The 144,179-nt window shown below is 43.8% G+C and overlaps 1 protein-coding gene across 3 annotated transcripts; it reads left to right on the top strand.

Annotated features, from left to right (window-relative positions):
* The first annotated feature begins 33,727 nt into the window (after positions 1 to 33,727).
* On the top strand, positions 33,728 to 124,630 carry LOC135508917 (tumor protein p53-inducible protein 11-like). Of its 3 annotated transcripts, XM_064929134.1 has the most exons (8): positions 33,734 to 33,809; positions 56,528 to 56,643; positions 74,385 to 74,482; positions 109,529 to 109,668; positions 117,989 to 118,047; positions 118,162 to 118,210; positions 119,561 to 119,657; positions 124,351 to 124,630. In XM_064929134.1, the coding sequence occupies exons 3-8, from the start codon at positions 74,401 to 74,403 to the stop codon at positions 124,419 to 124,421; spliced, it is 498 nt and encodes a 165-aa protein (XP_064785206.1). In that variant the 5' UTR covers positions 33,734 to 33,809; positions 56,528 to 56,643; positions 74,385 to 74,400; the 3' UTR covers positions 124,422 to 124,630. The 3 variants fall into 3 exon arrangements, with proteins under 3 accessions (XP_064785207.1, XP_064785206.1, XP_064785208.1); XM_064929135.1 differs by lacking the exon at positions 74,385 to 74,482 and having other exon boundaries at positions 33,728 to 33,809; XM_064929136.1 differs by lacking the exons at positions 33,734 to 33,809; positions 56,528 to 56,643; positions 74,385 to 74,482 and adding an exon at positions 62,557 to 62,840.
* The last annotated feature ends 19,549 nt before the right edge of the window (positions 124,631 to 144,179 follow it).

Here is a 144,179-nt window from a genome sequence, read left to right as displayed (position 1 = left end):
TAAGCCCCACCCTCTTCAACATATATATCAACGAATTGGCACGGGCACTAGAAAAGTCTGCAGCACCCGGCCTCACCCTACTAGAATCCAAAGTCAAATGTCTGCTGTTTGCTGATGATCTGAAGCTTCTGTCACCAACCAAGGAGGGCCTACAGCAACACCTAGTACTTATGCACAGATTCTGTCAGACCTGGGCCCTGACAGTAAATCTCAGTAAGACCAAAATAATGGTGTTCCAAAAAAGGTCCAGTCACCAGGACCACAAATACAAATACCATCTAGACACTGTTGCCCTAGAGCGCACAAAAAACTATACATGTTAACACATGTTTCCCATGCCAATAAAGCCCTTGAATTGAATTGAATTGAATTGAGAGAGAGACAGAGAGAGAGTGATACAGAGAGAGAAAGAGAGAGAGAGAGAGAGAAAAACAGAGAAAGAGAGAAAACAGAGAAAGAGAGCCAGAGAGAGAGAGAGAGAGAGAGAGAGAGAGAGAGAGAAACATAGAGAAAGAGACAGAGATACAGAGAGAGAGAGCAAGATGGGGGAGAAAGAGGGCTTCAGGGAGGCGGGTGATGACATGTTGAAGACATCCTTGCTGTTTCGATTCTATGGAGAAAGGTCATGTTGACACTACCAGGCTGAAGAGGAGGAAATCCATTTTGGGATGACATACGATACACTTCCTGTCAAGGAACACCCACACACTCACGCATGGACATACACATTCACACAAGCACACACACACGCGCACGGGCACACATTATATACCGCGTATTATCTCTGTGCAATTAGTGTTTGTATGTTGTATTTTGTAGGAGTTTCTAGTCCAAAATGATGCCACAGTATCTGTCACCACTACAGTACTGTATGCATTGGCAGATGAAGTGAGAGCCCCAGACCAGCAAGAATTATGAAAATCGCATTAATGATTTCATCCTTTTCCTTTGAACTTTTTACTATTTTTTTTTCCGGGTCTTTGTTGGACATGAGGCGATATTCTGATCGGGTGTGACCTCTAACTGAGAGGAGCCTTGCTGGGATCAACATGCCTGTCACGCCCTGGTCTATATTTATTATGTTATCTTCATTTATTGAGTCAGGCCAGGGTGTGACGTGGGTTTATTTGTAGTGTGTTTCGTCTTGGGGTTGTGTGGGGTGTATAGATTAGTCCATGGCTGCCTGTGGCGGTTCTCAATCAGAGTCAGGTGATTATCGTTGTCTCTGATTGGGAACCCTATTTAGGTAGCCTGGGTTTCACTGTGTGTTTGTGGGTGATTGTTCCTGTCTCTGTGTTTGTTGCACCAGTCAGGGCTGTTTCGGTTTTCGACGTTTGTTGTTTTGTATTGTTTGTGTTTCGTCATAATTAAAGATGTATCGAACGAACCACGTTGCATTTTGGTCCGATCCTTATTCCACCTCTTCGTCAGAGAAGGAGGTAGAAGAAAGCTGTTACAATACCAATCTCTCTCTGCTGTGTGTCTGTCACACCCTGATTTGTTTCACCTGTCCTTTTCTATTCTCTATTTCTAGTCCTCCCGGTCCTCCCGGTTTTGACCCTTGCCTGTTTTCTGGACTCTGTACCTGCCTGCCCTGACCTCGAGTCTGCCTGCCACCTCCTGGACTTTAAACTGGATTTGACCTTTTGACTGTCCACGACCATTCTCTTGCTTACTCCTTTTGGATTATGAATAAATATCAAAGACACAAACCATCTGCCTCCTGTGTCTTCACCTGGGTCTCGCCTTGTGCCTTGATAGTAGGAACTGGCTGTGACAGACCCAGCAGACTGGGACCAGCTCCGCCACGTTGTCTCCCTGCAGGGAGGCATGCTGGACCTTTTGGAAGGGCGTCGTTCCCTGACAGAACGCTACGACCAAGGGTTCAAGGCTATCATGGAGCGAATCAGTGAGTTGGCTCATAGGCAGCCTGCCACCTATGAGACCTCCCAACCACCGAGTAACCTGTCTACTATCAGTGGTGGGTTTGTACAGCCTACCCTGGCTCCCCGAGAACCCTGCTTACATCCTCCGGAGCGATATTCTGGGGATCCTGGAACCTGTCGGGATTTCGTTCTCAATGCTCCCTTATTTTTGAGCTACAGCCGTCTTCGTTCTCTTCGGACCGTATCAAAGATAGCGTATATTATTACGCTAATGACGGGAAGGGCGCTCTCCTGGGCTACGGCAGTTTGGGAGCAACAATCCGCCATTTATCATCATCTACAAGATCTCATGGCTGAGGTGAGGAAGGTGTTCGAATCCCCGGTATCTGGGGGAGAGGCGGCCCGAAAACTACTTGAGTTAAGTCAAGACTCCCGTAAGTAAGCAGAGTAAGCCGTTGGTTTTTGACATGTTGGCCGCCTGGAATCCGGAGTCCCTATTCGATCCCTTCCTTCACGGACTCTCAGAGGAAATAAAAGATGAGCTAGCAGCTCGGGAGTTACCGCTGAGCCTCGATTCCATTATCGGCCACTCTTAGGATTGATGGGCGTCTACGGGAACGCAGGTGTGAGAGGAGGTCTGGTCTTGGGCACAGTCATTCATCCGCTGCTGCTCATCATCTCTAAAGGAAAGAAACTACGACACAGGTAACCGAGAACTCCTGGAGGTCAAGATGGCACTGGAGGAGTGGAGCTCTGGAGGAGTGGAGATACTGGAGGAGTGGAGACACTGGAGGAGTGGAGACACTTGCTGGAGGGAGTAGAACATCCATTTTTGGTTTGGACCAAACTCAAGAATTTGGAATATCTCAGCACAGCCAAGCGCCTTAACTCCAGACAGGCCCGCTTCCGGCTCTGTTATTCACCAGGTTCAACTTCACCATTTCCTATCGGCCAGGATCCAAGAATGTTAAACCTGACGCCCTCTCTCGCCTGTACAGCCTCTGACTCCTAGACCATCCTCCCTACCTCATGCCTTACAGCTGCTGTGGGCTGAGGTATTGAGACCCTGCCTTCCCAGCCTTCCCCTGGTGGGGGCCAGGCTAACCGGTTGTTCGTCCCTAATTCAGTCCGGTCCCGGGTCCTGAAATGGGCTCATTCCTCCAGGCTTACCTGTCATCCGGGTTCCTGTCGAACCCTGGCCTTCCTCCGAACAACCTTAAGATACCTGGTCTCGACCAATCCCACTACCTGGAGCCGGCAACTGGTTTGGGTGGAGTATGTCCGAAACACTCTTCCCTTTTCGGCCATGGGACTCTCCCCTTTAGAGTGCTCCATGGGGTATCAGCCTCCGCTCTTCCCAGAACAAGAGCAGGAAGTCAACGTACCCTCGGCCCAGATGTTCGTCCGCTGCTGTCGGTGTACCTGGAGAAGAGCCCAGGCAGCGCTTCTCAAGACTAACTCCAGGTATTGTCGACAAGCGGATCGCCGCCGGACTCCAGGTCCTCGCTATCGCACTGGGTAGTGGGTATGGCTATCCACACGAGACCTGCCCCTTCAGGTGGAGTCCTGCAAACTTTCCCCCCGTTTCATTGGTCCTTTCCCCATCTCTAGAGTCCTTAGTTCCACTGCTGTTTGTACTTTTGTTACCAATACTCTCCGTATTCACCCTACGTTCCATGTGTCTAGGATTAAGTCCGTGTAGGGCACTACTTTAGACCAGAGCCCTATAGAACCCTATTCCCTATATTGTGCACTACTTTTAACCAGGGCCCTGTGGGAATTTGGCCACCACGGATCTGGGACCAGGCCACCACGGATCTGGGACCAGGCCACCACGGATCTGGGACCAGGCTACCACAGATCTGGGACCAGGCTACCATAGATCTGGGACCAGGCTACCACAGATCTGGGACCAGGCCACCACAGATGTGGGACCAAGCCACCACAGATCTGGGACCATGCCACCACAGATCTGGGACCATGCCACCACAGATCTGGGACCAGGCTACCACAGATCTGGGACCAGTTCACCACAGATCTGGGAGCAGGCTACCAGAGGGTCTAGTGTGTCTCAAATCCCAAGGCAGTTGGACTGTGTTCCCATCGGACCAGACACAGTGTACAGAGCCATGGACAAAGTTAATTATTTCCATTGTAGTCTCATCTCTGCATTGGAGATTAATCATTATATTTCCCCTGAAACCTCAAGAGCCCAAGAACACCCAACGGTTCGGTAGTAATCACAGTTATTAGCAATATGAATTATTTTGACAGAGAATCATTTCGTCCTGAATAATGTCTGATTCTTATTATCATTGGAGATTAGTTCAATAATGAGTAAGACATTTGTAAGAATGTGGTTTATTAGAGGCAATTCAAGTAATTTGTGTTCTCTGTAACCACGTTATTATAGTCAAACATGAGTGCAGGCCACCACAGATCTGGGACCAGGCCACCACGGATCTGGGACCAGGCCACCACGGATCTGGGACCAGGCCACCACGGATCTGGGACCAGGCCACCACGGATCTGGGACCAGGCCACCACGGATCTGGGACCAGGCCACCACGGATCTGGGACCAGGCCACCACGGATCTGGGACCAGGCCACCACGGATCAGGCCACCACAGATCTTGGACCAGGCCACCACAGATCTGTGACCAGGCCACCACAGATCTTGGACCAGGCCACCACAGATCTGGGACCAGGCCACCACAGATCTGGGACCAGGCCACCACGGATCTGGGACCAGGCCAGCACAGATCTGTGACCAGGCTACCACAGATCTGGGACCAGGCCACCACAGATCTGGGAGCAGGCTACCAGAGGGTCTAGTGTGTCTCAAATCCCAAGGCAGTTGGACTGTGTTCCCGTCAGACCAGACACAGTGTACAGAGCCATGGACAAAGTTAATTATTTCCATTGTAGTCTCATCTCTGCATTGGAGATTAATCATTATATTTCCCCTGAAACCTCAAGAGCCCAAGAACACCCAACGGTTCGGTAGTAATCACAGTTATTAGCAATATGAATTATTTTGACAGAGAATCATTTCATCCTGAATAATGTCTGATTATTATTAATCATTGGAGATTAGTTCAATAATAATGATTATTTCAACCAGACAGAAGCATAACTGACTGAACAACAGAAACTGAATGCAATTTTGAGAGCTTTAGGATTATAATCAGTGTACGATCAGATATGTGGATAGCTAGGCCACTTGGGCATGTTTAGTCACCAAGAGACTCTGGCCGTGATTCCATCCCTTGCAGAAAGGGGATTCCCCCCCCTGTAATAGCACATGCAGAATAACACTTAATTTGCACGGCAGCATGTCCTGGATGGAGGGGAAAATTCTGTCTCAGTCTAGATGACTTATTAGCCATGTTTGCACTCAGAAAAACTAGCCAGTTCTAAATCAAGTGTCACTCGAATCCCTCCATCCAAAATATACTTATATACATACATATACATACATATACATCCATACATATACATACACACACAAACACATTTCACTTCTAAAAGGCACTATCTGCAAAGTGAAGCCACGGTAACTAATTAAACACTGACATTGATGTTTGAAAACATAATTTGGAGGTTGTCTGTTTCTAGCAGGTTCCAAAGAATTTCCTCTGGTATGTTTAGCTTCTGCCTGTGATCAAAGCAAAACAGTTCATTCTTAATCCGAGTTCCTTTGTGGAGACAACAGCTTCTTTCATTCAGCTATAATTAAAATGCCATTTACTTCCTGCCTTCCCTCCTCAGCCTCCGCCTGAATTTAAAGAGGTCTATTTAAAGATTGTGGTTATTTGTTATTCATTTGTTATGAACTCATTTTTAATGGGAGGGAATTATCAGCACAGAAAGACAGAGCTTTGATTGATGTTTGGTGGTGGTTCATATAGCCTGGGTATCTCTCATTGTCACTCCAAACATCATTATTTGATGATGTTTGGCATGACAATGAGTGACAATGAGTTGGAATGATAACACAAACCGATCTGGGACCATGCTAGGCAGTTTACTGTGGCCTGGTTAAACCAGACTGAAACAGACCACTCCAAATCACATCTAATTTTATTTGTCACATGCGCCGAATACAACATGTGTAGACCTTACAGTGAAATGCTTACTTACAAGCACTTAACCAACAATGCAGTTTTAAGAAAAATAAGTGTTAAGTAAACAAAATAGATAAGTAAAAAATTTAAATAAAAGTAACAAATAATTAAATAGCAGCAGTTACCAGGCCATTGCTACCAGATTGAAACATACCATTGCTGGCCATGGTGCCTAGTGGTAGCCTAGGCAGAGAGCTAATTTAAATTCTGTACATATTTAATAGTTTTTATGTAAATATTTGTACAAACTTTTTATTTTTCAAAAACAAAATGAGTGCAGATGAAGTCTTGACATCATGAATTGGATTCCTGCCTGTAAATTGATGAAAATCAGTGTTGTCAACAAGCTAGCTAATGCTAGCTAACCGCTGTGTGTTTTCATTTGAATTCTACCTACTGATTTGGGGTTGTTTTTCACTAACGGTGACCCAAGTGGAGGCTATGCAAGCAGAGGTGGCAGTGGGACAGCTTTTCCATTTGCTCCGGAGGATAATTCTGAAGTAAGGAGGGGGTTGTACTCCGTGGTGAGCTCAAACTTCATCACAGAGTCCCCGATACAGAGGAGCTGCAGATGGCGGAGACACCCTGATGACGTGGAGCTGCCTGCCTACTTGCCCTTGGACATGCTGACCTGACCACCAGCTCTGACCACCAGCTTTGGCCACCACCTCCGCTGACCATCTAGCTATGAGCTTCCAGATCTTCTCATGATCGCAGCTGCCCATCTGGAGGCTTTAAGAAGCACTCAAACAAACTTGATCAAGCTGATCTAACTACTGTTGAAGCCGATATCAAGCTGATCTAACTACTGTTGTTGTCTGTATCAAGCTGATCTAACTACTGTTGTTGTCTGTATCAAGCTGAACTAACTACTGTTGTTGTCTGTATCAAGCTGATCTAACTACTGTTGTTGTCTGTATCAAGCTGATCTAACTACTGTTGAAGCCGATATCAAGCTGATCTAACTACTGTTGTTGTCTGTATCAAGCTGATCTAACTACTGTTGTTGTCTGTATCAAGCTGATCTAACTACTGTTGAAGCCGATATCAAGCTGATCTAACTACTGTTGAAGCCTGTATCAAGCTGATCTAACTACTGTTGTTGTCTGTATCAAGCTGATCTAACTACTGTTGTTGTCTGTATCAAGCTGATCTAACTACTGTTGTTGTCTGTATCAAGCTGATCTAACTACTGTTGAAGCCTGTATCAAGCTGATCTAACTACTGTTGAAGCCTGTATCAAGCTGATCTAACTACTGTTGAAGCCTGTATCAAGCTGATCTAACTACTGTTGTTGTCTGTATCAAGCTGATCTAACTACTGTTGTTGTCTGTATCAAGCTGATCTAACTACTGTTGAAGCCTGTATCAAGCTGATCTAACTACTGTTGAAGCCTGTATCAAGCTGATCTAACTACTGTTGAAGCCTGTATCAAGCTGATCTAACTACTGTTGAAGCCTGTATCAAGCTGATCTAACTACTGTTGTTGCCTATATCAAGCTGATCTAACTACTGTTGTTGCCTATATCAAGCTGATCTAACTACTGTTGTTTCCTATAACAAGCTGATCTAACTACTGTTGTTGCCTATAACAAGCTGATCTAATTACTGTTGTTGTCTGTATCAAGCTGATCTAACTACTGTTGTTGTCTGTATCAAGCTGATCTAACTACTGTTGTTGTCTGTATCAAGCTGATCTAACTACTGTTGTTGTCTGTATCAAGCTGATCTAACTACTGTTGTTGTCTGTATCAAGCTGATCTAACTACTGTTGTTGTCTGTATCTCTTTTTAAATGACTTCTTGTTATTCTGCCTTACAAGCCCTTTGAGATTCTGTCTGTAATGAAAAGCGCTATAAAAGTTGAATACATCATTATTATTCCTACCAGACCATTATGACCAGAGTATTGTCACCAGAGTATTGTCACCAGAGTATTGTCACCAGAGTATTGCTACCAGAGTATTGTGGCCCGAGTATTGTGGCCCAAGTATTGTGGCCAGACCGCTGTGACCAGACCATTATGACCAGAGTATTGTCACCAGAGTATTGTCACCAGAGTATTGTCACCAGAGTATTGTCACCAGAGTATTGTGACCAGACCGCTGTGACCAGACCGCTGTGACCAGACCATTATGACCAGAGTATTGTGACCAGAATATTGTCACCAGAGTATTGTCACCAGAGTATTGTCACCAGAGTATTGTGACCAGACCGTTGTGACCAGACCATTATGACCAGAGTATTGTCACCAGAGTATTGCTACCAGAGTATTGTGACCAGAGTATTGTGACCAGACCGCTGTGACCAGAGTATTGTGACCAGAGTATTGTCACCAGACCATTATGACCAGAGTATTGTCACCAGAGTATTGTGACCAGACCGTTGTGACCAGACCATTGTGACCAGAGTATTGCTACCAGAGTATTGTGGCCCGAGTATTGTGGCCCAAGTATTGTGGCCAGACCATAGTGACCAGAGTATTGTGAACAGAGTATTGTGGCCCGACCATTGTGGCCCGACCATTGTGGCCCGACCATTGTGGCCCGACCATTGTGGCCAGACCATTGTGGCCAGACCATTGTGACCAGAGTACTGTGATCAGAGTACTGTGATCAGAGTACTGTGATCAGAGTACTGTGATCAGAGTATTGCTTCCAGACCATTGCGACCAGATTGAACCATACCATTGCTAGCAGACCATTGAGGGGGCACACCATTTAGTCTGGTTTAGCCAGGCTAGCGCTTCACCTCCCCAGCCCGAGCAACAGAGAACAGAGACTCACAGCAGCCTAATCAGATACAGTATCAGACATTGTGTGAAACATCATTCATTTTTCACGAGCTGAAAGCTGCCCTCTGGGTATGTTACATAGTGAGAACTGCTGAATGCTCAGTACTTGTGGCTGTGAAGTGTTGAAACATTGACTTGGACGGGTTCCGGCAGGACTATTTGTGTATTAGCTTTGTAATAACTGGGGAGTGTGTCTGTTGGAGGAGAAGTGTACTTACCTGTCCCCTTGGAGTATTCTCAGAGTCCTCAAAGACCTCCAGTCTCAGTGCTCATCTACAGTTCTGGAAAGACAACTCATCTCTGAAAAAGTAGCCTAATTATATCTTTGTCTTTCAATAAATTGATGATGTTGGTATAGTCTGGCTAGGGCATATTCTAGTTAAAGTGGTATAGTCTGGCTAGGGCATATTCTAGTTACATTGGTATAATCTGGCTAGGGCATATTCTAGTTAAATTGGTATAGTCTGGCCAGGGCATATTCTAGTTAAATTGGTATAATCTGGCTAGGGCATATTCTAGTTAAATTGGTATAGTCTGGCTAGGGCATATTCTAGTTAAATTGGTATAATCTGGCTAGGGCATATTCTAGTTAAATTGGTATAGTCTGGCTAGGGCATATTCTAGATAAATTGGTATAGTCTGGCTAGGGCATATTCTAGTTGAATTGTTATAGTCTGGCTAGGGCATATTCTAGTTAAATTGGTATAGTCTGGCTAGGGCATATTCTAGTTGAATTGTTATAGTCTGGCTAGGGCATATTCTAGTTAAATTGGCATAGTCTGGCTAGGGCATATTCTAGATAAATTGGTATAGTCTGGCTAGGGCATATTCTAGTTGAATTGTTATAGTCTGGCTAGGGCATATTCTAGTTAAATTGGTATAGTCTGGCTAGGACATATTCTAGTTAAATTGGTATAGTCTGGCTAGGACATATTCTAGTTAAATTGGTATAGTCTGGCTAGGACATATTCTAGTTAAATTGGTATAGTCTGGCTAGGACATATTCTAGTTAAATTGGTATAGTCTGGCTAGGACATATTCTAGTTAAATTGGTATAGTCTGGCTAGGACATATTGTAGTATACACCAGCCGTGTTCCCTCGTACCACTGGTTCCCTTCTCCTGCTGCCTCCACTCTCCTGGCTGCCACCACCTGTTCCCATGTGAGGCGATCCCTTCCAGCCAGGATCTCCTCCCATGTGTAGGATCCCTTCCCGTCCAAAATGTCCTCCCATGTCCATTCCTCCTCTTGGCCATGCTGCTTGGTCCATTGGTGGTGGGTAGTTCTGTAACGGCTGTTGGAAGGAGTGGACCAAAGCGCAAGGTGGTACGTGTTTATCTTATTTATTTAAAGTGAACACTGATTAACAAAAACAACAGGAGAATAAATGAAACCGAAACAGTTCTGTCTGGTGCAGACACAAAACAGAAAACATCTCCCCACAAAACCCAGGTGGGAAAAAGCTACCTAAGTATGGTTCTCAATCAGAGACAACGATAGACAGCTGCCTCTGATTGAGAGCCACACCCGGCCAAACAACAAAGAAATACAAAACATAGAAAATTAACATAGAATGCTCACCCTAGTCACACCCTGGCCTAACCAAAACAGAGAAAAAAGCCTCTCTATGGCCAGGGCGTGACACTAGGGCATATTGTAGTTACTTTGGTATAGTCTGGCTAGGGCATATTCTAGTTAAGTGCTGGCCCTCTACCTAGTATTTAAAAAAAATATATCTTTAACCTTTATTTAACCAAGAAGGGCTCATTGAGATTTAAAATCTCTTTTTCAAGAGCATCCTGGCCAAGATAGACAGCACCAAGTCATTACAAAATGACAGACAAACAACATGAAAAAGTAATCTAGTAAAAAAACATAGAATTCACAAGAGTATAACAAAATCAAAAACAGCAAATTAAAAACATTGACAGGTCAGGGAATCAGTCTCAGGATCATTCATCAGTGATTTAAAAACACCAATCGGGACAAGTTCTTCCAGTTTAAAAGTATTTTGTAAGGCTTCCAAGACGATGGCGCAGAGTACATAAAAGCCCTTTTACCAAATTCCATTCGGACATTTGGAACAGTTAGCAGGATAAAGTCCAGCGAACGAAGAGAGTACCCACCACATTTCTGAACAATAAAAATGCCAAAATAAAAGGTAGTAAACCCAAAATGGCTTTGTAAATAAAAGTGTACCAGTGACTGAGCCTACGATGCCCTGGTATACCAGTGACCAACCCTGGTATACAAAGTGCAGTTGTGTGTAAGGGTTTTGCAGTTTTAAAAAAATCTCAAAGTGCCATGGTAAAGGGTGTCAATAGATCTCAAACACTGAGCGGAAGCATTCATATATAAAATATCCCATAGTCTAGTAAATGCATAAATGTAGCTGATACGAGCCTCCTGGCTTCAAAAGAAAAACAGGCCTTAATCCTAAAATCCCAATTTCAGCTTCAATTTTTTGTAAATTGTTGAATATGCAATTTAAAAGAGAGGCCGTCATCAACTAAAATTCCAATATATTTATATGAGGTTATAGTCTCAATCTCCTTGCCCTGACAGGTAGTAATAGGTGAAAAGTTCTGAGGTCTATTTCTTGCTTTAGAAAATACAATTAGTTTAGTTTTGTCAGTATTGAGGATAAGTTTCAATTGACAGGTATGTTGAACAGTATAAAAAGCAGTTTGCAAGTTCTGGGAAGCTTTTTTGAGAGACGAGGCACAACAGTATCAATAACAGTATCATCAGCATAAAAAGTTGAAGTTGCGCATTTTGGACATTTTTATCTAAATCATTTATATAAATAGTGAATAAGAGAGGACCAGAGAGGACTAGAGAGGACCAAGAACAGAGCCTTGGGGCACACCATTAAAGACAGACAATTTAACAGACATAAGCCCATCAAATTGAGTGCACTGAGTTCTATCAGACAGATCGTTAGCAAACCATGCAACTGCATGCTCCAAAAGACCTACACTCGACAATCTCTGCCTTAGTATAGTGTCATGACGTTGCCTTCTTTGGGTACAGCAAGCCCCATCCCCCTCTCCCTGCCTCCTACAACTAGGCTGCTGTGGTCAGAGAGGTCGTACATTCCGGGAGGAGATGATCTCATCATGGCCACAGTATAGAGACAGAGTGAATTTTCATAGAGAACAAAGGAATTTCTTCCACCTCACAGAACTTGAGGTCCGAACAACATTTATGTTCTGGAGAAGGTATAAAAGATCGGAGAAGAATCCAGCTACCAACTGGTCCGGTTGGTACAATTGGTGAAACTCATGAGAGACAATACGGCCACATTACCATAACGCTGTTTATATAATAGCCTCAGATATGAGGTTAACATCTAATTGTTGTATAAGATGAATGAGTGAGGATGATACTGTTTGTAAAATGGTGTAATGTGATTTTGGACTGTTTAATGAAGGAAACTCCAATTCCCTTTGGAGTTTAACTAAATCAGAGGACCGCCCATGAGCCCAGTTAGGGTCGGGCATCCTGGGACAGGCCCTTTTCTACAACTCCCGAATAAAACCCCAACTTTGAGAATGTCTCAACAGACCATGTTTTCTCTCAATCCCGAGAGGACAATGGTTGCAGAACAGCTTACCTCGATAAAGAGAGGGCCAAGGTTTGAGACGATTGCTGAATCTTTTAACCATTCCACGTGGTCAAACTCTTAGACTATCGATACCGACAGAATAAGAACAAGTCTTTGATATTAATTACTAGTCTGCAGCTAGGAATTCGGTATCATTGAACGCGAAGAAGAAAGACCGCCAAAACATCTATAATGAAATGAGTGAATATCACTCTGAACAATCCATTCTAACAACGCAGAGAGAGTGAGCGAGAGAGAGAGAGAGAGGACAGAAACAAACTTTTCAACAGCGATCAAGACGACACACTGAGCGTAAATATATATATTGATTGCAATTGTTCCCGAATGAGTGAGCGTTCATGTGCAAAGGATTAGCATTTCAATTGTTATAATTATCAACTATGAAGTGACTTCTCATCTGACCCCCACTCCCCTTTTGTCTTACAAGCCGCCATAATTGTGCTATGCTTCTTCCTGCAGCCCGATTGATACATTGATAAAATAGAGTTAGTAAATAAAAACTCTTTTAGCTGTTCACTCACAAGGGTTTTAAGTATTATCACCAGGGGTGACAGCTTTGAGATTGGCCTATAATTATTTAAAAGAGTTGGATTTCCCTTTCCAGATCTTTGGAATTTCATTACATTCCAGGGTTAGATTGAACAGATATGTAAGTGGTTTAGCTATGAAATCAGTTGCGAGATTTAAAAAGCAGGGATCCAAAAGATCAGGACCTGCAGGCTTTCTCTGATCTAAGGATTTCAGTGCTTTATATGCCACCTACACTGACAATTGCAAAAAGCTAAAGGTTTGATCAGCTCTCACTGGTTCATCCACACAGGGTTGTACAGAGACAGAGGACACTGAATCAAAACAGCCTACCAGATTTTACAAAGTGCTCATTGAAACAATTCAGCATTTCAGTTTTGTCATAAACAGCAACAGAGTCCTTCAATAGTCCTTCAATACACATGACGGTAATTCGTAAAGTCCTTCACCTCTGCCAGGTAATCATCAATTGGTGCTGAGAGGCGTGTCCTTCACCTCTGCCAGGTAATCATTAATTAGTGCTGAGAGGCGTGTACTTCACCTCTGCCAGGTAATCATCAATTAGTGCTGAGAGGCGTGTCCTTCACCTCTGCCAGGTAATCATCAATTAGTGCTGAGAGGCGTGTCCTTCACCTCTGCCAGGCAATCACCAATTAGTGTTAATACTTCAGTCTCCATTAGTTTATCAGCGGCGACTGTGTCAGTGGCAGTCTCGTCACCAAAACTAAGACGGTTCTGCCGAGCTATTTTGAGGAAGACATCTCTCAAAAAAGGCCCAGTTCATCTCAGTCTATGCTACCCTTCCATCCCTAGACTTTTTGGCCCTGACGGAGACATGGATTACTCCAGAGAACACTGCTACTCCAGCTGCTCTCTGTTCATCTGACTACATGTTTTCCCATAGTTCAAGAGCATCTGGTCATCGCGGTGGTGGCACAGGGCTACTGATTTCTCCTAAATGGAGATTTTCAATTGTTTTCCATTGCTCACTTGTTCATCTCACTTGAATTCAATGTTGTCACTGTTACTTGTCCACTCAAGATTAACATTGTTGTCATCTATCACCCACCAGGTGCCCTTCGTTTCTCAATAAGCTTGAAACCTTGATAAACTCCTTTTCTGAAGATGGCTCAACACTCATCGTACTGGGTGACTTCAACCTCTCGACGTCTGTCTTCGATGAATTTATTTTCACCTTTCTTTCCACTCCTTTGCTCTTTTGATATCCCCTTTCCCAGTCCCCTCCCCACTCAAAGGGCAGGCAATGGGATTGACCTCATCTTTACTATATGCTGTCAACCTACTAATCTCACTGCAACCGCCCTCCAGGTCTCTGATCACGACTTTTCTCCTTTTTTCTCCATCTCTCCTCCAACCCACTCTCACACTAGTCTCTTCTCTTCTATGATATCATCCCCCCTTCCCCCCTAAACATCCAGAGGACCTATCATTCTTCCACTCCCTCCTCTCTACCTTTTCCTCTGTATCCGCTGCTAAAGCCACTTTCTACCACTCTAAATGTCAAGCCTCTGCCTCAAACCCTGGGAAACACTTTACCACCTTCTCTTCCACCCTTAATCCTTCACATCGTCGCCCTCCCTGCTCCGTCTCTTCGGGTGACTTTATCAACCACTTTGACAAAAAGGTTGACGATATACGCTCCTCATTCACTCAGCCTATTGAGGCCACTCGCACAGAACTACCTGAAGCCTTGACCTCTTTCTGCCCTTTTTCTCCCGATGAAATCCTGCCGCTAGTGATATCCGCCTGCCCGACAACCTCTCCCCTCCTCCCTTCTCTAGACCATCTCTGGAGACCTTCTCCCATTCCTCACTTCCCTCATCAACTCATTCCTGACCACTGACCCCTCTGACTTCAAGATGGCCAGGGTCGCTCCCTTCCTCAAGAAACCAAAACTCGACCTCTCTGACGTCAAAAACTACAGACCAGTAACCCTTTCTTTTGTTTCCAAAACACTTGAGTGTGCGGTCTCTGACCAACTCTCTCATTATCTCTCTCATTATGATCTTCTTGACCCTGGCAGGTCATTACTACAAGGTGGCTTGGAGAGGATCTGTATCTGCACCACATGCTTTCACCCAGGGCTAAGTTCTAGGCCCTCTTCTCTTTTCTCTATACACCAAGCCACTCGGCTCCGTCATATCCTCACATGGTCTCTCCTATCATTGCTATGTGGATGACACTCAACTACTTTTCCCCCATTCTGACGCCCAGGTGGTGACACGCATCTCTGCATTCCTGGCATGCATCTCAGCTTGGATGTTGGCCAACCGCTCAAAGTTCAACCTCGACGGAGCTGCTCTTCCTATCGGGGTATGCCTGCCCGCTCCAAAACCTCTCCATCACAGTCGACAACTCCAAGGTATGCCCCTCACGGAAAATCAAAGGGAACAAAGAAAATCAAGTGAAGATCAAGGGGAACACAGTGAAAATCAAGGGGAACACAGTGAAAATTAAAGAACCCAAAGGGAAAATCAAAGGGAACAAACTGAAAATTAAAGTGAAGATCAAGGGGAACACAGTGAAAATTAAAGGGAACACAGTGAAAATCAAGGGGAACACAGTGAAAATTAAAGGGAACACAGTGAAAATCAAGGGAACACAGTGAACACAGTGAAAATCAAAGGGAACATAGTGATATATATATTTATAGAAAATTAAACAGTGAAGATCAAGGGGAACACAGTGAAAATTAAAGGGGGAACAAGTGAAAATCAAAGGGAACAGTGAAAATTAAAGGGAACACAGTTAAAGGGAACACAGTGGGGGAGGGGGGATTGATTCTTTGTAATGGATGTCAATAGGTCTCAGACAGGTGTGTGTGTGCAACAACCCCACAGTATCAAACAGCTGTCAAATTACTATGCAGTCACTTCCTATGAATAACCTTTCATCATTAAATAAAGGTCATTAAATAAAGACCTGTTAAAATAAAGGTTAAATAAATACAAAAATGAATAAAATAATGCATTATAACCAGGTTCAGGCCTTATGAGCTATGCATAAGGCATTATAATCACATTTAGGCCTTATGAGCTATGCATAAAGCATTATAACCAGGTTCAGGCCTTATGAGCTATGCATAAGGCATTATAATCACATTTAGGCCTTATGAGCTATGCATAAAGCATTATAATCACATTTAGGCCTTATGAGCTATGCATACAGCATTATAATCACATTCAGGCCTTATGAGCTATGCATAAAGCATTATAATCACATTACTGTGTAATGCCTTATGAAGCTATGCATAAGTATGGCCATTTAATCACAATTCTGCCTTTTGCCTGAGCTATTGACAAGGGATTTTTAATCAATAAGCATTTAGGCTTACTCAATCGAGCTATGCACACAAACACAAACACACGCCTAGGCCTTTTAGGTGAGCTATGTATGAAATGAAATCACATTTGTCCTTAGTGTATCGGTGTGTTGCATTATAATCACATTCAGAAGCCTTATGAGCTATGCATAAAAACAACTAATAATCAAATAAACAAATAAACAATGTGCTATGCATAAAACTATTTATAATCACATTCAGGCCTTTTCCAAAATGCCAAGCCATGATAGAGGTCATTATAACCACATGTACTGTAGGGATGCCTCTGCTGAAGTTTACAGTTGAACTGCTTCATAAGTATGAACCATTTGTCACTAATTCTGTGACTTTTGCTACTGTAGTTACCAGGGCTAGAGTCAGCCACTTTACATACAATCCAAGTCTCACACTTTGTCTTCAGAGAGAATGAAGACAATGGCTGCCAAATATCAGTTTACTGGTATCACCAGACCAGATACAGAATCTGTCTGGCTGCCTGGGCAATAATACTGGTATCCAAGATCTCTTCACTTTAGAGTCAAAGTCTGGCTGCCTGGGAGAAGTCAGCAGCTCTCTGGTATCCAAGTCTCTCTTGAGTCTGTCTGGCTGCCTGGGCCAAGCTTTACTGGTATCCAAGTCTCTCTGAGTCTGTCTGGCTGCCTGGGCCAGGCTTTACTGGTATCCAAGTCTCTCTGAGTCTGTCTGGCTGCCTAGACCAAGCTTTACTGGTATCGAAGTCTCTCTGAGTCTGTCTGGCTGCCTGGGCCAAGCTTTACTGGTATCCAAGTCTCTCTGAGTCTGTCTGGCTGCCTGGGCCAAGCTTTACTGGTATCCAAGTCTCTCTGAGTCTGTCTGTCTGCCTGGGCCAAGCTTTACTGGTATCAGTTGTTCATAAGGAGAGAAGGACTGTTATTGTAGCAGGAGAGAGAGAGAGAGAGATTTAACATGTACACCAACAGTGTGTATCTTACTGTACAGAGACAAGAGTCTGGATAAAGAGGCAAGAGGTACGAAGGCGCAGCAGCATATCTACTTCCTGAGGCGGCTGAAGAAATTTCGGAATACTCCAAATACTACCGCTGCCCCATCGAGAGCGTCTAGGCCGGTTATATAACAGCCTGGTATGGAAATTGCTCCGTCCACGACCGCAGGGCCCACCAACGGGTGATGATGGCCCAGTATATCACACATCTACTCAAAACAAAGACACGAAGCATCAAGGACCACACACACCACCCAGCCATGAGCTGTTCACTCCCTTATCGTAACGCAGACTGTATCAGAGGATGAGGTCTGACAGAAACTGTCTCTAAGCCTGTTGGCGTCTACAAGCCATCAGACTGCTGAACTGTTGAACTGGACTGACCACCTGCTCTGATTCTCCACACCTTAGTACACACACACACACACACACACACACACTACTATTACAATTGCTCAGTTTATACATTGACCCTCCAACCCCCCCCCCCCCCAATATACATGTAAATGTATTAGACTATAAATTGTGTATTTGTGTACTATACTTCTGCTAAAATCTTTATTCTATTCTACTGAGACATTAACTTTGTGTTCCTATTCTTATCTTTTATGAGTTATTATTGCATTTGTGCCGGCAGGGTATCCTAGTGGTTAGAGTGTTGGACTAGTAACCGGAAGGTTGCAAGTTCAAACCCCCGAGCTGACAAGGAACAAATCTGTCGTTCTGCCCCTGACCAAGGCAGTTAACCCACTGTTCCTAGGCCGTCATTGAAAATAAGAATTTGTTCTCAACTGTCTTGCCGAGTTAAATAAAGGTTAAATAATAAAATAAAATAGTTGTTGTATTGTCGAGAACAAACCCTTCTTTGGACGATCTATACCTTGTATATCCCGTACACACGACTCATAAAATGTGAAACTTGATAGAGGCAGAGAAGCAGCCCTTTCTCATGACCAAAACTATTTCTTCGAGTCAGTCTGGCTGCCTGCACCTACAGCTTGACTGACATCAACTGCAGAGAGAAGAGACGGCCTGTCATCACTACTATCCTGGACGTGATGACATATTAACAACACTAAACGAACGAACAATGATTCAGATGACCATCCTACCCAGGCTAGATTACAGAGACATCGTTTATAGATCGTAAGGTAAGGTCTCGAGCTGCTAGATGTTCTTTACCATTCGGCCATCAGATTTGACCACCAATGCTCCTTATAGGACACATCACTGCACTCTATACTCCTCTGTAAACTGGTCATCTCTGTATACCCGTCACAAGACTCACTGGTTGATGCTTATTTATAAAACCCTCTTAGGCCTCATTCCCCCCCATCTGAGATATCTACTGCATCCCTCATTCTCATCATACAACATCCGTTCTGCCAGTCACATTCTGTTAAAGGTCCCCAAAGCACACACATCTCTGGGTCGCTCGTCTTTTCAGTTTGCTGCAGCGAGCGACTGGAATGAGCTGCAACAAACACTCAAACTTTGTGCTGTTGTCTGTCCAATAACGTTTGTACCATGTTTTGTGCTGCTACCATGTTGTGTTGCTACCATGTTGTGTTGCTACCGTGTTGTTGTCATGTTGTGGTGCTACTATGCTGTGTTGTCACGTGTTTCTATGTTGTTGTCTTAGGTCTCTCTTTATGTAGTGTTGTGGTGTCTCCCTTGTTGTGATGTGTGTTTTGTCATACATTTGTATTTTTAATTATATTTATATTATATTTAAAAAAAATATATATATATATTCCCAGGCCCCTTTCCCTGCAGGAGGCCTTTTGCCTTTTAGTAGGCCGTCATTGTAAGTAAGAATTTATACTTAACTCATTTAACTAGTTAAATTTAAAAAATGTCAACATAAAATAAAAACAGGCCCTTTTTGTATCCGAGATTTCCCGGAAACTGCCTCTGTGGTCTCATCAATTTGTTCTCTCTCTCTTTCCAGTCAGATGAAAGAGAATACAGTAGAGGAGACAAGGAGAGGAAGGATTTTTAAGCATTTTGAAATAGCTAAAGTACTGTGTAATTGTATAACCCAGAACACGATGTCCATTAAAGAGAGATAAAGAATATGACGGACTGACTCAGTTTGGACAGGAAGGGTTTTATTTATTTATTTATTTCACCTTTAACCTGTTAGGCAAGTTGAGAACAGGTTCTCATTTACAACTGTGACCTGGCCAAGATAAAGCAAAGCAGTTCGACACATACAACAACACAGAGTTACACATGGAGTAAAACAAACATACAGTCAATAATACAGTAGAAAAATAAGTCTATATACGATGTGAGCAAATGAGGTGAGATAAGGGAGGTAAAGGCAAAAAAAAGGCCACGGTGGTGAAGTAAATACAATATAGCAAGTAAAACACTGGAATGGTAGATTTGCAGTGGAAGAATGTGCAAAGTAGAAATAAAAATAATGGGGTGCAAAGGAGCAAAATAAATAAATAAATACAGTAGTGGAAGAGGTAGTTGTTTGGGCTAAATTATAGATGGGCTATGTACAGATGCAGTAATCTGTGAGCTGCTCTGACAGCTGGTGTTTCCAGTTTCAGAGATTTTTGCAGTTCATTCCAGTCATTGGCAGCAGAGAACTGGAAGGAGAGGCTGCCAAAGGAAGAATTGGTTTTGGGGGTGACCAGAGATATACCTGCTGGAGCGCGTGCTACAGGTGGGTGCTGCTATGGTGAGATGAGATAAGGGGTACTTTACATAGCAGAGACTTGTAGATGACCCCATCGCCAGTGTGTTTGGCAGTGAGTATGAAGCGAGGGCCAGCCAACGAGAGCGTACAGGTCACAGTGGTGGGTAGTATATGGGGCTTTGGTGACAAAACAGATGGCACTGTGATAGACTGCATCCAATTTATTGAGTAGAGTATTGGAGGCTATTTTGTAAATGACATCACCAAAGTCGAGGTTCGGTAGGATGGTCAGTTTTAAAGGGTATGTTTGGCAGCATGAGTGAAGTATGCTTTGTTGGGAAATAGGAAGCCAATTCAAGATTTAACTTTGGATTGGAGATGTTTGATGTGAGTCTGGAAGGAGAGTTTACAGTCTAACCAGACACCTAGGTATTTGTAGTTGTCCACATATTCTATGTCAGAACTGTCCAGAGTAGTGATGTTGGATGGGCGGGCAGGTGCAGGCAGCGATCGGTTGAAGAGCATGCATTTAGTTTTACTTGTATTTAAGAGCAATTGGAGGCCACGGAAGGAGATTTGTATGGCATTGAAGCTTGTCTGGAGGGTTGTTAACACAGTGTCCAAAGAAGGGCCAGAAGTATACAGAATGGTGTCGTCTGCGTAGAGGTGGATCAGAGACTCACCAGCAGCAAGAACAACATCATTGATGTATACAGAGAGGAGAGTCGGTCCAAGAATTGAACCCTGTGGCACCCCCATAGAGGCTGCCAGGGGCCCTTGTTTTTACAGGCCCCCCGATTTTTACACACTGAACTCAAATTGTTTGGGTGACAGACCTGGATAGTTCTAATGTTCTATTTGAGAAACCAAGTTTAAATGTGTTCTAATGTTGAGGATGTTCTAGGTGATTGACAGAGTTTAAATGGCCAGTTCAATGAATACGGTTTTGCATATTATTGTTTCTCATGTTCTATGTGTTCTACAGTTTAAGATATCGTTTAGGACCTTGAGCGTTCCTGAGGTGCACCCATTACCATTAATCTGAAACCAGATTGCATTGCGATAATATATTATATGGTGGGATTTATTTAATGGCCCTATAATCTGTTTGTTGATTTAGCTTCCCCAAGACTTTAGAAGGCAGGGTAGGATAGATATAGGGGTATGTAGCAGTTTGGGTCAAGAGTGTCCCCCCTTTGAAGAGGGGGGTGACCAGCAAAATTTAGCAGTTCCAATCTTTGGGAATCTCAGATACATGAAAGAGACATTTCACAACATAATAGGGGTTGCAACAATATCTACAACAGATAATGTTTAGAAAGAAAGGGTCCAGATTGTCTGTGCCTGTGTTTGTTTGTAGGGCTGTTCCAGATGTATTTTTATCAGTTTAAAAACATCAGTACTGACTGGATCAGTTACCTAGTGGAGAAGGAGTTCCATGGGGAATGTCTGGACTTGGGAACTGTGAAGAGACCTCTGGTGGCATGACTTGTGGGGTTGACATGGGTGTAGAGTTTAAACAGATGGATTCAACATGTCAATACCTTTCACAAATACTTTTATATATCATCAAGTCAATGAGCAGCTGGGAGGAGATGACATCTTATTCTCCATGTTAGACTTTACAGTGTCATCCAGAACCAGCCGAGTTTTTTGCAGGAATTAAATTTTCCTAAATCCCTTTTTAGTCTTGGCTTTTCAAAATCCTCCTGTAGAACTGCCTGTGTATATTGGTTTCTAGCGGACCCCCTGTTGAAGTGTTGCATATCAAACTAGGGGACCTGCCCTGTTGATAGTGTTGTTAAGAAGGTAGAAACTGGACCTGTAGGATGTTTATAGTGTTGGTTAAGGGCAAGGTAGAAACTAGGACCTGTAGGACCTGCCCTGGTTCTATAGTGTTGTTAAGAATGGAAACTAGGACCTGCTTATTTAAGATGATAGTGTTGTTAGAAGGCATTTAAAAAAGGAACCTGGGATCCTGCCCTGTTGATAGTGTTGAGATCAATATCCTTCCAGGATACCCCTGTTGATAGTGTTGATTGAGAAGGCCTGGACCTGTGACCTGCCCTGTTGATAGTGTTTTAAGAGTGAAACTAGGACCTGTAGGACCTGCTGACCCATTGATACGTGATGTTAGGCAATGAGAAACAGTGATCACTGAGATCTTTGATAGTGTTGAAGACAGCTAGACCTGTAGGACCTGCCCTTTGATAGTGTTGTTAGGATGAAACTAGACCTGTAGGTGCCCTGTTTACGTGTTTTAAGAAGGGAAACTGGTACCTGGTAGGTTCATTGATAATTTGTGTGAGATTCAGGGCATCAAACTTAGGACCTGTAGGATGGCCTGTTGATAGTGTTGTTAAGAATGTTCCAGTTTAGGACCTGTAGGACCTGCCCTCTTGAAGATAGATGGGGTTAAAAGTTAGAAACTAGTGACCTGAGGACCTGCCCTGTTGATAGTGTTGTCTAAGAAGGTAGCAGGCCTGCAGGACCTGCCCTGTTGATACTGTTTTTAAGAGAAACTAGGACCTGGATTTTTGATAGTGTTGTTCAAATTGTTTGACAGACCTGGATAGTTCCTGCCCTGTTCTAGTGTTGTTCTGAAGGTTTAAATGTGTTCTGAATGTTGTTAGTGTGAAACTAGGACCTGTGTTCCTGCCCTTTAAATGTGTTCTAATGTTCTAGTGTAGGACCTGCCCTTTAAATGTGTTCTAATGTTCTAGGACCTGTGTTCCTACAGTTTGATAGTTTGTGTAAGTGGAGAAACTAGAACCTGGGACCTGCCCTGTTGATTTTCAGTTAGAAACTAGGACCTGTAGGACCTGCCCTTCTATAGTGTTTTATTATTTATTAATTTATTATTGAATATTATATTATTCATGCCCTGTATATTATAAATACCTGTACCTGCCCTATTGATTTATGTTATTAAGATCCCTATCAACTAGCTACTCTTCCTGTTTTAGTGTTGTTAAGAAGGGAAACTCCCCTTAGGACCTGCCCTGTTGATAGTGTTGTTAAGAAGGTACTCTTCCTGGGGTTTATTAGGACCTGCCCTGTTGATAGTGTTGTTAAGAAGGTAGAAACCTAGGGCCTGTTATGGACCTGCCCTGTTGATAGTGTTGTTAAGAAGCAGAAACTAGGACCTCTTCCTGATAGTGTTGTTAAGAAGGTGGAAACCCATTAGGACCTGCCGAGTTGATAGTGTTGTTAAGAAGGTTTAAACTAGGATCCCCATGTAGGACCTGCCCTGTTGATAGTGTTGTTAAGAAGGTTTAACTATGGATCCCCATTAGTTGATAGTGTTGGCAAGAAGGTAGAAACTAGGACCTGGGGACCTTGTTGATAGTGTTGTTAAGAAGGTAGAAACTAGGACCTGTAGGACCTGCCCTGTTGATAGTGTTGTTAAGAAGGTAGAAACTAGGACCTGTTACCTGCCCTGTTGATAGTGTTGTTAAGAAGGTAGAAACTACCTGTATTACAATACATTAACAACTGCCTTGTTGATAACATTGTTAAGAAGGTACTAGGACCTGTACTGCCCTGTTGATAGTGTTGTTACAAGGTAGAAAAGGACCTGTGTACCTGTGTGCCCTGTTTATAGTGTTGTTAAGAAGGTAGAAACTGGACCTGTAGGACCTGCCCTTGATAGTGTTGTTAAGAAGGTAGAAACTAGGACCTGAAGGACCTGCCCTGTTGATAGTGTTGTTAAAAGGTAGAAACTAGGACCTGTAGGACCTGCCCTGTTGATAGTGTTGTTAGAAGGTAGAAACTAGGACCTGTCGGACCTGCCCTGTTGATAGTGTTGTTAAGAAAGGTAGAAACTAGGACCTGTGGACCTGCCCTGTTGATAGTGTTGTTAAGAAGGTAGAAACTAGGACCTTAAACATTATTTTACATTTAAGTCATTTAGTCAATACCTTATCCAAATACTACTATATAAATTGATGAATTCAATCTTCTGACATCCTGCCCTGTTGATAGTGTTGTTAAGATTAGAAACTAGGACCTGTAGGACCTGCCCTGTTGATAGTGTTGTTAAGAAGGTAGAAACTAGGACCTGTAGGACCTGCCCTGTTGATAGTGTTGTTAAGAAGGTAGAAATAGGACCTGTGGCACCTGCCCTGTTGATAGTGTTGTTAAGAAGGTAGAAACTAGGACCTGTAGGACCTGCCCTGTTGATAGTGTTGTTAAGAAGGTAGAAACTAGGACCTGTAGGACCTGCCCTGTTGATAGTGTTGTTAAGAAGGTAGAAACTAGAGCCTGTAGGACCTGCCCTGTTGATAGTGTTGTTAAGAAGGTAGAAACTAGGACCTGTAGGACCTGCCCTGTTGATAGTGTTGTTAAGAAGGCAGAACAACACCTTATTATGGACAGATTTCTCCCCATCTTAGCTACTGTGGTATCAATATGTTTTGTTACCCACCAAACCCTGCCACTATCTTATGCTGTGTTTAAAGGTCTCGACAATGGATGTTGAAGGACTAACAAACAAGAGCTATCACACACACATACACACGGGAACTCTGAATGCAACTATTGCTTGACACAGTCAATAATAAATCTGTCACAGAGCCAATGTACATTATTGATGAAATGGTATGTTTAGCTCCTGAAGCCTGATTGGTTGCTGTGGGCTGTGGGTGGATGAATGGGGCTGGATGACAGCTCTGTGTGGGTGGAGATAAAACACATAGAAAGATAAAGGAAGAAAATGGTTAGGCTGTGTCCAAAACGGCACCCTATTCCCTGTATAGGGCCCTGGTCAAAAGTAGTGCACTATATAGGGTTCTATAGGGTCTGGTCTAAAGTAGTGCACTATATACTCTGGTCTAAAGTAGTGCACTATATAGGGAATAGGGTTCTATAGGGCTCTGGTCTAAAGTAGTGCACTATATAGGGAATAGGGTAAAGTGCACTATATAGGGAAGGGTTCTATAGGGCCCTGGTTCTATAGGAATAGGGTTCTCTGGTCTAAAGTAGTGCACTATATAGGGAATAGGGTTCTATAGGGCTCTGGTCTAAAGTAGTGCACTATATAGGGAATAGGGTTCTATAGGGCTGGTCTAAAGTAGTGCACTATATAGGGAATAGGGTTCTATAGAGCTCTGGTCTAAAGTAGTGCACTATATAGGGAATAGGGTTCTATAGGGCTCTGGTCTAAAGTAGTGCACTATATAGGAATAGGGTTCTATAGGGCTCTGGTCTAAAGTAGTGCACTATATAGGGAATAGGGTTCTATAGGGCTCTGGTCTAAAGTAGTGCACTATATAGGGAATAGGGTTCTATAGGGCTCTGGTCTAAAGTAGTTCTATAGGGCTCTGGTCTAAAGTAGTGTACTATATAGGGAATAGGGTTCTATAGGGCCCTGGTCTAAAGTAGTGCACTATATAGGGAATAGGGTTCTATAGGGCTCTGGTCTAAAGTAGTGTACTATATAGGGAATAGGGTTCCATTTGGGACGCAAATGTATCTGCACACTATCGCTCCAGTGCAATACAGTTTGGACAGCAAGCTGCCGTTATCAGGGTTCCTCTGAAGATAAAGTACAGTCACATCCCACATACCTAACACCCACGCCATCCCTAACCCATATTTCTGGTACATCACTAGAACTAAATGGTATCAAGGCTCATTTTAAGGTTTTATTGCTAACCTACAATGCATTACACGGACTTGCTCCTACCCATCTCTCCCATCTCTCCGATTTGGCCCTGCCCGCCTCCTTATTGTTCAAAATCAAATTGTATTAGTCACATACACGTATTTATCAGATGTTATTGCGGGTGTAGCGAAATGCTTGTGTTCCTAGCGCCAACAGAGCAGTAATATCTAACAATACACACAAATCTAAAAGTAAAATAATGGAAATAAGAAATATATAAATAATAGGATGAGGAGAATAAATATATACAGTACCAGTTAAAAGTTAGGACACACCTACTCATTCAAGGGTTTACTCATTAGAATATTAGTGAAAACATCAAAACTATGAAATAACACATATGGAATCATGTACTAACCAAAAAAAAAACTGTTAAACAAATCAAAATATATATTTGAGATTCGTAAAAGTAGCTACCCTTTGCCTTGATGGCAGCTTTACACACTCTTGGCATTCTCTCAACCAGCTTCATGAGGTAGTCATCTGGAATGCATTTCAATTAACAGGTGTGCCTGGTTAAAAGTTAATTTGTGGAATATCTTTCCTTCTTAATGTGTTTGAGGCCATCAGTGTTGTGACAAGGTAGGGGTGGTATACAGAAGATAAGCCTATTTGGTAAAAGACCCTATTATGGCAAGAACATCTCAAATAAGCCAAGATAAATGACAGTACATCATTACTTTAAGACATGAAGGTCAGTTAATCCGGAAAATTTCAAGAACATCAAAAGTTTCTTCAGTTGCAGTCGCAAAAACCATCAAGCGCTCTGATGAAACTAGCTCTCATGAGGACCGTCACAGGAAAGGAAGACCCAGAGTTACCTCTGCTGCAGAGGATAAGTTCATTAAAGATACCAGCTTCAGAAATTGTAGCCCAAATAAATGCTTCACAGAGTTCAAGTAACAGACACATCTCAACATCAACTGTTCGGAGGAGACTGTGTGAATCAGGCCTTCATGGTCGAATTGCTGCAAAGGACACTAATAATAAGAAGAGACTTGCTTGGGCCAAGAAACATGAGCAATGACCTTTAGACCTTTGGAAATCTGTCCTTTGGTTTGATGAGTCCAAATGTGAGATTTTGGTGATGGTGTGGTGGTGCTTTGGTGGTGACATGGTCAGTGATTTATTTAGAATTCAAGGCACACAACCAGCATGGCTATCACAGCATTCTGCAGCAATATCCCACTTGGTTTGCACTTAGTGGGACTATCATTTGTTTTTCAACAGGACAATGACCCAACACACCTCCAGGCTGTCTAAGGGCTATTTGACCAAGAAGGAGAGTGATGGAATGCTGCATCAGATGACCTGGCCTCCACAATCACCCAACATCAACCCAATTGAGATGGTTTAGGATGAGTTGAACAGCAGAGTGAAGGAAAAGCAACCAACAAGTGCTCAGCATATGTGGTAACTCCTTCAAGACTGTTGGAAAAGCATTCCAGGTGAAGCTGGTTGAGAGAATGCCAATGGGTGTGCAAAGCTGTAAATCAAGGCAAAGGGTGGCTGCTTTGAAGAATCTCAAATATAAAATATATTTAGATTTGTTTAACACATTTTATTCTTTACTACATGATTCGATATATGTGTTATTTCATAGGAGGAATTGGCTTTGTTTATGTCTTCACTATTATTTTACAATGTATGAAATTGCCAAAATAAACAAAAATGTAGATAGAATATGTAGTATATCTGAAGAATACTTGAATGAGTAGGTGTCCAAACTTTTACATACTGGTACTGTATATACTGTATGTGATGGGATGTATAGACATTATGGACAGTATGTAGATATACCAGTGTTCCATTATATTCTATCTGAAGAATACATTTATAGAATAGTATATGTACAGCAATAGTTAAATAGGATTGGCCTTGACTATAATACAGTATTTACATATAAAGTGGGTAAAACAGCATCTAAACCTTATTAAAGTGACCAGTGTTCCATTATTAAAGTGACCAGTGTTCCATTATTAAAGGGACCAGTGTTCCATTATTAAAGTGACCAGTGTTCCATTAATAAAGTGACCAGTGTTCCATTATTAAAGTGACCAGTGTTCCATTATTAAAGTGACCAGTGTTCCATTATTAAGTGACCAGTGTTCCATGACTATGTACATAGGGCAGCAGCCTCTAAGGTGCAGGGTTGAGTAACCGGGTGGTAGCCAGCTAGTGACAGTGACTAAAGTTCAGGGCAGTGTACTGTCCGGCTAGTGGTGACTATTTAACAGTCTGATGGCCTTGAGATAGAAGTTGTTTTTCAGTCTCTCGGTTCCAGCTTTGATGTACCTGTACTGACTTTGCCTTCTGGATGATAGCAGGGTGAATAGGCCGTGGCTCGGGTGACTGAGGTCCTAGATGATCTTCTTGGCACCTGGTGCTGTAGATGTCCTGGAGGGCAGACAGTGTGCCCCCGGTGATGCGTTGAGCTGACCTCACCACCCTCTTGAGAGCCCTGCGGTTGCGGACGGTTTAGTTGACGTACCAGGTGGTGATTCAGCCTGACAGGATGCTCCTGATTTGTGTTGCGCCTTTTTCACCACACTGTCTGTGTGGGTGGACCATTTCAGATTGTCAGTGATGTGTACGCTGAGGAACTTGAAGCTTTTCACCTTCTCCACTGTGGCCCCGTCGATGTGGATGGGGGCACACTCCCTCTGCTTTCTCCTGAAGTTCATGATCAGGTCCTTCGTTTTGTTGATGTTGTAAGGAGAGGTTATTTTCCTGACACCATTCTGCCAGGGCTCTCACCTCCTCCCTGTAGGCTGTCTAGTCATTGTTAGTAATCAGGCCTAACACTGTTGTGTCATCTGCAAACTTGATGATTGAGTTGGAGGCGTGCGTTGCCATGCAGTCATGGGTGAACAGGGACTACAGGAGGGGGGCGGCCTGTCAGGAAGTCCAGGACCCAGTTGCACAGGGCAGGGTTCAGACCCAGGGCCTCCAGCATAATGATGAGCTTAGAGGGTATTATGGTGTTGAAGGCTGAGCTGCAGTCAATGAACAGCATTCTTACATAGGTATTCCTCTTGTCCAGATGGGATAGGGCAGTATGCAGTGCGATGGCGATTGCATCGTCTGTGAATCTATTGGGGCGGTATGCAAACTGGAGTGCGTTTGGAGTGTCGGGTAAGGTGGAGGTGATATGAACCTTAACTAGCCTCTCAAAGCACTTCATGATGACAGAAGTGAGCGCTGCGGACCGATAGTACGGGCCATAGTTATATCATATTGAACAGCATACTGGGATAGGGATTGGTTGAAATAATCTGTAAACACACAAGCCAGCTGGGTCATGCGCATGCTCTGAGGACGAGGCTATGGATGCCGTCTGGGCGAGAAGCCTTGCGAGGGTTAACAAGCTTAAATGTTAAATGTCTTACTCGCGTTGGTCACAGAGAACGAAAGCTCACAGTCCTCAGGAGCGGTGGAGCGGTGGCATGAGTCGGAGGCGTGTTTTCCTTGACTGTGTTTAGCTTGTCTGGGATCAAGACGTCGGTGTCCGCAACATGGCTGGATTTTTCTTTAATCTGTGATTGTTTGGAGTCCCTGCCACAAAACATCTCGTGTCTGAGCCGTTGAATTGTGACTCCACTTTGTCTCTGTGCTGATGTTTTGCCTGTTTGATTGTCTTATGGAGGACATAACTGGACTGTTTGCATTCAAACATATTCCCAGTCACCTTGCCATGGTTAAACGTGGTGGTTCGCACTTTCAGTTTTGCACAAATGCTGCCATTTATCCAAATGTTTTGGTTTTGGTTTTAATTGTCAAAGTGGGACAACATCCCTTATACTTTCCTGATGAACTCTGTCACCGTGTCAGTGTAATAACATCGATGTTATTCTCAGAGGCAACCTGGAACATATCGCAGTCCGGGTGATCAAAACAATCTTGAAGAATAGATTCTGATTGGTCAGACCGGTGTTGAACAGTCCTTACCACTGGTACTTCCTGTTTGAGTTTCAGAAGGGGCAGAATGGAGGCGTGATCTGATTTGCCGAAGGGAGGGCGGGGAGGGCCTTGTAGCCATCCCGGAGAGTATGATTGGTCAAGAGTTTTTTGATGTGTGACAGTGTGTTGATAAAACGTCGGGTTTTCCTCAGATTTGTTTTTATTAAAGTCGCCACCTTGAAACGTTCGGAGCTAATAAAAGGTGAGAAATAATAAAATGTTTAAAAATACGGCAAATTTGCTTCCGAGCCAGGAACATGTCTATCGACGCCATCTTGTCAGGTATTTTTGTTCATGGGAATTCTAAGCAAACAGCTGGAGGCTTTCTGCTATAGAGCTCCATTTTTAATGGAATGGTCTGCTGATCCATGTGAGAGATGCAGACTAAGTCTCAACCTTTAAGTCTTTACTGAAGACTCTTCAGTAGGTCCCATGATTGAGTGCCGTCTGACCCAGGGATGCAAAGGTGAACGGCAAGGCACTGGGGTGATGAACCACCCTTACTGTCTCTGCCTGGCCGGCCCCCCTCCACTGGGATCCTCTGTCTCTGACTCTATTACGGGGGCTTGAGTCACTGGCTTGCTCCAGCTTTCCCATGCCGTTCCTAGAAGGGGTGCATCACGTCGTGTCAGGTTTTTTCCCCGCTATACTTGACCTGAGTAGGTTGAGTCACTGACATGATCTTGCTGTCCGGTTTTGCACCCCTTGGGCTCGTGCGGTGGGAGAGATCTTTGTGGGCTATACTTGGCCTTGTCTCAGGGTAGTAAGTTTGTGATCTGTTGATATCCTTTTGGTGGTGTGGTGGCTGTGCTTTGTCAAAGTGGGTGGGGTTATATCCTACCTGGTTGACCCTGTCCGATGGAAACTTTGGACATGGCCTCAGTGTCCCCTGATCCCCCCCATCTCAGTCTCCAGTATCTATGCTGCAATAGGCTATGTTTCGGGGGGCTGTCATATCTGGTATAATTCTCCTGTCTTATCTGGTGTACTTTGAGACCTTAGCTATGCTCCCATCTATTTTTTTTTAATTATGCGTGCCAGCAAAGCCAATACACAACACAACAATAAACAATACATTAATTGCACTATAACAGTGACACACTGTGCCCAAAAATTGTTAGGTCCTACATAAACATGTACTGACAGCAGAGCTTTCTTTTCAACACTGCTACACCTGGCTATCAGCGGAGCCTTGTCTGGCAGAGAAACAGTTCATTCAGCCTCATTTACTGCCTTTTTAAAACACATAGCTGATATAGCAGACTTGCTTAATTAAACAAATGTGGTTTCTACTGACAATTGAGATGTACAAACTATGGCATAAGGGAACCATGAGCAAATAAGAGGTAATCAGTAATTTCGATTAAGACATTAATGAGCGAGCTAAGACGGACATAGTCAATATAATTGTTCAGCACTTTTGAAATGTACAGCAACAGAATTCAGAACATGGGCCGTTCTTACAGTATTCTCCCTGTACACCAAGTCAGAACTGTGGGATAAATAAAGGGGCACATAAGCAGACAATGAAACTTACAATATTCGATGATGACATTTCTCTAAAACAGGCTATAGGCTACATGTGCACCACCAAGCCAGAACAGTAGGCTAAGTTATGAGGGGGAAAGGGTCCAAATTATTTGGCTGAGGCACATGGGCTACTAACAGCTTACTACACAACATACACTTAGTATTACTTTCTTAGCTACAGTATACATATCTCCCTGGCATATTACATAATTTATGCAGCAGCATACAATACATTTTTTGGACTCACTGTTGTGCTGTGCTCACTTGAACAGGAAGGTGGCTTAGCAGTCCTTCTTGTGGGCAAATGTTGTCTTGAAACTTTGTCATCAAAGTCTGTCATTCTCTGGAATTATGGTGTTTTCAAGACAACTGGGAACTATGGAAAAAAAACAATGTCGCATCTTGACGTCAGTGATCTTCAGGTCGGAGCTCGAGAAAGAGGCCCGGAGTTCCTGACTTGGAATTCCGAGTTGGATGACCGTTCAAAACGTATTTTCCCGGACAGTGTTCCCAGTTGTCTGAGATTTCCCAGTTCCGAGTTTCCAGTTGTTTTGAACACGGATGAAAGCATGCTGGATTGACAGCATGGTCAATGTATTCAACCTTTTGTGGCCCATTGTGTTGCATGTGAAAGTTTATCCTTTTAAGCTTGGAAAATACACTGTTTAACCCAGACTTGGACCACACACCCTCTCCACCAATTCGCAGGCAGGGGAAACAAAATAGTGATTGCTTTGCAAAGCTTGCAGTTAGCCACTGATTCCTTCCAAACCACTCATTGCTGATTCTGCGATTTCCAACTTGTTGTGTAATGTTTATGTCCAATGGCCGATGAGCACCGATAAGTTTTATCTATAATTTCTCTTCTTATGACAAGGATTGAAAAGGATTTGCCAGTACATCGTCTAGCTTGCTAGCTAAGATTCCAGTCCAATCAAAGCTACGGCAGATTTAACGTGATTTGACGTCATTTTATCTGTGGCCAATGACCTTGAGCCTTCTTGGATGGGCACTTCTAATGTAAATCTATGGCAGCACCCAAGGGGGCTTGAATTTTCTAGCTCTCCCTGTAGATTTTATAGTGATGTAGTGTCCCCATGAGTGACCGAACATTGAGCCAATCACGGCGCAACTAGAGAAGTTTACCAACGCCAGCGTTCCGTATTTTCCGCTGGCTGCCCCACCACCACAGAAAGCACTGAGCTTGGCTGAAACACCTGCATTTTGGAGTTGCCTTACTCAAGAAGGCAAAATAGACCATGTTTGTAATTCGGCTTTAAAATCAATTCATATTTTTATTTTTTACATTGTTTGCAAACTGATATGTATTAATGCCAAAATAACGTGCAAAACAGCCAACATCAACAAACAAAACATTTTTCCCCCCACTTTTTTCTGCTAAACATGTGGGGCTCAAAACAGGAGGGGCTCAAAACAGGAGGGGCTCAAAACAGGAGGGGCTCAAAACAGGAGGGGCTCAAAACAGGAGGGGCTCAAAACAGGAGGGGCTCAAAACAGATGGGGCTCAAAACAGATGGGGCTCAAAACAGGAGGGGCTCAAAACAGATGGGGCTCAAAACAGGTGGGGCTCAAAACAGGAGGGGGCTCAAAACAGGAGGGGCTCAAAACAGGAGGGGCTCAAAACAGGAGGGGCTCAAAACAGGAGGGGCTCAAAACAGGAGGGGCTCAAAACAGATGGGGCTCAAAACAGGTGGGGCTCAAAACAGGTGGGGCTCAAAACAGGTGGGGCTCTAAACAGGTGGGGCTCAAAACAGGTGGGGCTCAAAACAGGTGGGGCTCAAAACAGGTGGGGCTCAAAACAGGAGGGGCTCAAAACAGATGGGGCTCAAAACAGGAGGGGCTCAAAACAGGTGGGGCTCAAAACAGGTGGGGCTCTAAACAGGAGGGGCTCAAAACAGGTGGGGCTCTAAACAGGTGGGGCTCAAAACAGGTGGGGCTCTAAACAGGTGGGGCTCAAAACAGGTGGGGCTCTAAACAGGTGGGGCTCAAAACAGGTGGGGCTCTAAACAGGTGGGGCTCAAAACAGGTGGGGCTCGAAACAGGTGGGGCTCAAAACAGGTGGGGCTCTAAACAGGTGGGGCTCTAAACAGGTGGGTCTCAAAACAGGAGGGGCTCAAAACAGGTGGGGCTCAAAACAGATGGGGCTCTAAACAGGTGGGGCTCTAAACAGGTGGGGCTCTAAACAGGTGGGGCTCTAAACAGGTGGGGCTCTAAACAGGAGGGGCTCTAAACAGGTGGGGCTCTAAACAGGTCAACTCTGCCATGAATGACTGGTCGCTACTGGCTCTTATAACCTCCACCATGCACAGCCAAAAGAGGACCGTGCTTCTACATTATACCTGCATTGCTGGCTCTTTAGGGTTTTAGGCTGGCACTGTGACAACTGCTGATGTAAAAATGTTTTTGATTGGTTGATTAGTTAATTCCCTAATAAAATAGCATAGCTATATGTTTGTATAGTGATTTGCATTTCTCAAAATAAGACGGGGTTTTAAAAACCTACTCGGCAACGAGTAGTCTACATATTACGGTAATGACACTGCGCTCCCTTGTGCGTACCTCCCATTACGGTACCTGCATACATCCGTCGGATTCTCCACCCCACTGTTTGCAAACCCATTGAGCATAGCTCAAAAGCTGCTGTTCGAGTATCAGTGAAAGGAAAACTCTGGATTGTCTTCGCTTGCTATACTGTAAGTACACACAAACTTCAGTATGTTTCGCTCAAACATTTCTTTGCATGTTATTTTTATTTATCAATAACTCGGTTTAGTTGAACAGTCGGTTTGCGTAGTTGAATGTCTTTTTAAGAATTTGAAAGATATGTTAACTTCTCTGGACAAATAAACAATCTTTTAAATTGGTAGATTGAAGGCAAAATGAGTTAATTATGTAGCGTCTGGTGGAATGTGTGTTTTGATAGAATTTCAAGAATCACGCATTGGTTAATTCAACGGCGCTTGTCCATTTGACACTTCTGATTATTCCTTGATGAAACAGTCACCACCAATATTCCCGATAATAGCTCATATGCCGGTTAAGGTCTTCTTCCGGATAAATTGATCAGCACTTTTGATATCCCGCTCACAAGTATCCCTGCAGCTATGAATAAACAGAATATTCCTAATTTGGCCAGGGACAGCGAAACGAATTTTTTTTTGTGTGCGTTTTTTTTTTTGACAGGGTTGCGGGGGAAAAAAAATCCCGACATTAGGTAGGCAATTAGTACATTTGTATATAATAATCTGCATATTTGCATCTAACCTTCTGTCATTACTTGATGCTCTTTAGAATAACCTACTAAATAAAGCCTTGTATTACATTCTGATATGCATCGGTGGAATGAACGCATCATCAACTTTGACATCGCTAAAGTTCTCTTTCATTTCTGCCTCACTTGGGGAGCGAAAACGATTACACGGAAAACCCATCTAGCTTTTTGGTGGCGATAAAACCACGGAGCCCCATTCATCTTCAATGAAGTGGGCGAGGGACCGTTGAGGGAGGGAGTTGTACACCGCAGGACTGAAGTTTTGACTCATACTCCACGACATCGCGTTGATATTGACCAATCGAAGCTGGCTATCGCTTCCAACCGCTATTGGATTGGCTGACTGGCTGTTGATAGCTACCTTGCGGGCCCTCAGGTGAGGGCGAACAGGAGTTCGATGCTAGCATGGCCTGGGAGTGCTGCTTGGATAGATACTCTTAGGGACAGGGGAGATTTTCCTTGCACATTTTAGAAATGACATCTATTTGTTTACTGGATTTAAGCAATGGTGTAAAAAAATACCTGAAAGTACTACTTAGTTTTTGGGGATATCTGCACGTTACTATTTATTTGGACAACTTTTACTTCACCACATTCCTAATGAAAATACTGTACTTTTGACAGCATACATTTTCCCAGACAACCAAAAGTACGTGTTACATTTGGAATGTTTAGCAGGACAGGAAAATGGTCTAATTCAAGCACTTATCAAGAGAACACGTGGTAATCCCCAATGCCTCTGGCCTGGAAGACTTACCGAACACATGCGTCTTCTGTAAATAATGTTGGACAGTGCCCCTGGCTGGCTATACATTTTAAAAACAAGAAAATGATGCCATCTGCTTTGCTGAGTCAACTCTGCAGGCTACGTGGCCTAATACACCTCTGTGTAGTACTGCAAAAAAAACAAAAGTAAAGTTTTGGATAAAATTACCTTTGAACTTACTCTACCGGTTGACATACGCCATTGGAAAACAGTGGATAACACAGCGCATTGATTTAAAAAAGAAAAAAAAAACGATGTATTGCAGCACCCGAAGAAAATAACCTATTTTATACAGGACAAACAAAAGGTAGAAAGTACGCATTAAGTAATTTGACTGACTGATTCAATGTAGTCGGAGGTATACTCCGCCAATGCCACTCAACTCCATTGAGATGTGATGTACACGTTGTGGAGTTGAGCATTTTCAGCTGAATGACTGTAGTCTACCTGCTAGCAGCGTGTGTCCTGAGTCCGACGCCACATCCGTAATCAGCAGACATGTCTGATTAGAGAATCGCTGTTTGGATCACCGAGCAGTGAACAAAATAAACTTGGAAATCCAGTCTTTAGATGCAAGGTGTAGGTAAGTTGTCTCTCAACAACAAAATAAGGAAGAAGTTTTGAGGAACCCCGCAGACTTCACTCCGCGGTTTCACAAGTTTGGCGGTTTGTACGTGTGATTAACGGGGGCTGAGTTACAACTGTGTTTGAGCCATTGGTCCGTGTGATTAAACAACTGTGTTTGAGCCAAGGGTGGATTCCGAAAGGGCCCGGGGCCCCAAATCTTTTTTTCAAAAAACGGGTTTTAGCCAAACTACGGGGCCCCAAATCTTTTTTTTTTTCTACAAAAAGATCATAGTCCCAGGTCAATGGTTTTAGCTACAAACTAAATCCCAGACATAAGCCATCTGTAAAAAGCTGAGACTGTTTTGCTCTATAATGCTACACAATTGTCATTAGAAGGTTAGGGTTTTTTCTACATAGAAGATCATAGGAAATCCCAGGTCATAGTGTCTATAATACTGTAAGGGGTTCTTCTACATAGAAGACCATAGTAAATCCCAGGACATAGTGTCTATAATACTGTAAGGGGTTCTTCTACATAGAAGACCATAGGAAATCCCAGGTCATAGTGTCTATAATACTGTAATAAACTCACATAGTTGCTGTCACAAACTCCAAACGCCACACAGTCGTCACTGACTAGTTGGATATTGATTTCTCACTCAGCAAACATTTTCTGTGCTTACAGCATTCATATCAGGGCTTTGCTTAGGCAGAACTTAGTTGTTTTTTTACATTAAAAAACAACACAATTTTTCAGTAAGACTCATAAATGCAACAGTTTATGTCCAATAGTGTTGTGTTCTACTTGTAGCCCTGGTTGTCCTTTAAAGAACATGGTAAAACACCTCATTGTGAGGCTCAATATAAAGGCTGGACATGAAGATAAATAAGCAGACGATTTTTGCTGGGATCTCGGTACTGATAGGGTTAATGTGTTACCGTAGCCTAGCCGATAGAACATTTCTCTGCTTGTTGTTTTCAGTCATTCCTCTTCGTGCTTCAACACGATCTGTCAATGTGTGTGTGAACTGAACATGACCAACCATACTTAAAAGGAGAAACTTTTTTCAGTACAAAAATTAACATGGATTGCTTCTAAACCATTATAGGAAGAAGCAGTTTTTAAAGTGCTCTAAAAAATATCTGAAAATTACTTTTCCCTTTGACAAATGGAAGGATATTGTGGCGGGACTGAGGCGGGTGGCGGGACTGAGGCGGGTGGCCAATAATAGTATTGTTTAAGGCTCTTTCATGGCAGAATGGTATATTCACTCTTGCAGAAGGAGGAAGAGAATAGGGGCAAGGACTGTGTGGGTGTCCGATGCATGTTGGGGACTGTTTGTGTATTGTCCCTGTATGCACAGGTTTTTTGAGCTTGAAGTCAGAATCATTTTTAAGAAAACCTGGATAGATGCCAGGGAAAGCTGCCTCTTTCCTGTGTGTGTGTGTGTGTGTGCGAAGATCACCCCCCCTACTTCTTGAAGCAACCTAATAGGTTTGACCTGCTCTGTAAAAGCCAGGGACCATACTATTTGGGTGTGTTTCGATGGGTGTCCTCCTGTCTCTCTCTCTCCTAATGTGAGCATTAGATCACTCCCTAGTTTCTACAGGTCTGTGGACACACAACTAGTGTTTTTAAATACAAATTGAACTGATATGTAGAGAGAGACGTGTAACTTGGTTCTGTAGCGATATGTTGGCAAATTCGTGTAGGGCAGGCATATTGTACATAGAGATGCTACTGGAACTATCACTGCTCTCATCTGTATACAGTAGATATCTGGCAAGAGAAGCTGTTGAAAGTGGAATCTTTCTCTGTTCCTATCGTGTGCGTGTGGTTTGTATAAAAGCCGAACGGCTACATAAATGTCAGCTGACTGAACACAGGGATTGTGTTGCGAGCCAAACAGTAGTCTCCTGTTTTCCTGCTTCCGAGGGAAACGAACACCCTCCTTAACCTTTCTTCGCCCATGACAACGGTTCCATCACAGTAAACGTTGGACCTGTAAACAAAGGCTAAGTCAAAGGGGGCTTGTTTGTGGTTCCGGAGACATAGTAAGACATTTTCCCGAAAGGGACACAAATTATTTTAATATAAGCCAATTCTTGGACTAATAAAGCACTTTCAACTGAGAATCTCTGTGTGCTGGGAAAACAGGCCTTGGTGTGTTTCGTGATTGGTCGATGTTGGTGCAAATTCCTTTCAATTAACACCTAGACAACCAGGTGAAGGGAGTTCCTTTTAGTAATTAGTGATCTTAATTCATCAATCAAGTACGAAAACCCGCAGACACTCGGCCCTCCGTGGAATGAGTTTGGCACGTGGTCCACGTGCTCTTTCCATGACAGACCAGGTGAATCCAGGTGAAAGCTATGATCCCTTATTGATGTCACTTGTTAAATCCACTTCAATCATTGTAGATGAGAGAGGGAGGAGACAGGTTAATAAAGAAGGATTAAAATATATATATATATATATATATTTTTTTAATCATAAGGCAATTGAGACATGGGATATGTATGTGTGCCATTCAAATCACAATACATTGAGAATCTCAGATACGTATTGTATCGGCACCTAAATATCGTTGATAATATCCTAACGTGAGATCTCTAGCAATTTCCAGTAGTGATGCACTGATATGATATCTCTGGTCGCTATAACGATATCTGTTATGTTCCTTGCCAAACAAAACAATACTGATATTTAAAGTTTTTGCTGCCTTTAAAAAAAACACACAAAAAAACAACATTCTAGTACAGTTAAATAGTTAACGCACTCATGGATGCAGCGGTCTAAGGCACTGCATCTCAGTGCAAGAGGCGTCACTACAGTCCCTGGTTCGAATCCAGGCTGTGTCACATCCGGCTGTGATTGGGAGCCCCTAGGGCTGCGCACAATTGGCCCAGCGTCATCCGGGCCGTCATTGTAAATAATAATTTGTTCTTACCTGTCTTGCCTAGTTAAATTAAGGTCACATCACACACACCACACTGACCAAAAAGTTATTTTGTTGGCTATTTACTTATGTCCCCATGACCAGTAAAACATCATCAACCTTTTTCTTTCACTTACTTGCTGTGCTGTTTCATTGTTCAGTCGTTTCATTCTCAACCAGGATTTCTATGGAACACCGTTTACGTGTCAAACAAGATGCATGTCAAATAACACTTTTGATGTCTCAAATAAGCCTGTTGACCAATCAGGACCTGAATATGACTGCACGTCACACAAATTATGACCGCATTAAATTCTTATGTAGTTATTACACATTCATTACACTATCACTTGTATTTCATTTGTCACAATGATTCATTGATACCTATTTTTATTTTTTTTTTTTTTTTACCTTTATTTTACTAGGCAAGTCAGTTAAGAACAAATTCTTATTTTCAATGACGGTAGCTAGCTAGCTGATGGATGCAAATGATGTTCTACCCCAAAAACATAGCAAAATGACATAATCTAGGTGTCATCATCTAAAATAACCTTATTTTATAAAGTCGGACCCATCTATGTGAAGCTTGCCACAATAGTTGACTTTGCAGTTAGCCTTCAAAATAAAAGTATGGAATAATTCTACTATTTATGTTCATTTGCATCACTGCCAATGACATACGTTTATTTTGAAGATAAACCGTAAATTCCACTATTGTGGCTAGCTTCAATAGCCAGATGAAGCTAGCTGGCTGACTATAATGTTAGCTTTGGGCAACAGGGTTAAGTAGCTGGCTAGCTATTTATTTTCATGAACTGAAGTTGAATTTCAATAGGCGAACAACAAGTGGCAACCTAGGTAATACTTACTCACAAGGATTCCTAAAACATTGCTAAGAATAATGAAAATGACTGCATTTTCTATTCATTGTTTTCAGTCTGGTTGTATTAGTGCTAGTTAGATACCAAGCTAAAGCTAGCTCCCCTATAAGTTGTGGTCGAACAAATGATGCTTTATTACCAAAGCGGTATACATTGTTCGTGGTCGGTGTTTGCTTGTTTGCAGAGGGTTTTTTTGTACAGTTTTGACAGTACTACTGTATCTTTTTGACACACAAAGACCCAAACGGCGTTCCGTAGTATCTATGTCGTGAAGCTGATAGCAGTGACGCCATTCCTGTGTAACTCCGGTAGGGCTACATCTGAAAAATAGCTCACTTGGTAGTGTGTTCTCGACCAGTCGGCGAAAGCCAACATCACCCACAACAGAGAACAGTTGATTGTCAAGGGCAATAAATTCCATTATCTTAGCTTTAATGGTTTCCACCTGTTGAGTTGTCTTGCTGAAATGTTCTTTCTCTTTCAAATGACTGATGGACTTGTTGGCTGCTTGATCCACACAGCAGACATTGTGGGCGAGGTTAGGATAGATGTGTTGCTCTTATCGCGCTACATTTTACGTGGCGTCATTACATCATGTACCTTATATAGGTATGCATGTCAGCTTTGACATCGGTTTTTAACATCGGCGTTAAAGTAGAAATCGGGCCGATACCACTGTTGGCATTTCTAGCTAATATCGTCCGATTCCGATATGTTAACCAATATATCGTACATCCCTAATTTCCAGCCCTAGCTGCATAACTGTACTATTTAATACCTAATGAACCCTACCACCAAATCCGGGTCAGGAATGAATCATAAGGATCGTCAATATGGATGATCGTCCATCTTGTTAGATAGACATGACGCGGAGACTTTTCTTTCTGCCATGGAAAGGATTCATCATTGTGATTTGTTGATATGACATAGCTGAGCTGGTTTGGGCCGCCGAGCTATGATGGTCATTGCAAGCGTCTGTGAAGATGGGGTCTTTCCTTAGCTGTTTTTAAAAGAGATACTGGTGAGATTTTCTACTTACAGAAAGAATCTCTGTCAGTGGAAATGGATACCATTTTCATGTCTCCATGTGCAGTATGAAGGAAGTTGGGTGTGTTTGTGAGCCAATGCTAACTAGCATCAGCATTAACTAGCATTAACTAGCATTAGCATTAACTAGCATTAACTAGCATTAGCATTAACTAGCATTAACTAGCATCAGTGTTAACTAGCATTAACTAGCATCAGCATTAACTAGCATCAGCATTAACTAGCATTAACGCAATGATGAAGTCTACAGGTACGGTAGCATTTGCTATATCCATGATATTGAGAGTAATCAAATTTTGTCACATATGCCGAATACAACAGGTGTAGACCTGACTGAAATGCTTACATACACGCCTTTAACCAACAATGCCGCTTTAAGAAAATATTTACTAAAGTGTGCATAGATGGTACCACTCAAAAGTTTGTACACCATTCCAGGGTTTTTATTTTATTTTTGTACTATTTTATTTTTTTACATTGTAGAATACTAGTGAAGACCTCAATGGAAAAAAACACACCAAAAAACACACCAAAAAACACAAAAAAATGCATGGAATCGTGTAGTAACCAAAAGTGTTTGTCAAAATATAAAATACATTTAGATTAGATTTTCTTAAAATAGCGAATCTTGGCATTCTCTCAACCAGCTTCATGAGTTAGTCACCTGGAATGCATTTCAATTAACTTCTTTCCCGGATCCGGGATCGTGACAAAGCCTCAGGCTCATTAGCATAATAGCAACTTTAACGATTTCTGAAAATCGCAAATAAAATGAAAATAATGCGTCTGCTCTCAAGCTTAGCCTTTTCTTAACAACACTGTCATCTCAGATTTTCAAAATATGCTTTTGAACCATAGAAATTGACTAATTTGTGTAAGAGTATGCAAAGCTAGCATAGCATTTTGAGTAGCATTTAGCACGCAACATTTTCACAAAAACCAGATAACCAAATAAATAAAATCATTTACCTTTGAAGAGCTTCTGATGTTTTCAATGAGGAGACTCTCAGTTACATACCAAATGCGCAGTTTTTCCTGAAAGCGTCTGTGTGTAGGAGAAATCGTTCCGTTTTCTACATTGCGTCTGGCTTAAACGAACCGAAAATTCAGTCACCTACAACGTAAAACTTTTTCCGGATTAACCATAATATCGACCGAAACATGGCAAACGTTGTTTGGAATCAATCCTCAAGGTGTTTTTTCACATATCTCTTCATTGATATGCAGTTCGTGGAAGCTTGCTTTCCTCTCTGTATCCCATGGAAAAATACTGGCAGGTGACTTTTGCGCACCAATTTCGCGCAGGACACCGGGCGGACACCTGGTAAATGTGGTCTCTTATGGTCAATCTTCCAATGATCTGCCTACAAATACGTCACAATGCTGCAGACACCTTGGGAAACGACAGAAAGGGCAGGCTTTCCTCTCGCATTCACAGCCATATAAGGAGACAATGGAAAACAGAGCCTCAAAAATCCTGCTCATTTCCTGGATGCCGTCTCATCTTGGTTTTGCCTGAAGCTCACGTTCTAGGGCACACAGAAAATATCTCGGTAGTTCTGGACACGAGAGTGTTTTCTTTCGAATGCTATCAATTATATGCATAGTCGAGCATCTTTTTGTGACAAAATATCTTGTTTAAAACAGGAACGTTTTTCATCCAAAAATGAAATAGCGCCCCCATAGATGTAAGAGGTTAACAGGTGTGCTTTAAGTTCATTTGTGGAATTTCTTTCCTTAATGTGTTTGAGCCAATCAGTTGTTTTGACAAGGTAGTGTTGGTATACAGAATACAGCCCTATTTGGTAAAAGACCAAGTCCATATTATGGCAAGAACAGCTCAAATAAGCAAAGACAAACGACAGTCCATCATGACTTTAAGACATGAAGGTCAGTCAATCTGGAAAATTTCAGGAACTTTTAAAGTTTATTCAAGCGCAGTTGCAAAAACCATCAAGCGCTGTGATGAAACTGGCTTTCATGAGGACCGCCACAGGAAAGGAAGACTCAGTTACCTCTGCTGCAGAGGATAAGTTCATTAGAGATAACTGCACCTCGGATTGCAGCCCAAAGAAATGCTTCACAGAATTCAAGTAACACACATCTCAACATCAACTGTTCAAAGGAGACTGGGTGAATCAGGCTTTCATGGTCGAATTGCTGCAAAGAAACCACTACTAAAGAACACCAATAAGAAGAAGAGACTCGATTGGCTCAAGAAACATAAGCAATGTACATTAGACTGGTGGAAATCTGTCCTTTAGTCTAATGAGTCCAAATTTGAGATTTTGGTTCCAACCTCCGTGTCTTTGTGAGACGCAGAGTAGGTGAATGGATGATCTCCGCATGCGTGGTTCCCACCGTGAAGCATGGAGGTGGTGGTGCTTTGCTGGTAACACACAGTGATTTATTTTAGAATTCAAGGCACACTTAACCAGCATGGCTACCATGGCATTCTGCAGTGATGCATTATCTTGTCTGGTTTGTGCTATCATTTTTGTTTTTTTTCAACAGGACAATGACCCAACACACCTCAAGGCTTTGTAAGGGCTATTTGACCAGGGAGATTACTATTATAACCTATTGACAAATGTCCTCCATCTCACATTGCTGCTGCAAATAATAAATTGGCATTTTTTGGATTTTTATAAATTAATGATATGTACCTTTTTTTAATTCTTGAAGAATATAGTTCATGATGCATTTTTAGTTTTTTATAAGTTGAGTTCACCTATCACACTCCATCAGAACCCAAAATATCATATAAGCTTGTTTTACTCCAATGTTTGTAAACAAAGTGAATTTAAACAAACACTGTATTGCCTCAATATTAAAACTATACTTTTGATATCATGCATCCATAGCTCTGTGCCGATGAATTTGATTGTGGTTACATTTCTCCAGCCCCATCCCTCAGCTTTTTTTTTTTTTTTACCAAAACACTGACCGGGAGGATGCTTTGTTTCAACTACTGATTGCAGCTTTAAATCCTTAGAGATCTGTGAGGAACGGTGCTTGTCAAAGGGTATCCTGAAGGCAGAATGTTCTTGGAATGGGAACCGGCCAATGAGGCACTTGTCAACATGATTATCATCATAATGTTGTAGATTCCAATGGGGTCAGAGCTCACCACGTGTAAAATATAGTGGACTACGATACCCACATGAATATATATTGCTCAGTGGACTACGATACCCACATGAATATATATTGCTCAGTGGACTACGATGCATTTTCTGCAACGGTGAGTCTGATTTGTAAATGTTTGGATATAGAAGATGGGCTTATCTCAGTGGTAGGTGTTGTGTTTTGGCGTTTGCCCGGGGGATTCCGTTGATGGTGTGGAGCTGCAGAGAGGTTTTTATCTTCATGGAAATGGTTGGGTGTAGAGTAGATGGAAGCATCTGGCAGTGGTTGACATTCATTTGGTCTTTCTGTAGTGTTGGCTTCATTCAAAGTGACTTACGGTACAGTGATACAGCTATTTTTAGTTTGTAATCCCTGTGGAAATGAAACTCATAACCTTTTTGCTCTAGCGCTTACAAAGGAAGCCACACAGGATGACTGGTTGAGATTGTGGTTGGCATCTCTCACTGTTAATCTCTCACCGTGGAAAGGAAGTGCAGTACTGCTGTTTGAGATTCAGATCGGCCTCTAGAGTTGGCTATGATGGGCTACTGATGCAGTGCAGGGATCCACTCAGCCCTGAGCCCTCAGTCATCCCAGAGACGCACGGATAGATTTACAATTTTTTAATTTCACCTTTATTTAACCAGGTAGGCCAGTTGAGTTCTCATTTACAACTGTGACCTGGCCAAGATAAAGCAAAAAAGAACAGAGTTACACAGATGGGATAAACAAAAGTACAGTCAATAACACAATAGAAATATCTATATACAGTGTGCAAATTGAGTAAGGAGGTAAGGCAATTAATAGGCCATAGTGGTGAATTAACACTGGAGTGATAGATGTGCAGATGATGATGTGCAAGTAGAAATACTGGTGTGCGAAAGAGCAAAAAAAAAGTAAATAAAAACAAAATGGGCATGAGATAGGTAGCTTGGATGTGCTATTTACAGGTTGGCTGTGTACAGCTGCAGTGATCGGTGAGCTGCTCAGATAACTGATGTTTTAAGTTCGTGTTACGGATACAGGTATCCTGTGTGCATTTTCTTTCCTTATCCAATATTCACAGGTGTCAACAATCATCATTCCCCAATCAAGTCATTCATCTGAACACACACTTACTCCTTTTTCCATTACCCAATCACATCCCCTTCCCTAGGTTTAAAAACCCATTCTGTTGTTTCCCCCATGTCTCTCCCTCCCTCCCTCTGTATGCAGAGATCTCTCTTGTTTTTACACGCCACTTTGTCTGTTATCCTGTGAGTTTTGTTATGGTGTTTGTTTGATGGTGGGGAAAGGGGCGACCTGGCTTGGTACCCCATGGACCTACATTACACGTAGGAATACTTTGTCTAAGTACCCTAGTGAGAACTGAGCGGACCACCTGCTGTATTTTATTGGTTAGGTAGTTAGCTGTATTGAAGCATCTAGCTTAGGGGTGTTTTGGGATATTTCTTTCTTTCCTTGGGTCCAGCTCAGCCCCATTTCCCGCCCCCTCTTTACCGTGTGTTTAAAAATAAACCAATAGTGTTTGACGGTAGATTTAAGTTGTCTGTGGTTTTTGTTCTCGCGTTGCAATTTGTTCCAGTAATTGGCAGCAGAGAACTGGAAGGAAAGGCGGCCAAAGGAGGTGTTGGCTTTGGGGTTGACCAGTGAGAAATACCTGCTGGAGCGCGTGCTACTGGTGGGTGTTATGGAGACCAGTGAGCTGAGAAGGCGGAGCTTTACCTAGCAAGGACTTATAGATGACCTGGAGCCAGAGGGTTTTGGCGACGAGAGCATACAGGTCGCAGTGGTGGTTGGTATATGGGGCTTGGGTGACAAAACGGATGGCACTGTATTGGAAGCTTTTTTTTATAAATGACATCGCCGAAGTCGAGGATTGGTAGGATGGTCAGTTTTACGAGGGTATGTTTAGCAGCGTGAGTGAAGGATGCTTTATTGCAAAATAGGGAGCCGATTCTAGATTTAATTTTGGATTGGAGATGTTTAATGTGAGTCTGGAAGGAGAGTTTACAGTCTAGCCAGACACCTAGGTAGTCGCCCATATATTCTATGTCAGAACCGTCAGATGTCTATACTGTAAACAGTGCATTTGGAAAGTATTCAGACCCCTTCCCCTTTTCAAACAATTTAATCAATTTAAGAATAAGTCTGTAACGAAACAAAAAGTGGAAAAGTGAAGGGGTCTGAATACTTTCTGAGTGCCCTGTACACACATACTTCACAAGTTCTAAACCTTTCTATTTGAAAAGCAATGCTGCTGGGTTTTTCACGCTCAACAGTTTCCTGTTTTGTATCAAGAATGGTCCACCACCCAAAGGACATACAGCCAACTTGACACAACCGTACTGTAGTGGTCGCTGAGATTCAGTGTCAGGGCTCTGTTGCGTCGTTGCTGGTCTGCCAACAGTAGCATGGTTGCCCCAGAGGCTCAGACATCACTGCACGCTGGCCTGGACAGCACAAACAGCTGTCCAAGTTCCAGATGCCAAGATGCACGCTCTCCTGGGCTCGACGCACGCTCTCCTGGGCTTAATGCACGCTCTCCTGGGCTCGACGCACGCTCTCCTGGGCTTAATGCACGCTCTCCTGGGCAGCCGCGGCGCAGACCAAGCAGATGGTGACCCCGTTAACTAAATTTGAGCCTCCACTGACCATGACCATTCTGTCGCCAAGATTTCTGTTGCCTTTCTCGGTCACCTACACAGTTCTCCGTCACTGGGACGGTTTTACGGATTCTTTGTAATGTAAAAAAGGACTGGAATTGGTCAAACGTGCAGTTGAATACATGTACAAAATGATCCACTTTCTAGTACCCTATAAAATCTATTTCATTTTTGGAATAATTCCATTTAGTTTTCCGAAATATATTTTTGTATTTTCAGGTTTCATTAATTTTCCCAGTTTTTCTGCTCTCTCTCCCATCCACTTTTTTTCTTAATAGGAAAAACAACGACATTGGATGTTTTTATATGTCCACAACAATGCTTAAAGCACATCAGGAGACCAATCTCAAGGTATGGTGAAAAAACAATGAATTCAAGTGTCCACCGAGCAAGAGGCTGTTTAGTGGTGGTTTTAAAAAGGCACATGATAAGAGTTTGCCAAACAAAATATCCCGGATTGATGCATTATGTCAAGTATGCATAGGCGACCTGTAGATAACGTTTAGTTGAGAAGGTGTTGGGGGAAGCCTTTCCATCAACCAGAAGAGGCATTAATACCTACACCAAAAAATGTCTGCAGCATTGAAGGTCCCCAAGAACACTGGCCTCCCATCATTCTTAAATGGAAGAAGTTTTGAACCACCAAGACTCTCTCTTTAGAGCTGGCCGCTCGGCCAAACTGAGCAATCCTGGGAGAAGGGCCTTGGTCAGGGAGGTGACCAAGAACCTGATGGTCACTCTGACAGAGCTCCAGAGTTCCTCTGTGGAGATGGTTGTCCTTCTGGAACATTCTCCCATCTCTGCAGTACTCCACCAATAAGACCTGTATGGTAAAATAACATGACCGCCTGCTTTGAGTTTGTCAAAAGGCACTTTAAGGACTCTGACCATGAAAAACAAGATTCTCTGGTATGATGAAAACAATATTGAACTCTGGCCTCAATGCCAAGTTTCATGTCTGGAGGAAACCAGGCACTATCCGTACGGTGAAGCAAGGTGGTGGCAGCATCACGCTGTGGGGATGTTTTTCAGTGGCGGCGACTGGGAGACTAGTCAGGATCGTGGGAAAGATGAACGGAGCAAAGTACAGAGATCCTCGCTGAAAACCTGCTCCTGAGCACTCAGACTGGGGTGAAGGGTCACCTTCCAACAGGACAACCACCCTAATCACCCAGCCAAGACAACATAGGAGTGGCTTCGGGACAAGTCTCTGATTTGTTCTTGAGTGGCCCAGGCAGATCCTGGACTTGAACCCGGTCGAACATCTCTGGAGAGACCTGAAAATAGATGTGCAGCTAAGCTCCCCATCCACCCTGACAGAGCTTAAGAGGATCTGCAGAGAAGAATGGGAGAAAAAAAAAAACAAATACAGGTGTGCCAAGCTTGTAGCATCATACCCAAGAAGACTTGGCTGGAATTGCTGCCGGAAATGCTTCAACAAAGTACTGAGTGAAGGGTCTGAATACATATGTGAATATATGTATGGTATGTGTGGTGTGTGTGTGTGTGTGTGTGTGTGTCGTAAAAGTTCCGGGGCCTGAATACTTACCGAATGCACTGTACATCTGTAAGGTCCCTCAGTCAAGTATTGAATTTCAAGCACCGGTTCAATGAAAGCCGCATAAAAGGGCAGTGATTGGTAACCATAACAGATCAGACTGAATATAAGCCTGGTCAAGTTAATAATTAGGCGCTGGATGATGTATTAAACTACCCAGACACATCCGAGATCCAGTCGTCCTTCTGAACTGAGTTGCAGGACAGAAATGAAACTGCTAAGGGGATGTTACCATTGGTTGGTAAAAAAAAAAAAAATGCCTACAGAGTTCAATGGGGGGGAGGATCAACGACACAATAAAGACCTGAATGACCGAGCGAAAAGAGCAATACAAATATTTCTAAACATTCATATGTATGCGACCAAGGCACTAAATGAATACTGAAGAAATAAATGAAAAAACACGGCAAAGGAATCAACGTTTTGGCCTAAATACAAAGCCCTGTAGTTTGGGGAAAATGCGACACATCACTGAGTAACTGCCTCCTTCTCCCCCCCTTTTCCCCAAGCCTGGTGGTCTAGAGTCCTGTGTGGCTCAGTCGGTAGAGCATGGCGCTTGCAACGCCAAGCGTCGTGGGTTCGTTTCCCACTGGGGCCACCCATATGTAAAAGTAGTGGCCCCAGCCGACTTGTAAGTCGCTTTGGACAAAAGCGTCTGCTAAATGGGATATATTATTATTATTATTATATTATTTGCATGGGAATTCTTGACATCCGCAAATACCGGGGAGATTGTCAGGATAAGAATACAAGGGATGGAGCTAAGCAAAGACACAATCCTAGAGGTTAAACTTGCTTCAGTCTGCTTTCCTCCAGACGCTGTGAGAGGAGTTCACCTTTCAGCTGGACAATAACCTGAAACGGAAGGCCACATCTACACGGGAGCTTCTTACCAAGAAGACAGGGACATTTTCCAGAGTGGCCACCTTTGCAAGAAAATATTGTAAAGGATAATGGGATAGTATACAAATCTCTTATAGACTTACCCAAGAAGATTCACAGCTGTAATGTATGTCAAATGTGTCTCTAACATGTATTGAGTCAGGGAGGGGGGGAATACTTCATCAACGACTATATTTGCGTTTATTTATTTTGTATTTAAAAAAAATATTAATTAATGTAGCATTTTCCTTCCACTTAAACATTCGACTTTGATATTAATCCAACTTAAATGAATTCTAATTAAATTAACTTTGTGACAATAACGTTTAAAGGAATCCAAGGGCTGTGAAAATGTTTGCAAGGAACTGTATAGCATCGAGTGCATCGCAAACGTCAAATTGTACGGAGGGAGGATTGCCATAATTCTAGAAATACGCACCTCCAAAGAAATTGTTTAGTGATCAAGAATATGAACCGTTTTTTAGTTTGCAATGGGGCATTAAGTAATGATTACTAGCATAGGTCTAATAGTCTTTTTTGGTATGTCATAATTGATTTAATTTACTGAGCGCTTGCATTTGGAATTTGTTTAAAACTGAAGTATTACATAATCAAAATGTGTTGTAGACAAAATTAATGAAAAGGGCTGTCTAGGTAGCCTGAAATGGACACATTAGCTTGAGACTCGGGACATTGTGACTTGACATGTTTGTGACTATACTTTCTTGCTCTCCCCTCTGGTTGCTTAAGGATGTGAGGGAACAGGTCATTAACGAGAGGGAGCTCTTGAGAGGTTGACTCTCTTGTTGTTTAAAGTACCAACGAAGTAAAACTGGAACATGAGACTAAACAATTTGACAGTAGGATGTTCCAGAATGGTGTAGTATGGAACTCTGTGTCCTCATGACACCTCTGTCTTCATCAGGGTATTTCTTATGTTTATGTTTCTGTCAACATGTACTCTGTTACCTCTTATTTTTTAGAGATTTAAAGGCCCGATGCAGCTGTTTGTTATATGAATATCAAATTTCTTGGTAACAATTAAGTACATTACTGTAATAGATTTCCTTTTTAAAATGGATAAACTTTTTGCTTGGCCTGTCATTTAGATTGGTCTGACTGGGGGAGGGAAAACTGAAAACTAGCTATTACTGGCAGAGGTTTGGAGCTCTTTGTTATTGGGCTATTAACCAATTTACCGTACAGTGATCTCACCGTGGTGAACTGAAACTCCCACCCATGCAAACCTGACTCCCCATCACCAAACCTGCCCCCCTCGACTACTAGGGGTGTAACCGTACACGTATTTGTACCAAAACGTTCTGTACGGGGACCTCTGTTCTGTCCGCACTGAACTCGAATGAAAAACACAAGCCCTATAAGCTATGACTACGCTGTGTTTTATGCCTCTTGAGTAAATTCGAGATGAAAACGTCTATTCCGTTAAAACAACTAAATAGGCACATTATAATCTTTACAATGCACAATTAATATCTTAATTGGGGCATTTTCAAGCTGTCCTTTTGTGAGGTGCAGCCGGGAACTAGTTCTGTACAATGGCAACTGGTGGGGTGAATAAACCTAGAGAATTCTCCATCGTTTAGATAATCCAGTTTGAAAACATTTTGGTTTCCTAGTAGCAACTGGTGGGGTCAATAAACCTAGAGAATTCTCCATCGTTTAGATAATCCAGTTTGAAAACATTTTGGTTTCCTAGTAGCAACTGGTGGGGTCAATAAACCTAGAGAATTCTCCATCGTTTAGATAATCCAGTTTGAAAACATTTTGGTTTCCTAGTAGCAACTGGTGGGGTCAATAAACCTAGAGAATTCTCCATCGTTTAGATAATCCAGTTTGAAAATATTTTGGTTTCCTAGTAGCAACTGGTGGGGTCAATAAACCTAGAGAATTCTCCATCGTTTAGATAATCCAGTTTGAAAATATTTTGGTTTCCTAGTAGCAACTGGTGGGGTCAATAAACCTAGAGAATTCTCCATCGTTTAGATAATCCAGTTTGAAAATATTTTGGTTTCCTAGTAGCAACTGGTGGGGTCAATAAACCTAGAGAATTCTCCATCGTTTAGATAATCCAGTTTGAAAATATTTTGGTTTCCTAGTAGCAACTGGTGGGGTCAATAAACCTAGAGAATTCTCCATCGTTTAGATAATCCAGTTTGAAAATATTTTGGTTTCCTAGTAGCAACTGGTGGGGTCAATAAACCTAGAGAATTCTCCATCGTTTAGATAATCCAGTTTGAAAATATTTTGGTTTCCTAGTAGCAACTGGTGGGGTCAATAAACCTAGAGAATTCTCCATCGTTTAGATAATCCAGTTTGAAAATATTTTGGTTTCCTAGTAGCAACTGGTGGGGTCAATAAACCTAGAGAATTCTCCATCGTTTAGATAATCCAGTTTGAAAACATTTTGGTTTCCTAGTAGCAACTGGTGGGGTCAATAAACCTAGAGAATTCTCCATCGTTTAGATAATCCAGTTTGAAAACATGTTGGTTTCCTAGTAGATTAAAACGGCAATAGAGCAGAGGGTGAATTCACCTCTGCTCAACCAGATTACTTACTGCATCTGACAACACCTCAAACATGTCGCCGTAAACATGTCAACAGCACCGCTGTATTTCCTCCGCTGGAGAAAAACGGAAACAACAACAACCTGGTCTCCTGTATTCAAGCATCTGCTTCTGACCGGGCCAAAGAAATCAAAGACATGACAAGAGCTGCAGCTATGTTTTATAGCCACGGATATGCGTCCATTCTCAGTGGTTGAGAAAAATAGGGGGTTTCAGCACCTCCGTGAAAGTGCTCGAGCCACGTTACGAACTTCACCCTCTCGCACGCATTTCAGCAAACTGGTAGTGCCCGGTCTATATAAGCAAGTCAAAGTTGTCAATGAATTGGCCAATTCACCCTGTGTTACTCTTACTACATATGGATGGACAATCCAGGGCTACAGAGAGCTACAGTGCCTTCAGAAACTATTCATACCCCTTGATTTATTCCACAGTTTGTTACAGCCTGAATTCAAAATAGATTAAATAGTTTTTCCCCCCACTACACCATTCTGTAATGACAAAATTAAAACATGTTTGTAAATGTCTCATTTAAGTAGGTATTCATACCCCCGAGTCAATACATGTTAGAATCAACTTTGGTAGTGATTACAGCTGTGAGTGTTTCTGGGTAAATCTCTAAGAGCTTTGCACATCTGGATTGTATAATATTTGCCCATTTAAAAAAAATATATATTTATATTATATTATTATTTTTATATATCAAAATTATTCAAGCTAATTGGTGGTTGTTCATTTGTTAGACAACCATGTTCAAGTCTTGCCATAGATTTAAGTCTAAACAAACTCGCTACTTGTATATTTGTCCTTGTGTTTTAGCTTATTGTCCTGCTGAAAGGTGAATTCTTCTCCCAGTGTCTGGTGGAAAGCAGACTGAACCAGGTTTTCCTCTAGGTTTTTGCCTGTGTTTAGCTCCATTGTGTTTCTTCTTTATCCTGAAAAACTCCCCAGTCCTTAACGATTACAAGCATACCCATAACATGATGCAGCCACCACTATGGTTGAAAATATGTGAAGTGGTACTCGATAATGGGTCGTATTGGATTTGCCCCAAACATAAATATTTGTATTCAAGACACAAAGTTAATTGCTTTACCAATTTTTTTTTTGTTGCAGAATTACTTTAGTGCCTTGTTGCAAACAGGATGCATGTTTTGGAATATTTTTTGAATTCTTTACAGGGTTCATTCTTTTCACTCTGTCATTTATGTTAGTATTGTGGAGCAACTACAATGTTGATCCATCTTCAGTTTCCTCCCATCACAGCTATTAAACTCTAACTGTTTTAAAGTCTCCATTGGCCTCATGGTGAAATCCCTGAGAATTTTCCTTCCTCCCCTGCAACTGAGTTGGAAGGACACCTGTATCTTTGTAGTGACTGGGTGTATTGATACACCATCCAAAGTGTAATTAATAACTTCACTGTGGTCAAAGGAATATTCAATGTCGGCTTAAAAAAAAAAGTGTGTGTATTTATCCCATCTACCAATCGATTATGTGGGGAAACCTCTCTGAGGGAACATTATCTGTATGTGTGGGGTACAGAGATGAGCTATTCATTAAAATCATCATGTTAGACACTATTGCACACAGTGAGTCCATGCAACGTCTTGTTACTTGTTAAGCACATTTTTACTTCTGAAATGTTTAGATTTGCCATTACAAAGGGGTTGAATACTTATTGACTCAAGACATTTCATTTTTAATTAATGTGTAAAAAATAAATAAAAAAATAATCATTTTTGACATTATGGTGTAGTGACAAAAAAAATCTTAATTCAAGAAATGTTAATTTCTGTCTTACACAGTACAATGTGGAAAGTCAAAGGGTTAAATACCTTGTGAAGGCGCTGTACTTAACAGTGACAGGCCATCACCCCAGAGTGGGGAAACCACAGCTATGGTTACTACAGTATCCTTTATGAGTCACACAAGTGCACATATTTCTATAGCAAAAGGCTATACCATATCTGAGCCATGTTTTACATATTGAATTCACACACATATTACACTTCTTTATTTTAGTGTTGTTGAGTAATGGTGTTGTCATTTAAGACGATACAAAGTGTTATTCCTGATAGTGACGTCACCAGGCATTACATGACTAATGATCATGGAGTCCAGGGGCGGTTGGTGTCGTTTAAGATGAGGGAGGACTATCTTTTGGAGAAGGGCCTTTATTTCTATTACAGCATATTGGAACGTCTGTCATTAATTTTCCGTTCACCCAGTTCAGTGTAACATCGACAGGTTTAGGCTACTACATTATACTCGCTTGTTCCCTATACCCATCATGAGGTTGCCTCAACCTAGCCAATGAATGAAAGTTTACAACGTAGGTGCACACAGGTAGAGAGGAATTAAAGCAATCAAGATGACTGAGTGACACATTCAATACCGCCTTGCACTCTTGCCTGCATCTTGCTGATCTAGGGTGTAATCTTTGGTGTCTATTGGACAAATTCAGGTATGTTTATCCCAGTTTTTGTTGTTCAGATTTCTTCCGTTTTTTTTTTTTTAAGAATTTTTTTTTCAACAGAATCGGCATGATAAATACACCCCTGGTCAGGTAAACACAATTCACTTTCATAGCAGCCACGTTCTATTCCTTCTCTCCTCCTCTCACCTTTTCCCTTTTCTTGTGGACTTCAATGCACAACACATCAGCTGTATGTGACCAGGCGATTTAAAAAAACCTTTCCAAGCCTTGTCATAACTGCTACACACAGCCTACATCGTTGTCCCCAAGCTAATAGAACTAGTAACGCATTACTAAACCTGCTACAATCATGCAGTAAAGTTAGTGTACAGTCAGTAAGCAGTTTAGCACTTATACCGATGGGCCCCGATGGCAATAAATTAGTACAACCAAAAACAGAATCACATTGTAGGATTTTTAATGAATTTATTTGCAAATTATGTTGGAAAATAAGTATTTGGTCACCTACAAACAAGCAAGATTTCTGTCTCTCACAGACCTGTAAATTCTTCTTTAAGAGGCTCCTCTGTCCCCCACTCGTTACCTGTATTAATGGCACCTGTTTGAACTAGTTATCAGTATAAAAGACACCTGTCCACAACCTTAAACAGTCACACTCCAAACTCCACTATGGCCAAGACCAAAGAGCTGTACCTATGATGAAAATTACAGGCCTCATCTTTTTAAGTGGGAGAACTTGCACAATTGGTGGCTGACTAAATACTTTTTTGCCCCACTGTGTGTGTGTGTGCTACATTTACACTCCCACACAAAATCAACATACATACACTAACTACACACACACTTTTACTCTTCATTCGCTGCTTCTACATTCTTTACTATTTAATTTATTATCCTGAATTTTCTTTACCTTTTCAAGTCCATATCTCCCTCAAATACCTCATACATCTGCACATTGTTCTGATATTTCCTTTATATAGCTTCACATTGTGTGTGTAATTGTATTACTACTATTTTTAACTCTGCATCATTGGGGCTCGTAAGCAAGTATTTCATAGTAAAGTCAATACCTGTTGTATTCGGCACAATTAAAAAATATATATATATATATATATATATATAAAAATTGTGTTAGTTGCTGTTTGGAAAATAGAATCATCAGGAAATAACACCTGATGATAATAATAATAAACTCACTTTTACAGTGTTCGTTTTATCAGCTGTTGTACAATATGGTAACACAGAAGAAACAGGATTTTGACAGACTGAGCCTTTAAGAGCCTTGGAGAGAGAGTGGAGAATTGGGGGGGGGCTTTTCTTCCTTCCTGGCATTCATCTTTAATTTCTTCGTTGTCAGCAGGTCAACCAAGGGATCAGTAATGTGGCCCCTGGGTGAGTTGTGTGTGTGTGTGTTCTCACAACCCAGATGTCTCCATTGACATCCAATGGGCAAGAGCTTCTTGCTTTTCACAAATAACACGGCAACATCTGTGACTGGACCACACACACACACACTCACACACACACACGTTGCTGTTACACACACACACACACACACACACTAACATCCAGTGAAGCAGTGACCGAAAAACCGTTGCGTTTTCTGGTGCACAGGCAGAATTAAGAGCGCTACAGTATGAGAGAGTGCAGAGGTTAAGTGTACAGACACAACATTGAGTGGGCAGGGCGATTCCTGTCACAATATTCCCGGTGTAGGCTGAAAGCGGACGGAAATGTCGGTGGCACACCAACAGGCTCTGTGATTGGCTGAAATGTCTGTGGCACACCAACAGGCTCTGTGATTGGCTGAAATGTCGGTGGCACACCAACAGGCTCTGTGATTGGCTGAAATGTCTGTGGCACACCAACAGGCTCTGTGACTGGCTGAAATGTCTGTGGCACACCAACAGGCTCTGTGATTGGCTGAAATGTCGGTGGCACACCAACAGGCTCTGTGACTGGCTGAAATGTCGGTGGCACACCAACAGGCTCTGTGATTGGCTGAAATGTCGGTGGCACACCAACAGGCTCTGTGACTGGCTGAAATGTCGGTGGCACACCAACAGGCTCTGTGACTGGCTGAAATGTCGGTGGCACACCAACAGGCTCTGTGACTGGCTGAAATGTCGGTGGCACACCAACAGGCTCTGTGATTGGCTGAAATGTCGGTGGCACACCAACAGGCTCTGTGACTGGCTGAAATGTCGGTGGCACACCAACAGGCTCTGTGATTGGCTGAAATGTCAGGCTTTGTTGTCAGTAATCTCTCAGGTTTTTTCTGTCATGCTGTGTTTAGCCTTAGTTTATTTTCTCCAACACATTCCCAGCTGTTGGGTTTTATTCCGCTTGTGGATGTGAGGAATGAAACCTTATTATTTTTTTAAATTATTTTTATTTTTTAATCCTGTTGGGAAGGAGTTCATCTCGTCAGTCAAACACAGCATTTTTACCATGGCACTTCATGAATGCTTGTCGTTCACATGGCCACGAAAAACAATGTTGCCTCACCCACAATTTGCATAGATGTAAAAAAAAAAAATTCTGTGACATTCCAGAAGCTGTCAGTCACATGTTTTCTTTTTTTTACATGGAGTCACTTCAGGTCTTCCTGTTAGACAGTGATTGTCCACACACTGAAAAACAAGCTATACTGACACTCTCTTTCCTTCTCCACCACAGGTGATTTCTGCAGGGTGCCATCACGGCAGGATATCTGTCCAGAGAAGGGCATTGCATACTGGGTTAGGAGCTAGGTGTGGACCCCTCTCCCAGACCCTCCAGATTCCTATATTTGAGTAAGTCTCCTCTCACTCGCTCATACATACATATATATACATATATATACAGTGCCTTGCGAAAGTATTCGGCCCCCTTGAACTTTGCGACCTTTTGCCACATTTCAGGCTTCAAACATAAAGATATAAAACTGTATTTTTGTTGTGAAGAATCAACAACAAGTGGGACACAATCATGAAGTGGAACGACATTTATTGGATATTTCAAACTTTTTTAACAAATCAAAAACTGAAAAATTGGGCGTGCAAAATTATTCAGCCCCCTTAAGTTAATACTTTGTAGCGCCACCTTTTGCTGCAATTACAGCTGTAAGTCGCTTGGGGTATGTCTATCAGTTTTGCACATCGAGAGACTGAAATTTTTACCCATTCCTCCTTGCAAAACAGCTCGAGCTCAGTGAGGTTGGATGGAGAGCATTTGTGAACAGCAGTTTTCAGTTCTTTCCTCAGATTCTCGATTGGATTCAGGTCTGGACTTTGACTTGGCCATTCTAACACCTGGATATGTTTATTTTTGAACCATTCCATTGTAGATTTTGCTTTATGTTTTGGATCATTGTCTTGTTGGAAGACAAATCTCCGTCCCAGTCTCAGGTCTTTTGCAGACTCCATCAGGTTTTCTTCCAGAATGGTCCTGTATTTGGCTCCATCCATCTCCCCATCAATTTTAACCATCTTCCCTGTCCCTGCTGAAGAAAAGCAGGCCCAAACCATGATGCTGCCACCACCATGTTTGACAGTGGGGATGGTGGTTCAGGGTGATGAGCTGTGTTGCTTTTATGCCAAACATAACGTTTTGCATTGTTGCCAAAAAGTTCAATTTTAGTTTCATCTGACCAGAGCACCTTCTTCCACATGTTTGGTGTGTCTCCCAGGTGGATTGTGGCAAACTTTAAACGACACGTTTTATGGATATCTTTAAGAAATGGCTTTCTTCTTGCCACTCTTCCATAAAGGCCAGATTGGTGCAATATACGACTGATTGTTGTCCAATGGACAGAGTCTCCCACCTCAGCTGTAGATCTCTGCAGTTCATCCAGAGTGATCATGGGCCTCTTGGCTGCATCTCTGATCAGTCTTCTCCTTGTATGAGCTGAAAGTTTAGAGGGACGGAGGTCTTGGTAGATTTGCAGTGGTCTGATACTCCTTCCATTTCAATATTATCGCTTCCACAGTGCTCCTTGGGATGTTTAAAGCTTGGGAAATCTTTTTGTATCCAAATCCGGCTTTAAACTTCTTCACAACAGTATCTCGGACCTGCCTGGTGTGTTCCTTGTTCTTCATGATGCTCTCTGCGCTTTTAACGGACCTCTGAGACTATCACAGTGCAGGTGCATTTATACGGAGAATTGATTACACACAGGTGGATTGTATTTATCATCATTAGTCATTTAGGTCAACATTGGATCATTCAGAGATCCTCACTGAACTTCTGGAGAGAGTTTGCTGCACTGAAAGTAAAGGGGCTGAATAATTTTGCACGCCCAATTTTTCAGTTTTTGATTTGTTAAAGTTTGAAATATCCAATAAATGTCGTTCCACTTCATGATTGTGTCCCACTTGTTGTTGATTCTTCACAACAAAAATACAGTTTTATATCTTTATGTTTGAAGCCTGAAATGTGGCAAAAGGTCGCAAAGTTCAAGGGGGCCGAATACTTTCGCAAGGCACTGTGTATATACACACACATACTCTTGCCTCAGAATCCTGTACTGTGTGGTATCAATAGTTGAGATTCAGTGGCTGGAACTTCCATACATTTCTATCAGTAAATCACTCTTTGATTCTACTCTAGCCAGTAGTCAGTCAGTAAATCACTCTTTGACTACTGGCTAGAGTAGAATCAGTCAGTGCTCTTCTTTTTCAGTTCTCTTGTTCTTCACTATATTAGCCAGTATTCTACAGTACAGGTCAGTGCAGCATGTGAAGTTATTCAATCATTTATTTTATCTACAAGCTCATTGAAATAAGCATTGGCCAGTTCTGGTGGGCCTTGAGGATGACTCGCTGTTGGGGGAGCGGATTAGGGGAGTGGGGGAAGGGGGTGCGGTGAGTGAGTGGGGGGGTGAAGTGTGTGTGTGTGTGTGTGTGTGTGTGTGTGTGTGTGTGCTGCACAGGTAACACTATTTTATGATGTAGTTGGTGTCACATTTCCTGTCACCACTTTGAAAAAAGCCCCTCTTTCAGGTCTCTGTCACTAGGGCACTACCGTACATCAGATACTAGACTGCCTTGGATCCTACGTCTGAGGGCCTGCTTGTTGAACCTTGATGGCATGTTGATCGACCTGTTAGTGTTTATTACACACGGCTAGGAAGATGGCTTGTTGAACCTTGATGGCATGTTGATCGACCTGTTAGTGTTTGTTATTACACACGGCTAGGAAGATGGCTTGTTGAACCTTGATGGCATGTTGATCGACCTGTTAGTGTTTGTTATTACACACTGCTAGGAAGATGGCTTGTTGAACCTTGATGGTATGTTGATCGACCTGTTAGTGTTTGTTATTACACACTGCTAGGAAGATGGCTTGTTGGGTGTCTTTAAAAAAAATGTATTTTTTACTACACATTAAGAGTGGACCCCTAGATCTAGTCGTAGTAGGACCCTAGTGGGGGAGTGGACCCCTAGATCTAGTCGTAGTAGGACCCCTAGATCTAGTCTTAGTAGGACCCTAGTGGGAGAGTGGACCCCTAGATCTAGTCTTAGTAGGACCCTAGTGGGGGAGTGGACCCCTAGATCTAGTCGTAGTAGGAACCCTAGTGGGGGAGTGGACCCCTAGATCTAGTCGTAGTAGGACCCCTAGATCTAGTCGTAGTAGGACCCTAGTGGGGGAGTGGACCCCTAGTGGGGGAGTGGACCCCTAGATCTAGTCGTAGTAGGACCCCTAGTGGGGGAGTAGGAAGGAAACTCCACTCCACTTCTACAGGTTAATGGGCTTTCTCTTGTTGTCATGTTGAAAGCACCCCGTGTCACATTCATCTTGGTTACGGGTGTTTTGTGATGCGAACTAGGGTTTTTAAAAAAACATGTTTTTCTGCCTGAAATTGTTGTTTCCGGAGCAATTGAGGATAATGAGCTAGATTCCTTCTGTGCATCAAAACACACCCCTCCAGGCAGGCAGGCAGGCAGGCAGGCACAATAATAATGACTAGATTCCTCCTCTGTGTTTTGCGTGCATCACATCCTGTTTAATGTTTTTTTTTTTTTTTATGCTGTCGGCAGTAAGATCAGGGGAGTGACTGAACACCACCAACACACAACATCATGATCCACCTCCACTGTGCCAGGTTCAATACATCTTTCCTGTCCTGGTTCTTTCAGAAATGAATCCCTTTTCAACTCCAGATAGATGTTGGAGACCAGTGTCAAACAGCACTCGGGGCCGTCCACACCAAGGACCACAACGGATAATTATGATAAATTATACATAACTATATAAAATGTTAGTGAGCGGCCACGTGAGAGGAACGCGTAATGTTTCATAGTTCTACGGCATGTCAAATCAACTGATCAACTGATCAATACATCCTGCACGCGGGTAGGCCTGTTACTGAGATGCTAACACAGACCTTTTCGGGGTGTGTTCATTTGTCATTGTTTTTACTATGTTTTCTCATAGTTGTCAATTCGTTTTGGATATTTTTAATCTCACTGTGCTCATCTGTAAAAAATATATATATATATATATATATATATATATATTTTTTTTAAGTGAGTACACGGTTAATTGTTATACAGCTATATCCTGCAGTGATCTAGGCTAATTTGAATAACCGCTCAAATGCTCCAGTTTGTGGATGCGTGTTCCAAATGCTATTGTAGTTTTAGATTTTCCTGGGAATCCAAAGAGCTAAAGAGGGACTGGCTGTAGCTGATGGGCAGTGGGGAGGCTAGGGGAGGCTAGGGGAGGCTAGGGGAGGCTAGGGGAGGCTAGGGGAGGCTAGGGGAGGCCAGGTGTGTGATTACGCAAAGAGAAGATACGAGATGTGTTAGTAGCTAATACAACCCATTATTTATTAGCTAAATATTAGGCTGCCGTTGGTGAAAAGAAAAAAAAGATTGCCGTTATCATGCTGATATGCGTTGTTTTGTTGTGGATCGTTGTTCTCCCAGGTCGTCTTATAATTAGACCAATGTGGTCACCAATGTGGTCGCCCAGTTGTTCAGCTTACTCTGCCTCTCCTCTCAAAGCAGCCTTGCGTATCTAGAACCAAGAACGCTTCAATGGAATGCAGTTTTTGACCGGTTGTCAAAGTTGTTGTTTTTTATCGCGGGAGGGACAGGGATAAAATGGCTTTTTAATTAAGGTGATTCAAACGATAGTGCTCCTCCACTTTTTTTTTTGTAGTGTGAACGCTCTTGTTCACTTGAATTCGAATGATCTTGTAGTTATCGTCTTTGGTGTGGACGCCCCCTCAGTGGCACTGCTCACCCAAATCCCTCAGTGGTGTTCAACAGCAGGGCGTTGAACGACACTCCATCTCCCTCCTCCATCTCCCTCCACACTTCCTCTCTCCCTCCACACTTCCTCTCTCCCTCCACACTTCCTCTCTCCCTCCACACTTCCTCTCTCCCTCCACACTTCCTCTCTCCCTCCTCCTCCACTCTCCCTCCACACTTCCTCTCTCCCTCCACACTTCCTCTCTCCCTCCTCCTCCACTCTCCCTCCTCCTCCACTCTCCCTCCACACTTCCTCTCTCCCTCCACACTTCCTCTCTCCCTCCTCCTCCACTCTCCCTCCACACTTCCTCTCTCCCTCCACACTTCCTCTCTCCCCACACTCCTCCTCCCTCCTCCACTCTCCCTCCACACTTCCTCTCCCCTCCACACTTCCTCTCTCCCTCCTCCTCCACTCTCCTCCACACTTCCTCTCTCCCTCCACACTTCCTCTCTCCCTCCACACTCCTCCTCCACACTTCCTCTCTCCCTCCACACTCCTCCTCCACTCTCCCCTCCACACTTCCTCTCTCCCTCCACACTTCCTCTCTCCCTCCTCCTCCTCCACTCTCCCTCCACACTTCCTCTCCCTCCCACTCCACACTTCCTCTCTCCCTCCACACTTCCTCTCTTCCTCCCCCTCCACACTTCCTCTCTCCCTCCACACTTCCTCTCTCCCTCCACACTTCCTCTCTCCCTCCACACTTCCTCTCTCCCTCCACACTTCCTCTCTCCCTCCACACTTCCTCTCTCCCTCTTCTCTGATTAGGTTTCTAAATTTGTATACGCACAGTTTCATGGTCTAAACTCCATTAAAACTCACAGTAATCATTCACTAAACATGATACCTAATGAACTACAGTTTAACTTAACATGTTACATTTTAATAGAATCCATCAATGAAAATCTGTTACCGTGTTCCAACACGCATGCTTTCTGTTTCATAGTTGTAACAAAGCACTCAACAAATAATGATTGAACATTTTTAATTTTATTTAAATTTTTTAATGTTTACATATAGCTTGCAGTAACATAAAGTAATAAATGCTGCTGTTATTTTAAGTAATCATATTCTGTTACCCAAGACTTTCATAAATGTAACCAAATTATTATTTTTGCTATTTTAGCATATATGAACTATATTAATTACACTGTTTAGAATGTTGTGGTAGTTTGAAAGGGAGGTGGGGGGACGCCCGAGACCCAGCGGATCAAGTGTTAAATGTCAAATATTTATCACCATCCAATAAGTCGAGGTAGCCTCTCCCTCCTTCAGTCTGTTGTTCTCCTGTTTGAACATGACCCTTCCCTGTGCGCGCGCACACACACACACACGCGAGCTCACCACTAGAGTGGTGGTGGAATCGCGCACACACACGCTGGATTTACAACCACGGTCAGACCAAGAGGCACAGTTGGCATCCTGTCACCCCGCCCCCTCTCCCCTGGTATGCAGGCGTAAGGTGTTGATCCGATGCCTGGTGACTCGATCCTGATGTGAAAGCCGACTGCTAAACTGCCAAGCAATGTAGCGACGGACAAGTACAAACACAGCCTTTCAGACATGAGTCGTCACTAATGTCTGCTGCCAGTCTGCCAAAGTGCCTACTTTAAAAAAAAACAAGTCCTTGACTGACCAACTCGATCCTAACAGCAGGGCGAGTGCAGTGTGAAAACAGTGTTACATGTTGGTGTTGTGTTCATCAGTTGCTTTAACCTACAGGACCTCCAATGGTATTGATTCAAAGCAACGTCAGGTAAATATGTTCGCTAGAAACTATATTCATGGACACTATCGACAGATTGTTCATTCTGCCTTTTTTTTGTGTTTTTTAAAGGTGTCTGAGACGAGCAATAGGTTACTCCTCCTATTATATAACCTGTTTTATTGTTTCAAAGTAACACATTCAGAATATATTTTGAAAGGCTTCTGCTTGAGTGACAGTGTGACGAGACGAATGCAGATGCATGCTAATGTATGCGCGAACAACCTGACCACCTGCTGGGACCAAATCATTTAAACCCTCGTGGTGACACACAAGAATGTTTCGGCTTTAAAACACAGCTAACCACAGCCACCATCACATGGACACTAAGTCGGTCGAATCGGGGCTTGACAGTGCGGACTATTTTACTCACATATGCGCTTAGCTGTGCTGCTGTGCCACCAGGAATTTTAGTTTAGGAGCACCATATATATATATATATACATATATATATTTATATTTATTTATTTATTTGTTTTATTGTTCTCCTAAAGCTTAGAGTCCTTGTTGAAATTGTGTGTGTACGTACTGTGCAGAGATCAAGATGGTTTGATCTAGGAGACTGGTTGGTTATCAACACATACGAGCTTTACACATACGTTGTGATGCAACACTTTGGATGATTGAATGAACAATATGGTTTTTATCCATCTCTATTCAAATAAATCATAAATGCATGAATGTCAGCCTCTTTCACCCATAACTTTTTAGAGGTACTCTACAACAACAACAAAAAAACACCATTTCCTGGTTGCTAATTTGAGTTTGTGACAAAACAAAACAAGTATATTTCAGAGAATCAGTACCATCGAAACAGCTGTGAAATATACTGTATTTTCCTGAACCAAAAATATTCTACTTTCAGCTTGTATTGAATCTGGTGTAGAAAACCGGAAGTAAAAGACTCAAAAGAAAGCATAGAAATAACATGCATAGAACAGACCTACTGCTTCTTAGACTGGCTTTCAATGAGAGTGATAGATCTATAACACATAGAATAGACCTACTGCTTCTTAGACTGGCTTTCAGTGTGGTGTGTGTGTGTGTGTGTGTCCCCACCGGTAACTTTATCCTGGCTACTCTGACTCCTTGCTCCGGCCACAACGCTACACAGTGGCCACGGACATTTTAGTTTCTTCTCCCCGAGGACCTCCCTGTCCCTTCACCGAATGACAACGCATTCGGGGCCCGTCTGATTTGTTACAGAAACAGATGGGTTGGGCCAGATGGGTCGGGCCAGAGCCAGAACACACTTGGGGTGAATATTCATCATTGATACTCTGATTGGTTGGAGACCATCTAATTGCTGATGACTGTGTTTTTGTACAATGCCCTTCGTCAACACAAACGACTTCAACGACGGCAGTCTGACTGAAGTATGTAGCGAATGACAGTGGAAAGAGTTTAGTTTGCGTTGTCGGGCTCCGAGTCCCTCCCCGTCCCTTCACCTTTTCCCTGATTTTCAAACCAGTTTATCTGACGTCAAACATGCACACACACACATTCACTTTGTTGCTGTGTAAACTCACCTGTGCCCTGATGGCATTTTGTGTTGCTCACTGAAACCTGACTAGCGAGCCGCAGGGCTCTCACAGGCGTGTGTGTGTATATATTCAAAGATTATATACACTACTGTTAAAGTTTGGGGTCACTTAGAAATGTCCTTGTTTTTGAAAGAAAATAGTTTTTTTTGTGGTCCATTTCAAAATAACATCAAATTGATCAGAAATACAGTGTAGACATTATTGTTGTAAATGACTATTGTAGCTGGAAATGGCTGTTTAAAAAAATAAGTTGAATGGAATATCTACATAGGCGTACAGAGGCCCATTATCAAATCAGTTTATTTGTCACATGAGCCTAATACAACAGGTGTAGTAGACCTTACAGTGAAATGCTGACTACAACAGGTGTAGTAGACCTCACAGGGAAATGCTGACTACAACAGGTGTAGTAGACCTTACAGTGAAATGCTGACTACAACAGGTGTAGTAGACCTCACAGGGAAATGCTGACTACAACAGGTGTAGTAGACCTTACAGTGAAATGCTGACTACAACAGGTGTAGTAGACCTCACAGTGAAATGCTGAATGCAACAGGTGTAGTAGACCTTACAGTGAAATGCTGAATACAACAGGTGTAGTAGACCTCACAGTGAAATGCTTACTTACTAACCAATGGTATGAAGGGGAAAAAGGTGTGTGTGTGTGTGTGTAGGTAAGTAACTGTCACTCCTGTGTTCCAATGGCATGTTGTATTAACTAATCCAAGTGTATCATTTTGAAAGGCTATTGATACACTTGTATTAGCTAACACAACATGCCATTGGAGCACAGTATTGATGGTTGCTGATAATGGGCCTCTGTACGCCTATGTAGATATTCCATATAAAAAAAGAACGCCGTTTCCAGCTACAATAGTCATTTTACAACATAAACAATGTCTACACTGTATTTCTGATCAATGTGAAGTTATTTTAACGGACAAAAAAAGTGCCCTTTCTTTCAAAACCCAGGAAATTTCTAAGTGAACCCAAAACTTTTGTGTATGTCTCTCTCAAGCGTAGATGAAGGGAATGTATGAATATATTCAGACCACCTGACATTTTCATTACGTTACAGCCTTATTCTAAAATGGACAAATCATTTCCTCATCTACATGTAACGGATGTGAAATGGCTAGCTTAGTTAGCTAAATAGCTAAATAGCGTTTCAATCGGTGACGTCACTTGCTCTGAGAAGTAGTAGTTCCCCTTGCAGATGCTTCGAGGGTGACTGTTGTTGTGTGCAGAGGGTCCCTGGTTCGCGGCCGGGTATTGGCGAGGGGACGGTCTAAAGTTATACTGTTACATACACACACAATTCCCTATGACAAAGTGAAAATAGTTTTTTCGATTATTTTTATTTATTTTTTAATATATATATATACACACACATTTTTTTTGCAAATGTTTGTAGAAGAGGTCGACCGGTTAATCGGCATGGCCGGGCCGATTTCAAGTTTTCATAAATCGGTAATCAGTGTTTTTGGACACCGATTATGGCCGATTACATTGCACTCCACGAGGAGACTGGCAGGCTGACCAACTGTTATGCGAGTGCAGCAAGGAGCCAAGGTAAGGTGCTAGCTAGCATTAAACTTATCTTTTATAAAAAACAATCAATCTTAACATAATCGCTAGTTAAATAGACCATGGTTGATGATATTACTAGTTCAACTAGCTTGTCCTGTGTTGCATATAATCAATACGGTGGTTGTTTTAATTTGTCATCCAATCACAGCCCACTTGGCCAAACAGGTGATGATTAATGAAAAGCGCATTCTCGTCAGGGTATATGCAGCAGTTTGGGCCGCTTGGCTCGTTGCGAACTGTGCGAAGATCATTTGGCACAAAGTACAGAGAGATCCTTGATGAAAACCTGCTCCGGAGCACTCAGGACCTCAGACTGGGGTGAAGGTTCACCTTCCAACAGGACAACGACCCTAAGCGCACAGCCAAGACAACGCAGGAGTGGCTTGGGGCAAGTCTCTGATTTTTGTTCTTGAGTGGCCCAGCCAGAGCCCGGACTTGAACCTAATTGAACATCTCTGGAGAGATGTGAAAATAGCTGAGCTTTGCCGCTCCCCATCCAACCTGACAGAGCTTGAGAGGATCTGCAGAGAAGAACAGGAGAGAAACTCCCCCAAATACGAGCTTTTAGCATACCCAAAAGAGTGAAGTCTGTAATCGCTACCAAAGGTGCTTCAACAAGTACCGAGTAAAGGATCTTAATACTTAAGTAAATTTGATATTTCATAGTTTTTAATACATTTGCAAACATCTTAAACAGTTTTGATATTATGGAGTATAGTGTGTACATTGAGTGGGAAAATAAACATTTGAATCCATTTTTGTTTTAAGGCTGTAACATAACAATATGTGGAAAGACAAGGGGTCTGAATACTGTTATATATTACGAGCAAAGTGATCTGTGTTCAGGGGGTGTATTCATACCGCCAATTCTGTTGAACTTTTCTTAAACGGAAGCAAACGGTATGAAATGGGGATAAACATATCTGCATTTGTCCAATAGAAACTCTTGTTTGCAAATGTTAGACTAACGATTACAACCTACAGTAGATCAGCTAGATGTGGGCAAGAGTGCAAGGCGGTATTGAATGTGTCACTCAGTCATCTTGATTGCTTTAATTCCTCTCTACCTGTGTGCACCTACGTTGTAAACTTTCATTCATTGGCTAGGTTGAGGCAACCTCATGATGGGTATAGGGAACAAGCGAGTATAGTGTAGTAGCCTAAACCTGTCGATGTTACACTGAACTGGGTGAATAGAAAATGAATGACAGACGTTCCAATATGCTGTAATAGAAATAAAGGCCCTTCTCCAAAAGATAGTCCTCCCTCATCTTAAACGACACCAACCGCCCCTGGACTCCATGATCATTAGTCATGTAATGCCTGGTGACGTCACTATCAGGAATAACACTTTGTATCGTCTTAAATGACAACACCATTACTCAACAACACTAAAATAAAGAAGTGTAATATGTGTGTGAATTCAATATGTAAAACATGGCTCAGATATGATATAGCCTTTTGCTATAGAAAGATGTGCACTTGTGTGACTCATAAAGGATACTGTAGTAACCATAGCTGTGGTTTCCCCACTCTGGGGTGATGGCCTGTCACTGTTAAGTACAGCGCCTTCACAAGGTATTTAACCCTTTGACTTTCCACATTGTACTGTGTTACAGACAGAATGTAACATTTCTTGAATTTTATAAAAAAAAATTGTCACATAATACATACATCCCATCATGAATATGATTGACAGTCATCCGATATGCTGTAATATAAAATAAGGCTGTAATTTACCAAATAATAGCAGGAACAGCACAATTTGGTGATCAGAACCTGGTAATATCAGATTGTAGGATGGGACATAAACCTAACAAATTCCATTAGAAATGTTCTTTTGAACTGGGATAGATAAAATCCCCATTTTTACGGAGAGGCATTACATAGTATGAAACAACAACACTCAAAGCTGCAACTCCACACTACTTGTCAAACAGAGAGAACTGATACTCATTGTTGGGTTGGGATTGGTGTGGTGGGTCAATGGGTGGGTTTTTGACAAAAAAAAATTTGCAATCATGTCTAACTCATTGATTTTTTTAGAATGGTTTTGGGTCCAAACAAGATTTCATGTACAGTATTTATTGAATATTATATGCATTTTAAATGGCTAATTTGGGTGGAATCAATTAGCTTAATTTCTCAGACATCAAATGTGTATTTCAATCAAATGAGGTTGCAGGAATGCTTATCATATCTGTTTCTAATTACAGAAATGTTTTCAGAACAATCTGAGGTGGTGGGTGTTAAATCCTCTTGAGGTGGAACGACCCATTATTGTCTGTCTGTAAGAGCCCTGCAGCTCGCTAATCAGGTTTCAGTGAGCAACACAAATGCCATCAGGGCACAAAAAGCTAAACACTCTCCCGTGTGTGTGTGTGTGTGTGTGTATCTGGTTGAAGTCAGTGAATGATGATTTCTCGCTGGGGAGCCATTTTAATTTGGCTCGCTCAATGATTATCTGCAGGAAAGTTACAAAATCATTCTCTGAAGATGGTGAATCCTCACTGCAGGAACATTGAATAGTTGGGAGAGCATATAATTCTAGTCCAAGCAAATCTAATTATTTGGTCACGTAATATTTTTTTTTTTTTAATCGCATATTTCACAATCTGACATAGCGGTGAGGTACCTTATTTTAGGCTTGATATTAGCAATATATTTTTTCATGGTTCTCACATTTTTGTTTTTGAACGAAGATCTGTTTGGGTCTCTCTTAACATGAACGGAGCCAAATGAACTGTGACTAAAACGACTGACCTAAAACTAGACTAAAATTGTCAGATTTGAACACTCCTCAATGTAAAAAAAAAACTGTTAAATACCACCGTATTGTCAAACATATTTAGCCCATATCACAAGCCCTCGTTCAACCAATGACTTGAACGACTCATGAGGGTCACGGGCAACATGGAAACATCAATGACAGATCTGTTAGAAGAAAGGAATAGTGTTGGTACAGTTTCTACACCTGCATTGCTTCTTAGGTTCTGGCTTTTCTAGGGAGTTTTTCCTAGCCACCGTGCTTCTTAGGTTCTGGCCTTTCTAGGGAGTTTTTCCTAGCCACCGTGCTTCTTAGGTTCTGGCCCTTCTAGGGAGTTTTTCCTAGCCACCGTGCTTCTTAGGTTCTGGCCTTTCTAGGGAGTTTTTCCTAGCCACAGTGCTTCTTAGGTTCTGGCCTTTTTTAGGGAGTTTTTCCTAGCCACAGTGCTTCTACACCTGCATTGCTTGCCGTTTGGGGTTTTAGGCTGGGTTTCTGTACAGCACTTGGAGATATCAGCTGATGTAAGAAGAGCTTTTTATAAATACATTTGATTGATTTTTGTATTGCAGGAAAGTTAATGGAGTGAAATGCTAAACCCTGGGTCTTGTTCATTTAGAAAGAGCGTAGCAAAACGTTTTCAAAGTGGTGCGCTTCGGGGAAAACTATAGTTTCTTATTGAACGACTTTAATGAACAGGGCAACAATCAGTGGAAATCCCTTTCTCTCTGAGTATTTAACTCTGAATAGCTGACTTAACCATCAGCAAACACTTTTTTTATTGGTCAATAATGCAGTTTGACACATCTGTTTCTCGCCTTATTTGGTGTGTGTGTGTGTGTGTTTATATACCGGCTGCATAATGCATTCAATAGATCTCGGACGATTAAGCTTTTACATCGGCAGGATTGGCAATTACACGTTTAAAAAAAAAATATGAGCATAAGCCTATTTATGGCTTATGTTCTACAGACAAGTTTTATAGATTTGTTGATGATTCATTTTATTGGTCCCGTGTGTGAAGTCATTCAAGAGGATCGATTTTTAAAGAATAAAAATACTTATTTTCTGCGTATAACCATGTAATAGAACTTGTTGATTTAAAAAAAAAAAGTATATTGTGTTCGTGTAGAAGCTCCCCCTATACATGCCATAGCTTTTCAACAAGTGGTTAGACCAAACTAAAATAATGTTAGCGGCGATGCACCAACCCAGAACTCGCTACGTGACGGACATGATAGACCCCAGATCCCCCTGTGAATCGAAACGCGTCTTATGTGCGTCTGACCTTCAATCAGCTAATTAATCCTGTTGATGCGAAGACCGACTCGGGAGACGCAGACTGAGCGTGCTCAATCTCAAACCCCTGTCCGTCATCCAGCCGGGCTGCCTAGCAACCAGGTAGAGCCTCCGCACAGCAAGCAGGGATTGGATGAGACTGAAAGGAAGTGTGGGGGTAGATGATGAGTAGGAGGGGGGGCGGCACCTCAGGGCTCAGTCTTCACTCCCACCTTTAATTTCTTTTGATTTTTCTGAAAATAACTTGACCTAAAGATGGTTTGAAGAGCTAAAGAACAAGTTCCTTGGTCTTTTCCTGTTGATTTCTAAACCTGGACTGTATGAAGTATATGATGAACACTGCTATAGGTTTCATCGATAGGAAGGCTATTCTACAAAGCCCTAAGGCTCGCTTTGCTTATTCTAATGGAAAACTCCAGGCTCAAAAAGCATTGAAAAAAAAAGAAGAAAAACACTTCAGATCAGGGTTATTGACACGCTTGATTGAGTTTTCCCACAAGCGTCACACAATTTTTAAAAGAACATCCGTCCATGGCAGTCAGGGGACAAGATGCCTTGGCTGTTCACGCGTATTAGTAGGAACAGAAGCTCTGTGAGCTGTCAGCAAGCTGCCATGGCATGCCGTGGCGGATGATTTGGTACACTCTTCCCACCTCAGGCGCCGGCTGCCAGCATCCTCTCTGACTGTGGCTGCTGCAATTACACTCTTCATCATGGAAGACGAGGGCTTCTGTTTGGGGTGAAACACATGGAGGAGAGCTTCTCCGCCGTAATCCTCAGTCCTGTCAAAGTGGCCGTGAGATGTGAAACAAGTCACTCTCTCTCTCTCTCTCTCTCTCTCTCTTTAGACTCGCTGTTGACATATATGTGGTGTTGCATGTCACCGTAGCTAGCTGGGATTGATGTGGTGTTTTTACACACACACATTGCAGACCGGATGGTGTGAGACTCAGTGCCCTTTTTATTGACTCGCTGTGGGAACGCTAACATGGAAGTACTGTGTAGATCAGTGGTGTGTGTGTGTGTGTGTGTGTACCCATTTTAGTCTACTGGTGTAGGGTTACCAATTGGGACTAAAATGTTCTTTCATCCAACACATGCTATGGTGTGAGGTTACCTGAAGTGGTACAGATCCTTTTCTTATCTAGACTAGGGTTACCCTGATCCTGCTATGGTAGTCTAGGGTTACCCAGATCCTGCTATGGTAGACTAGGGTTACTCTGATCCTGCTATGGTAGTCTAGGGTTACCCTGATCCTGCTATGGTAGTCTAGGGTTACCCTGATCCTGCTATGGTAGTCTAGGGTTACCCAGATCCTGCTATGGTAGACTAGGGTTACTCTGATCCTGCTATGGTAGTCTAGGGTTACCCTGATCCTGCTATGGTAGTCTAGGGTTACCCTGATCCTGCTATCGTAGTGTATTGCTCTGTTTGTACAGTATGGTCATACCTGCATTGTATAAAGGGGATGTGCATTAAGTATGTTTGGCCCTGTACTGGCTTTCCTCCATCCTCCACTTTCTCTTATGTCATTTATTAAACCATCTCTGAAGTGGTTAGAATCACAACCCTCAGGACACGTTAACATGCTGAATAGACCAGGCCATCACACGCATGTTTTTTGTCAATCCACACCAGACGTGGTCAGGACTCGCAAGTTGAAATATCAAAACCAACTCTGAACAAACTATATTAATCTGGATTGACGGGTCGAAACGCATTAACCTCTTTAATCTATGGGGGCGCTATTTCATTATTGGATAAAAAAACGTGCCCGTTTGAAGCGCAATATTTTGTCACAAAAAGATGCTTGACTATGCATATAATTGACAGCTTTAGAAAGAAAACACTCTGACGTTTCCAAAACTGCAAAGATATTATCTGTGAGTGCCCCAGAACTGATGCTACAGGCGAAACCAAGATGAAACTTCAAACAGGAAATGAGCAACATTTTTGAAGCTCTGTTTTCCAATGTCTCCTTATATGGCTGTGAATGTGACAGGAATGAGCCCACAATTTCTGCCGTTTCCCCAAGGTGTCTGCAGCATTGTGACGTATTTGTATGCATATCATCGGAAGATTGACCATAAGAGACTACATTTGCCAGGTGTTCCACCCGGTGTCCTCCGTCGAAATTGGTGCGTCATCTTCAGCTGCAAGTATTTTTCCATGGGATTCAGAGGAGAAGGTAGACTTCCACGAACAATATATCAATGAAGAGATATGTTAAAAACACCTTGAGGATTGATTCTAAACAGTGTTTGCCGTGTTTCAGTCGATATTATGGAGTTAATTTGGAAAAAAGTTCGCCGTTTTGATGACTGAATTTTCGTTTTTTTTTTGGTACCCAAACGTGATGTACAAAACGGAGCGATTTCTCCTACACAAAGAATCTTTCAGGGAAAAACTGAACATTTGCTATGTAACTGAGAGTCTCCTCATTAAAAACATCCGAAGTTCTTCAAAGGTAAATTGTTTTATTTGAATTTTCTGGTTTTTGTGAAAATGTTGCCCGCTAAATGCTACGCTAAATGCTATGCTAGCTATCAATACTCTTACACAAATGCTTGTTTTGCTATGGTTGAAAAGCATATTTTGAAAATCTGAGATGACAGTGTTGTTAAGGAAAGGCTAAACTTGAGAGAGAGCATATTTATTTCATTTCATTTGCGATTTTAATAAATAGTTAATGTTACGTTATGCTAATGAGCTTCAGGCTATAACTGGATACAGGTTTTTTTCATAGCCAAACGCGAACAAAACGGAGCGATTTGTCCTACACAAATAATATTTTTTGAAAAACTGAACATTTGCTATCTGAGTCTTCTCATTGAAAACATCTGAAGTTCTTCAAAGGTAAATGATTTTATTTGAATGCTTTTCTTGTTTTTGTGAAAATGTTGCTGGCTGAATTCTAGGCTTATAGCTATGCTAGCTATCAATACTCTTACACAAATGCTTGTTTAGCTATGGTTGAAAAGCTTATTTTGAAAATCTGAGATGACAGTGTTGTTAACAAAAGTCTAAGCTTGAGAGCAAATATATTTATTTAATTTTATTTGCGATTTTCATGAATAGTTAACGTTGCGTTATGCTAATGAGCTTGAAGCTATAAATAGGATCCCGGATCCGGGATTGCTCGACGCAAGAAGTTAAACATTCATGGCAATTTTGCTAGTTAGCTTGATGTTGCTAGCTAATTTGTCCTGGGATGTAAACATCGGGTTGTTATTTTACCTGAAATGCACAAGGTCCTCTACTAGTAATCTCTCCTCCTCCAGCCGTCTTCTTCTTTGGACTTTATATGGCGGTTGGCAACAAACTTCCAAAAAGCTTCCCTGTATAGCTAATAACCTTCTCATGTTTGCAGTGCAATTTGTATTCCTGGCTACTTCAATAAAGTCATTGCCCTGGTCAGTGTGCAACTGTTCAGGCACTATGGGAAATCTAAAAGTTATAAAGTTTGGGCTTCAGCAGAATACTGCTGGAAGCAAGCAGGCAGACAGTTACGGTGCACCACCAACTGGACTGGAGTGTGGACCTCTGAAAGATGAACAATCACCCAGGTGGGTATACGCTTCTAAAAACCAATGATGGGAGAGGCGGGACTTGCAGCGCGTCAAAAGCATTAAAATATAACCAAGTTCTATTTTCGCGCCTGGCCGCGAAGATGCGCGCGAGCAGTTTGGATGAAATTATTGAATAATATGTATGTGTACTTTTTTTTTTTTACTTTTGCAATGATCGCGCACATAACATAAGCTGTGTGGTCAGCATGTAACGGTTCGTACCATGCTTAATACCAGAGTCTGCGTGAGTCTGCCTTTCTGATTCACTCTCCTCCTACCTTTTCAAGGCAATCCTTCTCTTTTTCTTACCTGTTGAAAGAAAATATAAAGATGACAAAAGGAGTAGGAATTCCTCATTTTATTAAAGAGTTTCATAACATCCATTCGTTTTAGTGTCTGTTGTTCACCGGTTAACTCGGGCAACAGCTGACATTTCCACACGAACCTGGTTCTGCTATTACGCCAGGGACAAGGCCAGGGACAAGGCCAGGGACAAGGCCAGGGACAAGGCCAGGGACAAGGCCAGGGACAAGGCCAGGGACAAGGCCAGGGACAAGGCCAGGGACAAGGCCAGGGACAAGGCCAGGGACAAGGCCAGGGACCGGGTGGAAAGGCAGTTTTTTTTTTTCTCTTTTACAGACGGTTGCTGTGCCAATGGATGCATTTTTAGCCTTGCACATTACACCTGTGTTTCATAGCACCCAACAATGTATTTACAGAACTTGAGATGAGCACCTCTGATGTTTATCCTCTTTCTGCCTTCTCTTAGGTCATTTAAAAAAACAATGGTTACCCAGGCAACGGGGTTGACATCTGCCATTTCCACAGTAACCGAGGAATTCTACATCACGGAGACCATTAGGGACCGTGTGTATTTGAAAGCCTTTTTCCCCCTCTTCTCTTCTTCAGATGGTTGCTGTGCAATGGCACGTATGTGTGTTTTGGCGTACTCTGTTATCGGATGTTATCGTTTAGGTCATTGGTTTTCCTTGTCTGATCCAATTGGTACTGTGAATAGCCTATGGGAATTGGATAATACGCACAGCTGGAGCAGGACAGAACGAGTCCTTAGAGACCTGTGTGTGTGTGTGTGTGTGTGTGTGTGTGTGTGTGTGTGTGTGTGTCAGACCCTGAAAAAAAAATCTAAAATACAATTTGGTAGACTATTTGAGTTTTATAAATAACCATTCAAATATTCTGTTATTGTTCTTGGCTGTGTATTTGAACATACTCCTACACAGAAAGTAATTTCAATATCAGGTACTTAAATGTGGAGTGGAGATCAGTGTGCTGAAGGACCATGTACAGTACCAGTCAACAGTTTGGACATACCTACTCATTCAAGTTTTTATTTTATTTGTACTATTTTCTACATTGTAGAATAATAGTGACAACATCAAAACTATTAAATAACACACATGGAATCATGTAGTAACCAAAAATGATGACCGCTTTGCACACTCTTGGTGTTCTCTCAACCAGTTTCACTTGGAATGCTTTTCCAACAGTCTTGAATGAGTTGCCACATATGCCGAGCACTTGTTGGCTGCTTTTCCTTCACTCTGCAGTCCAACTTATCCCAAACCTTCTTCATTGGGTGGAGGTCAGGTGATTGTGGGGGCCAGGTCATATGATGCAGCACCATCACTCTCCTTGGTCAAAAAGCCCTTCCACAGCCTGGAGGTGTGTTGGGTCATTGTCCTGTTGAAAAACAAATGATAGTCCCACTCAGCTCAAACCAGATGGGATGGCGTATAGCTGCAGAATGCTGTGGTAGCCATGCTGGTTAAGTGTGCCTTGTATTCTAAACAAATCAGACAGTGTTACCAGCAAAGCACCATTACACCACCACCTCCATGCTTCACGCTGGGAACCACACATGCGGACATCATCCGTTCACCTATTCAGCATCTCACAAAGACACGGTGGTTGGAACCTAAAATCTCAAATTTGGACTCGTCAGACCAAAGGACAGATTTCCACTGGTCTAAAGTCCATTACTCGTGTTTCTTGGCCCAAGCAAGTCTCTTCTTATTATTGCTGTCCTTTAGTAGTGGTTTCTTTGTTGCAATTGGACCACGAAGGCTTGCTTCACACTGTGTCTTCAGAACAGTTGTTGAGATGTCTGCTACTTGAACTCTGAAGCATTTATTTGGGCTGCAATCTGAGGTGCTGGTATCTCAAATGAATGTATCCTCTGCAGCAGAGGTAACTCTGGGGCTTTCTTTCCTGTGGCGGTCCTCATGAGAGCCAGTTTCATCATAGCGCTTGATGGTTTTTGCGACTGCGTTTTGAATAAACTTTCAAAGTTCTTGAAATGTTCATTATTGACTGATCTTCGTGTCTTAAAGTAATGATTGACTGTTGGTTTTTCTTTGCCTATTTCAGCTGTTCTTGCCATAATATAGACTTGGCCCAATTTGGTACCATATTCTGTACACCACCCCTCCTATGTGTTATTTCATGGTTGTGATGTCTTCACTGTTGTTCTACATTGTAGCAAATAGTAAAAAGGAAGAAAAAGCCTTGAATGAGTCGGTGTGTCCTAACTTTTGACTGCTACTGTTCATCTGTTGGACATTGTGTTCTTGATTGTAACTGTGTGAGAAAAGGGCTCTGGCAGAGCTTGGATATTTTCATTTCTGTATTTAGTTAAACAGAACAATCAATCTCTCTCGACTCGGTAAATGCTGTCTCAAGAAGGAATGAGGGGTCTGATGGGACCCTCTTCTTTGTCACCATTTATGGTAGTATAGGGGACACTTGTCCAAAGCCACTTACAGAACTGTCAGCATTGTGACCTACTGTACAGTGTATAGAGGAATTGAACCCACAACCTTGACGTTTCCAGCACCATAACACATTTTTAGAACCATCACTTGTCTGTTGACGTTGTCATTTGGTAGACAATTGTGTCTGTTGACGTTGTCATTTGGTCGACACTTGTGTCTGTTGACGTTTTCATTTGGTCGACACTTGTCGCTCTGTATTTCCCAAAGCAGTCTTGTCTAAAGAATGCCATTTTTCAGTTGAAGATAAAGGCCTTGTGGTTTTGTGTTACTTTGCCATGGGGAGCAGAGAAACTGTTGCAGTTTTAAAGCCAATGTTGCTGTAATTCTACAGCAGAGAAGATTTTAGCAACTTTATAACTCATTTCATTACAATTCTACACATTTTCCCACGGGGTGGAGAGAAAGATTAGCAGTTTTTTCACAGCTAATTTCCTGCAATTCTACACATTTGTACAATTGGGTGGAGAAAAATGTTTGGTTTTTAATATGAGTGCGGCTGACTAACAAAATCAATGTCCCCCCCTCTGAGAAATGTGGGCTAATTGAGTGACGGACATAACGAGAAGAACTGCTGATGAACAATCAAATGTCCAAATTGCACCTTATGTATTCTACAAACACTCAACAGTATGTTTTAGACCATGACGGGAGTTTCTTGCGTTTTTTGTAAATTGATCCGCGAGCCAGTTGTCCATCCCTGATGTAGGTTTAGTTAACAGGGAGCCTCTTCGGTCTGTCCCAAATGGCACCCTATTCCCTATATAGTGCACTACTTTAGACCAGGGCCCTATAGAACCCTATTCCCTATATAGTGTACTGCTTTAGACCAGAGCCCTATAGAACCCTATTCCCTATACAGTGCACTACTTTAGACCAGAGCCCTATAGAACCCTATTCCCTATACAGTGCACTACTTTAGACCAGAGCCCTATAGAACCCTATTCCCTATATAGTGCACAACTTTAGACCAGAGCCCTATAGAACCCTATTCCCTATACAGTGCACTACTTTCGACCAGAGCCATTTGGGATGCAGTAAATTGTCTGCTGTATACTTTTTTTACTGTGTTATTCCTGCATTGCGACAATTCACGTGTGTACACACACACACACACACACACACACACGGTCTGCACAATCTAAATTCCTGTGTGGGCAAAGCAATTGGCTAGATACTGCTCTGATTTTCAGCTGGGCTGGGCAGTCTAGCAGTTTGAAGGAGGAGGTGCTTTTCTCGAGTGCAGACAGGGACCTTTTTTTGAGATGTCTGGATCCTTTTTTTTTTGTCAATTTGGATTCAAATAAAGTATTTTAAATGTGGACACCCAGCAGACTGACAGACAGACCAGGGTCTTTCACGACTGACTGACAGTCCCATACCAGAGACTTCTGTACAGACCAGATGGCGTTACAGTGGATAGTGGACATTTTACAGGCTAACCGATTTTTAGTGTTACCTTTTGTAATTATTTTTGAAGATCTTTACTTTTTTTGTACCCCTGACGTCATTTTCCTGTGACCGAAAACAGCTTCTGGACATCAGAACAGCGATCAGTAACCTAGATCAGTAACCTAGATCAGTAACCTAGATCAGTAACCAGTGCCTTTTGCACACAATGTATATAGACTTTTTTTCTACTACTGTGTTATTGAGTTGTTTGTTTACTCCATGTGTAACTCTGTTGTTTGTTTACTCCATGTGTAACTGTGTTGTTGTCTGTTCACACTGCTATGCTTTATCTTGGCCAGATCGCAGTTGTAAATGAGAACTTGTTCTCAACTAGCCTACCTGGTTAAATGAAGGTGTTCTCAACTAGCCTACCTGGTTAAATGAAGGTGTTCTCAACTAGCCTACCTGGTTAAATGAAGGTGTTCTCAACTAGCCTACCTGGTTAAATGAAGGTGTTCTCAACTAGCCTACCTGGTTAAATGAAGGTGTTCTCAACTAGCCTACCTGGTTAAATAAAGGTGTTCTCAACTAGCCTACCTGGTTAAATAAAGGTGTTCTCAACTAGCCTACCTGGTTAAATAAAGGTGTTCTCAACTAGCCTACCTGGTTAAATGAAGGTGTTCTCAACTAGCCTACCTGGTTAAATGAAGGTGTTCTCAACTAGCCTACCTGGTTAAATGAAGGTGTTCTCAACTAGCCTACCTGGTTAAATAAAGGTGTTCTCAACTAGCCTACCTGGTTAAATAAAGGTGTTCTCAACTAGCCTACCTGGTTAAATGAAGGTGTTCTCAACTAGCCTACCTGGTTAAATGAAGGTGAAATAAAATACAAATAAAAAAAAAAGATTTGGATGAAGATTTCTACTTCAACGAGTTGTCCGTTCTGCGGACCAGGTCCTAAAGAGGACCGTTTACTCCACACACAGAAACCCAAGGCCCCTCCCTTTGGCAAATTTTTACCAGAACTCCACCCTCCTGATTCCTGCTTACAGGCATAAAGTCAAACGAGAAGTGGTCCCGATGCCATCCAGAATCTCTATACCATGTGTCAAAGGAAGGCCCAGGAAAATATCGCAGACTCCAGTCACCCAAGTCCTAATGTTCCCTCTGCTACCTCACGGCAGGCGTTACCGGAGCGCCAAGTCTAGGACAAAAAGCATCCTTAACAGCTTCTACCCCTAAACTATACGACTGCTGAACAATTAATCAAATGACCCCCCCCCCCCCCCCATTTTTATACTGCTGCAACTTGTTGTTTATCATCTATGCATGGTCACTTTACCCCTACCTTCATCTAGACTAACCTGTACCCCCGCACATTGACTCAGTACCGGTATCTCGTTATTGTTTTGTCATTTTTTTTGTTACTTTTTAGTCAATTTTTATTTTTTTCCTGAACTGCATTGTTGATTAACGGCTTGTACCTAAGCATTTTCACGCTACCTGTTGTATTCGGCGCATGTGACAAATATTATTATTTTGATTTGAAGGTGGGATGCAAAGAGACCCAGCTGCGATTGTTGGACCCCCTCCTCTCACTCAACAGTACTGTCACTCTCCCTAAGCCCAACTGACAGACCCTGAAATTGTGTTCAGAGGACAGGCAGAAGGAAACCAGTGTTCTTCCTCTGCCAAACACACATGGCTAAACACATCACACTCATGCTTTAATCCCCCTACTGCCAATCAGCAGCCATAACACAGCCATGTAACAGGAAGTCATATGCAGCAGTGAGTCAGTGTGCTACCAAATATGCTCTATTATATTGACAAGATAGTCGAGTGACCGCTCTGACAATGGAAATAGATGTCCTTAAAGATGGAAGGCAGGTGGGAGGAGTTGAGATCGGGTTGGACCATTCTAGCCAAAGAGGTGGTAGATACGAGTGTGAACAGCAGGCACAACTCTGATATAAAGTTTTTTTTTCTCCAAAAGTTGCATTAATGCCACATGCGTCCACTTATATCAGTGCATTTGTAACAACCTAAGCATTACAAAACGTATACTTAGATCAAAATAAACCTCACGTAGCAAATTAGTAATTGAATGTGTTGTTGACCTAATTCGGTTCGTTATTTTCGCGGCCGTATTTTGGGCGGAGTAAACCCTCTCGCGTCGCCTCTCCCTCTCTGGTGCTACTCATTTCACGCCTCCTGACGTGTGACTGATATTTTGGGAAAAGCAACACACAATGTGTGCAGGTTGCTATGGTGCATGTGTGGATGATACACACAGAGCCAGCACAAATCTCAACGCTTGAAGGAATATTTTACTTCCCTGTGTATACATATACAGAGCCTTCAGAAAGTGTTCAAATTCCTGGATGTATTCCACATGTTACAGCCTGAATTCAAAATGGTTGTTTTTGACATTTTTTTGCGAATTTATTGTAAATTTAAATACAGAAATATCTAATTTACATAAGTATACACATCCCTGAGTCTATACTTTGTAGAAGCACATTTTTTACAGATTAGTTTTGGGTATTTCTGTATCAGCACGTCTAGATTTGAGGATTTTGTCCCTGCAGATTTTCTCAAGTTCTGTTAACTTAAATGGGGACAGTGAACAGCAATCTTCAAGTCTTTCAGCAGATTTTCAATGTGAATCAAGTCTGGGCTTTGGCAGAATGTTAGATTTGTCATGTTTTTTAAATGATAACCTCAAAGTAGCAGGAAACTGGAGTAGCTACCATTTTTATATATATATCTTTTAAGGACTTTCACATTCTGAAGTCATTCCAGCATTGCTTGGTCATGGTTCTGTTGAAAGGTAAATCTTCACCTCCCAGTCTAACATCGTTTGCACTCTGAAGCAGGTTCTCATCTAGGATTTGCCTGTATTTGGCTCCATTCATTGTTCCCTCTATCCTTACCAGTCTACCAGTCTGTGGTGCTGAAAAGCATCCCCATAGCATGATGCTGCCACCACCATGCTTCATGGTAGGGAGGGTGTTAGACGGGTGATGAGTTGTGCCTGGTTTTCTCCAGACATGGCACTTTGCATTCAGGCCGAATAGTTACATTTGTGTCATCAGATCGCTATCTTTTGCCTTATGCTCTTAATCTTTCACGTTCCTTTTTTTACAAACTCCAGGCGTCTGTCATGTCTTGTTCTCAGGAGAGGCTTCCATATAGCCACTCTCCCATAAAGCCCAGATTGGTGAAGTGCTGCAGAGACTGTTGTCCTTCTGGCAGGTTCTCCCATCTCAGCCAAGGAACTCTGTAATTCTGTCATAGTGGTCATTGGGTTCTTGGTCACCTCCCTGACTAAGGTCCTTCTTGCCCGGTTGCTCAGTTTGGTCAGACAGAGTCTGGGTAGTCACAGAGTTTTTAAATTTTCCCCATGATGCAGACCACTGTGCTCTAGGAAACTTTCAACACTCTAGAACTAGTTTTATACCCTTCCCCCCAGATACATGCCTCCTCACAATTCTATCTCGGAGATCTACAGACAGTTCCTTGGCCCTCATGGTGTAGTTTCTGCTCTGTCATGCACTGTCAACTATGGAACCTTATATAGACAGGTGCGTTTTCTTTCTAAACCATGTAATAAAAAAAGGTGCGCGCGTCGGGTAGGTGCGCGCGTCGGGTTTGACGTGTAATATACACCTCCAGTCCACGAACTCCTCCACCAAAGGGGGATTCCCAAATGGCACCCTGTTCCCTTCAATATATAAGGAGCAGGATTCATTGAGGATGCAGCCGTGGTTGAGTGTGAGGGGAAACACTTGAACCAATCATCACGTATTTATACTCCATGACTTATTCCACATTGTTGAGTTAAAGCCCAAATTCAAAATGGATGAAATATACCATCTACCCACAATACCCCATTTTTGAATATCGGAAATTTGAATACTGGCCACAGGTGGACTCTAATTTAAGTTGTAGTGACATCTCAGGGATGATTTGAAGGAAATTGGCTGCACCTGAGCTCAATTTGGAGTGTCAAAGGCACTTTCAATACATTTGCAAACCATCTCATGATGGGGTATTATGTGTAGATGGATGAGAAATATATTTCAGCCATTTTGAATTTGGGCTGTAACTCAACAATGTGGATTAAGTCGTGGAGTATGAATACATTCTGAAGCCACTGTATTATAGAAGATATTTATATCTCTCCTTACGGCTGGCTTCTCAACACACTATGAGCACATTGTGCCTGTCTCTGGGTTGTGTAGGGCAGTAGTGACCGGTGGCTGGTACCTGTGATCTACCATGTGACTCTCTAACAGGGAATCCTCTGTTTTATAAGGAGCTGTCATAACGTCGAGCGGTGTCTCTGTCTTCACCCAGCTAAGTCTAGCTGTCATAACGTCGAGCGGTGTCTGTCTTCACCCAGCTAAGTCTAGCTGTCATAACGTCGAGCGGTGTCTGTCTTCACCCAGCTAAGTCTAGCTGTCATAACGTCGAGCGGTGTCTCTGTCTTCACCCAGCTAAGTCTAGCTGTCATAACGTCGAGCGGTGTCTCGGTCTTCACCCAGCTAAGTCTAGCTGTCATAACGTCGAGCGGTGTCTCGGTCTTCACCCAGCTAAGTCTAGCTGTCATAACGTCGAGCGGTGTCTCTGTCTTCACCCAGCTAAGTCTAGCTGTCATAACATCGAGCGGTGTCTCTGTCTTCACCCAGCTAAGTCTACCTGTTGATGGAGGTGGTAATGGAACATGAACATTAGCTGTAGTAAAGTTAGCCTGGTCCCAGATCTGTTTGTGATGTACAGCCAAGTCCTATGGCTGTGGTCGTGACAAGTGCACAATCAGAACTGGGATCAGGCTAGTAAAGACTGGCTGTCAGACATACGAGGGCTGTTGATGGCGGTGAGTGGAACTGTGAAGCTTCACCCTGATGAAAGCAGCTTGGCTTGTTATTACATGTAATGCACTGGAGCGATGGCCATCTTTCAATGCCTTTTCTCCAGACAACTGTGCTGCTTTTAACACGATCTGTCTCGGGGGCAAGCGTTACTGAAACAACGTTTTTTTACCTTTATTTAACCAGGCAAGTCAGTTAAGAACAAATTCTTATTTTCAATGACAGCCTGGGAACTGTGGGTTAACTGCCTGTTCAGTGGCAGAATGACAGATTTGTACCTTGTCAGCTCGGGGATTTGAACTTACAACCTTCCGGTTACTAGTCCAACGCTCTAACCACTAGGATACCCTGCCGCCACTCCACTCTAACCACTAGGCTACCCTGCCGCCACTCCACTCTAACCACTAGGCTACCCTGCCGCCACTCCACTCTAACCACTAGGCTACCCTGCCGCCACTCCACTCTAACCACTAGGCTACCCTGCCGCCCCTCTAACTCTAACCACTAGGCTACCCTGCCGCCCCTCCACTCTAACCACTAGGCTACCCTGCCGCCCCTCCACTCTAACCACTAGGCTACCCTGCCGCCCCTCCACTCTAACCACTAGGCTACCCTGCCGCCCCTCCACTCTAACCACTAGGCTACCCTGCCACTCCTCTTTGAACCTGGTGAATCCAGACGGAATTAAATCTTCTAGGATGCCTTCTGTAAATCCATCAGAGAATTGTTATTGTCGACACTCAGCCTGGGCCCGTCTACGGTCAGTACAGCAGCCGTTACTGCTGGGAAAATGGACCAAGAACCCACGTTGCTCCTGTAATTGTTTTTGGCTTAAAACGTTAGCCTTGAGGCTAACTCTATAACCATGAAAGTTAATGCGTTTGCTAGGCTAAATACGCCCACACACAGTGGCTAACAAATCTGTTACTGGGATAAATATGCTAAGCTACACCCCAAATAGTGGGCACCAACCAGACTGTGTGCACTCCCTAATACAGGGACTTTAATCTGGTTTTGGCACCGAGTGGCACTGCCCGAAGTGGTGATGATTGCCTGCCTAGCTGTGGTGGTGATTGGTTCAAGTGAGCCGTTTCCCCTCACACTCAACCAAGGCTGCATCCTCAATGAATCCTGCTCCTTATATATTGAAGGGAACAGGGTGCCATTTGGGAATCCCCCTTTGGTGGAGGAGTTAGTGGACTGGAAGTGTATATTATATGTCAAAGCTGACCTACATTTGAAGTCGGAAGTTTACATGCATATCTTAGCCAAATACATTTTAAACTCAGTTTTTCACAATTACTGACATTTTAATCCTCGTAAACATTCCCTGTCTTAGGTCAGTTGGGATCACCACTTTATTTTAAGGATGTGAAATGTCAGAATAATAGTAGAATGATTTTATTTTTTTATTTCATCACATTCCCAGTGGGTCAGAAGATTACATACACTTAATTAGTATTTGGTAGCATTGCCTTTTAAATGGTTTAACTTGGTTCAAAGCTTCCCACAATAAGTTGGGTGAATTTTGGCCCATTCCTCCTGACAGAGCTGGTGTAACTGAGTCAGGTTTGTAGGTCTCCTTGCTCGCACACGGTTTTTCAGTTCTGCCCACAAATGTTCTATAGGATTGAGGTCAGGGCTTTGTGATGCACACTCCAATACCTTGACTTTGTTGTCTTTAAGCCATTTTTCCACAACTTTGTGTCCAAATACCAAATGGGTTCCTCCTTTTGTTAGCGCGTTCGGCAAACAAATCCAAACTCACGAGGCACGGGCAAGTCCAGGCGAAAGCTCAGCCGAAAAGTTCAAAAAGTTATATTACAGTTTTGTAGAAACATGTCAAGCAATGTATAGAATCGATCTTTAGGATGTTTTTAAAATACATTTTCAATAATGTTCCAACCAGAGAATTCTTTTGTCTTTAGAATTGCAATGAAACGCAGGTCGCTCTCACGTGTGTGTGTGTGTGCGCGTGATCAGTTCATGGCACTCTGGTAGACCTCTGGTCGAATCAGCTCTCATTCGCCCCCACTTCACAGTAGAAGCCTCAAACAAGGTTCTAAAGACTGTGGACATCTAGTGGAAGCCTTAGGAAGTGCACTATGACCCCATAGACACTGTATATTCGATAGGTAATGAGTTGAAAACCACAAATCCAACCAGGAAGTGGGAAATCTTTCTCAGGTTTTCGAGTTCTGTTATACTCACAGACATCATTCAAACAGTTTTAGAAACTTCAGTGTGTTTTCTATCCAATACTACTAATAATATGCATATATCAGCTTCCGGGACTGAGTAGCAGGCAGTTTACTCTGGGCACGCTTTTCATCCGAATGTGAGAATGCTGCCCCCCTATCCCAAACAACAGGTTAAAGGCACAGTCAACTTGTACACTTCTGGCCCACTAAAATTGTGATACAGTGAAATAATCTGTCTGTAAACGATTGTTGGAAAAATGGGCTGAGCTCACCTCCCCGTGGAGGGGTTAGTTGACTGAGCTCACCTCCCCGTGGAGGGGTTAGTTGACAGAGATGGGTTTGTGGGATAGTGATTTCTCATGCGTTCCTACCAAGATGTGTTTGTGGGATAGTGGTTTCTCATGTGTTCCTACCAAGATGGGTTTGTGGGATAGTGATTTCTCATGTGTTCCTACCAAGATGGGTTTGTGGGATAGTGATTTCCCATGTGTTCCTACCAGGATGGGTTTGTGGGATACCTGAGAGCAGATGAGTTCTGTAGTTGTAGTATAACTCATGTGTTCCTACCAGGATGGGTTTGTGGGATACCTGAGAGCAGATGAGTTCTGTAGTTGTAGTATAACTCATGTGTTCCTACCAGGATGGGTTTGTTGGAAACCTGAGAGCAGATGAGTTCTGTAGTTGTAGTATAACTCATGTGTTTCTGTTGGAGTCTGAAGGGGAGGGGCCCATAAAGCATAGAGAGATCATAGATAGATTATTTATCTTTTGCATTCAATAATCTTTCGTCAGCTTCATTAAAAAGCTTTTATAAAAAGCAGATTTCTATCATTTTGAGGCAGGAATTAGGTGGCAATGTTTCAATAACAAAAGAAGGAGAAGGGTGTAATTGGTATATCCATGAATCACTGTAATTACCTGAACATACTATTTCTGCCATTCTAGAAAGGTGATATTTAATCCCGTCAAGCCTGTCTATTATTGGTGATTATTCATTCCAGCTTGCTGTAAACTTCTTAGTAGGTGACCGTGTCTGGTCACTGTGGTCACCTCCAGTTCTGGACCGTGTCTGGTCACTGTGGTCACCTCCAGTTCTGGACCGTGTCTGGTCACTGTGGTCACCTCCAGTTCTGGACCGTGTCTGGTCACTGTGGTCACCTCCAGTTCTGGACCGTGTCTGGTCACTGTGGTCACCTCCAGTTCTGGACCGTGTCTGGTCACCGGCAGTTCTGAAATGACATGCTGCTTTCTCATGTTCATATCCTTGCCTTTTCTCACTATTTCTGTCATTAGATCATTGGCTTCTTTACTCTCCTAGCTAGCTAAAAATCTCAATGACTTATCTCATCAACTTAGGCTGACCTAGTTAATGTTCCATTCCTTATCTTTGCTTTTCAGGGCTCACTTAAAAAAAAAGAAACATTTTGCCATATCTCAAGAGGACAGGGGTGTATTCACCAGGAACCAAACTAAACGGAAGCAAACCAAATGAAACGGGAGGACCTACCAAAATGTATTAAAAAAACAACAACTTGGTTTCATTGCAAAACATTTTCCATTTGGAGTAAACGGAGTCTGTTGCAAAATGTTTTACAACTTACGTCATGTAATGAATACACCCCTGGTACCTCACTCCGGTGGTGATGTTCGCTACACCCCAGGTACCTCAGTCCGGTGGTGGCCAGCAGGGTGGTGATGTTCGCTACACCCCTGGTACCTCAGTCCGGTGGCGATGTTCGCTGCACATCAGTCCGGTGGCGATGTTCGCTGCACATCAGTCCGGTGGCGATGTTCGCTGCACCTCAGTCCGGTGGCGATGTTCGCTGCACCTCAGTCCGGTGGCGATGTTCGCTGCACCTCAGTCCGGTGGCGATGTTCGCTGCACCTCAGTCCGGTGGCGATGTTCGCTGCACCTCAGTCCGGTGGCGACGTACACCTCAGTCCGGTGGCGGCCGCTGCACCTCAGTCCGGTGGCGACGTTCGCTGCACCTCAGTCCGGTGGCGACGTTCGCTGCACCTCAGTCCGGTGCCGATGTTCGCTGCACCCCTGGTACCTCAGTCCGGTGCCGACGTTCGCTGCACCCCTGGTACCTCAGTCCGGTGGCGATGTTCGCTGCACCCCTGGTACCTCAGTCCGGTGGTGATGTTCGCTACAGCCCTGGTACCTCAGTCCGGTGGTGGCCAGTAGGGTGGCGATGTTTGCTACACCCCTGGTACCTCAGTCCGATGGTGATGTTCGCTACAGCCCTGATACCTCAGTCCCTCTACACCCCTGGTATCACACATGCTGTTTCTGTTCTAGAAGACATGCAGAAAGTAACATTTAAAGGGATAGTTAAACTATCCTTTTACTTTCTTTCTTTTCTTACTGACTTTATTGTCCCCCATGGGGATATTTTGTTGCAGTGTCATGTACACGTTTAAATTGGCATTTAAATACAAAAAAAATTGACAATACTTTCATAACAGTTATATATCAATAAAACATGTTTAATTAAGTGGAGAAGAGTTTCCACATCCTTCCCCACTACTTCTCAGCTTCAGACAGAGCAGAAAGTTGTTCTACAAAGCAGCATCAATAAATTGCACCACTAAGTTACCTAAATATCCTGAAATAACTATATTGTTGACATGGGCTTTGGTCTAAATGACACAATTACCAGAAACATATTTTTTTTTTTGCTTTCTTAAACAATCTTAATCGGGTTGATTTGATCAAAGTTAGTCTGCTTTATTGTTCCAATTTTGTAGTATAGTCCTCTGGCCTTGCAAAGCAGACGGGCAGGTCGTCCCCCTCAAAGCCCTTTATTCCCTAAGGGGAGCTCTAGGTAGAGTGAACTGATCCACTCCATAGAGAGCAAAGTCATTTTAATTTAAGATGAAGCATCACTTCAGACACACACAGCAGCCAAGTGAGTCAGCCTGAGAAAATACCTTTGTTGTCAAGGGGAGTATCAATAGTGATGAAGCAGCCATGCCATTCCATTCCATTGGCGGTTGCTAGGTAACTGCCTCAGCATCTCTGCTATAGTCAGAGGACTGTGTCTTGAGATCGGAGGAGGGGGGTGGGGGGGTGAGAGATACCTAGTCAGTTGCACAACTGAATGCGTTCACCTGAAATTTCTTCTGCATTTTAACCCAACCCCTCTGAATCAGAATGATATGCAAGAGTGTTTGTGTGGCGTGTGTTCACGCGCCTGTGTGTTCAGTCATGGGGTTAGTTCACGTCCCACTAATCTATACATCTGAGGCACGTCCCATTTGCTGCTCTCCCAGGGAACTTAGGTTGTGTCCCATATGGCACCTTATTCCTTATATGGCTCCTGGTCAAAAGTAGTACACTACATAGGGATTAGGGTGCCATATGGGACACTGGCTAAGATACAGGTTCAGACCTAACCCTTCATACTTTACACATGAGGTAATGATTCCAAAATGTTATTACTGGAGGTCAGGCTCATCCAAGCATCACTTTGGCTCTGTCTGAAATGGCACCCTATTCACTATATAGTGCACTACTTTAGAACAGAGCCCTATAGAACCCTATTCCCTATATAGTGCACTACTTTAGACCAGAGAACTATAGAACCCTATTCCCTATATAGTGCACTACTTTAGACCAGAGCCTTATAGAACCCTATTCCCTTTATAGTGCACTACTTTTGACCAGGGCCCTATAGAACCATATTCCCTATATAGTGCACTACTTTAGACCAGAGCCCTATAGAACCCTATTCCTTATATAGTGCACTACTTTTGACCAGGGCTCTGGTAAGCTGAGCACTATTATAGAGCATTGGGTTCAATTTTGGACTCAACCTGCGAGAGATTCCCTTCTCAGCTCCAAAATCTAATAGTTCAAGGATTGGAAGTGCGAGAGAGGAAAAAGGTACACTTGAACTATTCTCACAGTAATTATTGATCGAGTTTGAACCACTTTACACGTGTAGCCGCAGCCTGTTCTGGTCTTGTCTGGCAAGTGAGTTTATTTTCTTCACCTCATGTTGAGGTTCAAAGTTCCAACCATTTCAAACGTGTTGCGAGGCTCCACGCTTTTCTGGGAGAATGTTAATTTCTGTTACCAATACTTTTATGCACTCTGGCCGAAGGGTCGGTTCCGTCAGTCTGACACACTCTCTGACCTCGGGCGTGGCTACTTACTATGCACAGTTTATAGGAGATCGATTCTCTTATACCTTCTAAATCCCGTTCATATTTCATATACAACGTTAAGGATGGAGACATACATACCTGTAGTGTAGATACTTTTCAAGTTACAGTATTTCCTTTAAAAACCTTTTTTATGACATCACAAAATAAAAACCAATATAACGTAAGTTTTCTGTAGATCATCTCTGACCATTCCCCACATTCCTATGTTAGAAATATTGTTCCTGTATTTGCTTTAGAAAGTGTTCGTTTCGGGGGCGGGAAGACTGTCTGTTAACAACGTTTTACTTTGGTTAATACTAGAAGGGAAAAGAGTCCTCTTCTCCTGTCATTTACGACAGGGTTTGAGCTGTCAAACCGGCAGCAGCTCCCTCTTCTGTGGGTGAGATTTCTGGTTATTCAAATGTTATTTGTCACATGCGGTCGGAGGCCGAGCAGTTGCCATACCACACGGTGATGCAACCCGTCAGGATGCTCTGATGGTGCAGCTGTAGAACCTTTTGAGGATCTGAGGACCTTGCAGTGAAATGCATACTTACAAGCCCTTAACCAACAATGCAAATAGTCTGTGTAGCCATTTGATTAGATGTTCAGCAGTCTTATGGCTTGAGGGGTAGAAGATGTTTAGAAGCCTTTTGGACCTAGACATGGCGTTCCGGTACCACTTGCCATGTGGTAGCAAAGAGAACAGTCTATGACTAGGGTGGCTGGAGTCTTTGACAATTTTTATCCAGCCTGGTAAAAGATGGCAGGAAGCTTGGCCCTAGTGATGTACTGGGCCGTTCACACTACAGTCTGTAGTGCCTTGTGGTTGGAGGCCAAGCAGTTTCCATACCAGGCAGTGATTCAACCTTTCAGGATGCTCTCGATGAACCTTTCGAGGATCTGAGGATCTATGCCAAATCTTTTTGAGGGGGAATAGGTTTTTTTGTGCCCTCTTCACAACTGTCTTGGTGTGCTTGGACCATGTTAGTTTGTTGGTGATGTGGACACCAAGGAACTTGAAGCTCTCGACCTGCTCCACTACAGCCCCGTCAATGAGAATGGAGGCGTGCTCGGTCCTCCTTTTTCTGTAGTCCACAATCATCTCCTTTGTCTTGATCACGTTGATGGAAAGGTTGTTGTCCTGGCACCACACAGTCAGGTCTCTGACCTCCTCCCTATAGGCTGTCTTGTCGTTGTTGGTGATCAGGCCTATCACTGTTGTGTCATCGGCACACTTAATGATGGTGTTGGAGGCGTGCCTGGCCGTGCAGCCATGAGTGAACAGGAAGTACACTAGGGGACTGAGTACGCACCCCTGGGGGGCCCCTGTGTTGAGGATCAGCATGGCGGATGTGTTACCTACCCTTACCACCTGGGGGCAGCCCGTCAGGAAGTCTAGGGTCCAGTTGCAGAGGGAGGTGTTTAGTCCCAGGGTCCTTTAGCTTATTGATGAGCGTTGAAGGCACTATGGTGTTGAACACAGAGCTGGAGTCACTGAATAGCATTCTCACGTAGGTGTTCCTTTTGTCCAGGTGTGAAAGGGCAGTGTGGAGTGCAATTGAGATTGCTTCATCTGTGGATCTGTTTGGGCGGTATGCAAATTGGAGTGGGTCTAGTGTTTCTGGGATGATGGTGTTGATGTGCTACGGGTCGGTAGTCATTTAGGCAGGTTACCAGAGTTTTCATGGGCACAGCGACTATGGTGGTCTGCTTATTTTCATACATTTTCCATTTAGATCCTTACAGGACAGTCATGACAACATGTACTGTACTTCTTGTCACATTTTGTTAACAAAATCTGAAAATACATTCAGTAACGTGATGAGAATATTCTTGGAAAATGTGAGGGGGAGGTGCAACATGAAACAAAACCATTACAAGGGTTTGACGGAGTCACCAGTTAGACCTCTCAAAGTGGTCACACACTTCTGGGTCATCTTTGTATGCATTTATTTGATTGTTTTTGTACCTGTGCCCCCCCCATTTGAAAAAGAAAAATGTACAAAACTAAATAAGACGTTGGTCACAAAAAGATAATATTGTGATTGGGTATAACTGTTACATTTTTCATTCCGAACATTGTTTGGAGAACTCTGAATCTGATTAGGATGTAGTATCAACGCGATTTTGTTTTTCTCAATGTCTCATCTTTCAAAATCAATAAAGCCCTCCTAAATGTACAGTATTTACCTCACTCGGACATCAACAAACGCGCAAAAGTTGCCCAATTAGCGGGAGGGACTGGGGCCATATTCTTGTTGTGTGCAGTGCTCAAGTTCAGAATGTCTTTCAGTCAAAACCCAGACAGAGCTGTGAAGCGGAGACCCTGAGTTCTGATGTCATTTATAGCATATTACTGTACAGCCACTAAGCTCCAGTGCCCAAATCTGCAACACTCTCTCCTCCGTTCCCCCCACTCTCTCTCTCCACCGTTCCCCCCACTCTCTCTCTCTCCTCTGTTCCCTCCACTCTCTCTCTCTCTCCTCTGTTCCCTCCACTCTTTCCTCTCCATTATTTGTTCTCCGTGGTAAACCCTCATCTGTTTATGTTCACTAACAGCAGAAGCCTCAACACATGCTATTGAAAAGGCAATTTATGTGTGCCATATTTCCTGTGGGGGACGGACGGACGGACATCTATATCTACATAGATGTATAGAGACCCATTATCTGCATCACTGAAGCTGGAGACATATCTCCCTCACTCACTTTAAGCATCAGCTGTCAGAGCAGCTAACCGATCATTTCATCTGTACACAGCCCATCTGTAAATAGCCCACACAACTACCTCATCCCCATATTGTTATATTTGTTTAGCTATTTTGCACCCCAGTATCATCATCTGCACATCCATCACTCCAGCGTTGATGCTACATTGTAATAACTTTGCCACTATGGCCTATTCATTGCCACACCTCTCTAATCTTACTAAATTTGCACACACTGTTTTATCGATTTTTCTATTGTATTTTTGACTGATTTTTATCCAATGTGTAACTCTGTTTTTTCCCCGCACTGCTTTGCTTCATCTTGGCCAGTTGTGAATGAGAACTTGTTCTCAGCTGGTCTACCTGGTTAAATAAAAAGGTGAAATAAATATTCTCAGAACAAGAATAGACTGACGAGTTTCAGAAGAACATTTCTTGTCATTTTGAGCCTGATGTTTTGTTCACCTAGCCTCTTAATTATCACTTTTGCCTTATGGCAAGGTGCTCCATCATGCTGGAAAAGGCATTGTTCATCACTAAACTGTTCCTGGATGGTTGGGAGAAGTTGATCTCGGAGGATGTGTTGGTACCATTCTTTATTCATGGCTGTGTTCTTAGGCAAAATTGTGAGTGAGCCCACTCCCTTGGCTGAGAAGCAACCCCACACATGAATGGTCTCAGGATGCTTTACCGTTGGCATGACACAGGACTGATGGTGGCTCTCACCTTGTCTTCTCAGGACAAGCTTTTTTCCGGATGCCCCAAACAATCAGAAAGGGGATTCATCAGAGAAAATGACTTTACCCCAGTCCTCAGCAGTCCAATCCCTGTACCTTTTGCAGAATATCAGTCTGTCCCTGATGTTTTTCCTGCAGAGAATTGGCTTCTTTGCTGCCCTTCTTGACACCAGGCCATCCTCCAAAAGTCTTTGCCTCACTGTGCGTGCAGATGCACTCACACCTGCCTGCTGCCATTCCTGAGTAAGCTCTGTACTGGTGGTGCCCCGATCCCGCAGCTGAATCAACTTTAGGAGACGGTCCTGGCGCTTGCTGGACTTTCTTGGGCGCCCTGAAGCATTCTTCACAACAATTGAACCGCTCTCCTTGAAGTTCTTGATGATCCGATAAATGATTGATTTAGGTGCAATCTTACTGGCAGCCTGTGAAGCCCTTTTTGTGCAAAGCAATGATGACGGCACGTGGTTCCTTGCAGGTAACCATGCTTGACAGAGGAAGAACAATGACTACAAGCACCACCCACCTTTTGAAGCTACCAGTCTGTTATTCGAACTCAATCAGCATGACAGAGGGATCTCCAGCCTTGTCCTCGTCAACACTCACACCTGTGTTAACGAGAGAATCACTGACATGATGTCAGCTGGTCCTTTTGTGGCAGGGCTGAAATGCAGTGGAAATGTTTTGGGGGATTCAGTTCATTTGCATGACAAATAGGGACTTTGCAATTTAATTTCAATTCATCTGATGACTCTTCATAACATTCTGGAGTATATGCAAATTGCCATCAAACAAACTGAGGCAGCAGACTTTGCGAAAATTAATATTTGGGTCATTCTCAAAACTTTTGGCCACGACTGTACACTGTATTTCTGATCAATTCGATTTATTTTAATGGACAAAAAAATTGATTTTCTTTCAAAACATGTACATTTCTAAGTGACCCCAAACTTTTGAACGGTATTGTACGTGTCAGTGTAGGTCCTTTATTTTGGTGGTGTTTGTCATATCATGGGGGGTTGCCACCCAATTCCGATCTGGGGGGGTTGCCTTCCGATCTGGGGGGGGTTGCCTTCCGATCTGGGGGGGGTTGCCGCCCGATCTGGGGGGGGTTGCCGCCCGATCTTGCCGCCCGATTCCGATCTGGGGGGGGTTGCTGCCCGATTCCGATCTGGGGGGGGTTGCCGCCCGATTCCGATCTGGGGGGGGTTGCCGCCCTGCTCAGCCTATCATAATTTCCCTCACCGCCAGGCAGTTAGATTACTAGCTTCTGATTCAGTACATTTTGTGTAATCAAATCCAACTTTATTTTCCACATGCTCCTTACCGTGAAATGCTTACTTTACAAGCCCTTTAACCAACATCCTCTGTGTGTGCAGGTAGATAACTATTTTAGTCATCTTTTCATTCTTCTCTCCCTCTAATACATCCCAGCTGGGCAATTTGGCATTTGTAAAGAAACACAGCGGATTTTTCTTCTTGTCTCTTTTCGGGGTCCGTTGCTTGCGCAGAGGGGGTGGGCCCTTCTAACTGGGTTGATTTTTATACACATGAGGCCCCTCTGTGTCTGCTCACAATGCTTTGGCTTTAATTTCCCCAATAGAACACCACTTTGTCTCATCTCAAATGGTACCCTGTTTCCTAAAGAGTGCACTATGGGCCCCTGCCAGCTGTCCCATAGCCCTGCTTTCTGCTTGGAGTCTTCATCGTTAACAGGCAGGCAAACACAGGCAGTCAGACAGACGGAAGAGGAGAGCCTTTGTTCCTGGGCAATTTCCGCGGTAACGGAGTGACGCTGAGACTCACGTTTTCACTTTAACAAGTATGCCAAGCAATAACACAATGGTTGCAAAGTTTTACCTATATGCAGAAGTCTACTTTTAACAATCGCCACTGAACATTTTAGTAAAACACATTTACTTAAGGTACAGTGTAGATGCAAAGTTTGGTAAAAGAATGACAGATTTTCTTTGGGGGGGTCCCTTGCCGATTTTATTTGGACAAGGTGGTCTTTCTGCTTTTGTATGTGTTAGCCTACCTGTTGTATTAAAAAAACTCTTAAATAGAGTAGGCTCTAGCCTATGCATGGGTAGAGAAGCACGGGTAAGTTCTTTCCAAAGGAAACTTTAATAACTATGGGTTAAGCTATAGTTTACTACATTGCCTGGCAATTAACATTCATAACCCATATTTTGTCTCTGTCTGAAAGACATCCCGCTCCTAAATGGTATGCTATATGCAAAACATCTCTTCAAACGACGTCTATCCTATTGGTTGAAATTGCCTAATATAATGAGCCATGTACGAATCTCCGGTAATTTAACCTATTTCTATTGGTCATTTTTGATATTGCGTGCAGAGCGAAATTGCAGGGACCAAGGCTGGCAAGCGTGCTTGTCTCATATGCCTAAAATAACATTGCTTTTTGGGTTCGGGACCAGTGCCCATCTCTCCACCCTCTACTGTACTGCATGGTACTGTACTGTAGTGTAGTGAAGTGTACTGCATGGTACTGTAGTGAACTGTACTGTAGTGAACGGTAGTGTAGTGAAGTGTACTGCATGGTAGTGTAGTGAAGTGTACTGCATGGTAGTGTAGTGAAGTGTACTGCATGGTAGTGTAGTGAAGTGGACTGCATGGTAGTGTAGTGAAGTGGACTGCATGGTAGTGTAGTGAAGTGGACTGCATGGTAGTGTAGTGAAGTGGACTGCATGGTAGTGTAGTGAAGTGGACTGCATGGTAGTGTAGTGAAGTGGACTGCATGGTAGTGTAGTGAAGTGGACTGCATGGTAGTGTAGTGAAGTGGACTGCATGGTAGTGTAGTGAAGTGGACTGCATGGTAGTGGACTGGACTGCATGGTAGTGGACTGCATGGTAGTGGACTGGACTGCATGGTAGTGGACTGCATGGTAGTGGACTGCATGGTAGTGGACTGCATGGTAGTGGACTGCATGGTAGTGGACTGCATGGTAGTGGACTGCATGGTAGTGGACTGCATGGTAGTGGACTGCATGGTAGTGTAGTGAAGTGGACTGCATGGTAGTGTAGTGAAGTGGACTGCATGGTAGTGGACTGCATGGTAGTGGACTGCATGGTAGTGGACTGCATGGTAGTGGACTGCATGGTAGTGGACTGCATGGTAGTGGACTGCATGGTAGTGGACTGCATGGTAGTGGACTGCATGGTAGTGGACTGCATGGTAGTGGACTGCATGGTAGTGTAGTGAAGTGGACTGCATGGTAGTGTAGTGAAGTGGACTGCATGGTAGTGGACTGCATGGTAGTGGACTGCATGGTAGTGGACTGCATGGTAGTGGACTGGACTGCATGGTAGTGGACTGCATGGTAGTGGACTGCATGGTAGTGGACTGCATGGTAGTGGACTGCATGGTAGTGGACTGCATGGTAGTGGACTGCATGGTAGTGGACTGCATGGTAGTAGACTGCATGGTAGTGTAGTGAAGTGGACTGCATGGTAGTGTAGTGAAGTGGACTGCATGGTAGTGTAGTGAAGTGGACTGCATGGTAGTGTAGTGAAGTGGACTGCATGGTTGTGTAGTGAAGTGGACTGCATGGTAGTGTAGTGAAGTGGACTGCATGGTAGTGTAGTGAAGTGGACTGCATGGTAGTGTAGTGAAGTGGACTGCATGGTAGTGTAGTGAAGTGGACTGCATGGTAGTGTAGTGAAGTGGACTGCATGGTAGTGTAGTGAAGTGGACTGCATGGTAGTGTAGTGAAGTGGACTGCATGGTAGTGTAGTGAAGTGGACTGCATGGTAGTGTAGTGAAGTGTACTGCATGGTAGTGTACTGGACTGCATGGTAGTGGACTGCATGGTAGTGGACTGGACTGCATGGTAGTGGACTGCATGGTAGTGGACTGCATGGTAGTGTACTGAAGTGAAGTGTACTGCATGGTAGTGTACTGCATGGTAGTGGACTGCATGGTAGTGGACTGCATGGTAGTGTACTGGACTGCATGGTAGTGGACTGCATGGTAGTGGACTGTAGTGAAGTGGACTGCATGGTAGTGGACTGCATGGTAGTGGACTGCATGGTAGTGTACTGCAGTGAAGTGGACTGCAGTGAAGTGGACTGCAGTGAAGTGGACTGCAGTGAAGTGGACTGCAGTGTAGTGGACTGCATGGTAGTGGACTGCATGGTAGTGGACTGAAGTGAAGTGTACTGCATGGTAGTGTACTGCATGGTAGTGGACTGCATGGTAGTGGACTGCATGGTAGTGGACTGCATGGTAGTGGACTGCATGGTAGTGGACTGCATGGTAGTGTAGTGAAGTGGACTGCATGGTAGTGGACTGCATGGTAGTGGACTGCATGGTAGTGGACTGCATGGTAGTGGACTGCATGGTAGTGGACTGCATGGTAGTGTACTGCATGGTAGTGTACTGCAGTGAAGTGGACTGCATGGTAGTGTACTGTAGTGAAGTGGACTGCATGGTAGTGTACTGCATGGTAGTGTAGTGAAGTGTACTGCATGGTAGTGTAGTGAAGTGGACTGCATGGTAGTGTAGTGAAGTGTACTGCATGGTAGTGTAGTGAAGTGGACTGCATGGTAGTGTAGTGAAGTGGACTGCATGGTAGTGGACTGCATGGTAGTGGACTGCATGGTAGTGGACTGCATGGTAGTGGACTGCATGGTAGTGGACTGCATGGTAGTGGACTGTAGTGAAGTGGACTGCATGGTAGTGTACTGCAGTGAAGTGGACTGCATGGTAGTGTACTGTAGTGAAGTGGACTGCATGGTAGTGTACTGCATGGTAGTGTAGTGAAGTGTACTGCATGGTAGTGTAGTGAAGTGGACTGCATGGTAGTGGACTGCATGGTAGTGGACTGCATGGTAGTGGACTGCATGGTAGTGGACTGCATGGTAGTGGACTGCATGGTAGTGTAGTGAAGTGGACTGCATGGTAGTGGACTGCATGGTAGTGGACTGCATGGTAGTGGACTGCATGGTAGTGGACTGCATGGTAGTGGACTGGACTGCATGGTAGTGGACTGCATGGTAGTGGACTGCATGGTAGTGGACTGCATGGTAGTGGACTGCATGGTAGTGGACTGCATGGTAGTGGACTGCATGGTAGTGGACTGCATGGTAGTGGACTGCATGGTAGTGGACTGCATGGTAGTGTAGTGAAGTGGACTGCATGGTAGTGTAGTGAAGTGGACTGCATGGTTGTGTAGTGAAGTGGACTGCATGGTAGTGTAGTGAAGTGGACTGCATGGTAGTGTAGTGAAGTGGACTGCATGGTAGTGTAGTGAAGTGGACTGCATGGTAGTGTAGTGAAGTGGACTGCATGGTAGTGTAGTGAAGTGGACTGCATGGTAGTGTAGTGAAGTGGACTGCATGGTAGTGTAGTGAAGTGTACTGCATGGTAGTGTACTGGACTGCATGGTAGTGGACTGCATGGTAGTGGACTGCATGGTAGTGGACTGCATGGTAGTGGACTGGACTGCATGGTAGTGGACTGCATGGTAGTGGACTGCATGGTAGTGTACTGAAGTGAAGTGTACTGCATGGTAGTGTACTGCATGGTAGTGGACTGCATGGTAGTGGACTGCATGGTAGTGTACTGGACTGCATGGTAGTGGACTGCATGGTAGTGGACTGTAGTGAAGTGGACTGCATGGTAGTGGACTGCATGGTAGTGGACTGCATGGTAGTGTACTGCAGTGAAGTGGACTGCAGTGAAGTGGACTGCAGTGAAGTGGACTGCAGTGTAGTGGACTGCAGTGTAGTGGACTGCATGGTAGTGGACTGCATGGTAGTGGACTGAAGTGAAGTGTACTGCATGGTAGTGGACTGCATGGTAGTGGACTGCATGGTAGTGGACTGCATGGTAGTGGACTGCATGGTAGTGGACTGCATGGTAGTGGACTGCATGGTAGTGTAGTGAAGTGGACTGCATGGTAGTGGACTGCATGGTAGTGGACTGCATGGTAGTGGACTGCATGGTAGTGGACTGCATGGTAGTGGACTGCATGGTAGTGTACTGCATGGTAGTGTACTGCAGTGAAGTGGACTGCATGGTAGTGTACTGTAGTGAAGTGGACTGCATGGTAGTGTACTGCATGGTAGTGTAGTGAAGTGTACTGCATGGTAGTGTAGTAAAGTGGACTGCATGGTAGTGTAGTGAAGTGTACTGCATGGTAGTGTAGTGAAGTGGACTGCATGGTAGTGGACTGCATGGTAGTGGACTGCATGGTAGTGGACTGCATGGTAGTGGACTGCATGGTAGTGGACTGCATGGTAGTGGACTGTAGTGAAGTGGACTGCATGGTAGTGTACTGCAGTGAAGTGGACTGCATGGTAGTGTACTGTAGTGAAGTGGACTGCATGGTAGTGTACTGCATGGTAGTGTAGTGAAGTGTACTGCATGGTAGTGTAGTGAAGTGGACTGCATGGTAGTGGACTGCATGGTAGTGGACTGCATGGTAGTGGACTGCAGTGAAGTGGACTGCATGGTAGTGGACTGCATGGTAGTGGACTGCATGGTAGTGTACTGCATGGTAGTGGACTGCATGGTAGTGGACTGCATGGTAGTGGACTGCATGGTAGTGGACTGCATGGTAGTGGACTGCATGGTAGTGTACTGTAGTGAAGTGGACTGCATGGTAGTGTACTGCATGGTAGTGTACTGCATGGTAGTGGACTGCATGGTAGTGGACTGCATGGTAGTGGACTGCATGGTAGTGGACTGCATGGTAGTGTACTGCATGGTAGTGTACTGCATGGTAGTGTACTGCATGGTAGTGGACTGCATGGTAGTGTACTGCAGTGAAGTGGACTGCATGGTAGTGGACTGCATGGTAGTGGACTGCATGGTAGTGGACTGCATGGTAGTGGACTGCATGGTAGTGGACTGCATGGTAGTGGACTGCATGGTAGTGTACTGTAGTGAAGTGGACTGCATGGTAGTGTACTGTAGTGAAGTGGACTGCATGGTAGTGGACTGCATGGTAGTGGACTGCAGTGAAGTGTACTGCATGGTAGTGTACTGCATGGTAGTGGACTGCATGGTAGTGGACTGTAGTGAAGTGGACTGCATGGTAGTGTACTGTAGTGAAGTGGACTGCATGGTAGTGTACTGTAGTGAAGTGGACTGCATGGTAGTGGACTGCATGGTAGTGGACTGTAGTGAAGTGGACTGCATGGTAGTGTACTGTAGTGAAGTGGACTGCATGGTAGTGTACTGCATGGTAGTGGACTGCATGGTAGTGGACTGCATGGTAGTGAAGTGGACTGCATGGTAGTGAAGTGGACTGCATGGTAGTGAAGTGGACTGCATGGTAGTGAAGTGGACTGCATGGTAGTGAAGTGGACTGCATGGTAGTGAAGTGGACTGCATGGTAGTGAAGTGGACTGCATGGTAGTGAAGTGGACTGCATGGTAGTGAAGTGGACTGCATGGTAGTGGACTGCATGGTAGTGGACTGCATGGTAGTGGACTGCATGGTAGTGGACTGCATGGTAGTGGACTGCATGGTAGTGGACTGCATGGTAGTGTACTGCATGGTAGTGTACTGCATGGTAGTGAAGTGGACTGCATGGTAGTGGACTGCATGGTAGTGGACTGCATGGTAGTGGACTGCATGGTAGTGTACTGCATGGTAGTGTACTGAAGTGAAGTGTACTGCATGGTAGTGTACTGCATGGTAGTGTACTGCATGGTAGTGTACTGCATGGTAGTGGACTGCATGGTAGTGGACTGCATGGTAGTGGACTGCATGGTAGTGGACTGCATGGTAGTGGACTGCATGGTAGTTGACTGCATGGTAGTGGACTGCATGGTAGTGGACTGCATGGTAGTGGACTGCATGGTAGTGGACTGCATGGTAGTGGACTGCATGGTAGTGTACTGTAGTGAAGTGGACTGCATGGTAGTGTACTGTAGTGAAGTGGACTCTAATGTAACTGTGTGGTTTGTCGACTTAGATTTCCCGTCAAGGCCGACTAAAAATAATAATAAAATAAAAATTTGCAGTCAGATTTTTCAGTCAGTGTTACAGATTTTTGTTAACAGAGGGACACGTCTTAATCCCTTAATTCAAAAACGAAATGTATAATTTTAAAAGCACTAATTACTTGGCATGTCTACCACTTACTTCTGTAAACTTTCATAATCCCCCCGTGAGATACTACAACGTATCATAAAGATATATTGTGGGTTTTTTGATAACAGAATGACCAGACACTTGTCAATATTTCTCAAACTTTTATAAAGGCAAATAAAATCTGCAAAAATAAACATAAATGTTGATTTTTTAACTTTTTCGAGTAGATGTTTTTTTTAAGACCCCTTTTCCATCTGTGTGACTATATATCAAAGCCTTTTGTTTATTCCTCAGTTTTAGTTTGGGAAATGGTTAAGACGTGTCTCTTTGCCTTCATTTCTCCCCCTAAATATAGACTCTTACCTTTCACATGTTGGTGCTCATGGGTCCTTTTCCCCCCATGGAAATTGTATGATTCAGATGACGTTATCTAGATTAGGGAAGGCGATTTTTTTGTATTGATCAATTAAATTTGAGTTATGTTTGATCCATAGGGGTTTTATTAGTCCTGTTTGTGTAAGAATGATGTGAATCTCACCTTTAAAAAAAATGTTTTTAACCTATATCACATTAACCCAACTCAGGGCTCTGTCCTCTCTCTCCGTTCCTGCATTTGAATCACCACCTATAAATACCCTTTAACGTCAGCCAAACTGTGACCTCACACAGCTGGTGAGGAAAAGGGCTATTCTAGGATCATTTTGTGATCTCATAAGGCACGAGATAACAACACGGCCTACCTGATCCTAGATCAGCACTCCTATTCTGAGCTCTATGAATGAGGCCAGCTGTTCTCTGTCTTAGTCTGGATTGATATCATTTGGCCAAATTGGGAGGGGGGGGGGGTAGACTTGTGACGACAGCCCCAGGTTCCGACCCTTCGGGAATGGTCCGCACTTGACCCAACTAGACATTCAGTGCAGTAGTTAGTGAAAATATCTGAGTGACAGTCCCAGATTCAGCAGGATACATCCGACTTAAGGTCAGACTGCTCAGAACCATGAAATCAAACATAAGTAAAGTTAAAAGAAGAAGTTTGTCTTCTGTGCCCATATGAATAACCCCTATGATGAGATGTTCTTCTTCTCTGTTTTTGATGAGAGAGATGTTCTTCTTCTCTGTTTTTGATGAGAGAGATGTTCTTCTTCCCTGCTTTTGTTTGATTATTTCACTGCTATACTGTGTTGGATCTTGTCCAGCCATCTTGTCTCAAGAGGAACACAATGGAAATAAGTCCCACACTGTATTTTGTTATCCTCCATAATATTATTCATGTGCATGTATGGCTTTTTTCTAAGTTATATATATATATATTTTTCATAGTCGAATTAATCAACTAAAGTGACTGATTCATTGAGTCTGAGTCATAAATCCACCGTTAGTCTGGCAGACTTCTGATTATTGTATATAGATTACTGTTGAGTGTGGAAACTAGTGGGAGACTTGAGGCGTCCTACTGAGACCTACTGCATTATGAAGACACTGATAAATGAGTGGAGATTTGTTCCAGACCTGTTTCGTGCTGACATTCCACTCTGTAATTTTGTCATATGCTGTTACCCAGGCTATGGATGTTGGGGAAAGAGAAGTGTGTTGCTGTGGGCAGTATACTGTAGACTCTCTTAGAATGTTAGCACAGACTGTTTGTTACCCAGGCTATGGATGTTGGGGGAAAGAGAAGTGTGCTGCTGTGGGCAGTATACTGTAGACTCTCAGTGAGAATGTTAGCACAGACTGTTTGTTACCCAGGCTATGGATGTTGGGGAAAGAGAAGTGTGTTGCTGTGTGCAGTATACTGTAGACTCTCAGTGAGAATGTTAGCACAGACTGTTTGTTACCCAGGCTATGGATGTTGGGGGAAAGAGAAGTGTGTTGCTGTGGGAAGGAGTTGAGGCTGATTCATGTCAAGTGATGCAGGTTAACCTGTCAGGTGTGTGTGTGTGTGTGTGTGTGTGTGTGTGTGTGTGTGGAGTGAGGACTATGCTTCAGGATATATACTCACACCATTGTGTGCAGGCTGGCCTAGGTGGAGTGGTCTCACACAAGCCCACAGAGGGAGATTTCGTCAAGCAGTGAAGTCTCAGCTCTGTCCTCCTTGTCTGCATCAAAGTAGCTGTCCTTCCCACAATGCTCGATGCTAGGTACGACATAGTAAAGAGGCTCAGAGAGAGTGCCACTGAATCGCTTGTGCATAGCCTCGTGTACTTTTGTATGTTTTAACCCCACGGTCTGTTGGCAGTTTTGTTGAGCAGGTGTTTCAATGCCGTGAAGGGGAGGCAGACGCAGTTCAGCTTATTTCTCCAGTCAGTAGTTCGAATGGAGCTAGGAGTGTTTATGTTTCAAACATGTTCTCAAAATGCCATTGAAATGGCAGCAACGGTATGAGATCCTGCGCATTCTTGAGCATGCAGGCTTTCCTCAGTACAGACTCCTCGTAGAGCATGCAGGCTTTCCTCAGTACAGAATCCTCGTAGAGCATGCAGGCTTTCCTCAGTACAGAATCCTCGAAGAGCATGCAGGCTTTCCTCAGTACAGACTCCTCGTAGAGCATGCAGGCTTTCCTCAGTACAGAATCCTCGTAGAGCATGCAGGCTTTCCTCAGTACAGAATCCTCGTAGAGCATGCAGGCTTTCCTCGGTACAGAATCCTCGTAGACCCACGGCTTTCCTCGGTACAGAATCCTCGTAGACCCACGGCTTTCCTCGGTACAGAATCCTCGTAGACCCACGGCTTTCCTCGGTACAGAATCCTCGTAGACCCACGGCTTTCCTCGGTACAGAATCCTCGTAGACCCACGGCTTTCCTCGGTACAGAATCCTCGTAGACCCACGGCTTTCCTCGGTACAGAATCCTCGTAGACCCACGGCTTTCCTCGGTACAGAATCCTCGTAGACCCACGGCTTTCCTCGGTACAGAATCCTCGTAGACCCACGGCTTTCCTCGGTACAGAATCCTCGTAGACCCACGGCTTTCCTCGGTACAGAATCCTCGTAGACCCACGGCTTTCCTCGGTACAGAATCCTCGTAGATGTGAGTTTCAACAATCATGCGTAACTCTGGTAGGGCAACATCTCAAAAATAGTGTGTACTCGGGGCTCGACCAGTCGGCCGAAAGCCAACGTCATCCACAACAGATCACGGTTGATTGTCAAGGGCAATGAATCCATTGTCCTGGCGTTAATCGATTTCACCTTTTGTTGTTGTCGCCTCGCTGCAATTGTCTTACCTTTTCAAATAACGGCTCGACTTCAACTTTAGTTGTTGGAAGTGTGCGCTTGGTATTTTTCTGCTTCTGTTCTGTGTAGCGCTGTATTTTTCTTGTGGCGTCATCACGTCATCTACCTACGTTATACAGGTATGCACGTCATCACCTGCTGTTGTTTTGCTAGCAGATTAGCTGTTGTTGTCTCACCTACTGTTTTAGCTAGCTCTCCCAATCAACACCTGTGATTACTGTATGCCTCGCTGTATGTCTCTCTCAAATGTCAATATGCCTTGTATACTCTTGTTCAGGTTAGTTATCATTGTTTTAGTTTACAATGGAGCCCCGAGTTCCACTCTTCATACCCCTGATACCTCCTTTGTGCCACCTCCCACACATGCGGTGACCTCACCCATTACAACCAGCATGTCCAGAGATACAACCTCTCTCATCATCACCCAGTGCCTGGGCTTACCTCCGCTGTACCCGCACCCCACCATACCCCTGTCTGCGCATTATGCTCTGAATATATTCTACCATGCCCAGAAATCTACTCCTTTTATTCTTTGTCCCCGACGCTCTTGGCAACCAGTTTTGATAGCCTTTAGCCACACCCTCATACTACTCCTCCTCTGTTCCGCGGGTGATGTGGAGGTAAACCCAGGCCCTGCATGTCCCCAGGCACCCTCATTTGTTGACTTCTGTGATCGAAAAAGCCTTGGTTTCATGCATGTCAACATCAGAAGCCTCCTCCCTAAGTTTGTTTTACTCACTGCTTTAGCACACTCTGCTAACCCTTATGTCCTTGTCGTGTCTGAATCCTGGCTCAGGAAGGCCACCAAAAATTCTGAGATTTCCATACACAACTATAACATGTTCCGTCAAGATAGAACTGCCAAAGGGGGAGGAGTTGCAGTCTACTGCAGAGAGCCTGCAAAGTAATGTCATACTTTCCAGGTCCATACCCAAACAGTTCAAACTACTAATTTTTTAAATTACTCTCTCCAGAAATAAGTCTCTCACTGTTGCCGCCTGCTATCGACCCCCCCCCCCCTCAGCTCCCAGCTGTGCCCTGGACACCATTTGTGAATTGATCGCCCCCCATCTAGCTTCAGAGTTTGTTCTGTTAGGTGACCTAAACTGGGATATGCTTAACACCCCGGCCGTCCTACAATCTAAGCTAGATGCCCTCAATCTCACACAAATCATCAAGGAACCCACCAGGTACAACCCTAAATCTGTAAACAAGGGCACCCTCATAGACGTCATCCTGACCAACTGGCCCTCCAAATACACCTCCGCTGTCTTCAACCAGGATCTCAGCGATCACTACCTCATTGCCTGTATCCGCTACGGATCCGCAGTCAAACGACCACCCCTCATCACTGTCAAAGACTCCCTAAAACACTTCTGTTAGCAGGCCTTTCTAATCGACCTGGCTCGGGTATCCTGGAAGGACATTGACCTCATCCCGTCAGTTGAGGATGCCTGGTCATTCTTTAAAAGTAACTTCCTCACCATTTTAGATAAGCATGCTCCGTTCAAAAAATGTAGAACTAAGAACAGATATAGCCCTTGGTTCACTCCAGACCTGACTGCCCTCGACGACCAGCACAAAAACATCCTGTGGCGGACTGCAATAGCATCGAATAGCCCCCGTGACATGCAACTGTTCAGGGAAGTCAGGAACTAATCAGTCAGGAAAGCTAAGGCCAGCTTCTTCAGGCAGAAATTTGCATCCAACTCCAAAAAGTTCTGGGACACTGTGAAGTCCATGGAGAACAAGGGCACCTCCTCCCAGCTGCCCACTGCACTGAGGCTAGGTAACACTATCACCACCGATAAATCCATGATTATCGAAAACTTCAACAAGCATTTCTCAACAGCTGGCCATGCCTTCCGCCTGGCTACTCCAACCTCGGCCAACAACTCCCCCCCCCCGCAGCTACTCGCCCAAGCCTCTCCAGGTTCTCCTTTACCCAAATCCAGATAGCAGATGTTCTGAAAGAGCTGCAAAACCTGGACCCGTACAAATCAGCTGGGCTTGACAATCTGGACCCTCTATTTCTGAAACTATCCGCCGCCATTGTCGCAACCCCTATTACCAGCCTGTTCAACCTCTCTTTCATATCATCTGAGATCCCCAAGATTTGAAAGCTGCCGCAGTCATCCCCGTCTCAAAGGGGGAGACACCCTGGACCCAAACTGTTACAGACCAAATCCATCCTGCCCATCTAAGGTCTTCGAAAGCCAAGTCAACAAACAGGTCACTGACCATCTCGAATCCCACCGTACCTTCTCCGCTGTGCAATCTGGTTTCCGAGCCGGTCACGAGTGCACCTCAGCCACGCTCAAAGTACTAAACGATATCATAACTGCCATCGATGAAAGACAGTACTGTGCAGCCGTCTTCATCGACCTTGCCAAGGCTTTCGACTCTGTCAATCACCATATTCTTATCGGCAGACTCAGTAGCCTCGGTTTTTCTGATGACTGCCTTGCCTGGTTCACCAACTACTTTGCAGTTCAGTGTGTCAAATCGGAGGGCATGCTGTCCTGTCTTCTGGCAGTCTATGGGGGTGCCACAGGGTTCAATTCTCGGGCCGACTCGTTTCTCTGTATATATCAATGATGTTGCTCTTGCTGCGGGCGATTCCCTGATCCACCTCTACGCAGACGACACCATTCTGTATACTTCCGGCCCGTCCTTGGACACTGTGCTATCTAACCTCCAAACGAGCTTCAATGCCATACAACACTCCTTCCGTGGCCTCCAACTGCTCTTAAATGCTAGTAAAACCAAATGCATGCTTTTCAACACCTTTTCTGCACCCGCATGCCCGACTAGCATCACCACCCTGGATGGTTCCGACCTTGAATATGTGGACATCTATAAGTACCTAGGTGTCTGGCTAGACTGTAAACTCTCCTTCCAGACTCATATCAAACATCTCCAATCTAAAAAAAAATCTAGAGTTGGCTTTCTATTCCGCAACAAAGCCTCCTTCACTCATGCCGCCAAACTTAACCTGGTAAAACTGACTATCCTACCGATCCTCGACTTCGGCGATGTCATCTACAAAATAGCTTCCAACACTCTACTCACCAAACTGGATGCAGTTTATCACAGTGCCATCCGTTTTGTCACTAAAGCACCTTATACCACCCACCACTGCGACCTGTATGCTCTAGTCGGCTGGCGCTCGCTACATATTCGTCGCCAGACCCACTGGCTCCAGGTCATCTACAAGTCCATGCTAGGTAAAGCTCTACCTTATCTCAGTTCACTGGTCATGATGGCAACAGCCATCCGTAGCACGCGCTCCAGCAGGTGTATCTCACTGATCATCCCTGAAGCCACACCTCATTTGACCGCCTTTCGTTCCAGTTCTCTGCTGCCTGTGACTGGAACAAATGGCAAAAATCGCTGAAATTGGAGACTTATCTCCCTCACCAACTTCAAACATCTACTATCTGAGCAGCTAACCGATCGCTGCAGCTGTACATAGTCTATCGGTAAATAGCCCACCCAATTTTACCTACCTCATTCCCATACTGTTTTTATTTATTTACTTTTCTGCTCTTTTGCACACCAATATCTCTACCTGTACATGACCGTCTGATCATTTATCACTCCAGTGTTAATCAGGAAAATTGTAATTATTCGCCTACCTCCTCATGCCTTTTGCACACAATGTATATAGACTCTCTTTTTTTTACTGTGTTATTGACTTGTTAATTGTTTACTCCATGTGTAACTCTGTTGTCTGTTCACACTGCTATGCTTTATCTTGGCCAGGTCGCAGTTGCAAATGAGAACTTGTTCTCAACTAGCCTACCTGGTTAAATAAAGGTAAAAAATAAAAATAAAAAATCTACCTACGCTATACGGGTATGGCACGTCATCTACCTACGTTATACGGGTATGGCACGTCATCTACCTACGCTATACGGGTATGGCACGTCATCTACCTACGTTATACGGGTATGGCACGTCATCTACCTACGCTATACGGGTATGGCACGTCATCTACCTACGCTATACGGGTATGGCACGTCATCTACCTACGTTATACGGGTATGGCACGTCATCTACCTACGCTATACGGGTATGGCACGTCATCTACCTACGTTATACGGGTATGGCACGTCAGCTTTGACATCGGTTTTGCACATCGGCGTTAAACTCCGGCCGATGCAGATGCTGGTATTTTTTAAGCTGATATCATCTGATACTGATATTGTGCATCCCTAGTTGAAATGTTTAAATGTATTTTTCCATATATAGACACACACCCTACGTGTGTGTGTGAGTAAAATCAACAACATATGCACTGAGCTTGTCTGATACTTTTAAACACACTGTTTTGATTAAATAATTAACCCAAATTACTCAGCATGATGGTCGCACTGTTAAAAACAATTACAGCGAGTGCCTGTGTGACTGGCGAACGTGGTCTCTCTCTCTCCTCCCTACTACAGCAAGGGTTTGTTGTGCTGTCTGTGCTCAAGCTGTGACGACATTTCAGCCATTTAGTTTCTTTCTTGTTTCTGACCTGAAAAGTTCTGTTACCGAAATCCCTAATTTGTTTACGAAAAACATTACATTTTTCCTCAACCCTTGCTCTCTTTACGATAAACATGTAAGCATCACATGCATGTGACCAATAGGGCCTGACCGATAGCCTATCCATAATTACATCAACAGGTTGGTTATAACAAACTCCGAACACCACAACACGTGACCGCAAAATGGATGTGGAGGATGTGAAAAAGAAACTCGAAACAGGCATATGTTTGCTGGTTGCTCAGGAGGGAAAGGGAAAGTCAGATCTGTGGAAGACATTTGACTTACAGGGTCGGGACTGCCTGTGTCTGTAGTGGACCGGGCCGGGACTGCCTGTGTCTGTAGTGGACCGGGCCGGGACTGCCTGTGTCTGTAGTGGACCGGGCCGGGACTGCCTGTGTCTGTAGTGGACCGGGCCGGGACTGCCTGTGTCTGTAGTGGACCGGGCCGGGACTGCCTGTGTCTGTAGTGGACCGGGCCGGGACTGCCTGTGTCTGTAGTGGGATAACTCACAGTAGTCCTACCTAATGTTACATAGTAGTGGTGTGCATAAGATGCTGTACTCCCCCTATGGTAGTGTCATTTAATACAGTCTGGCCGTAACTGGGTTACTGCGATCTGGCCGGTGCGGGGTTACTGCGGTCTGGCCGTAGCGGGGTTACTGCGGTCTGGCCGTAGCGGGGTTACTGCGGTCTGGCCGTAACGGGGTTACTGCGGTCTGGCCGTAGCGGGGTTACTGCGGTCTGGCCGGTGCGGGGTTACTGCGGTCTGGCCGTAACGGGGTTACTGCGAATCTGGCCGGTACGGGGTTACTGCGTTCTGGCCGGTACGGGGTTACTGCGTTCTGGCCGGTACGGGGTTACTGCGGTCTGGCCGTAACGGGGTTACTGCGGTCTGGCCGGTACGGGGTTACTGCGGTCTGGCCGGTACGGGGTTACTGCGGTCTGGCCGGTACGGGGTTACTGCGGTCTGGCCGGTACGGGGTTACTGCGGTCTGGCCGGTACGGGGTTACTGCGGTCTGGCCGGTACGGGGTTACTGCGGTCTGGCCGGTACGGGGTTACTGCGGTCTGGCCGGTACGGGGTGTACATCTCCACCCTCTCTCCTCTCCACCCTCTCCCTTTCTTGTTGATTTTTCACATGATTGTTCTGGAAGGGACCATGCAACCTTTGTATTCACTCCATAATTGCTAAACGTGTCTCTGTCTCTCTCTCGCTCCAGGTTATTGTGCCATGGCCTCTAAGTCACATCCTCCTCTAATGAAGAAACACAGTCAGTCAGATCTGGTGAGCCGGCTGAAGACCAGGAAGATACTGGGGGTCGGAGGAGAGGACGACGATGGAGAGGTGCATAGGTCAAAGGTCTGTATCATTTTTAGATCCTAAATATACAGAAAAAGGTGTAGCGTTTTGCTCATTGTCCATCATGGTGAATCAATCATGGGCTTGGTGCCCATTGCCTGGAGAAAAATTCTGCATGGTTGAATCCATTAGAAGTAGTGTGTAAGTGGATAGAATGGAGAATACCGACTGGCTTTTTAACTGAGTTCATAGATTATTACCCATCATGCAACATGACCGCTCAATCACACTCGCACGCTATTGTGAAGGTAAATCATTCCTAATGAACCATTATGTTAATTTAAGATAATCTATAGTGCTTCCACGTCTTGAGTAATATCGTTTTCTTGATGACTTGCTTATTGCAGCACAATGCACCGAATGATAACATGTCATCACTCAGTGTCCTTCGTATTGCCTTGGCAGTCAATACGTTGGCCCACCTCTCACTTTGTTCTATTGTGTTTACTGTAATCCCCTATTACAAACCAGTGAATGTTGACCTTCTGCTTGTCTCGGTGTCCTTCGTATTGCCTTGGCAGTCAATACGTTGGCCCACCTCTCACTTTGTTCTATTGTGTTTACTGTAATCCCCTATTACAAACCAGTGAATGTTGACCTTCTGCTTGTCTCGGTGTCCTTCGTATTGCCTTGGCAGTCAATATGTTGGCCCACCTCTCACTTTGTTCTATTGTGTTTACTGTAATCCCCTATTACAATCCAGTGAATGTTGACCTTCTGCCTGCCTGCCTGCTGAGATGCTTAGTCCTCTGAGATCCTGTCTCGCCCCTCACTCTTCCCTTCCCTCACTTTCCCCCCCTCTCTCGCCCCTCACTCTTCCCTTCCCTCACGTTCGCCCCCTCTCTCTCGCCCCTCTTCCTTTCCATTCCCTCACGTTCCCCCCCCCTCCCTGCCCACCTGCCTCTCTCACTCACTTACTCAGTCACACAGATGCTTAGTGAGAGAGACAGATATTAGAGGTACAGGACACAGACACTCAGTTCTACTGGAGACACACGATGCCAAGAGTGAGTGACGCTGTCATCAAGGCAAAGGGTGGCTACTTTGAAAAATGTCAAATAGAGAATATATTTTGATTTGTATAACACTTTTTGTTGGTTACTACATGATTCCATATGTGTTATTTCATAGTGTTGATGTCTTCACTATTAATTCTACAATGTAGAAAATAGTCAAAGAAAAACCCTTGAATGAGTAGATGTCATCTTTTGACTGGTACGATGTCGATTTAACAGCATTCTTACATAGGTATTTATCTTGTACAGGTGAGAGAGGGCAGTGTCCAGTGCAATGGTGATAGTGGTATGTGAATTGAAGTGGGTCTAGGGTGTCAGGTAAGGTGGAGGTGATATGATCCTTGACTAGTCTCTCAAAGCACTTCATGATGACAGAAGTGAGTGCTTCGGGGCGATAGTCATTTAGTTCAGTTACCTTCGCTTTCTAAGTCACATGAACATCTTGATACAAGTGGGGACAACAGACAGGATATGGAGAGATTGAATGTGTTTGTTAACACTCCAGCCAGCTGGTCCTTCACATGCTCTGAGGAGCCGGTTTGGGATGCAGTCTGGGCCGGCGAGGGTTAACACGCTTAAATGACTTACTCACATCCGCCATGGGAGGAACGAGAGCACACAGTCCTTGTGAGTGGTGGGGGCCTGCGTCGGCGGCTCACATGCTGTTTTCCTCAAAGCGGGGGAAGGTGTTTAGCTTTCCCGGGAGCGAGGCGTCGGTGTCCGTGGTGGCTGGCTTTTCCCTTCTTATAATCGTTGATTGTCTGGAGTCCCTGACACATCGGCCTCGTGTCTGAGCCGTTCCAGTGGATACACAACACTATTACTGTACAGACTAGCCAAAAGCTACTGCTACAATGATTTTTATTTTTTTGGGGGGAGGGTGTGCTGTGGGATTATTTAAGATGCTTTTTGAAGAGGTGTAGTGTTTCAGATGTTTTCAGAAGATGGTCAGGGACTCTGCTGTCCTAGCATCAGGGGGAAGATGGACAGGGACTCTGATGTCCTAGCTCCAGGGGGAAGATGGTCAGGGACTCTGCTGTCCTAGCATCAGGGGGAAGACGGGCAGGGGACTCTGCTGTCCTAGCTTCAGGGGGAAGATGGACAGGGACTCTGCTGTCCTAGCTTCAGGGGGAAGATGGACAGGGACTCTGCTGTCCTAGCATCAGGGGGAAGACGGGCAGGGACTCTGCTGTCCTAGCATCAGGGGGAAGATGGACAGGGACTATGCTGTCCTAGCATCAGGGGGAAGATGGACAGGGACTCTGCTGTCCTAGCATCAGGGAGAAGATGGTCAGGGACTCTGCTGTCCTAGCATCAGGGGGAAGACGGTCAGGGACTCTGCTGTCCTAGCATCAGGGGAAGACGGACAGGGACTCTGCTGTCCTAGCTTCAGGGGGAAGATGGACAGGGACTCTGCTGTCCTAGCTTCAGGGGGAAGATGGACAGGGACTCTGCTGTCCTAGCATCAGGGGGAAGCTGGCTCCACCATTGTGTTGCCAGAACAGAGAAGTGCTTTGGCTGGGCTGAAAGGGAGCTGCCCTCTTGAGCATAGCCTCTAGGTAACGTGGAGGCGGTTCCTCGTGCTGCTCTGTAGGGAAGCACCATGGTCTTGTAGCGAATGTGAGCTTTGACTGGAAGCCAATGGAGTGTGAGGAGGAGTGGGGTGATCAGCTATATAAACATTTGACTTATAAGAAAGAAGAATTTAGTTCCTTAACACAATTTTCTGCTCGTCTGCCAGTGTTAATGATTCCATCTCCCCCCGAGGAGAAAAATAAATGTTATTGGAATTACAAGTAATTGCTTTGTTATCTGTAGACTAGCAAACACAGACAATGAAATGGTGTTGTTTTTTTTGTTTCAGTTGAGTTGCCGTAAGCACCTCATCAGCCTCCGCTCAGACAACAACACCCCTGGGAGATCACAATCATATTACAAATAGAGAGCGGGAGGTTGGTTTGGAGGAAGGTTTCGTCTTAGGACGCGTGCACACACACACACACACACTTCGTCCTTGTAAACAAAGGAGGGAAGTCGGCCGGCTGTTACCCACTGTCCTTCTGTTTCCTGGCCTTCCCCGTGCTCTGAAACAAACATTTTACTTAGGCCAGTGATATTGTCGTCGTCCCTCCGGCCTTGAGACACATCTCGTCTGCTGTAAAGCACTCTGACTCCTGTGGTGCTGGGAGGGATGTAATGGTTCTGGCATGAAGACCGATACAGAAGGATGTAAGTGTAGGCTACGCACTGGATCACAATGAACTGAACAATGACGTCGGTGTGATTTGTACTAGGATGGTCATTGAGTTGTGTGTTTTTTTTGTTGCCAAGGCTGAGAGATGAGGAGCGGGGAATGAGAATAGCAATGGACTGAAGAGGACTCGGGGGCTGTGGGATATGATATTCATCATTATTTCAACTCTGCCTGTCTAAATTCAGCCTGGCTTTGTCTCTTAAGTGATTTGGTGTCAAAGCTAGACCATAACAGTTTAGATTACCGTATGCTCCTCTCTCCTCACATTGTGGATTTCTTCCTTTTCCTGTCCCATTTCTCTTCCCCTCCTCCTGTTTCTTCTGTTTCTTCTCCTCCTGTTTCTCCTCCCGTTTCTCCTGTTTCTTCTCCTGTTTCTCCTCCCATTTCTCCTGTTTCTTCCCCTCCTCCTGTTTCTCCTGTTTCTTCTTCTCCTCCCGTTTGTCCTCCACCCGTTTCTCCCGTTTCTCCTCCCATTTCTCCCGTTTCTCCTCCTCCTCCTCAGCCAAGTCCTTTGCTTTTCCTCTTGTTATATAATTCTCAAGCCAATTCTAAAGTCATACTGTTAGATAACACAGGCATGTGTATGCTCTGCTTAGGCTCGTGTTAGGACTGGCTGCACACCAGAATCCCCACCTTATCTTCCTGTCTTTGCATGTACCTACTTCCTGTCTTAAAGAGATTCTCCAGTACTTGTGTATACTTTTTAGCCAGTAGTTCTGAACGTAGCACTCACGAGCCAAAAGGGGTCCCTGAAAAATGGTGAACAGCGTCACATATGAGCAGATATGAGCACGGCGTGATTTCTCTCGCTCTCGCTGTGTGTGCATCGTGCTAGCGGTCACTCTCAAATGGCGAAGCGGCTGAAGCTCATTGGTTAGAACATTTTAATTGCTAGGGGGGCTGACCCAAATGTCACGGCACAGTTTCCAGAAAAGCAGTTGCTTTCGAACGATGGATTTCTTGCTGTTTTTGAAAGGTTTTTACCAGCTCAGTCAGGTTAACTTCTTGCGTCGAGCAATCCCGTATCCGGGAGCGTAATCATAGCCTCAAGCTCATTAGCATAACGCAACGTTAACTATTCATGAAAATCGCAAATGAAATTAAATCTATTCATTCACAAGCTTAGCCTTTTGTTAACAACACTGTCATCTCAGATTTTCAAAATATGCTTTTCAACCATCGCTATACAAGCATTTGTGTAAGAGTATTGATAGCTAGCATAGCATTAGCCTAGCATTCAGCAGGCAACATTTTCACAAAAACAAGAAAAGCATTCAAATAAAATAATTTACGTTTTAAGAACTTCAGATGTTTTCAATGAGGAGACTCAGATAGCAAATGTTCAGTTTTTCCAAAAAGATTATTTGTGTAGGAGAAATCGCTCTGTTTTGTTCATCACATTTGGCTAAGAAAAAACCCCAGAAAATTCAGTCATTACAATGCCAAACCTTTTTCCAAATCAACTTCATAATATCGACAGAAACATGGCAAACGTTGTTTAGAATCAATCCTCAAGGTGTTTTTCACATATCTATTCAATGATAAAACATTCGTGGCAGTTGCCTTTCTCCTCTGAAGCAAATGGTAAAATGCACGCAGCTGGAGATTACGCAATAATTTCGACGGAGGACACCAAGCGGGCACCTGGTAAATGTAGTCTCTTATGTTAATCTTCCAATGATATGCCTGCAAATACGTCACAATGCTGCAGACACCTTGGGGAAACGACAGAAAGTGTAGGCTCATTCCTGGCGCATTCACAGCCATATAAGGAGACATTGGAACACAGCGCCTTCAGAATCTGGGCCATTTCCTGTTTGAAATTTCATCTTGGTTTCGCCTGTAGCATCAGTTCTGTGGCACTCACAGATAATATCTTTGCAGTTTTGGAAACGTCAGTGTTTTCTTTCCAAAGCTGTCAATTATATGCAGAGTCGAGCATCTTTTCGTGACAAAATATCTTGTTTAAAACGGGAACGTTTTTTTTTATCCAAAAATTAAGAGCGCCCCCTATATCGAAGAAGTTAAGACCAGTGATTTTTTTTTTCCAAGTACCCCAAAACCTGCCACAGACAGAGAGAGCCAACCAGGCAGGACAAAGGCTTCAGTTTCACTAGACGGTGAAATACAGTGGTCGTGGCTGGAGAGATTAGGGCTGTACTCCGGCTCTTATCTTTCCCTTTCCGCTGCAATTTAGACTCCTTATTTTCCCCATTTCCTCCCTCTGTTATTTTGTGATTTGAACATTTTTATTTTTTAACCCTTTAACCAGGCAAGTCAGTTAAGAACAAATTCTTATTTTCAATGACGGCCTAGGAACAGTGGGTTAACTGCCTGGTCAGGGGCAGAATGACAGATTTGTACCTTGTCAGCTCAGGGGTTTGAACTTGCAACCTTCCGGTTACTAGTCCAACGCTCTAACCACTTGGCTACCCTGCCGCCTACATCTCAGTTTTGGGATCATCAACATCAAACTGAGACAGCCATGAAGCCACTTCAGGTCTTCTCATCTCCCTTAGATTGTGCAGTTGTGCCTTGAGGGGTCTATTCTCATTGATGAGAAGTAAAGAGATTTCCGAGAGATTCTGGAGAGGCATTACTGTAATGTAATGTAAAGTCACGTCTCGAACAAGCACAACACGCGCCTGACAGTCCCCCCCCACTCTAAGAAGGGCAGTGTAAATACAATTGTCTATTTTGAGCTCAATATTCATACCTGTAAAAATACTAAAAGCAGAGCAATGTTTTTGAAACAGCTGAAATTTATCAACATTCATTGTATTTCAGACATGTTTTATTGAGTTTCCACCTGACATTGCGAGAAGGGTGTGATTGCGGACCACAATTCTGGGCGTTCTTTTAATCCAGCCCCTGTGTTAATCCAGCCCCTGTGTTAATCCAGCCCCTGTGTTAATCCCCTGTGTTAATCCCAGCCCTTGTGTTAATCCAGCCCCTGTGTTAATCCAGCCCCTGTGTTAATCCAGCCCCTGTGTTAATCCCCTGTGTTAATCCCAGCCCTTGTGTTAATCCCCTGTGTTAATCCAGCCCCTGTGTTAATCCCCTGTGTTAATCCCCTGTGTTAATCCCCTGTGTTAATCCCCTGTGTTAATCCCCTGTGTTAATCCCAGCCCCTGTCCCCATAGGAGGCCTATTGCTTCTTGCTAGGCAGTCATTGTAAATAAGAGTTCGGTCTTAAATTACTTGCTTGGTTAAATAAAGGCTGAATAAAAAAATCATTTCTGCATTTGCATGAACCCCTTTTTTTAAACTTCTATTGGTCCATTTTTATGTTAAGACTCTGGTGTGGAGGCGGGGGTGGGGGCGGAGGCGGGGGTGGGGGCTGGGGTTGACAGTAGATGGTGTCAATTCACCATAACTTTGGATGCCAACTGCCGATTAACCCCAGAGAAGAAGGGGTGGAGTCTCTCTCACTCTCTCTCTCTCTCTCTCTTCTCTCTGTCATGGACTCTGTAGAGTGAGTGAGAGTCTCTAGAGAGTGTGTGAGCGTATTTGAGAGACTCAGACAATCACCAGTGAACCCTGTTCTGTTCTGGGCAATTTTCATTGTCCTGACAACCTCAAACCCTTCAAGTTCAAATGCGTAACGTCATCCTCACAGCTCGGGTCCTGTTCCCCTTTGGGCATATTGATTTCTGTCTGAAATAACAGACCTAATTCATCACTGGTCCAGTCGTGTCTCATCGCTGCGACTCCCGTACGCACTCGGGAGAGGCGAAGGTCGAGAGCCATGCCTCTTTAGGGAACACGACCCTGCCAAGCCTCACTGCTTCTTGACACACTGCTTGCATAACCCAGAAAAATGACTTGTGTCCTGCACAAAGTAGATGTCCTAACCGACTTGCCAAAACTATAGTTTGTTAACAAGACCTTTGTGGACTGGTTGAAAAAACGAGTTTTAATGACTCCAACCTAAGTGTATGTAACCTTCTGACTCCAACCTAAGTGTATGTAACCTTCTGACTCCCAACTGTACATACAGACACACACCTGCCCAGTGTAACCTTCTGACTCCAACCTGTAACCTTCTGACTCCAACTGTTCCTACTGCCGATTAAAGCGTGATATGAATTCATGTCAGTGAATTATCATGGGTTCTTCACTAAAAGACCATCTTATAGACTAATAAAATAGCAATGAATCTGCTGTAAAGTAGTTTTTGCTTCTTCCACAGTGATGACATAATGCTTTGTGCTTTGATTCTATTATTTGTTACTTTTACTTGTTTTTTTATTTCTTATTCGCATTTAAAAAATATATATACTGTACATACATACATACTGTACACACAGTGTATATATATATTTAAACGGCATTGTTGGTTAGGGACTCATAAGTAAGCATTTCACTGTGATACCTTTTGTATTCAACGCATCCGACTCATACAGGCAGATTTTATTTGTCTGTTTTTAAGGATCATGTGAATTTTATTAGCATTTATAGCCACTTTGCAGGGAAACATGTATTCTGCATGTGTCTTCAGTTTAGGGTTAGTTACTGTAAAAGTCATGAGGCATTGGCTCTGTAAATGTTTGCACGACATGCGAGGACATTTCATACCAATCTGTGTTGACTGTGTTGACTGCTGCACGGAATTTAGTTCATTTATGACTAAACAAGCATCTGATGTGTTGTCCCCATTAGGGGAGCGGGCCACGTCCCCATTCCCCATTGGGGGGCGGGCCGGCCACGTCCCCATTGGGGGGCGCGGGCTCTATCAATGTAAAGCACCATTCTTTGTCTGTGATGTATGGGATGTGTGTACGAGTGGTGTGTATGGGTGACGAAGAGCTAATTGCTAATTAGTACTAAATTCAATTTTTCTGTTAAATATAGTTTGTGATTAATCCAAGACCTTGTTGATGGGGCATCTGCTTCCGTGTGTTTGTTTTTAATTTTATTTTATGTGGTGTCTGCTTCCTCTGAATCTGTCAGGATCCTCCTCGATAGACCTAGAACTAGCTCTGATTTAGAAAACATCTTAATGATCCGCTCTTTCTATTTCTGTCTCTCTCTTTCTCTCTCCTCGCAGCTCAGTCAGATGCTGGGGAATGACATCAAGTATCAGGTGCGAGAGCCTGTTGGTCTAAGGTGAGAGAACACACTGGGGGGGGGTGTGTGATCATCTGACAGTAAAATTATACAATCTATTTAAATGGCAGTTTTTGGGTAAATCAATCTCTGTATGTAATTGTCTCTCTACAGGCTCTGGATCGCCATCTCTGCGTTTGCCTTCACAGTTATGGCCTTGATGGTGAGTGTCTCGATGACCTGGGTTCTAGCCACGCTCAAACTTCTGCAATGATGATTCTGATGTATAGAGAGTCACATTGGCCATTTAGAACCCAGAGGAGCCGTTTAGAACCCAGAGGAGCGGTTTAGAACCCAGAGGAGCGGTTTAGAACCCGGAGGAGCGGTTTAGAACCCAGAGGAGCGGTTTAGAACTATAGGGGGGTGGTGTAAATTAAGACTTAAATGTATTTTACATTGAACATCACACCGTTAAGGGAAATGTACAGTATCAGTCAAAGGTTTGACTCATTCCAGGGTTTAAAAAAAACATTTACAACTATTTTCTATATTGTAGAATTAGGGGAAAGGGGGGGGTGGATACCTAGTCAGTTGTACAACTGAATGAATTCAACTGAAATGTGTCTTCCACATTTAACCCAACCCCCCTCTGAATCAGAGAGGTGCAGGGGGGGGAGGGAAGCTGCCTTAATCAACATCCACGTCTTCAGCACCCCGGGGAACTGTGGGTAATAACGAAGACCTCAAAACTATGAAATTACACATATGGAATCCTGTAGTAACCAAAAAAGTGTTAAACAAATGAAAATATATTGCTACGCTATCTCTCTATGGGGACACCGCTACGCTATCTATATGGGGACACCCGGGAGGAACAGCTGTGCCTTTGTCTGCATCCTAAATTTAAGTGGAGCTGAATTGTCTTCATTATCTAGTAGTGGAGCTGAATGGCCTTACTGGGGGAGGACAGGAAGACAAAAATAGTTTTTTTTTTTTTTTTAAGTAAATGAAGTTGTCCTCTGTTCAATGCTGGTAGAACTATCCTGGTGACTTTGGGATAAACAGAACTAGCTTTCTTGGAGCGTGTTAGTTAACACAGCTGCACAGAGCTGCCTAACGAGAAACTATACCCCACTGTATTACTACAACGGTTCATGTTGTTCATGTTGCACAGTCTGTTCATTGCTGCGGCTGTATTTGAGAGAGGAGCCGGCCGTATTTGAGAGAGGAGCCGGCCGTATTTGAGAGAGGAGCCGGCCGTATTTGAGAGAGGAGCCGGCCGTATTTGAGAGAGGAGCCGGCCGTATTTGAGAGAGGAGCGGCCGTATTTGAGAGAGGAGCCGGCCGTATTTGAGAGAGGAGCCGGCCGTATTTGAGAGGAGCCGGCCGTATTTGAGAGAGGAGCCGGCCGTATTTGAGAGAGGAGCCGGCCGTATTTGAGAGAGGAGCCGGCCGTATTTGGAGAGGAGCCGGCCGTATTTGAGCCGGCCGTATTTGAGAGAGGAGCCGGCTGTATTTGGACAGGCATAGTGCATGCTGTGTAGTATATAAGTGTTGTCCTCTCACTCTGCAGGCCCTGGTGTGTCCCAACCAGCTCTACGAGGTGGTGTTTGAAGAGGAGATCAGCAACACCAGCATCTCCATCAGGCTCTATGGAGGAGCACTACTCAGTCAGTACACACACACACACACACACACACACACACACACACACACACACACACACACACACACACACTGCTATTTCCTTGTGCTGTTCATCTCCATATGGTACGTATACACTGTCTCACACACGCGCGCACACACACTATATTAGTGTCATCTCTGTCCCTCCCACATGTCCGTGTATTTGGATGCTTCATACAAGGCCTTCATGTGTATCTCTGTCCTCGTCTACATTACCAGTGCACGTGACTAACTGTGTTTGAGTCGTCATAGAGTGCATGTGACTGTGTTTGAGTCGTCAGAGTGCACGTGAATGTGTTTGAGTCGTCAGAGTGCACGTGAATGTGTTTGAGTCGTCAGAGTGCACGTGACTAACTGTAGTTTGAGTCGTCAAAGAGTGCACGTGACTAACTGTAGTTTGAGTCGTCATAGAGTGCACGTGACTAACTGTGTTTGAGTCGTCATAGAGTGCACGTGACTAACTGTATTTGAGTCGTCATAGAGTACACGTTAGTACAGAAGAGCAGGACAAAACATCTGTCAGCCAGATATACATGCATGGACAAAATGGACAACGACAATAAAATGTCCGTGCATGTATGTTAGGTAGCCTAGTGGTTAGAGTGGAGGGGCGGCAGGTAGCCTAGTGGTTAGTTAGAGTGGAGGTTAGAGTGGAGGGGCGACAGGGTAGTTTAGTGGTTAGAGTGGAGGGGCGACAGGGTAGCCTAGTGGTTAGAGTGGAGGGGCGGCAGGTAGCCTAGTGGTTAGAGTGGAGGGGCGGCAGGGTAGCCTAGTGGTTAGAGTGGAGGGGCGACAGGGTAGCCTAGTGGTTAGAGTGGAGGGGCGGCAGGGTAGCCTAGTGGTTAGAGTGGAGGGGCGGCAGGGTGCCTAGTGGTTAGAGGGAGGGGCGGCAGGGTAGCCTAGTGGTTAGAGTGGAGGGGCGGCAGGGTAGCCTAGTGGTTAGAGTGGAGGGGCGGCAGGGTAGCCTAGTGGTTAGAGTGGAGGGGCGGCAGGGTTAGTGGTTAGAGTGGAGGGGCGGCAGGGTAGCCTAGTGGTTAGAGTGGAGGGGCGGCAGGGTAACCTAGTGGTTAGAGTGGAGGGGCGGCAGGTAGCCTAGTGGTTAGAGCGTTGGACGAGTAACCGGAAGGTTGCAAGTTCAAACCCCTGAGCTGACATGGTACAAATCTGTCGTTCTGCCCCTGAACAGGCAGTTAACCTACTGTTCCTAGGCAGTCATTGAAAATAAGATTTTTTTCTTAACTGACTTGCCAAGTAAAATAAAGGTCAAATAAAAATATATATATTATTAGACGTACTTCTGGACGTACAGTTCTCTGGTGCTCGACGACGGACCAGACTGGGAACGTTGCCTTCTGGTCGTACAGTTCTCTGGTGCTCGATGACGGACCAGACTGGGAACATCGCCTTCTGGTCGTACAGTTCTCTGGTGCTCGACGACGGACCAGACTGGGAACGTTACCTTCTGGTCGTACAGTTCTCTGGTGCTCGACGACGGACCAGACTGGGAACATCGCCTTCTGGTCGTACAGTTCTCTGGTGCTCGACGACGGACCAGACTGGGAACGTCGCCTTCTGGTCGTACAGTTCTCTGGTGCTCGACGACGGACCAGACTGGGAACGTCGCCTTCTGGTCGTACAGTTCTCTGGTGCTCGACGACGGACCAGACTGGGAACGTCGCCTTCTGGTCGTACAGTTCTCTGGTGCTCGACGACGGACCAGACTGGGAACGTTGCCTTCTGGTCGTACAGTTCTCTGGTGCTCGACGACGGACCGGACTGGGAACGTTGCCTTCTGGTCGTACAGTTCTCTGGTGCTCGACGACGGACCGGACTGGGAACGTTGCCTTCTGGTCGTACAGTTCTCTGGTGCTCGACGACGGACGCAGACTGGGAACGTCACCTTCTGGTCGTACAGTTCTCTGGTGCTCGACGACGGACCAGACTGGGAACGTTGCCTTGGTCGTACAGTTCTCTGGTGCTCGACGACGGACCAGACTGGGAACGTTGCCTTGCCGTTACCACCCTCCATGCCACAGGAATTGTATTGAAGATGAGAATTGATTATTATAGTCGCGTTCATTTGACAATAAATCATGTCAGTCAGTCATTTAATGTTGGTTTGGCGGTGGTCCTGTTCCCTTCAGGGTTCAAATAGTATTTGTTTTCTTTCAAATAGATAAAACTATGTTTGTAATTGAGTATGCCTGGCACCGTAGAACTAATGCATTTGTCTCAAAAGTTGAACCCAGGTCTGTTTCTCTTAACAGGATTTATGGTGTCACACCATAGACAGAAAAGTAGAGAGAGGGAGAGAGAGATCTAGTAAGGTTTATATAACAAGCCTACTGTGAGATGAACATAAATCCCACTGTGTGGTCTTTATGGAGAGGTAGTGACATTAACCTGGGATCACTGAGGTCATTATGGAATCAAATTGTATTAGTTACATGCGCTGAATACAACAGGTGTAGTAGACCTCACAGTGAAATGCTGAATACAACAGGTGTAGTAGACCTCACAGTGAAATGTGAAATGCTGAATACAACAGGTGTAGTAGACCTCACAGTGAAATGCTGAATACAATACAGGTGTAGTAGACCTCACAGTGAAATGCTGAATACAACAGGTGTAGGTAGACCTAGTGACCTGAATACACAGTGAAAACCTTACAGTGACATGCTGAATACAACAGGTGTAGTAAACCTTACAGTGAAATGCTGAATACAACAGGTGTAGTAAACCTTACAGTGAAATGCTGAATACAACAGGTGTAGTAGACCTTACAGTGAAATGCTGAATACAACAGGTGTAGTAGACCTCACAGTGAAATGCTGAATACAACAGGTGTAGTAGACCTTACAGTGAAATGCTGAATACAACAGGTGTAGTAGACCTTACAGTGAAATGCTGAATACAACAGGTGTAGTAGACCTTACAGTGAAATGCTGAATACAACAGGTGTAGTAGACCTTACAGTGAAATGCTGAATACAACAGGTGTAGTAGACCTTACAGTGAAATGCTGAATACAACAGGTGTAGTAGACCTTACAGTGAAATGCTGAATACAACAGGTGTAGTAGACCTTACAGTGAAATGCTGACTTATAAGCCCTTAACCAACAATGCAGTTCAAGAAATAGTTTAGAAAATATTCGCTAAATAAACTAAAGTAAAAATGTTTAATAAAAAGTAACACAATACAATTACATAACAATAATGAGTTTCTGTACAAGGGGTACCGGTACCAAGTCAGTTTCGGGGGACAGGTCATTTGGACATGTAGGTAGGGGTAAAGTGACTCGTTAATGACTTGGGTGATACTTTTTTTGTCCTTCCTAGAAATGAATTTCACACGGTCCTGAGAACATTGATATACATTCAGAAAGTATTCAGATCCCTTGACTTTTTCCACATTTTGTTGCGTTACAACCTTAAGTCTTCAGACCCTTTACCCAGTACAGCCTCATCTTACTGAGTATGACGCTACCAGCTTGTCTCACCTGAATTTGGGGAGTTTCTCTCATTCTTCTCTGCAGATCCTCTCAAGCTCTGTCAGGTTGGATGGGGAGGGTCGTTGCACAGATATTTTCAGTTTTCTCCAGAGATGTTTGATCAGGTTCAAGTCCGGGCTCTGGGTGGGACACTTAAGGACATTCAGAGACTTGTCCCGAAGCCTCTCCAGCATTGTCTTGACTGTGTGCTTAGTGTCGTTGTCCTGTTGGAAAGTGAACCTTCACCCCAGTCTCAGGTCCAGTGGGCAGTGTGGAGTGTGATTGAGATTGCGTCTTCTGTGGATCTTTTGGGGCGGTATGCGAATTTGAGTGGGTCTGGGGTTTCTGGGATGATGGTGTTGATGTGAGCCATGACCAGCCTTTCAAAGCACTTCATGGCTACAGACGTGAGTGCTACGGGCGGTAATCATTTAGGCAGGTTGCCTTTATGTTCTTGGGCACAGGGACTCTGATGGTCTGTTTGAAACATGTAGGTATTACAGACTCTGTCAGTGAAGACACTTGCCAGTTGGTCCACGCATGCTCTGAGTACACAACCTGGTAATCCATCTGCCCAGCTGCCTTGCGAATGTTGACCTCTTTTAAAGGTCATTATGGAGAAATAGTGAAATTACCCTGCAACTACTAAGGTCTTTATGGAGAGCTCTCGCTAGGGGGCCCCAAACCCAATCTCCCATGGCAAAAAGTATAGAATGGCAGGAAATTAGACCCCTGGACGTCGGGGCCCCATGTGAGGTAGACCGGCCCTGGACCCGACTGTCTAGATTATGGATGATAACATGAGTCCTGAAATTAAGTTTTTGTTGATATCGTATGTAGATAAGTGTTATGAAGAATGTAGATGGGGGGTATAGTTTTCAGATTTATGAAGAATGTAGATGGGGGGTGTAGTTTTCAGCTTTATGAAGAATGTAGATGGGGGGTATAGTTTTCAGATTTATGAAGAATGTAGATGGGGGTGTATTTTTCAGATTTATTTAGATTTGGGATAGGAATGTCTCCATACCATTTGGCCCATCTCCCGTGACCTCTTTGACCCCTAACCTCTGACCGATGGCATTTCCTCCCACAGGTCTATCCCTCATCTTGTGGAATGGAGTGTATACAAGAGAAGGTCATCATTCAATGGATTAAACTATAACCCATGACCTCTGACCCCCCCCAGGTCTGTCCCTCATCTTGTGGAATGGAGTGTATACACAGGAGAAGGTCATCATTCAATGGATTAAACTATAACCCATGACCTCTGACCCCCCCCCCAGGTCTGTCCCTCATCTTGTGGAATGGAGTGTATACACAGGAGAAGGTCATCATTCAATGGATTAAACTATAACCCATGACCTCTGACCCCCCCCCCCCCAGGTCTGTCCCTCATCTTGTGGAATGGAGTGTATACACAGGAGAAGGTCATCATTCAATGGATTAAACTATAACCCATGACCTCTGACCCCCCAGGTCTGTCCCTCATCTTGTGGAATGGAGTGTATACACAGGAGAAGGTCATCATTCAATGGATTAAACTATAACCCATGACCTTGACCCCCCCCCAGGTCTGTCCCTCATCTTGTGGAATGGGTATTACACAGGAGAAGGTCATCATTCAATGGATTAAACTTAACCCATGACCTGCTGTCCAATCTGTCCCCATCTTGTGGAATGGAGTGTATACACAGGAGAAGGTCATCATTCAATGGATTAAACTATAACTGACCTTGACCCCCCCAGTCTGTCCCTCATCTTGTGGAATGGAGTTATTAACAGGAGAAGGTCATTATTCAATGGACTCCTCAGTGAAGCATGCTACTTTGCTGTCCAGTTTTATCAGTCACAGTCCGTCATATTGTCTCTTTATGTGAGCGAGAGGAGTTTTATTGTTATTTTTGTTTGCTTCTGCTCAAACCTATTACCAGTTATATTATTATTCAATGAGCCTTATTGCTCTATGTCATGCTGTCCAATCTGCCCACCTTCTTCAGATTGTGTAATACCTAATGGTCACCCTCTTCTGTTGGAGACGTACCAGTACTGTTTAGAGTCTGGCTCAGATGAAGATTAAGATGGAGGGATTATATCTCCATGACTGAGTGTCGTCCGTTATCCATCAGTCACAGTCCGTCTCTTTATGTGAGCGAGAGGGAGTTTTATTGTTATTTTTGTTTGTTACCGTTGTCTCAACCCTGGCTTGTTGCAGTTAGTCTGTCACCCTGGTGGAGATGGGCTTGTTGCCCAACGCTGCCGTCCTCCTCCTCCTCAGCTGGGTGCTCTTCCTCCTGGTCACTCTCTTCTATTACTGGAGGGACCTGGGGAGAGGACGAGCCAAGAAGATCTGAGATGGAGGGAGGGGAGGAGAGGGACGAGCCAGAAGATGATGGAGGGAGGGGAGGAGAGAGGACGAGCTGAGATGGAGGGAGGGGAGGAGAGAGGACGAGCCAAGAAGATCTGAGATGGAGGGAGGGGAGGAGAGAGGAAGAAGATCTGAGATGGAGGGAGGGGAGGAGAGAGGACCAAGATGATCTGAGATGGAGGGAGGGGAGGAGAGAGGACGAGCCAAGAAGATCTGAGATGGAGGGAGGGGACGAGGAGAGAGATGGACGAGCCAAGAAGATCTGAGATGGAGGGAGGGGAGGAGAGAGGACGAGATGCCAAGATGATCTGAGAGCAGGGAGGGGAGGAGAGAGGACGAGCCAAGATGATCTGAGATGGAGGGAGGGGAGGAGAGAGGACGAGCCAAGATGATCTGAGAGCAGGGAGGGGAGGGGACGGAGGGCACAGGGGGAGGGGGGCACAGGGGGAGGGGTAGGTTGTCTGGGAGGGGTGGGTGCTTTCAGATATTTAAGCTGGGGTTTATTGAATGAAGCGAAATGTTCACATTGTCGCAGCTAGTAATGTAATGTGTATAGCTGACATTATTCACAGTTCTACATGACAAACCAGCATGGCAGATCTATACATTACATGTATAACGTTCTACCTTTCTGGTCAGGGTTGTGGGGGCGGGGCCTATTAGGGTGGTGATGTGGGGGCGGGGCTTATCAGGAATGTGGGTGCAGGGCTTATCAAGGATGGAGGCGGGGCTTATCATGGATGGGGGCGGGCTTATCAGGGAGGGGCTTTCAGCCCCCACATCACCTCCCACACATGGTGGTCTGGTGGTCTCATTTGATCTCTATATGGATATTAGAAAGGGTCTGATTGTGAATTGGGAGATTGTTGTCGTCCTCCAAACACTGTTCTCTACTCCGTGTGTGTGTGTGTGTGTGTGTGTGTGTGTGTGGGGGGGGGGGGGTTCTGTGTAAAAACAACAAAAAAAGTGTGTATTCATTTGAAGTAATGTTTTTCTTGTACAGTATCTCCCTTCCGTCCAGTCACGTGACTTAGTGCTTACGTCCCAAATAACAACCTATTCCCTATATAGTGCACTACCTTTGAGCGAAAGTAGAGTTGTATGGGCCCTGATGAAAGTAGTGCACTGTCTAGGAAATAAGTAGCTTTTTGGGGGATCGATCCAAGATGTACAGAGTAATTTAAAACACTATACTGTATTAGTATGTAGTCATTTGAATGTTTTTTTTGTTTTTGTTGTTCAAATGTGATCTTTTGGTAGTTTCATTTTGAATATACTGTAGTCTCAAGGACAAAGAGTTTGTTAGTTTAAAGATGTTCCACTTTTATGGTGTTGGTTGGTTGGTGACGTTGTTACTGCTCCTGTGCACTAAGGTGAAACCTGTATATCTTTGCTCTCTCTCTCTCTCTCTCTCTTTTTCTGTCACGTTTATCTGTTTCTTTCAGCTGTTCATTTAACCAGCAGAATGTTCGCTATAGGTAGAAGATGGTGAGGCAGAGCGGTACAGTAAAACAGAATCACACTAATTCAAATAAAATATCTAGAACACAGACATTTCAAGTCTACCGTGTTCTATTTATATGATCTGACCTGCTGCCCTTGTCTCTAAACTGAAAGGTGATCAGACCTGCTGCCCTTGTCTCTAAACTGGAAAGGTGATCAGACCTGCTGCCCTTGTCTCTAAACTGAAAGGTGATCTGACCTGCTGCCCTTGTCTCTAAACTGAAAGGTGATCAGACCTGCTGCCCTTGTCTCTAAACTGAAAGGCGATCAGACCTGCTGCCCTTGTCTCTAAACTGAAAGGTGATCAGACCTGCTGCCCTTGTCTCTAAACTGAAAGGTGATCAGACCTGCTGCCCTTGTCTCTAAACTGAAAGGTGATCAGACCTGCTGCCCTTGTCTCTAAACTGAAAGGTGATCAGACCTGCTGCCCTTGTCTCTAAACTGAAAGGTGATCAGACCTGCTGCCCTTGTCTCTAAACTGACCTGCTGCCCTTGTCTCTAAAGGTGATCAGACCTGCTGCCCTTGTCTCTAAACTGAAAGGCGATCAGACCTGCTGCCCTTGTCTCTAAACTGAAAGGTGATCAGACCTGCTGCCCTTGTCTCTAAACTGAAAGGTGATCAGACCTGCTGCCCTTGTCTCTAAACTGAAAGGTGATCTGACCTGCTGCCCTTGTCTCTAAACTGAAAGGTGATCTGACCTGCTGCCCTTGTCTCTAAACTGAAAGGTGATCTGACCTGCTGCCCTTGTCTCTAAACTGAAAGGTGATCAGACCTGCTGCCCTTGTCTCTAAACTGAAAGGTGATCAGACCTGCTGCCCTTGTCTCTAAACTGAAAGGTGATCTGACCTGTGCCCTTGTCTCTAAACTGAAAGGCGATCTGACCTGCTGCCCTTGTCTCTAAACTGAAAGGTGATCTGACCTGCTGCCCTTGTCTCTAAACTGAAAGGTGATCTGACCTGGCCCTTGTCTCTAAACTGAAAGGCATCAGACCTGCTGCCCTTGTCTCTAAACTGAAAGGTGATCTGACCTGCTGCCCTTGTCTCTAAACTGAAAGGTGATCTGACCTGCTGCCCTTGTCTCTAAACTGACCTGCTGCCCTTGTCTCTAAACTGAAAGGTGATCAGACCTGTGCTGCCCTTGTCTCTAAACTGAAAGGTGATCTGACCTGCTGCCCTTGTCTCTAAACTGAAAGGCGATCAGACCTGCTCATGGTGAAGCCATTGTCCAGCTGACAGACCGGTATAATGTGTGGATCAGCATCCAGATATATATTTTGTCTGTTCTTAATGCTGCGTCAGAACACTGAGGAGGTCTCGGGTCTGCTGTTCAGTCTGTCCAATGGGCATAGAGAACGCATACTGTACATGATAGAGATGCCTCATCCTCTGACGTGATATTGAGAGTGAGCTGACAATATGAAGCGTGTCGGGAATAGACATCTTACAGGGATGATCACCTTTTAATTCAGCAAGTTTTGACTTGAAGGTCAATTCCCAAAATTATATTTTTTTTGTATATTTGTTTCATTAGTCCACTGTTGATACAGTCCCCCAAAAAAATGTTTTGCAGTGCAGCAATCAAGTTTTCAAGATATTGAACTTTGAAAACGCTAATTGTCACTTGCCACCATCAATCAGCCTACTGTATAATTACACTGAAATATTTAGTATTTATGCAAAAGTTTAACTTGAACATAATGTCACATGCTTAATAAATAACAGGGGTAGATTTAAGTAAGCATTTCACTGTCGGCCTACACCTATTGTTTACAAAGCATGTGACCAATAACTTTTTAGATTTGAACCCTACAGCCATCTGGTTACAGATGATCTCTTTTGTGTGTTCATGGTTGATGTCAAGATGGTTTATGTAGAGAGAGGAGGACATTTGTTTAATTTTTACGGTGTACTTTCGATGTGACCAGCAGAGCGTGCCAATGTTAGTCAGGGTCGTCTTTATTGGTGACGACGGCACAACTTTTATACACACCATATCTATCTTTAGTCTTGCCTTAAACTTTTCAAAGAACAGTCACCAACCAACATGCACTTCCCTTGATACATGTAAATAAAGTAGCCATATACTGTGTTACTGCGGTGTGATGTCGTTATTTTGAACCTAACAGGAAACATATAGATGTGTTTGTTTTCTAAAGTCCCATTCTGGGATTTAAAGAGATGTCATTTTAATGTTGTGTAACTTGTCGTGTCTGGGGTCTAAGCCCTGCATTTGGAAAGTATTCAGACCCCTTGACTTTTTCCACATTTTGTTACGTTAAATTACAGCCTTATTCTAAAATGTATTAAATGTTTGTTTTTTTCCCCCTCATCAATCTACACATACTACCCCATAATGACATCACAATACCCCATAATGACATCACAATACCCCATAATGACATCACAATACCCCATAATGACATCACAATACCCCATAATGACAAAGCAAAAACTGTTTATTTTACTTTTAAATTTGATTAAATATACAAAATATCACATTTAAATAATAATTCAGACGCTTTTCTCAGTACTTTGTTGAAGTACCTGAAGCAGTCTTGGGTATGACGCTACCAGCTTGTCACACCTGTATTTGGGGAGTTTCTCCCATTCTTCTCTGCAGATCCTGTCAAGGTCTGTCAGGTTGGATTGGGAGCGTCGCTGCACAGCTATTTTCAGATCTCTCGAGCTCTGGCTGGTCCACTCAAGGACATTCAGAGACCTGTCCTGAAGCCACTCCTGCGTTGTCCTGGCTGTGTGCTTAGGGTCATTGTCCTCTTGGAAGGTGAACCTTCACCCCAGTCTCAACCTGCTCCAGAGCCTTCAGGACCTTTCATCAAGGATCACTCTGTACTTTGCTCCGTTCATCTTTCCCTCGATCCTGATTAGTCTCCAGTCCATGCCGCTGAAAAACATCCACACAGCATGATGCGGCCACCACCATGCTTCACCGTAGGGATGGTGCCAGGTTTCCTCTAGACGTGACGCTTGGCATTCAGGCCAAAGAGTTCAATCTTGGTTTCATCAGACCAGAGAATATTGTTTCTCATGGTCTTAAGTCTTTAGGCGCTTTTTGTCAAACTCCAAGCAGGCTTACAAGTGCCTTTTACTGAGGAGTGTCTTCCGTCTGGCCACTCTACCATAAAGGCCTGATTGGTGGGGTGCTGCAGAGATGGTTGTCTTTCTGGAAAGTTCTCCCATCTCCACAGAGGAACTCTGGAGCTCTGTCAGAGTGACCATCGGTTTCTTGGTCACCTCCCTGACCAAGGTCCTTCTCCCCTGATTGCTTAGTTTGGCTGGGCAGCCAGCTCTAGGAAGAGTATTGGTGGTTCCTAGCTTCCACCATTTTAAGAATGATGGAGGCTTCTGTGTTCTTGGGGACCTTCAATGCTGCATAAATGTTTTGGCACCCTTCCCCAGATCTGTGTCTCGACACAATCCTGTCTCGAGCTCTACCCACAATTCCTTCGACCTCGTGGCTTGGTTTCTGCTTTGACATGCACTGTCAACTGTGGGACCTTATATAGACAGGTGTGTGCCTTTCCAAATCATGTCCAATCAATTGAATTTACCGCAGGTGGACTCCAAGTTGTAGAAACATTTCAAGGATGATCAATGGAAACGGGATGTACCTGAGCTCAATTTCGAGTCTCATAGCAAAGGGTCTGAATATTTAGTCTAATTTGTGAACAATTCTAAAAAAAAAAAAAAAACTTTTTTTTGTTTGCCTTGTCATTATGAAGTGCACTGCATTATGGGGTGTTGTGTGTAGTTAATGAAATATAGTTATTGAATCAATGTTAGAATAAGGCTGTAACAATGTGGGAAAATGTCAAGGGGTCTGAATACTTTCTGAATGCTGCTGTATATGGATTTGTGGTGTTTTGATGTTAGATAATTGTGGTATAATCCTTCTGTGTACTGAAACATGGCACCTGTAAATGGATCTTTTCTTTGTAGAACATCTATACTAGTAGTACACAGAGGTGTGATCATGCATGATCAACGTGTTAATTTAAAACCAATATATTTCACCTTTATTTAACCAGGTAGGCTAGTTGAGAACCTGCGACCTGGCCAAGATAAAGCAAAGCACATACAACAGAGTTACACAGGGAATAAACAAAATATACAGTCAATAACACAGGAGAGTCAATGGTGACAAAATGGGTGTTAGTCATGAACAGAATGAAGCTATTTTAGTTCTGGCAAAACAGGGAGATAGAAATGTATTTGTTTGTGCGTGGTGGAGTTGTGTTTTTGTATTTTTCACGTGATCTCTGCCTTCCCATGTTCCTTTAACATTTACATTTTACATCATTGGGACGGCAGGGTAGCCTAGTGGTTAGAGTGTTGGACTAGTAACCGGAAGGTTGTGAGTTCAAACCCCCAAGCTGACAAGGTACAAATCTGTTGTTCTGCCCCTGAACAGGCAGTTAACCCACTGTTCCCAGGCTGTCATTGACAATAAGAATGTGTTCTTAACTGACTTGTCTGGTTAAATAAAGGTAAAATTAAAAAAAAAAAAAAATTTTTTTGTAATTTCGCAGATGCTCTTATCCAGAGGGGCGAGGTGGGACAACAGTCATAGTCAGGACATTCATCTTCAGATAGCTAGGTGGACAGTCATCTTCAGGTGGACAGGACCAGTCAGGACATTCATCTTCAGATAGCTAGGTGGACCAGTCATAGTCAGGACATTCATCTTCAGATAGCTAGGTGGACCAGTCATAGTCAGTACATTCATCTTCAGATAGCTAGGTGGACCAGTCATAGTCAGTACATTCATCTTCAGATAGCTAGGTGGACCAGTCATAGTCAGTACATTCATCTTCAGATAGCTTCAGATAGCTAGTGGACCAGTCATAGTCAGGACATTCATCTTCAGATAGCTAGGTGGACCAGTCATAGTCAGGACATTCATCTTCAGATAGCTAGGTGGACCAGTCATAGTCAGTACATTCATCTTCAGATAGCTAGGTGGACCAGTCATAGTCAGTACATTCATCTTCAGATAGCTAGGTGGACCAGTCATAGTCAGGACATTAATCTTCAGATAGCTAGGTGGACCAGTCATAGTCAGTACATTCATCTTCAGATAGCTAGGTGGACCAGTCATAGTCAGTACATTCATCTTCAGATAGCTAGGTGGACCAGTCATAGTCAGTACATTCATCTTCAGATAGCTAGTGGACCAGTCATAGCTAGGTGGACATTAATCTTCAGATAGCTAGGTGGACCAGTCATAGTCAGGACATTCATCTTCAGATAGCTAGGTGGACCAGTCATAGTCAGGACATTCATCTTCAGATAGCTAGGTGGACCAGTCATAGTCAGTACATTCATCTTCAGATAGCTAGGTGGACCAGTCATTAATCTTCAGATAGCTAGGTGGACCAGTCATAGTCAGGACATTCATCTTCAGATAGCTAGGTGGACCAGTCATAGTCAGGACATTCATCTTCAGATAGCTATGGACCAGTCATCTTCAGATAGCTAGGTGGACCAGTCATAGTCAGGACATTAATCTTCAGATAGGTGGACCAGTCAGGTGATAGCTAGACCAGTCATAGTCAGGACATTCATCTTCAGATAGCTAGGTGGACCAGTCATACATTCATCTTCAGATCAGTCATAGTCACATTCATCTTCAGATAGCTAGGTGGACCAGTCATAGTCAGTACATTCATCTTCAGATAGCTAGGTGGACCAGTCATAGTCAGGACATTAATCTTCAGATAGCTAGGTGGACCAGTCATAGTCAGGACATTCATCTTCAGATAGCTAGGTGGACCAGTCATAGTCAGGACATTAATCTTCAGATAGCTAGGTGGACCAGTCATAGTCAGGACATTCATCTTCAGATAGCTAGGGACCAGTCATAGGGACATTCATCTTCAGATCATACCAGTCAGTACATTCATCTTCAGATAGCTAGGTGGACCAGTCATAGTTCATCTTCAGGACATTAATCTTCAGATAGCTAGGTGGACCAGTCATAGTCAGGACATTCATCTTCAGATAGCTAGGTGGACCAGTCATAGTCAGGACATTAATCTTCAGATAGCTAGGTGGACCAGTCATAGTCAGGACATTCATCTTCAGATAGCTAGGTGGACCAGTCATAGTCAGTACATTCATCTTCAGGCAGCTAGGTGACCAGTCATAGTCAGGACATTCATCTTCAGATAGCTAGGTGGACGTCAGTCATAGTCAGGACATTCCCCTAGGTACCAGTGGATTCCAGACCTAGGGGACTCCCATGTCAGTATTTGAACTATTCCAGAGCTCTCATAGAACATTCATCTTCAGATTATCCAGTCATAGTACCAAGCCCTTGACATTCATCTTCAGGTGATTCTGGTGAGCAAGTTCAGGGCTACAACAAAATGTAGAAATGTCGGGGTCCCCGATGGAGAAAAACCCCTGCTCGAGTCTAACTGGATTCCCAGTCTGAATCTGTGAAGCCACACCACATCTTGGCTATGTTTTGAAAATGTTACTAGCTGTGAAATCTTTGCTTCCTACGTCCTTCCTCAATTGCTTTCAAAGCTCATTTGACGAGGAGGTCCGAGGGAGGGACATTGGATCCTCTCCTCCAATGGGCTTTGAGAGGAATGTTTAGGAAACGAGGACTGTTGTCAACCGATCCACTTACCCTCTTTTCCCGCAGCTCACATCTACAGTCCTTGCTGTATGTCTTAACAAAATGTACACGCTCAGAATGGAAGTCTGTCTCTCTCATTGTGCTGGATAGAAAACACACGTGTGTTACAGTGAGAAGCGCATGATGTCCATACGAGGGTAAATGACCATGTTGAGTCCTGTCTGAGAAGGTTGTAAGTACTGGTTCTCTAGTGGTTGTCGGTTTTGTGGTTCCGTGAGTGCTGCAAGGCAGGCCCAATGTTGCTTGTTCCCATGGTTACTGTACTGCACAGTATAGCACAGATGAGACACACACTAGTAAGTATCCCTTTCACAGTGTTTAATTAGCAGTCAGCACTCCTCCTTGACTCTGTGTCCCGGGCCTATACAGCAGGCCCTCCCTATCTGGCAAACATGGTAATTATGGAGTTTAAAAAATTCAAATGACCAAAGAGCTACTTATTTTGGTGGGGAGGGATAGATGGAAGACAGATTAAGAGAGGTGGTGCTCTGTAAAAGAACTCTATTTCAGTAATGTGTTCTGACGGGGGGCTTTCAGCTGACCGGGGCTTTCAGCTGACCGCTCATTACAGAACAAGATCAATACTGTTGATTTTAGTTTTCATGTGGACGCATTATATCGTACCTCCAAATTAGAAATATGTTACGGATTCCATTATTCTAGTTGGAAATAAAGAAATAATTTGTTCATTTTGGAGACTCCTGTCGTGTTTTATTCTGTAAAGTTTGCACCCTGTTTGTCATGAATGTAATGGGATTCTTCCGTCGAAGGAGTGGAGGACCAAATGCAGCGTGGTTGAAATTCATGTTTGTTTTTAATAAGAAAACAATGCATGAATAAACTACAAAAACAACCGTGTAAACCCGAAACAGTCCCGTGTGGAACTGACACAGGAGACAATCACCCACAACACCAAACAGGCTACCTAAATATGATTCCCAATCAGAGACAATGACTAACACCTGCCTCTGATTGAGAACCATATCAGGCCCAAACACAGAAACAGACAAACGAGACACACAACATAGAATGCCCACTCAGATCACACCCTGACCAAACAAAACATAGAAACATACAAAGCAAACTATGGTCAGGGTGTGACAATAACCCACCCTAAATCACACCCCGACCCAACCAACATAGAGAATAAACAGCTCTCTATGGTCAGGGTGTGACAATGAATTATACTTTAGTGTATTTGGACACCCCTTTCAGCCACACCCATTGCTGACGGGTGTATAAAATCGAGCGCGGAGCCATGCAATCTCCATAGACAAACATTAGCAGTAGAATGGCGTTACTGAAGAGCTCAGTGACTTTCAACGTGGCAACGTCATACATTCCAACAAGTCAGTTTGTAAAATTTCTGTCCTGCTCAACTGTAAGTGCTGAAACGTCGAGGAGCAACAACGGTTCAGCCGCGAGGTGGTAGTCCACACAAAATCACAGAACGGGACGGCCGAGTGCTGAAGCACATAGCGTGTCAAATTCCTCTGTGCTCGGTTGGAACGCTCACGTCGAACGGCCTCTGGAATCAAAGTCGGCACAATAACTGTTCGTCGGGAGCTTCATGAAATGGGTTTCCATGGCAGATCAGCCTTACAAAAGCCTTAGATCACCATTCGCAATGCCAAGCGTCAGCTGGAGTGGTGTAACGCTCGCCGCCATTGTACTTTTGAGCAGTGGAAACGCTTTCTCTGGAGTGATGAATCACGCTTCACCATCTGGTGACAAAAGAATCTGGGTTTGGTGGATTCCAGGCTACCTGCCCCAATGCGTAGTGACAACTGTAAAGTTTGGTGGATGAATAATGATCTGGGGCTGTTTTTCATGGTTCAGGCCCCTTAGTTCCAGTGAAGGGAAATCTTAATGCTACAGCATAAAATCACGTTCTAGACGATTCTGTGCTTCCAACTTTGTGGCAACAGTTTGGGGAAGGCCCTTTCCTGTTTCTGCATGACAATGCATCAGTGCACAAAGCAAGGTCCATACAGAAGTGATTTGTCGAGATCGGTGTGGAAGAACTTGACTGACCTGCACAGAACCCTGACCTCAACCCTGACCTCAACCCCATCGCACACCTTTGGGATGAATTGGAACGCTGACTGTGAGCCAGGCCTAATATCCCAACATCAGTGCCCGACCGTACTAATGCTCTTGTGGCTGAATGGAATCAAGTCCCCACGGCGACGTTCTGACTTCCCAGAAGAGTGGGGGCTGTTACAGCAGAAAAAGGGTGGGGGGGGACCAACTCCATCTTAATCCCCATGATTTTGGAATGAAATGTTCGATGACCAGGTGTCCACATACTTGTAGTGTATGTCTTTAAAATGTGTTCTACTTGAGCCTCGTCATGCAACACACACACACACACACACACACACACACACACACTACCTGTGGTGAAGGCTTGACCTAAAAAATTTAAATAAACTTTACTGTATGGAGTTATGTTTTCTGAATTCTCCTTTTGCTCTAAAACATATAAATGATGTCAACAGTCCCATCAGAAAAGCAATAAGAGGAATCACATCTACTTTCAATCAAAAGCTGTGAGGTTTAAAGTTAAAGGTTCAAAGTTCACGTTGACTTTCTACACAGCTCTTTGTATTTATTTTTACTGAAACAGTAGCAATTACAGTAAGGACAGACAGTAACAACTTTATAATAACACCATAACACTTCCTGAATTGGAACAGAGGCTCCATAGCCACACCCACCCAACTTAACCCAGGAAGGAGACCAGAGAGGATAATGCCTTACATAGGAAATGTGGTAGGTTATTTCTACTACTGTACAGGCCTAACCTGATGTATACACCAGTAAGTGCAGTAAGTCAACTCACTGGAGTTTTGCCCCTCCTCTCCCTCTGTGGATATCACCATGGGTGCCCTTCGGTCAAGGTGAATCCTTGCCAGTTTACCACACCTTTATGACTTGGTTGGCAGCTCAGGGAACTAAGCATTCAACGGAGCCTACCCTTCAATATGCTTGTGGTTACTATGCAAACAGGAAGCTGTGGGTAAAAACCACACGTTGAACGGAAATGAATCGACAGACTGTTAACTAATACTAAAGAGAAGTGTGTGTGTGTGTGTGTGTGTGTCCTTTCCGTCGACATGTCTTAACAGACGGTAACTGAAGATGATGTGAAATCTTAGACTTTGTTGTGAATCCAATCAACAGGAACAGGAAACTACCATTACGAATTATATTATATGACCCGTTGTCTACAGGAAGTGGTGTGGATGTATATTCCGTGCGTCCGGGTATAGGTTTACCTGTGCGTATGAGATGCACTACTCTCTCCCTCTTCCGTGTGCTCGTTCTTCGCGTGGATGGTGCTGAACTGCACTGCATGCTGGGGAAAAAAAGGGAGGTCTGTCTTATGCAGGAAATGTGTGTACACTCTCAGGGGGAAAAGGGGTGCGGTAAATATGTAAATATATGTAAATATGGCAGATGCACCTTCAGAGATACACGTAATGATCTCACATGGTGCTGTTCGCTTTTAGGAGACATGAGAGGATAATCTAAGTTAAATGGTCAAATGTTTTATCCAATATTTTGAATATGAAGGTACGTCAGTCTCCAAAGCCACGGGCCATCATTATCATATTTCCCAGAATGCTCTATTGCAGGTCAAGTACTTAGAATTGTTTCAATGTTTGTGTTTTTTTTTTTGCGTGCACATTAAAATAATTGATAGATCTTATGCTACACAAAGATACAATTATTATATATTTAAAGCATTAAACCTCTCACTAAAAGCTTCACTCATACGTAAGTTTAAAAAAATATACCAGTTTCCTTTTGAAGACAAAATATTTTTTTGAGCTTTGCCATACAGGTTGCAAAACAGCTGGGAAGAAATGTTCGATGTGCCAATTCCATGGTATACTGTATGAACTGAGACACAAAGCAACGCTTGTTTCAACACTTCATGTTTCTATTTACATTATAATACAGCATTTTGGCCACCAACAGACTGTTGTATACAGTATATGGGGGTATATAACAGTCTCGGCTCTGCAGATGTGAAAAAAACAGAATCGGTAGATGATTTATTCTGATAATGTCTCCATGAAGGTTGGTTCTGATCACAGGTTCAGGAATGGCTGAAAAAGCTTATTCTTTTCAAATGGACCCTACAAATAATAGTACATCAACAATATAATAATAATACTACTCGAAGGACAAAAATATTCAACTTTAACGTACAATCTATGGTTGAGAATTCATGTTAGAGATTTTTTTTTTAACCTTTATTTAACTAGGCAAGTCAGTTAAGAACAAATTCTTATTTTCAACAACTGCCTAGGAACAGTGGGTTAACTGTCTGTTCAGGGGCAAAACGACAGATTTGTACCTTGTCAGCTTGGAGGTTTGAACTCGCAACCTTCCGGTTACTAGTCCAACGCTCTAACCACTAGGCTACCCTGCCACCCCTCCACTCTAACCATTAGACCTACCCTGTTTTTCCTCCACTCTAACCACGAGGCTACCTGCCGCCCTTCCACTCTAACCACTAGGCTACCCTGCCGCCCCTCCACTCTAACCACTAGGCTACCCTGCCGCCCCTCCACTCGAACCAATAGGCTACCTCCCGCCCCTACAATCTAACCACTAGGCTACCCTGCCGCCCCTCCACTCGAACCACTAGGCTACCCTGCCGCCCCTACACTCTAACCACTAGGCTATCCTGCCGCCCCTCCACTCTAACCACTAGGCTATCCTGCCGCCCCTCCACTCTAACCACTAGGCTACCCTGCCGCCCCTCCCTCCACTCTAACCAATAGGCTACCTGCCGCCCCTCCACCCTAACCACTAGGCTACCTGCCGCCCCTCCACTCTAACCACTAGGCTACCCTGCCGCCCCTCCACTCTAACCACTAGGCTACCCTGCCGCCCCTGCTCCACTCTAACCACTAGGCTACCTGCCGCCCCTCCACTCTAACCACTAGGCTACCCTGCTTTTCCTCCACTCTAACCACTAGGCTACCTGCCGCCCCTCCACTTTAACCACTAGGCTACCTGCCGCGCCTCCACTCTAACCACTAGGCTACCTGCCGCCCCTCCACCCTAACCACTAGGCTACCTGCCGCCCCTCCACTCTAACCACTAGGCTACCCTGCCGCCCCTCCACTCTAACCACTAGGCTACCCTGCCGCCCCTCCACTCTAACCACTAGGCTACCCTGCCGCCCCTCCCACTAGACTACCTCTAACCACTAGGCTACCCTGCTTTTCCTCCACTCTAACCACTAGGCTACCCTGCCGCCCCTCCACTTTAACCACTAGGCTACCTGCCGCCCTCCACTCTAACCACTAGGCTACCTGCCGCCCCTACACTCTAACCACTAGGCTACCCTGCCTCACCTCCACTTTAACCACTAGGCTACCTGCCGCCCCTCCACTCTAACCACTAGGCTACCTGCCGCCCCTCCAGTCTAACCACTAGGCTACCTGCCGCCCCTCCACTCTAACCACTAGGCTACCTGCCGCCCCTCCACTCTAACCACTAGGCTACCTGCCGCCCCTCCACTCTAACCACTAGGCTACCCTGCCGCCCCTCCACTCTAACCACTAGGCTACCTGCCGCCCCTCCACTCTAACCACTAGGCTACCTGCCGCCCCTCCACTCTAACCACTAGGCTACCTGCCGCCCCTAAACTCTAACCACTAGGCTACCCTGCCGCCCCTCCACTCTAACCACTAGGCTACCTGCCGCCCCTCCACTCTAACCACTAGGCTACCCTGCCGCCCCTCCACTCTAACCACTAGGCTACCTGCCGCCCCTCCACTCTAACCACTAGGCTACCTGCCGCCCTCCACTCTAACCACTAGGCTACCTGCCGCCCCTCCACTCTAACCACTAGGCTACCTGCCACCCTCCACTCTAACCACTAGGCTACCCTGCCGCCCCTCCACTCTAACCACTAGGCTACCTGCCGCCCTCCACTCTAACCACTAGGCTACCTGCCGCCCCTCCACTCTAACCACTAGGCTACCTGCCGCCCCTCCACTCTAACCACTAGGCTACCCTGCCGCCCCTCCACTCTAACCACTAGGCTACCTGCCGCCCCTCCACTCTAACCACTAGGTTACCTGCCGCCCCTCCACTCTAACCACTAGGCTACCCTGCTTTTCCTCCACTCTAACCACTAGGCTACCCTGCCGCCCCTCCACTCTAACCACTAGGCTACCTGCCGCCCCTCCACTCTAACCACTAGGCTACCTGCCGCCCCTCCACTCTAACCACTAGGCTACCTGCCGCCCTCCACTCTAACCACTAGGCTACCCTGCCGCCCAGACATCAACCACAGTTAAAATATGTGGCACATGGAAATCTAAAGACTAGGCTGGGATGGGCTGAGAGTAACACAGGGTTATAAATGTATTATCTGTCCAAAATGTAGGCTATAAATGTATTATAAATGTAATATATAAACATAAACACTTGTATAAAAGTACCATGTATGTGAAATGTCCATGTAACTAACCACAAATTTTGGTAAAAAAACAAACAAAATGGTGACCAGAAAAATAAATACATTCTCTAAAAAAAAATAGAGTGGTCTAAACCATGCCGCTCATTATGCAGCCACAGGGGAGGATGGACCACTTTGTTATGGCAAAAAGGAAATGAAAAGCGGACCCCATAGCTCTGTGGTGAACCACAAAACTTCCTGACGCCCAGGGATTGCTAACCACAGCCCTGATAGACCCTCCGCACCTCCTATTGTTCTTCTCTCTAAATGGGATACTTTGTAATGCACTGAAAACATGTGTGAGAAAACAAAGGCTCTAAATTATTGATGTTTCAGATAAACTTCCACTCTAATTACCACTGAGGCAAATTATAAATGCTATCTGTTCCCTCCAATATAACCACTAGGCTACCCTGTATTTACACAGGAGATAATTCCACAAACTCCATTTTAACCTTTATCAATAAGGGAACCTGTTTCCAAATGTAGGCCCCATCATTTGCCCACTGCATTTACCTGTCCATCACATCCAGAATAGTACTCTAACCACTAGAGCTATTTGGCCCCTCCATTTAACCAAATTGGTGTACCCTGTTGTTACCTCCACTCTATTACAGTTGTAATACCATTAGACTACCCTGCCGCCCTCCACTTTAACCACTAGTTGTTACCTGTTGTCACTCCACTACTAACCACTGTTGTTGTTACTATTGTTGTCACTCCTGTTACTCTAACCACTAGACTACTGTGCCGCTACTCCACTACTTGTTACCACTAGGCTACCCTGCTGTTACTGTTACATACAGTTGTTACAGTTAAAATATGTTGGTTACATGGTCAAAAGAGGCTGGGATGGGCTGTTACTAGTTACTACAGGGTTATAACTATGTTGTTACTGTTAAAATGTAATATATATAAACAACGTTGTATAAAATGTTACTATATAAACTATAAACTACTGTTGTATAAAAGTACCATGTTACTACTGTTGTTATGTAACTACAACAAATTTACTGTTGTCAAAACAACAAACTATGTTGTTACTAGAAAAACTAAATTACATTCTCCTAAAAAAAATACTGTTACTACTGTGTTACTGTCTATGTTACTAACTGTTACTACTGTTGTTACTATTGTTACTCATTATGCAGCTACTGGGGAGGATTACTATGTTACTACTGCTGTTGTTACTGTTAAAAAGGAAATGAAAAGTTGGACTAGCTCTGTTGTTAGGAACTGGCACAAAACTACAGACGTGTTACTGGATTGCTACAGTTACTACAGTTACTACTGATGTTACTACTCCGTTACCTCCTACTTGTTGTTACTACTAAATGTTGTTACTACTTTGTTAATGCTACTGTTGTTACTACTGTTGTTACTGAAAACTACTGTTGTTATGTTACTACTGTTGTTACAGATAAACTTACAGACTGTTGTTACTACAGTTGTTGCAACTTTGTTACTGTTACTGATGTTACTACTGATGTTACTACTGTTGTTACTAGTTACTACTGTTGTTACTACTGTTGTTACTACTGTTGAGATAATTTGTTACTGTTACTACTGTTTTACTGTTACTACTGTTGTTACTGTTACTACTGCTTTACTACTGTTGTTACTATCAGTTGTTACTACTGTTGCTGTTACTACTGTTACTACTGTCCATCTACATTACTACTGAAGAATTACTACAGTTGTTGTACTGTTGTTACTGTTACTACTGATGTTGGCTACTGGTTACTACTGTTACTACTTTGGAAACTAAATTTGTTACTGTTACTACTGTTGTTACTACTGTTGTTGTTGTTACTGTTACTACTGTTGTTACTACTGTTGTTACTGTTACTACTGTTGTTACTGTTACTACTGATGTTACTACTGTTGTTACTGTTACTACTGTTGTTACTGTTACTACTGTTACTAATGTTACTGTTACTACTGTTGTTGTTGTTACTACTGATGTTACTACTGTTGTTACTGTTACTACTGTTGTTACTGTTACTACTGTTGTTACTGTTACTACTGATGTTACTGTTACTACTGTTTACTGTTACTACTGTTTTATTGTTACTATTGTTTTTACTGTTACTACTGTTGTTACTACTGTTACTACTGTTACTGATGTTACTACTGTTACTACTGTTACTACTGTTGTTACTGTTACTACAGTTGTTACTACTGTTACTTACTGTTACTACTGTTGTTACTGTTACTGTTGTTACTGTTACTACTGTTGTTACTGTTACTACTGATGTTACTACTGTTGTTACTGTTACTACTGTGTACTACTGTTGTTACTACTGTTACTACTGATGTTACTACTGTTACTACTGTTACTACTGATGTTACTACTGATGTTACTACTGTTACTACTGTTGTTACTGTGTTACTACTGTTGTCACTACTGTTACTACTGTTGTTACTGTTACTACTGTTGTTACTGTTACTACTGTTTACTACTGTTGTTACTGTTACTACTGCTGTTACTACTGTTACTACTGTTGTTACTGTTACTACTGATGTCACTACTGTTACTACTGTTGTTACTGTTACTACTGTTGTCACTACTGTTACTACTGATGTTACTACTGTTACTACTGATGTTACTACTGTTGTTACTACTGTTGTTACTACTGATGTTACTACTGATGTTACTGTCACTACTGTTGTTACTACTGTTGCTACTGTCACTACTGTTGTTACTACTGTTGTTACTGATGTTACTACTGATGCTACTGTCACTACTGTTGTTACTACTGTTGTTACTGTTACTACTGATGTTACTACTGCTGTTACTACTGTTGTCACTACTGTTACTACTGTTGTTACTGTTACTACTGATGTTACTACTGTTGTTACTACTGATGTTACTGTTGTTACTACTGTTGTTACTGTTACTACTGATGTTACTACTGTTGTTACTACTGTTTACTACTGATTTACTACTGTTACTACTGATGTTACTACTGTTGTTACTACTGTTGTTACTACTGATGTTACTGTTACTACTGTTACTACTGTTGTTACTACTGATGTTACTACTGATGTTACTGTTACTGTGATGTTACTACTGTTACTACTGATGTTACTGTTACTACTGATGTTACTACTGTTGTTACTGTCACTACTGATGTTACTACTGATGTTACTACTGTTGTTACTGTCACTACTGTTGTTACTACTGTTACTACTGTTGTTACTGTTGTTACTACTGTTACTACTGTTGTTACTGTTACTACTGATTTACTACTGTTGTTACTACTGTTACTATGTTACTACTGGTGTTACTGTTACTACTGATGTTACTACTGTTGTTACTGTTACAACTGATGTTACTACTGATGTTACTGTTACTACTGATGTTACTACTGTTGTTACTACTGTTACTACTGATTTACTACTGTTGTTACTGTTACTACTGATGTTACTACTGTTGTTACTGTTACTACTGATGTTACTACTGTTACTACTATGTTACTACTGTTACTACTGATGTTACTACTGTTACTACTGATGTTACTGTTACTACTGTTGTTACTACTGATGTTACTGTTACTACTGTTGTTACTACTGTTACTACTGTTGTTACTGTTACTACTGTTGTTACTACTGATGTTACTACTGATGTTACTGTTACTACTGATGTTACTGTTACTACTGTTGTTACTACTGTTGTTACTACTTGTTACTACTGATGTTACTGTTACTACTGATGTTACTACTGATGTTACTACTGATGTTACTGTTACTACTGTTGTTACTACTTGATGTTACTGTTACTACTGATGTTACTACTGTTGTTACTGATTTACTACTGATGTTACTACTTACTACTGTTGTTACTGTTACTACTGTTGTTACTGTTACTACTGATGTTACTGTTACTACTGATGTTACTACTGTTGTTACTGTTACTACTGTTGTTACTACTGTTGTTACTACTGATGTTACTGTTACTACTGTTGTTACTACTGATGTTACTGTTACTAC

The sequence above is a fragment of the Oncorhynchus masou genome, chromosome 22 (genome assembly GCF_036934945.1).
Source record: "Oncorhynchus masou masou isolate Uvic2021 chromosome 22, UVic_Omas_1.1, whole genome shotgun sequence".
NCBI classification, from domain to species: domain Eukaryota; kingdom Metazoa; phylum Chordata; class Actinopteri; order Salmoniformes; family Salmonidae; genus Oncorhynchus; species Oncorhynchus masou.
Note: the sequence above shows the minus strand (reverse complement) of the source record. Positions and strands in the feature narration are given on the sequence as shown.

Bases quoted from the DNA above. Each gene is read 5' to 3' on its own strand.
- LOC135508917 (XM_064929134.1), top strand. From the start codon at position 74,401: ATGGTTACCCAGGCAACGGGGTTGACATCTGCCATTTCCACAGTAACC. The intron at 74,483-109,528 runs GTGTGTATTTGA...CTCTCGCTCCAG, and splicing joins CACGGAGACCATTAGGGACC to GTTATTGTGCCATGGCCTCT. The intron at 118,211-119,560 runs GTGAGTGTCTCG...CTCACTCTGCAG, and splicing joins TCACAGTTATGGCCTTGATG to GCCCTGGTGTGTCCCAACCA.